This window comes from Python bivittatus, unplaced genomic scaffold (assembly GCF_059951505.1).
Source record: "Python bivittatus isolate LINGU-HERP-01145 unplaced genomic scaffold, Pbiv_v1 ctg000020_np1212, whole genome shotgun sequence".
Lineage (NCBI taxonomy): Eukaryota > Metazoa > Chordata > Lepidosauria > Squamata > Pythonidae > Python > Python bivittatus.
Window position 1 is genome coordinate 1640400 of NW_028277030.1, and position 114998 is coordinate 1755397.

General features: G+C 38.5%; 1 protein-coding gene across 11 annotated transcripts; it reads left to right on the forward strand.

Annotated features, from left to right (window-relative positions):
* Positions 1 to 13433: 13433 nt before the first annotated feature.
* PCBP3 (poly(rC) binding protein 3) lies at positions 13434 to 90555 on the forward strand. 11 transcript variants are annotated; one of them, XM_025171191.2, is made up of 14 exons: positions 13434 to 13719; positions 47330 to 47476; positions 51022 to 51045; positions 54454 to 54486; positions 56167 to 56283; positions 56962 to 57093; positions 58514 to 58642; positions 59247 to 59390; positions 67641 to 67682; positions 74983 to 75061; positions 75778 to 75837; positions 78848 to 78900; positions 84799 to 84968; positions 89656 to 90555. In XM_025171191.2, exons 2-14 carry the CDS (start codon positions 47408 to 47410, stop codon positions 89690 to 89692), a joined length of 1089 nt encoding a protein of 362 aa, XP_025026959.1. In that variant the 5' UTR covers positions 13434 to 13719; positions 47330 to 47407; the 3' UTR covers positions 89693 to 90555. The 11 variants fall into 11 exon arrangements, with proteins under 11 accessions (XP_025026959.1, XP_025026960.1, XP_007435250.1 ...); XM_025171192.2 differs by having other exon boundaries at positions 74986 to 75061; XM_007435188.3 differs by having other exon boundaries at positions 59247 to 59321.
* Positions 90556 to 114998: the final 24443 nt, after the last annotated feature.

The window sequence follows — 114998 nt, forward strand, 5'->3', positions numbered from 1 at the left end:
CAGTTGAGAATGGAATAGTACTATCACAAAGAAAATCCTGTCTTTTGTGTATACTCAATTAAGCTCCTGAGTACCTGGTACTGTACTCAAAGCAGGGCCTCTCCTGATGGTCAAGTAGATCTACATGGAAAACACATTGCTTATCAGAAACTGAACCTAGATTTAAGAACTGGAAGAGCTGAGTCTGGAAACAAACTTGAAACCAAAAGAGTTGAAATAAAATATGTACTATATATTCCGATTCACAAATGCCAAACAAAATCCTGGTTGCCTCATTTTCAGAATCTTCTAGATTAACTTCAAAGGCTGTGCTATGAATTCTCTGAGTCCATTCTGGAAGTGAAAAAATTGATAGATAAATGAAGCCAATTCCACTATCTTGTCATAAGGCATAGATAGCATAACAGCAAAAGCTAATAAATGGCCTCCGTAGTACCTTGCATGATCTACTATCATGAAAGTGATGGATCAAGACCCAAGATGCACTTGCTTTTTAAGGAGCTAAACCACTTCTCCATGATTATCAGGGTTGTTGGCTGAATTTTGTCTGGATTGGCTTCTGTTTGTTAACTCCCATGTGGATGTGAACATTTTAACACTTCCCTGGTATCAGATGATGAGAGTGAAATTTAGAGTTTTGTCATTAACATGCTTGTGACATCTCAGCTTATGCCATCAAAGATCTCCCGGCAATTTTAAAGTCAAAGTCAAAGTAATCTTTATTGCCATTGTACTTCTCGTACAACGAAATTAAATGCCACCCCAGTACAGCTTTAAAAATATAAAAACCATAGAACACATAAAACACATAACACACATAAAACACAACCTTCACATTCCATATTGCACAACCCCTGATGCTGCATTAATACTGCACTATACGATAGAATTCAGTATAGTTACAGCTCTGAGATAAAAGCTATTCTTCAGCCTATTCGTCCTTGTTTTCATTATCCTGTACCGTCTGCCAGATGGTAATAGTTCAAAAAAAGAATGTCCCGGGTGGGATGGAGCCTTAAGAATGTTTTGAGCCTTCTTAAGGCAGCGGGAACTATAAAGTTCTTCCAAAGAGGGGAGAGAGCAACCAATGATCCTCTGGGCAGTGGTGGTAACCCTCTGGAGCGCTTTCCTATCTGCCACTGTGCAGTTAGCAAACCATACACAGGTGCAGTAGGTTAAAATGCTCTCTATAGTACAGCGGTAGAAGGTCACCAGCAGTTTTTAATTTAGTTGTTGTTTCCTGAGAAGTCTCAGGTAGTATAATCTCTGCTGGGCCCTCTTAACCAAGGCTGCAATATGAGCGCCCCAGGTCAGGTCCTCCTTTACGGTAACACCCAGAAACTTAAAACTGGCCACCCGCTCCACTTGGTCTCCAGTGATAACCAGGGGCTGGACATCTAATCTATTCCTTCTATAGTCCACTATAAGCTCCTTTCAAACTGGCATCAAAAGTCTTGAGAGACAAAACTGAAAAGTCTTCAGTATAAAGCCATCTTCCAGCACCACTTTCTGAGTCCAGGCTTCCAGACAGAAATAGTACCAGTTTAGAGCAATAGCATATGCCTATCTCCAATAGCGGGGATTAGAAACTGAAGAGTGTCTGGTAAAAAGAGCAGAGTATTCTTCTTCTTGTTACATCCTGTTGCTGGGTGAAGTATCCAAGGCAGTTTTTCTCCCAGAATCATCAGAACAGGATGATTTGTTCAAATAATTACTTTCCCACAGAAAACCCAAAAACCAAAGTATAACCATGCACTTGAAAGTTTATGAAGAGTTGGACACAAGACAATTTTTAGAAATATCACAAAGGTCAGTAGATTTTATTTAAAAATAAGGTTTTAATTGTAATGTCTTTCAAAATTATAGGAATCTCCTTTTTTCTAGGGGGGCAAGCAGTCAAGATGGGTAAGGAAGATGGTTCAATTATCCACGAAATCAGTCCTTGTACTCCAGGACAACCATCTGAAAGTCACCCATGAAACTTTGACTAGACAATATCAGAGTAATCTCCATTGCTGATCTGGTTTCTAAACTGCAAACCACGTTTTAATGGAAACAATAACTTTTATCTATACATTGTTGTAGATAAGGAGGCCACTCATGATTCTGCCCTGGACAAATTGTAAAAGTAAACTGAGTAAAACCTACTACAGCCCAAATCCTGATAACAAGCACATATTTCTTTCTTGCTGTCTCCAGGTTCTGCTCCCTTCTGCCAACAACAAGGCTACTTTCTGCCAAATGCTTCCCAATGTTTCAAAATATAATACTGTGTTTTTAACATGCTGTGTTTGTGCATTCCTTTTTTCTATCATTTGACTTTTGTCCGCGTGCATGTCTGGACATACAGATATGTAAATTTAAACATATATGTAAAACTATATTTGGAGCTTATGAATACCTCCTCCAAATAAAGTATGTGTGTGTGTATATATTCCTCAAATGTTCAGAATTCCATGATTTTCTGCCATTCTAAATACTGTGAAATGTAACCAGCACATAAAGAGAACATACTGGTATCCTGTTGCTTTATATACATATTACAACCACATTCTCCTCTACAGCTTTGCTGTACCTTCTGGAAAAACTCCTGCTTATGTACACTTCACTTCTTCTCAAAAAGAAGGACTGGGTAAGGAGCCTCCTCCTTTAAGGAACATTGCAATGGCTGGTGCATTTTAGTTGAACAAAAATGCACAAGGAGGACCGAGAGAGAGAGCTACAGTTCTGCTTGGCATGGAGAATTTCTCCCACTCTTGTAACAGCAGAAGCAGGGCAAGGGCAAACTAGGACATTGTGCTGGAGAAGGTGGAGCAGTTTGGACTTCTGTCCCAAGGCAAAGTGCACAGGATTCAACCCCAGCTAACTATTTTGGCACTTGACGGAAAAAGCCCCACCTCTCCCATCCCTGAATCTAAATATGTAGTAATAACAAATTAAATAACAAACAACTTGCTGTCCTTCCACAACCCTGCCATGAAACAACTTCCTGCTTTCCTTTTGGCTTGGAGCCTTCCCATGGGCAACTAGATAGCCTTCTGTAGAGTTACAGCCTGCTCCCTGTATGCTAGGATGGAGACATTTCTAATGTGATTTAAGAGAGCTCTCCTTGTATTCTATTAACGCTGCTCAATTTTTTCTTCTCATTTATTTTGAGAATCTATGCTGCATCTGGATGAAAACAGCCATTGGATGGGCTTACCAGTGACTTTGAACATATTGCTACAAACAGGAACATCATATAGCGAAGGCACTTAAGTGAAGAAGGTTTTATCGTTGTCATTAATCACCACAATCCCAGCAGCACCTAGTATGGCGGGTTTGCCAGACTTTCTGGCAGCATTTAATCTCATGAAAAGTTGTTTCTTGCAGATCTTTCAGTTTGGGGACTGAAATGTTTTCACTTTCTCTCGCCCTTCATGAGCTTGTGAAGGGGAAGGGGGAATCAAGAGTTTTGCTTTTGGGTTTTTTGTTTGTCTTTTAAAAGGCTTCTTTTATGGATAAGATTTAGAGTTCTAATTAAATGCACATGTTAATACCTACTTATTTCCCTGTAATACAAATTGCAAACTGATAATTGCTTCTGGTAACATCTCAGCATTTTCTGAATATGAATATTTGCAGAATTCAGAGGGATTATTGGAGTGGGGAAGAGATCCTTTTTTCAGAAAACTTTATCCTTCAAAACCTGGAAGGTACAATAAGAAAGACCATGTAGTTGGGAGGTAGCCCATCTCCTATCTTTTGGTTTCACAAGTGTTTTTGTTACAGAGAAGAACGGCTTCGGTTTCTTGTTTGTCAAGTAATGCTGTCCGCTGACACTATGAAGCCAAACAAAGATGACAGCTGGAAACAAGTCCTGCAAAAAAGTTGAAAGTTCTCTCACTCTTGTATTTGACACATAGGATAACATTTGACTATTAAAAGTAGGTGGTATATTTATTTCTTGCTCAACTCTAACCTCAATGAAATCATGAGATTTATCCATGCAGAGTAGGGGGTTTGTACAAATTCATGTGAAGTTTCAGGGGGTCACAGTATGGGAGAGTTGGAGAACCTTTCCCTAGGCTGCTCCCCCACCGGCCTCACTGCCACCACTGCTGTTGATGTTGCCTTCCCTTACCCCAACATTCCTGCAAATGGGATGGGAGGGAGGATGCTGAATATGCCAGGGCAAAGACAGTCTGGCAAGCTAAAGAGACTGCCTGTGGAGAGTCTCTGCTGGGTTAGAGGTTGTATCATTTCATTGCTGTCAAAAGCCAACAAGAATCTAACTGAGAGCCAACTGGTGGTAAATGTCATGCCCGGCTGTTTTTATTGTTACCCTCAGAACAACCATGGGAGGCTGCCTGATTTCAGCAGAGGAGAAGTCAAGAAAAGGGCTGTTTACCCTCATATCAAGCTGGTTTTCATCCTTTGGAAAGACAACAAAAATACAATGGAAATATCAGAGTAATGTGATATAAGTACTGGACAAAAAGAATTAAATTATGCAGCTGAAAAGAGAATAACTTTGAAAAAATAGCTCAGTTTCCCAATGGTAAAATTAGGGATTAGATATTAGAACAGTCCCCACTGAAAGGTCTAGTTTGTCATCACCAAAAGTTATAACTGTTCATCATGAAGGAATTCTTTCTCCAGTTCCCTCAGCCATACTCTTGCTTTCTCCAAACTTTCCTGAAATCTGGAGAAGGAGAAGAAGGAGAAGGAGAAGTCAGGATTCCTTTAAATGTAAAGTAATAAGAAACTTGGGCCATTATTTTTTGAAGATGTGTTTTCTATGAAAAAGCTAAACTATGAGATTTGTCTTAGTCTAAGGACTGCATTAAAACAAGAACAACAAAAAAGCAGAGATGTTAGTTGCTGTTTTTTAATAAAGTTTTGAGTCAAATACAGCTCTCCCAATTTCCAAATACATGTCCAGGCAATCAATTTGCATGTAAATCTCTCTGGGTAAGGAAGTGTGGTGAGCAGCTTTTCCCCTCTCTGGTTGCACATGACAAGGCAGTTGTCTGAAGTGGACACAAAGGCTTCCATGTGAGCTGCACCCCTGATTACACATGTGAAGACTGCCCACTGCAGACAATCAGTCTACATGCATGGACTCCCTCTTTGGTGTCCTCACTAATAAGATTTAGAGTCAGGAGGGGCTGCTCTCCATTCCTTGAATGGACCATATTACCTGAGCAGGACTCAGCTGTTTTAAGGAAGCAAAGCTCTACATTACATCATGTGCACAGTAAAGAAGCCTAAGAGATGACAGGACTGCTGTGGCCACACTGCTGTTTTCCAAGAGATTCATCAAGTTCCAATTTTCATATTTTTCGGCAAGTTTGACATCCCTCAGGATAAGACATATTGTTTTTTTTAATCTGTAACACATTATCCCAATTGCTTTGACTGTTCTTTGCCTGATAGCTTCAGTCCAGCTTAACCTTTAAGGAGATTTTGATGTACTCAGCTGCTGTTGTGAACATTCCAACATGCCCTCAGGATGTCCTGATTCACTCGGTCAATGGAGATATTTTCCAGAATTCAAAAGCATGGAACCACCTTCTCTCATCAAAACAGAAAACATGGTTAAAGCAAACACACATACCCGCCCAAACAAAAATAAACAGTTACAAGTCCCTTTGTCATATACTGTAAAAAGTGTTTTACTTTTCCATCTCCTCAGTAATATAGATGGAGAAACAGTGGTACTTTTGTGTCACAGATTTCAAATTTAATTGCAGCAAGGTTTTCCCCTGCATCAATCCCAAGCATTGGACCCCCCTCCCTTCCTTTGAAGCTGCCCTTAAACCTCTCTCCCTATGATTTCATGCGGATAAGACCATCAGTCAAGACCTTAAATATTAGGATGAGTTTAATTGTTTAATTTCGATTTTAATCTCAATTCATATATTGTAATGTTAATTCATTTAATTATTCTGTATTTTTGTAGTTTTATATTGTAGGCTTCATTAATCATCCCCTGAATATAGAGGACAAAGGGTGATAAAATAAGTTTACTCATTGTCCCTGGCACTGCTCTCTGTCCCTACCTGTAGGCCATATCAAAGAGTTTCCTGCTAGTTTCCATCACTGTCTTTCCCTGAGTTTACCCTTCATTTCCTCTGACTTCACTGACACTTTCAATCGTTTCCATTTCTACTGTTCTTAGCAATTTGTTGTTAAGACCCTCTTTTTCCACAGGAAATAAGGATGTCTCCTCCAGTTACCTCCTCTCATCTTCCCACTGGCAGCAGGCGTAGAGAAGGGGATCATGGAGATGAGCCATGCATCTCTCCCAGCCCCCCCAAAGGATCATGTTCATTGTGTACTGCGTTGGTTATATCACTGGGTGTCACTCTGCCACCACAATTTTAACAATAGAGACAGTGTTTCATCTCATGAGTTGGACTTGCATATGGTTGTTATGGAAACATCCAGGTAAAATACAGATAGTTGTAGCTGTGAGTGCTGGAACAATTTCTAAACTTTATCTGTTCATTCTTGTATCAATCCTTGTATTGAGCTATCATTTTGTAGGACAGAGGTCAACCTTCCCTAACCTAGTGCCCCATATTGATTGATTATGTGCTATCAAGTTGTGTCAACTCTCAGCGACCACATAGATCAGGGGTCCTCAAACTTTTTAAACAGGGGGCCAGTTCACGGTCCCTCAGAATGTTGGGGGGCCGGACTATAGTTTGAAAAAAACATGAACAAATTCCTATGCACACAGAGGATCCCTCCCGTGGAGTATGAGGAGAGGAGGAGAGCCGCCGGACCCGGCATACCTGTCATGTAGAATAGTCTGGCTCTGCAATCTCCCTCCTTGTGCATTGCCTGCAGCTCCTGACACAGCCCTGACACTTCTGCTTCTGAGAGACAGCAGCGGCAGCCAATCAGGCGGGTGGGCTGGATAAATGACCCTGGCGGGCCGTATCCGGCCCACAGGCCATACTTTGAGAACCCCTGACATAGACAGATTTTCTCCATGACAATCTCTCCCTAACCTGATCTTTCCAGTCTCCTAATGGTGCACCCATCACCACTGTAACTGAGTCCATCCACTTTGCTGCTGGTCATCCTCTTCTTTTCTTTCTTTCCATCTTTCCCAGCATTAGAGAATTAAGTCTTTACATAATGTGTCTGGAAGTAGGATAATTTGAGCCTGGTTATTTGGGCCTTGAGTGAGAACTCTGGGTTGATTTCTTCAATGATCCATTTATTTATTTTCTTGGCTGTCCACGTTATTCTCAGGAGTCTTCTCCAACACCAACATTCAAAAGCATCAATACTCTTTCTATCTTGCTTCTTCAAAGTCCACCTTTTGCTTCAATAGAGTGTCACAGGGAATACCATGGCTTGCACAATTCTGATCTTTGTAGGTATAGACACATCACAACATTTGAAGATCTTTTCCAAAGCCTTCATGGCTGCTCTACCAAGTGCTAGTCTGTGGCGTATTTCTTGACTGCTGGTTCCTTCACTGTGATGGTTGATCCTAAAAGGCAGTGTCATATATGTATATGTATTTGTTGTTGTTGTTCAGTCGTTAAGTCGTGTCTGACTCTTCATGACCCCATGAACCATATCGCGCCAGGCCTTCCTGTCCTTCACTGCCTCCCTGAGTTTGCTCAGTTTCATGCTCATTGCTTCAGTGATGCTATCTAACCATCTCATTCTCTACCGTCCTCTTCTCCTTTTGCCTTCAATCTTTCCCAGCATCAGGGTCTTTTCCAAGGAGTCCTCTCTTCGCATTAGGTGACCAAAGTATCTGAGCTTGAGCTTCATTATCGATCCTTCCAATGAGCAATCAGGGTTGATTTCCTTTAAGATTGACTGGTTTGACCTCCTAGCAGTCCAGGGGACTCTTAAGAGTCTTCTCCAGCACCACAGTTCAAAGGCATCAATTCTTCGGCACTCAGCCTTCTTTATGGTTCAGCTCTCACAGCCATACATAACTACTGGAAAAACCATAGCTTTAACTATGTGGATCTTTGTCGGCAAGGTGATGTCTCTGCTTTTTAATATGCTATCTAGGTTTGCCATAGCTTTCCTCCCAAGGAGCGTCTTTTAATTTCATGGCTGCAGTCTCTGTCTGCAGTGATCTTGGAGCCCAAATAAATGAAGTCTGTTACTGCTTCCATTTCTACCCCTTCTATTTGCCAGGAATTGATGGGTCCAGATGCCATGATCTTAGTTTTTTTAATGTTGAGTTTCAAGCCAGCTTTCGCACTCTCCTCTTTCACCCTCATCAAGAGGCTCTTTAGTTCTTCTTCACTTTCGGCCATTAGGGTGGTATCATCTGCATATCTGAGGTTGTTGATGTTTCTCCCTGCAATCCTAATTCCGGCTTGTGATTCTTCCAGCCTGGCATTTCTCATGATGTACTCTGCATATAGGTTAAACAAGCAGGGTGACAGTATACAGCCTTGTCGTACTCCTTTCCCTATTTTGAACCAATCGGTTGTTCCATGAACAGTTCTAACTGTTGCTTCTTGGCCTGCATACAGATTTCTCAGGAGACAAGTAAGATGGTCTGGTACCCCCATCTCTTTAAGAATTTGCCACAGTTTGTTGTGATCCACACAATCAAAGGCTTTGCATAGTCAATGAAGCAGAAGTAGATGTTTTTCTGGAACTCTTATGCATCATCTTTTAGTATTTTAAATAACTCAGCTGGAATACTGTCATCTCCACTAGCTTTGTTGTTAGTAATGCTTCCTAAGGCCCACTTGACTTCACTCTCTAGGATGTCTGGCTCAAGGTCAGTGACCACACCAGCATGGATATCAGGGACATTAAGATCTTTCTTGTATAGTTCTTCTATGTATTCTTGCCACCTCTTCTTAATCTCTTCTGCTTCTGTTAGGTCCCTGCCTTTTTTGTCCTTTATCATGCCCATCTTTGCACGAAATGTTCCCTTGATATCTCCAATTTTCTTGAAGAGATCTCTAGTCTTCCCCATTCTATTGTTTTCCTCGATTTCTTTGCATTGTTCATTTAAGAAGGCCTTCTTATCTCTCCTTGCTATTCTCTGGAAATCTGCATTCAGTTGCTTATATCTTTCCCTTCCACCCTTGCTTTTCACATTCCTTCTTTCCACAGCTATTTGTAAAGCCTCATCAGACAGCCATTTTGCTTTCTTGCATTTCTTTTTCTTTGGGATGGTTTTAGTTGCTGCCTCCTGTACAATGTTACGGACCTCCGTCCATAGTTCTTCAGGCACTCTGTCTACCAAATCTAATCCTCTAAATCTATTCATCACCTTCACTGTGTACTCACAAGGAATATGATCTAAGTCATACCTGAGTGGTCTAGTGGTTTCCCCTACGTTCTTCAATTTAAGCCTAAATTTTGCAGTAAGAAGCTCCTGGTCTGGTTTTTGCTGTCTGTATAGAGCTTCTCCATCTTTGGCTGCAAAGTATATAATCAATCTGGTTTCAGTATTGGCCATCTGGTGATGTCCATGTGTAGAGTCGTCTCTTGTGTTGTTGGAAAAGAGTGTTTGCTATGGCCAGCTTGTTCTCTTGACAGAACTCTATTAGCCTTTGCCCTGCTTCATTTTGTACTCCAAGGCCAAACTTGCCTGTTATTCTGATTACTCCTTGACTTCTACTTTAGCATTCCAATCCCCTATGATGTAAAGGACATCTTTTTTTGGTGCTAGTTCTAGAAGGTGTTGTAGGTCTTCATAGAACCGGTCAACTTCAGCTTCTTCAGCATCAGTGGTTGGGGCATAGACTTGGATGACTGTGATATTGAATGGTTTGCCTTGGATACACACTGAGATTATTCTGTCGTTTTTGAGGTTGTACCCCATTACTGCCTTTCCCACTCTCTTATTGACTATGAGTGCAACTCCATTTCTTCTAAGGGTTTCTTGCCCACAGTAGTAGATATAATGGTCACCCGAGTTAAATTCACCCATTCCCGTCCATTTCAGTTCGCTGATTCCCAAGATGTCGACGTTCAATCTTGTCATCTCATGTTTGACCACATCCAGCTTGCCTTGGTTCATAGATCTTACATTCCAGGTACCTATACAATATTGTTCTTTACAGCATCGGACCTTCTTTTCGCTTCCAGATACATCCACAGCTGAACGTCCTTTCGGCTTTGGCCCAGCCGCTTCACTCTTTCTGGAGCTACTTGGAAATGCCCTCCGCTCTTCCCCAGTAGCATATTGGACACCTTCCGACCTGAGGGGCTCATCTTCCGGCATCATATCTTTTAGCCTTTTAACATTGTCCATGGGGTTTTCTTGGCAAGGATACTGGAGTGGGTTGCCATTTCCTTCTCCAGTGGACCACATTTTGTCAGAACTCTCTGTCATGACCTGTCCGTCTTGGGTGGCCCTGCACGGTATAGCTCATGGCTTCACTGAGTTACGCAAGCCCCTTCACCACGACAAGGCAGTGATCCATGAAGGGGATGTATATGTATATGTATATGTATATGTATATGTATATGTTGTGACTGGGAGTCTGCATGACTGGAGAGTAACAAATTAGCAAACCCTGATGTGGGCTTATCCCAGAAAAAACAGCTCCTGTAGGCCCTCCCAAGAGATTTCACTCACCTACCACCCACTATATACTACCCACTTCATGGCTTAATGGAGATGTTGTTTCCATCTTTAGACAAACACAGAAAAAGGGCAAACTAAAGTTTATTGACATAACTGAGCCCTGACTTTTCCAGAAGTTACAAATGCTAATAATATCTACTGTTTGCCAGAGTGCATTTCACCTACATGTTAATTGGAAGAATTATAAGAAGACTGTAAACAGGAAGCTAAGAAATAGCTGCTACCTAAAGCCACAGTGTGAGCCTATGGAACAGGAAAGATTTCAGCCAGAAACTTTCTAAACTGTAGTTCAGTGTTTTCTTAGAAGTTGAGTTTCATAGAACTTACTTTCTAGTGAACATGCTTAGGATTGCAGTGTTAAATAGGATCAAGTCCTATTCCTCTTACGTGTTACTGTACCAGGCAATATTTTGGTTTGGATTCTTTGCTATGCTTTTCTCTAAAAATCTTACCTTTTGAAATATTTCGGTTATGTTTGCTTCTTTTCAAGAAGTTATTCCCAGCTCATTTATTCAGTAGTGGCTGAGACAGGACATGTGTTGCTGGCACCATCACTTCCTTCCATGAAGATCCCTTGCAACTTTCCAAATCAATTTTTTTTTTTTTTTTTACTAACGCGCTAACCCAAAGTTTAAGGTCCACTGATTTCTTCCTTGGGCAATTAAGCTTAGATCTCTTCTGTAAAGATTTCAAAGCTTACATGGTATCAAAGTGAACTGTGAAGCAGGAGTTTGTCATACAGTGGGACTCCCTACATGCCTCAAGGAATCTCAGAGCAAAAACTCTCATTGGCTTCCCATTCCCAGTGCTTTTCTCCGTCCCCCTTTCTAACAATCCTTTATTATCATTTTCTGATTTTCTAATATGATTTCATATTAATATATGTTAGTAGTAATATATATTAATACAATACCATATAAGAAACAAGTTTGTTCTCTATTTGTTTATTTAAACACACATATCCCTTAGCAAAAACTAACCCAAAATAAACACAAGCTGTGTTTTTAAAGGACAGGGATGATTATCAGTAGTTTCGGGGTGCTAATAAGGTAAGTGTGGCCTTCCCTGGACCATTCAGATGGCTGAGATTAGTGATGGATAGTCAAGTGAAAAGAATGATCAAAGGTTAATGGTGGATTGAGTAAAGTATCCCCTTGAAGTATTCCTCAAGACAGAAAAGACAGTGATTTTTCCTGTTTTGAAAATGGCAGGCTATATGTCTCCTGGTGCCTTTTACCTTCTTAGTGATGGTTTATACACACATTCAGCTTACTCTCACTTCCTCATCCACCTTCTTGGTGGCAAGGGTGTCTGAGAGGTTGGTGCTTCCTACTTCACTAAGGCATTCCTGTTGTCTGGCATCTGAAAGCCATGTCCCTCTTGATCAGCTGTCTGGGGAACCCAGCCTATGAGTCAAGTTTTCCTAAAGCCTGGTGTAAAGGAATTTAAAGCTGACCTTGGGGAAGGCATGAAAGAGGCATAAAAGAGGGGCTGAACAAGTGAGTGAAGTCTGCAAAGTTGAAGGAAGCATGACAGCAAAACTCAAAATGACCTTGCCTTGATTCTTTTTGGTGTAAGAGGGGCAGAGAGAAATTCTGGCAGGCTTTCAAGATTCTGTTATTATATCCTACAACAATAAGGTAGTATTCCAGGAATCCCTGTAGTGTCTGTTTCTTGACTTGGCTTATCTCAAAGGGCTGGCATCTGTCTTAGTTTGATTTGAAAGTATTCAAGCTGTGTTTTGGATCATAACATGTTTGTAATACATATTGGATAGTTACTAACCTTTTGTATTGTGTATACATCTAGCATTAGCCTCTTGTTGCATGAAGAAAGGAAAATAAAAAGAACTCTTACATCTATTTCGATGGTCCTTGTTTCCTTTCAAGTAAAACGGGAGTTTTCATAAACAAGTCAATGGATTTTTTAAAAAAAGCTCATACACAATGGAGGAAATATGATGACTGTAACTATAGTATAATAGGTGGGGGAATCATGAACCAAAACAAACATGTGTGTCTGGGTGTGTATTGCTCCTTGTACATGCAACAGCAGACCCATCCCCATCAGCTGATTTATAAAGCAGATGAAGGGAACTTGTTAAAAAGGCAGAAACTCTGGCTAGGTGAATTGGAATTGTACAAAAAAGCCCCAGCTCCTGTTCCATCCTCTGTTTGACCCACCCATCAATCGTGTTTTTCTCCCAATGGATCTTCATTTTTGTTTTGCTTTCCGTATTTCTTTTGAGTATTTCTGCTCTAGACATCCTTCTACAGAAAAGGAACTGAAGGTTATTGTCAAGCAGGGGGTTTTCCTGGATGGTGTCCTTTTGTCTAACAACATGGTTTCGTTTTGCAGTTGTGGTTCCCATTTCTATTAGAAGTTGCAACCTCAGTGCTGGCTGCATGATGGAGGAAAGCTGATCTGTCTGTCTGTGGAACAGACTTGATGGCTTGTCTGTGGTACATATGAAATCCCAGGAGGTTGCAGAATAGGGCACTGTGTGGTGCTAACAAGACTGCCTGGCATGTCTGGGCGAAGCTGCTGTTGTGTTTCCCAGTTATGCCACAGCTGCCCTCACTCCTTGCCCTCCCCTGAAGGAGTGACCTACATTTGATGCTCTGGATTTCTCTTCTCTTGGGGGACCAACTGGAGCCTCAGTAAGGGGGCTTCGAATGAAAGTAGAACCTCTGGAATATGATGCTTCCCTCGCTCTCTTCCAAACGGCCCCATTTGACAAACGACACAATAAACCAGCGAGCTGCGTTGTCCCAGCGTTATCTTTTCAGAGGGATCAGTGACACAAGAGGGAACAGCTCCTTATTTCTGTCAGGATTTGCAGTAATGTTGGAGCAACTGCTGAGCTGGGGAGGGGGGAAGGAAGTCCCCCGTTAGCCTGCTTGGACTTTGCTTGCGCGTTAACACCACGTGTCGCGTTATGAAGCCAACATACGGAATGTGGATATCTGCGTGCGACTGCACAGAACGCACTAGCGTCATACTGTTCCAGAGGCGTATCGGCAGAGCTGGCCAGGAGGGTTCCAGCGCCCGAGGGGGGCGGGGACTCTTAAGTCTCGATTTTCAACCGCCTCTTCCCTTCTCCCTGCTAGGACTCTCCAATCAGCACGCGATGGGCGGTAAGCAGCCACTCTCGTGGCGCCGGGACGCCAGCGAAGAGCTGGTTGTCCGGAAGCCGTTCTCTGCCATTCTTGCGGGGGGCTTGCGGGGGGGCGGGGGAGGCAGCCAAAAATGAGCGTTCTCCCACCCCTGCCTCCCTCTTTTCGTTGTCCTTGTTTTGCGCGTAAGCTTCTCGCGCCATTTAGCACCTTTCCAAGATACTAGAAGTTGCGGGACTTTCCCAGCAGACCCCAGCCGGACCTGAGCCCATATTTTCTCATATCCTCAGTGCTAAAAAATGCTTTTTCATAATTAGTCTCATTAAAGCCCGCTCCAAGACTTTCACCGTTTCTTCTGCAGTATGATTGATTGCGAGCTCCTCCTCCTTCAAAGGGTCTCTGAATTTTAAACTAAAGGCTGAAATTAAGTTGGTAAATCCTTTCCCTATATTGTATTTTCAGCGTGGAAACAAATAGGATATCTTGGAAATTTGCCTATTAGGTAACTTCTGGCATTAGAAACCTTGACGGAAAAAAACGACGGCAATTTAATATGCTAGATTTTATCTATTTACAATATTGGTAGTAGGATCTCCAGCGCGCGCCCACACACACAGCATGCACTCGCACCAGGGTTCCAGATTCCTCTTGCCCTTTTTCAGTATAGTCCATTTTCCCTCCCTTCAATACTCTTTTTTCCCCACCAAGAGAAACTATCACGTTCCATAGAACAATCAAGGTTCTAACCTTCTGCCCATGGAACATCAAGTATTAATACAAGGTTGTCCTATGATTTTCACAAATGCACTGAACACTGCCTGGGCTTGCACAACATGCTAGGTGTGAGGTTAAAATGAAGTACCATAGCTTGTGGTTCAGCATCTTGTAGGGACCTAGCTATTCTCTTTAGGATGTTGTGTGCATCAGACTATCACTTTAAACTTTATTGTTTACCATCACTTTAAACTACATTGGGCATAGCACGTTATGTTTAGTATTATGTGATCCCCACCTTTGGATTAATCTAAGGAGACCACAAAAATTTACATCTAAATCTTTAAAATCTCATGTGTATCTTGTTCACCTATAGAGTGAGGTGTGGGTAAGAGGAGCTAAACCCGGGGTCTATGATCCACCACCCATGCTTTCTCCTTCCCCAACAATAATACAGAATAAAAGAACATTGCCTTGAACAATGGGCCAGTTGGTGCAAACAAGATTCACTTCATCCCCCCACCCCATACACCTTTTGAACTTTGTCTCTTTATATGTGAATTGATTGGACACAGGATTGATACCTGCCTCTTCTAATTCAGTAGTTTTCATTTCTTGGAAAAGACAAGGAGATTAAATGGGAATTTCATGTATTGTAGTTGACTGATAGTATTTTAAATCCAGGAATCTAACTGGTGTGTTGTAAGGTCTGTCTATAAAGTTCTCCTTTTCTGTGAAGTTTGTTGGTGAGATTTGCATCTGACTGTCAGTTAAGTTCAAGACCATACTAAAAGCAAACCCTTTCTAGAATATTTTTAGCAATTCTGTATGCAGAATTGGAGAGCCTTGTTTATTCTTTTAACAAATACTTAGTTTATTTGGTGATATTACCTTATTTGAATATAATATTGAAAATAGCATTTAACACTGTTCTTTGGCCATCTAGATTACAGGTAGTCCACGGGTTAAGAACGTCTGGTTTACAGATGACCTATAGTTAAGAATGGAGCCTATTGTAGCAGAATTTGAGTTAAATACACAATGGTTCAAGTTCATTGCACAATACTACTTATACAGTATTATACAATAATACTGCTCCGACTTACATACAAATTCAACTAAAGGACAGTCCTTGGGAACAGAACTCGTTCTTAAACTGGGGACTACCTGTACTATAAATGTAACAGGGAAGTAAAACTAAACTTCAGCACTAACCAGGCCATTTCATAAGTTAATGTTAATATTTTAATATGTTAAACATTTCTGATATGCTTCCATTGAACCTTTTTTCTTTTTTCTTTTTAGAATTTATTATTGCTTCTATGTTATGTGTTTACATGTGCTGCTTCCTTTTAAAGTTATAAATAATTCTGCAGTTATGCCAGAAAAATATGGTGGTAGAGTGGAAGATGTATAAAATGAACACAGACAGTGAGTTTAGTTTATGTGTTAAGAGTATGATTTAAAGTGTTTTATAAGTCAAATAGAAAAATGTTTGTTTTGAAGGGCAGAATATGAATTTTTGAAATAAAAATAATAAAAAGGACCCAAGTTATTGCAAATCAGTCTGCTTATTATCAATACTGGGCAAAACTCTTGAACAGATTTTTAAGGGGTTGGTTTGTACTACTCTGTAAGGAGCCAGCCTGAAAAAAAAAAAAGAGCAAGTGATGCCAAACCAACATGATCTCATTCTTTGATAAAGGTAATGTATCTTGATTTTAGCAAAGTATATGAGAAGTTCTCATTGCAGATCCTAGTAGAGAAAATGGCAAAATGAGGGCTTCCTTATTGTTCCCATTAGGAAGATACAGAGCTGGTTAAACAGTTGTATCCAATAAGTGTACATCAGTAGTTCTGTAGTTCTTCTGTGCCCAGTATTGTTCTACATAGTGGCCTGGATGGAGGGTTAGAAAGTAAGGTTATCAAATTTGTAAACCAGACAAACATAGAAGAATTGCAAAATTTAGAGGAAAGTGCTCTTAGAGAATGACAAACTGAACAAGAACCTACAAGAAAGTGTGATGCAGCTACAAAAAAAAAAAAAAAAGAGCCAATGCAATCATAACTTAATATCAAGATCAAAAGAAGTTATCATTCCTGTCTATTCTGTGTTGGTCAGACCACACCCACAAGTATTGCCTCCAGTTTGGGGCACCACATTTTAGGAAGGAAACTCGCAGACTGGAAGAGAGGAACCAAGATGAAGAAAAAACTTTTGAGGAATAATTGAAGGCATTGGGTATGTTTAGCCTGACTAAGAGAAGGCTTCAAGGAGACATGGTAGTGTTCTTCGAGTGTCTGTAGGGCTGTCACGTAAAAGGGCAGAATTGTTTAGAATTATTTCAGAAATCAGGACAATAAGCAGTGGGTTTAAAATACAAGGAACTAGATTTTGGTTAGACATCAGGAAAAACTTCCTAATGATAAATGCTATTCAACAATGGAACAGGCTGCCTCAGAAAGTGGTGAACTTTCCTTTGCTGGAGGTGTTTCAGCAGACATTGGATCTGCTGCAGATGCTGTAACTCTGGGCAGGGGGTTGGATTAGATCTGACAAGTATCTTCCTTCCTTCCTTCCTGACTACCCTTACATTTTATTATTCATTCTGAGTATAGGTAGCCTTTGGTTAACAATGGCAATTGGAACCAGAATTGCTGTTGCTAAGCGAAGTGGTCATAAAATGGGATGTCACATGACTGTGCCACTTAATGACAGCAATTTCAGCACTCCCAGTTGCTGTCGTTAAGCGAAACATCATGGGTTGTTAAGCAAGGATATCATGTGGTCGCGATTTGTGATCTCCTGCCGGCTTCCCCATTGACTTTGCTTGTTGGAAGCTGGCAAAGAAGGTTGCAAATGGCAATCATGTGACCATGAGGATACTGCAACAGCCAGAACTCTGAGGACCGGTCGTAAGTACCACTCACTCAGTGCCATTGCAATTTTGAAGGTTGCTGAACAAGTGGTCATTAAGCTAGGACCACCTGTAATTAGATTAGACTCAAATATACAGTCAGGACTAGAAATACTGGAACAAGGATAACTATTTTGACATTTGGCCTCTGTACACCACCACATTGAAGTTGAAAGGAAACACACCCAGATGGGAGCGAAGTCAGGACTTTCAGCTGTAATTCAAGGGTTTTGACAAAAGTGGGACACTAACCATTCAGGAAGTACAGCCAGTGGCATACACACACCCCCATCGTTGGTGGCTCATAAGTAATGGAACAAACCAACATCATTACAAACATAAGGATCGCCTTTAATACTTGAATGAAAATCCTTTGCAGTCAATGACTGCCTGAAGTCTGGAACCCATGGACATGACCAAATGCTGAGTTTCCTCCCTTGAGATGCTTTGCCAGGCCTTTACTGCAGCGGCCTTCAGCCTTCAGTAAGTGAAAAGCATGTTCTATTGGGCTGAGATCAGCTGACTGACTTGGCCATTGAAGAACATCCCACTTCTTTACCTTGAGAAACTCTTGGGTAGCTTTTGCTGTATGTTTTGGGTCATTATCCATCTGTAATATGAAGTGGTGTCCTATCAGTTTGGCAGCATTTGGCTGAATCTGAGCAGAAAGTATAGCCCTATACACTTCAGAATTTATCCTGCTGCTTTTATCAGCAGTCAGGTCACCAATAAACACCAGTGACCCTATTCCACTGGCAGCCATACATGCCCATGCCATAACACTGCCTCCACCGTGTTTGACAGATGATGTAGTATGCTTTGGATCGTGAGCTGTTCTTTTCCTTCTCCATACTTTTCTCTTCCCATCCTTCCGGTGCAAGTTAATCTTGGTTTCATCAGTCCAAAGAATCTTATTCCAGAACTGGGCAGGCTTTTTTAGGTGTTTGCTGGCAAAGTCTAATCTGGCCTTTCTGTTCTTAAGCGTTACCAGTGGTTTGCACCTTGTGGTGAAGCCTCTGTATTTACATTCATAAAGCCGTCTCTTGACTGTAGATGTTGACAATGACGTGCCTACCTCCTCAAGAGCATTCTTGACCTGGCTAGATGTTGTGAAAGGGTTCCTCTTCACCATGGGCAGAATTCTGCAGTCATCCACTTTAGTAGTCTTCCGTGGTCTTCCAGGCCTTTTGCTGTTGCTGAGCTTGCCAGTTAATTCCTTCTTTTTCAGGATGTTCCAAACTGTTGTATTGGCCACTCCCAATTTTTTGCTATCTCTCTGATGGGTTTATTTTGTTTTCTTAGCCTAATGATGGCCTCCTTCACTTGCATGGACCACTCTTTGGACATAATGTTGACAGTTCCAGGGAACAGCTACCAAATGCAAGTGTAACACTCAGAACCACCTCCAGGCCTTTTATCTGGTTTATTGGTCATGGGGTACCCAGGAAACAGGCCACACCTGGCCATGCAGCTGCTTGTCAGCCATTCGTTCCATTACTTACGAGCCACCAACGATGGGGGTATGTGTATGCCACTGGCTGTACTTCCTGAATGGTTAGCACCCCACTTTTGTCAAACCCCTTGAATTACAGCTGAAAGTCCTGACTTCGCTCCCATCTGGGTGTGTTTCCTTTCAACTTCAGTGTGGTGTACAGAGGCCAAATGCCAAAACAATTATCCTTGTTCCAATATTTCTGGTCCTGACTGTATGCAAGCAGGTTCCTAAACAAAGAACTCAGAAGGCTCTTCCCGCATATTTTAAAAATAAAAACTGGCTAATGTTGATTGGTTTCATATGTGACAGAAAAGAGAAGTATGGTTTTATTTGTTTATTTATTTATCTGACATACTTATATACTGCACACTCCCAGCAAAGCTGAAAAATAAGTGATACTGAGTGTTAACATTTAGTGGTTGGAGGACATTAATACCAGCTCCATAACCATTGCCTTGTCTAAGTAAAAGTATGAGAGCCTGAACCTAGTTTCTCTGTGTTATATGTAGTTTGGCTCTCAACATGAACCTTGCTTAAATTCTAACGGTGTCCTATTTTCTATGTTGGGGTTGTAGAAGGAGGAAGAAGAGGAAGAATATTTGCTTGGTTATCTTATAATTTGCACTTTTTTAGCCAAGTGGACAGTGTCTCCACTGATTAAGTTCCCAGCCAAGAAGAGATGTCAGCTTGGCTCATGTAGATACACAGCTTTTCTCAGCTCATCATCCAGAGGTTATGTTGATTTCAGCCCTTTCATCTTCTATGATGGCCTATTTGCTTTGCACCCTTCCTTTGTGTCTTCCTGGAGGTATGTTTACATAAAAGAGGGGTGACTAATTTTATTTTATTACTTGCCCTGCACAGAGATTTAATCCAAGAATGCTTTGTAGAAAAGGAAAAGAAAATATATGAATCACTGATGTGCTCATGCAGCAGTTGAATTGGCTTTCCTGCCCTGGCTGTGCCTTAGAGGGAATGTGACATAATTGAAGTCTGCACTTCGGAGCTGATCTGTTCTGATAGCTTGTTCACCGGGACCTTAAAATCATTGCCTCTCTCTGTAAAATACACAGTAGGAGAAGGGATGGGAACACAGGTCATGGAAGGATTGCACACTCTATTATGGTTGCAGAAAATGCACCACATGTTGTCACTTGTAGTGTCATTCTGTTTCTACTCAGCTAGTGGGGTAGGGTACAATTAGTACATTTGTGTTTGGGACTTCAGTGATGGGGAACCACCAACTTCCTTTAAGCATCCCTGAGGCTTATTTTTTATTTTTTTATTTTATTTTATTTTATCTAACACATTTATATAGCTGCCCATCTCGCTAAACATGACTCTGGGTGGCATACAACCAATATGTGAGCCCAGTGAGATTTTATTCTACTTTTTTATCAGTACCAGTCCATCCTCCTTTTGTTTTCACCTGCCACAAGGCATGGAGTAGGTGGTTAGAGGGGGTTGCAGCTTAAAAAACAAACTTGTTTATTGGTATTTGATTTTCAAGCTAGTATTACTTATGTGTGCTTTATCTTTGAGAAGAAATATCTCAGAGCAGAGATGATATATATGTACTATGTACACACACACACACATTTTCTCCAAGTAGTCAGGGACAGGGTTCAGTTGGCATACATTTATTTTTCTCACCTTAGAATACAAAAACCAAAAACTGAGAATACCCAGTCTTTCAGTATATTTTCATACCAGCAGCATCAAGTGCAGAATAAAGAGAGAAGGAGGGTAAAGGGATTACACGTAGGGATCATCTGACAATGATTTTCAGATAGTGGAAAAATATTGGCCACAACTTTCTGGTTACAGCTTTACAAGTGAACTGATGCATCATAGGATGCAAATCTGAATGTGTCTTTGGGCTGTCCACATAGCTGGCAGCCTTGCAGGGGTGTCAGAGTTTGAGTTCCAGCTGATCACAAGCTTTCCTGCCAACCTGAAAGAAGCCCACTTCTCCCTCCTTTGAACTGTCTAGGAGCCATGGAGCCGCCGCCACCACCACCTTGCTCCTCATCCATCTCCACACACGCACACATTCCAAAGTCACAAGTTTTCATCTGAATGTCTGCCCAAACTGTGGAATTGGCTATTGCCTCAAATGCCAACCAACACATTCCACTGAAAATAATATGATGTTAAAACATGTTTAAAGGGACATGCCTTCAAACTTTTAAGTGGCTAAAGAAGCCTGGCGTCTGTCTCCATGGGTCGTGAGGAAGCCCTCTATTCTCATAGATTAAGCCTCAGGTCCTTCCCCTCTACCTCCAGTCCCACCTTTCAAAGAGCCAGTTGGTTCTCAGATTGTTCCACTTCTGTCCCACCAGACAAAAATTTCCATTTTGCCTGTGTGCTGGCAGATCCATAGGGAAAAACTGCTTCCATTTTGCATCTGCCATGCTGCTACCACAGGGTCCACCACTAGATCAGGATCAGAATCCATGATTTTTTTAACATGATCTCTTTGTGCTGCAGCTAATTATATCAAGGACAAAATGCCAGATTGTACCCCTGGTTAGCAGGCTGTAGGAGGCAACTGGGGAGAGATGATCTTGGGTTCAGGCTCTAGTAGTAATTACAGTGCTGCTTATATATTAATTTTTATTACTGGTCTAAGACCGTAATAAAATCTATACATTGATTTGTGTGTGTGTGTGTGTGTGTGTGTATGTGTATACACACACAAACACACAGACACATACATGCAGACACACACCTACACCTACACATATACATACATACAGTACATACATACAGTGGGGCAAAAAAGTATTTAGTCAGCCACCAATTGTGCAAGTTCTCCCACTTAAAAAGATGAGAGAGGCCTGTAATTTTCATCATAGGTATACCTCAACTATGAGAGACAAAATGGGGGAAAAAATCCAGAAAATCACATTGTCTGATTTTTAAAGAATTTATTTGCAAATCATGGTGGAAAATAAGTATTTGGTCAATATCAAAAGTTCATCTCAATACTTTGTTATATATCCTTTGTTGGCAATGACAGAGGTCAAACGTTTTCTGTAAGTCTTCACAAGGTTTTCACACACTGTTGCTGGTATTTTGGCCCATTCCTCCATGCAGATCTCCTCTAGAGCAGTGATGTTTTGGGGCTGTCGCTGGGCAACACGGACTTTCAACTCCCTCCAAAGGTTTTCCATGGGGTTGAGATCTGGAGACTGGCTAGGCCACTCCAGGACCTTGAAATGCTTCTTACGAAGCCACTCCTTCGTTGCCCGGGTGGTGTGTTTGGGATCATTGTCATGCTGAAAGACCCAGCCACGTTTCATCTTCAATGCCCTTGCTGATGGAAGGAGGTGTTCACTCAAAATCTCACGATACATGGCCCCATTCATTCTTTCCTTTACACGGATCAGTCGTCCTGGTCCCTTTGCAGAAAAACAGCCCCGAAGCATGATGTTTCCACCCCCATGCTTCACAGTAGGTATGGTGTTCTTTGGATGCAACTCAGCATTCTCTCTCCTCCAAACACAACGAGTTGAGTTTAGACCAAAACGTTCTACTTTGGTTTCATCTGACCATATGACATTCTCCCAATCCTCTTCTGGATCATCCAAATGCTCTCTAGCAAACTTCAGACGGGCCTGGACATGTACTGGCTTAAGCAGGGGGACACGTCTAGCACTGCAGGATTTGAGTCCCTGGCAGCATAGTGTGTTACTGATGGTAGCCTTTGTTACTTTGGTCCCAGCTCTCTGCAGGTCATTCACTAGGTCCCCCCGTGTGGTTCTGGGATTTTTGCTCACCGTTCTTGTGATCATTTTGACCCCACGGGGTGAGATCTTGCATGGAGCCCCAGATCGAGGGAGATTATCAGTGGTCTTGTATGTCTTCCATTTTCTAATTATTGCTCCCACAGTTGATTTCTTCACACCAAGCTGCTTGCCTATTGCAGATTCAGTCTTCCCAGCCTGGTGCAGGTCTACAATTTTGTTTCTGGTGTCCTTCGACAGCTCTTTGGTCTTGGCCATAATGGAGCTTGGAGTGTGACTGTTTGAGGTTGTGGACAGGTGTCTTTTATACTGATAACAAGGTCAAAAGGTGCCATTACTACAGGTAACAAGTGGAGGGCAGAGGAGCCTCTTAAAGAAGTAGTGACAGGTCTGTGAGAGCCAGACATCTTGCTTGTTTGTAGGTGACCAAATACTTATTTTCCACCATGATTTGCAAATAAATTCTTTAAAAATCAGACAATGTGATTTTCTGGATTTTTTTTCTCATTTTGTCTCTCATAGTTGAGGTATACCTATGATGAAAATTACAGGCCTCTCTCATCTTTTTAAGTGGGAGAACTTGCACAATTGGTGGCTGACTAAATACTTTTTTGCCCCACTATACATATATAAATCAATGTATAGATTTTATTATGGTCTTAGACCAGCAATATTTTAATAAAATAAAGTCACAAAGTGAGTACACATGATGGTGCTGTAGTATTTACTGTATGTACATTAATTAATTAACCCTGCTGATGATAACGTAATGACTAGAAAGCAGTATTTGGCAATAGCATGTGTCACCCCTAGGTTTTTATCACTCTTGATTTTTAAATATATGCATATATTTAAACTGGCTCCTAGTAGCCAGTTGCCTTTGTTATTAAGGGTTGCAATCATCCTAAGCAGGGTCAATATACTATTTTCATCCCAAAGTTATGTGTTCATCTGATTCAGCCTACTCAAATGCTCAAGAGCATAGTTGTGGTAAGGCTGGGATATTATTAAACCTTCTGCCTAGAATATTAAAGTAGGTGCTGGTAAAGCCCCAATGAAACTTAGCATGACTTTGGGTAACCCAGCTGTGACTTTCTCTGAATTATCTTACTCTTTTCATATAGCTGACAAAATTTACCTTGTAGCTCTTAATCTTCATTCCTTTGCTTAATTATTTTCTTGGTTTAATCTAAACCAAGGCCACTGGAAACCATTCAGATGTTTGCAATTTGGTACAACACTATCTCGTCCTTGGATCTGTGTCTGTCTGGTGCTATTGATGGCAACAGCCGCATAGTTGTTAGGAGAACCCTGACCTATGTGAATAGCAGAGTTTTCCATGCTTTAGCTTCTATTATAGGGTGATCAGCATCTCAGAGCTGCATTAGACAAACATTTGTGTAACATAAAAAAGGCTCTTTCAGAAGCCTGATTTTTTTTGTAGGCATTGAAGTTAGAAAAAGGGCCTAATTGTGCACCATAGAGAAGTTGTGCTACTATTTGTTTGTATCCCTCTCTGCAGAGAGGTTGTAGAGAGAAAAAAATGTATAGTTCCTTCCCTGATTGGAATCTTGGGGACCCTGCCAAACTCTGTTGCATACCTATAGTTTGTCTGAGAGGTTTTCTTTCAAGCAGATTAGAAGACTACTCCTAAATACTTGAAGCATCTAACCTGCTCTGTGCTCTAATTATTGATATACTAGCAAAGTACCTTCAGGTTGCTGGATAAGACAGTGATTTTAGTTTATTGATAATTTGTAGTTAATTACCATTCTGTATAGCATTGGACCTGCACCTTGAGGGCTTTCCTTAGATCAGTATGGATCTGTGACCAATGATCTACATCATTGTAGGTCATCTACGTATAACAAGACTAGTACTTGCTTTTCAACCTAGCATTTAAATAAAGAGAAGGAAGGCTATCAGAGGTTCTGTTGAAGGAAGTTCTTGATACCAGTTGCCCAGAGAAAAATGAGGAGGTGGGGGCAGTTGCATTCATGACCAGCTTTGTTATCCCTTTTGGCTAATCCAGGAAACTCTGTACTTGTACTTCACTAACTAACTCATTTAAATGTATATGCCACTTAACTCCCAACCACTCTGGACAGTCATTGAACACATTCTTTAGCAATTATTGTATGTACAGTACACTAAACATAAATTCTCCAGCAATTCAGAGATATAATTTCTTTTGCACTATGGAAGGAAAAATGAATGTGCTAGAAATTTACATTAGCAACATTTTAAGAAGCCTTCCACCAAGATGGAAGAGGCTGGTAAAACAGTTCTGGGCCAGTGATTTACTTGAGGGAGGCATTTCCTAAATAAAAAGGGAAAAAAGGAAAAATAGAAACTGTCTTCAACAAATAGGTATAGTCCTGCATTTAGTCTGCTTGTTTTAAAAAAAAATTACCACTTGCTGGTTGTTTGTGTGTGTGCAAAAGCAAATTGACTTTCATCAAACTGAATAAGAATTACTAGAGAAAAATGCAGAAGAATTGTTCTGCATGGCACTCATAATACAGCAATCATTGTGTCCTGTCTTGTTTGACAATGAAAGAAGCTGACTTCAAAATTGATTTTACTGATAGCTGTGTACTGTTTGCCCTAGTTTCCAAACTGAGAGAACAGTGCAAATAATAAAGGACAACCTTGAACTATTATCATGATTCCTATTTTAAAAGAAAAGTCATCATCATCTGTAACAGAAGAAAAAGAAAAAAATTTTTTTGCTTCATTTCATATTCATGTAGTTCATGAGAAAGTTAAATAGTTGATAAGGGATGATGTTTAATAGCATCTGATAGTTACCTTGGAACTATCCTATCACAGAGTCCTATTTTACTCACTCTTCCACTTGCTAATTTTGTTTTTCCATTTCAATGCCTTCTAAAGGATTGTCAATTTCATTCACTTGGATTTGTGAGTCAGAGTGATACTTTTTAACATACAGTGGAAACTTCTCCATTTCTGTTGCTTCTGTTTCTTTTTAATAAATTATATCCTTGTTGCTGTACTCTAATCATGGGAGTCATCCCCTCAGGTTTCTGTTGTATCCATTACATCTTATTTGCATTTCTGTAGAAAGACTTATTTCCCATACTCTGAGCATTAGTGTTTAGGCAAGGAAAATCATGAACTTTGTTATTTTTCCTGATTTTTCACTATGTGGTTTATTTGATTGATTGATTGATTGGATTGATTGATTGATGGTGTGCCATCAAGTCGGTGTCAATTCATAGACTTCTCCTGGAGGATCTCTTCCCAACCCTGGTCCTTCAAGTCTTCCAACAGTACACCCATCCACCTTGCTGCTGGTCATCCTCTTTTTCTCTTTCCTTCTACCTTTCCCAGTATTACAGACTTTTTCCAAAAAACTGGGTCTTTGTATAATATATAAAAAGTATGATATGATTATTTTAGGCTGGTCATTCATGCCATTCATTTGTTTTTTTGGATATCCATGGCATTCTCAGGAGTCTTCTCCAACACCAGAATTCAGAAGTGTCAGTACTCTTCCTATACTGCTTCTTCAAAGTCCAGAGTTAATAGACTCCATCAAAACAATATAAACTTCTTCTACAGTTTGCAAGTCTTTATCTGAAGTCCTGCATTTTTCCACCCACTCTCACAAGGTTTAGTTGAAATGCCTCCTAATCAGATTCACAATGCTTTGCCTGAATGCATTTTCACCATTCTTTGTGAGCTGCAGCCTATCTTGTCTATCATCTAAGTAATTTAGATCATGGATTTAATAAAAATTAAGTCCAGGTGTGCATTGTTTCATCTTTTCTACAGTCACTTGAGATGATAGATAGATAGATAGATAGATAGATAGATAGATAGATAGATAGATAGATAGATAGATAGATAGACAGACAGACAGACAGACAGACAGACAGACAGACAGACAGACAGACTCAGAAAGACCTGCTCACAAGAAGGAAAGTGATTGGCAGGGTTTTTTGGGGACAGAAAGGTGGGAGAGCACAGAGGCAGGGAAATTCTACAATAGGAAGATTGGTAGCCTGCAGTCTGGACAGAATACTTTGCAAATTATTGTCAAAGTGTCTCATTCCAGATAGGATTTTCTTAAGAGACAAGCTGTAAGGACAAGAGTAGCTTAAGTGTGGAATGCAGATATGCGATATCATATCAGAAAATAATATAGCGAATTTCAAATTCCAATGATATCTACAACATAGGATATATTTTCTTTCTGTGTAGCAAGTTTCAGAGTTTATAATACTGTGGTCCTTCCCAATGGACAGGGCAAAAATAGACATAGATATATAACAGTATTCCAATGTTTGGGTTTATTAATATTTGGTTTATGTTTAAATTTATTTGGTTATTAAGTTAAGAACAGATTAATGTAGTGGTAGGGAAAACATTCTCTGAAACAGTGATGTGTATTTGAAGAAGGGGGAGAATAACATCTTTGTGATTAACTGTTTTCCAGTTGATTTCATTTTTTAAAAAGACTGGTTGCCAAATAGAAGAAGATGTGAAAGTAAAAAAAGAGTCAATACAAAATATAAAAATCAGAATAAATAATTCAGTGTTCTGCAACTGCAAATAAAAAGCATGTAAAAAGCATGTAATAAATTATTTGTGAATCAGTAACAAGTTAAATGACAAGTTTTCCTAAGACTCTCTAAATAGTCAATGCAACAATTTGAAACATTTTCTAATATGGAAGTAAATTATGATAATGCCTATGGTATAAAGACTATAGAATAACTTTTCAGGTTGTACATTTGATCCATTCCAGTCCTCTTCAGTGATTTAAACATAAGAGTTTCAATTACATTCTTCTCCAGTTGAATTGAGGCCTAAACTTATCATCTCACTGGTACTAAAAGGCAACATCTGAAACCTCTAGGTATCAGAAACTTTGTTCATTAAAATCTTTCTTATCTAAGAAATGCATAACAATCTAACTACAGATAGTAAAATATCAACTTCTAGAATTAACCGTTTGCTCAACTGAGATGCTCGATCTTACATTTTCCTATTCAGTGTATCTCTATTGTCAGTGACAGAACAGCTGAGAAGGGCAATTAAGAAGTGAACTCTCTTGTGTCCCTGTTGCTCCCATCAAATTCAGAGATTACCCAAACTGCCTGTTAAAAGAAAAACACATTCCATGAGACATCTGGATTAATGGTTTGTCAAGTTGCATGTACTGTGAAAGCATATAGAGAAATTATTTTGATTCAAACAACTTTGCTGATACCACTACAGCTCCTATTGAAGAAAGATAAAACTAAGATTGACCAGATCTATATGTAGACGAAGATGTTGAAAAAAGATAGGTGTGTTGAAATGAGCCAAAATAATCCCCACTGAGAGTAACAGTGGTTCCATTGAAGACTGATGGGCTTTGTGGGTTGTTTAATTGTAATTCCCTGAGCAAAAGGAAAATAAATATTCCACTGGCATCTAATTGATATCTCAGTTTGACCCTTCTGCTGAATATAAACTTGAAGGTGAGCCAATATTTAGTTGTATTGATTTAGGAAGTAGATTTGTTTCTGTGGTATCATGCCCTAAGGGAAGGCAGAGTTCCTGAACATTTCTTTCTCTGCATTGCTTCCTGCTTCCTCTTCACGCCCTTCTGAAGTAATTAGTCACAATGCAGTGTCCCTCGTGTAACATGAACAGGACCAACCTTGCTAGGGGCAAAGAGGAATGAGTGCACGCACAGGCACATACACATATACAGGATGATACAAAGAAGACACAGCCAAGGGTTTCTATGGCAAGCTGTACTCATGAAGTTCACCCAAGTTCTTGGCAGCTACATACATGCCATTACCAGTTTCCCTTATTAAATTTTCAAATATGTGTTCCAAAAACCAAGCATATTCTAATTGATTAAACATCATGCATGGATTGGTTTTTTAGTCAAAAGTAAGACAACCAATATAACATCAGTGAAAAACCATTGATGATGATGATGATCATCATCATCATCATCATCATAGTACAATTAGCACCAGCAACCTATTTTATAGCCTTTTAACACAGAGGATAAGAAAGCAACTTTTGGAGAAGATAAAAGTATCCGCTTCTCTTTTCTTTTGAAAGATCCTGAGCGCTAGACTAGGAAATGCACGAAGAAAAAAATGTTCAAGAATTTCAAAGGAATAAGTAAAACAGTGAACAATGGGATGAAATGGGATTGCAAGGTGGTAGACTGATCTTACCGGTCTTTGTCATTTGTTTTGCTTTTAAAGACCCTTACCAGCACTTTTGTACTTTTGTGGGATCACAAAGGAACATTGTTTTTTGAAAAAAGAAAAGAAAATGGAGCCTCAAAATAAACAAAATGCCAAACTTCAGAAAGATATAAGGTTAGTCCTGCTAGTTCAGGTCAAAGCTCACCATGTTGTAAAAAAATTAAGAATCTGTTACTAAAGAATTCTAGCAACTGCCATGTATCAACTGTGAGTTGTAAAGTTGTAAACTGTGAGTTGGGTGAGTTGTATCAACATGTGAGTGAAATCAATGTTCATATTCTTGTGTCTCCCACCAGCATGATGTAAAAGACTGGAAGTGACTGTCTTTTGAGTGGGACAGTCAGTTCCTATATGTTACTTGTTCTGCTAACCAGTTCTGGTACCAGGCTGATTGCCTCTGAACATATGAGAACTTATTCTCAGAGCTTATTCCTGTTGTTGCAAGGTCCTTTTGAATTTTAATACAGTCCTCCAATATGTTTGCAAATCTCCCCTAACTTTGTATTATTTGCAAACTTGAGAATCATACTGTATATTCTAGCTCCTCATCCAAGGGCTGCTTCTTCATTCAACCCCTCTCTATAACTTGAGACAGTCACTGATGTCATAGGGCCTTGAGAGACTGCCTGTCTCCCATAGCATCTGCCCAGCCAATTTCATCCTGCACGGTTGGGGTGCTCCAGTTTCCTTCAATTAAACAGTGCCACCTATCAGGACCCTGGAAGCACACCTTCTCTATAGCAATGCCTACCCTCTGGAACAGCCCCCCCCCAGGAATCCAGATAGCCCCCACTCTGTTTAAAAGAGCTGTGAAGACCAAACTCTTAACCCAGGCCTTCTGGGAGGGAGAGTGAAACTCCTTGCTTCATTGTGGTTGCCATCTTTGCTTTATTCATTTTACTGTACTTTCGTTTGTTTGTTGTGAACCACTCAGAGTCACTGGGAGTCAGGTAGCATACAAGTTTAAATAAATTATTGTTGGTTGCATAGTCAGCCAGATGTTTAGACTGGATTTGGCATTTTTATCCGCCTATCGAGTCCTTCCCAAGGACCTGGAATTGGCAGATGTTGTTTATTAATATTAAAGGTATTGTAGCAGGATATAAGCTGTTCCAAGTAAAACTGCTTTTTGCAATTGACTGATGGTGACTTTGTCAATGCTGATGGTCTTCAAGTAGTGCTTCAGATGTTTTGGGATTGCACCCAAGGCACCTATTCCTATTGGTACTACCTTTGCTTTCTTTTGCCACAGTCATTCTATTTCTGTTTGCAGGTCTTTGTATTTTGAGATTTTCTCCAGTTCTTTCTCTTCTATTCTGCTGTCTCCAGGTATTGCAGCGTCCACTATCCAGACTTTTTTGTCTTTCTTTTCAACAGTTGTTAAGTGTGGGATGTTGTGTGGCAGGTGCTTGTCTGTTTGAATTCTAAAGTCCCAGATCACTTTAGCTGCTTCATTTTCTGTTACTTTGTCTGTTTTGTGGTCCCTCCAGTTCCTGCTTGCAGGCAAATGGTATTTCTTGCAGATATTCCAATGCACCATTGTTGCTACTTTGTCATGCCGTTGTTTGTAGTCAGTCTGTGTTATCTTCTTGCAGCAGCTCACTAGGTGGTCCACCGTTTCTTCAGCTTCTTTGCAGAAGCAGCATTTGCTGTCTGTTGCTGTCTTCTCAATTCTGGCTTTGTATGCATTTGTTCTTAAGGCTTGGTCTTGTGCAGCCAGAATTAGCCCTTCTGTCTCTTTCTTCAGCTTTCCTGCTCTTAGCCATTGCCAGATCTTGTTGTTATCTGCTTTGCCTGCTAGTTTTTTTGTGTATTGGCTTGCCATGTCTTTTTTCTATTCTTCATTTGGTCTTTCTTAAAGGCCAGTTTGGTTTCTTTGGTACTCAGTAAGCCTTCATGGTGTACTAGCTGGTGCATCTTCTTCACTGTCCTTCAGATATTCTTCCAATGCCCTTTTTTCTTCATTATTGTTATTGTTGTTGTTGTTTATTGGATAAGTTTGTTCAGCCAGGTCTGTATCCATCTAATGGTAGCCTAGTCCAGCTACTTTTTGTTGTCACCTCTACTAGAATCTCAATGAATGATTTTTCTGACGTCTGTGTCAACCTCATTCCCCATGTGAACTAAATTAGTCACTCGGTCAAAAAAGGAGAGAGCAGGTTGGTTTGGCATCATTTATTCTTGATAAACTCATGCTGAGTCCTGCCAAGCAGTGCATTCTTTTTTTCATGTTCACAAATGAACAATTTAATCATCTGTTCCGGATCTTTTTGTAACAGGTAGAGGCCCTCTGACTTGAGTACTGAAAATTGCCAGCTCTAACCCTAATCCTTTGGAAGCTCTCTAATCACAAGATTTCTTTTGCTCCTGTTTTTATGTCCTTATGAATACACACTGATAGACCCCTGTAATGGATTTTAAAGGTGTCTATCAAGAGCATGTGAAGGAAAAAAGAAGAAAATTAAATAAGATACTCAGTCTGTTGGTTGCAGGACTGAAAATAAACTGTACAGAAAGGGTATCTTAGATAAGAAATACTGAGAGCAGTATTTTCTAACCTTTGGCAACATTCAGTTTTGTGGACTTCAGTTCTACCTGTGGGAGTCTGCATATCTGGAGGCTGCCCTGGTTGGGAGATAATGGCTTTTAAATCATGAAATATTTTCACTCACCTTTTATGACTTTATATTAGCAATATATATTTACATTTGGTTAAATCAGTATATAGTAGTGGTAGCAGTAGTGTTCATGTGAACAGGAAAACTGGGCTCATTACATGATACTACTGGCAAGATTTGATTTAGCTAGAATTGTATGGTTGTTGCAGTGAGCATGCTACTCACCTCTCATACATGCTCAGATTTCGAATGCTTATCCTCTAATCATTTAAATATTCAAAATGATGAAGAAATAATTATTGGCTAATTGCTGGATCCTACTGCCCAACCATAGGAAACTCCTGTATGCTGAAGCCTCTTGGCCTAAGGGCAAGTTATTTGCTCAGTGGCTTTTAAAAGATGTCAGCAGAATGACAAAAACATCACTGTTGGTTACAATCCGTTTCAAAGAACCTAAAGGATTTGGGAGAAAATAGGTCACATGCACTTCATCTCACGTCACATGCTTCCTATCGAGAGGCCAATGAGGTTTTAGACCTCTGTACTTTTGAACAAGATAATTTTATCCATTCACATTTTCATCTTTTCTCAATGTGAAAAGAGTGACCATCTGTTTGAAACCCACATCAGTCTAAATCATTTCTAAAGCAGCTTTTCCCTTTTGAGGTAAGAAGATTGCATATACTGTTTTGATAGAATATAGTGGTTGTTGATGCTTCTTCTAAGAAACAGCCCAAAATGTGTCTTATTGGGAAGTATTGAATGGAAGAATCCTGAAGTCTTCTAAGAGGTATTCTGAATAATTTTTTCAAAATTTTAATGGCAGGAAGACTAAAACAAGGAATGTTTAAAAGAAAATTAACAGAAAAGAATTAATTGAAATATTTTAAGTGAATAAATGTCATTCTTTCTACTTGTGTTTAGGTAGAATAGTTGTGTATATGTTTGTGTGTCCATGCATACAGTATGCACCTTTACACCCAATTCCTTCACACAATATAGTAATAATATAGCATGCTATGATGATTTAAATTAATGAGAGATAAAATATTTTCTCAACATGCCATTTTCATATATGATTAAGTATATAATTAACCTAAACATAGAAAGTATAATATTATTATAAGTAATATATTATTTATCAAACCGGGTAAAAATAACAAGTTATGAAACAAAATGTAAACAGAATTATAATAGAAAACTACAATACTTTTAAGATCTGTTTGATATAATTGTGAGGACTAATACAGTAATATATGGTAGCATTTTATTTGTTCTCTAAATCTCCTTTGTGGGAGAAAGCATGCCAGTTAGTACTAAGGGAAGGCGGGGTTGTTTTTTTAAAAATTGCCTGATCAAGTCAAATTACATTTCAAAAATTACGGTTCTGATATCAGTTTGATAATAGGTATTTGTTTTATGTCTCATAAGAGCTACATGAAAATTTGAAATGAGAGTAATGTTGATTTCACTGATTACGTAAATAATTTTAGAGTAATTGTTTTGTGAAGTGTGTTGGAAATTAATATATCAAATTTCAGTTACATATTTTCTTTGACATTTGCCTTCTGGATTTCATCCTTTAGGTTACTCATTTAATTTTCACTTATATTTTTTATTGTTGCGCAGTTATCCTAAAATGAATTTAATGTCATATATCATATAAAATTTAGATATGCATCAGTTATTATACTATCAGAGGAATGTTAAACAAGATTAAAATTGGTCTGTAAGTTTAAATTTTTACTTAAATGTTAAAATTAATAGAAATTGTAAAATTGGGGAGATATGTATTATAAAGAAATCTTAGATACATAGATTAGATTAGATTACATTTCTTTATAATACTATCAAAAACATTTAGATAAATTGTTTTTTCAGTTAAAACCTTAATATTGTTAAGATGGCTGATATTAAAGTATCATACAGCAAATTAATCTGAACCAAACATTGTAAAAAAATGCCTGAGTTGTATGTACTTATCCCCACATTTCAGTGAAGCATAGAGATTATAAAGATACACGTTTACTAATTGATATTATTAGTGCTTATTACCTAATAACTGGATTTAGGATTGTAACATTAAATTAATTATAAATACAAATATTCCATTTTTTCCAAATCAATTATGTATCCAAACTGTTTGAATGTTATTTGTTTCTCGGAATAAACTATTGTGGCTCCATAAAATCAGAGAAACATGCATTAAATTCCTGTGCTTTAATTTGGGATTCAGATTGATTGAGTTCAAGGAAGCTTAATTCCTTATCATTATGATTAGAATATCGGTTTAAAGAATACATTGAACATTTGGGTGAAAATATTAGAAACAAAGCTGGGGTTTATTTGCATCAGTGCTAGTGCAGAAATAAAATGACAGGTTTGTTGAAGTTCCTATAGAAAATGGCATCCACATTTTTTTCATCTAACCCATAATATCAACATTTAAATAGAATAAAATGGAGATGGAATAGAATATATCCTATCTAATCCTTTGTAGGACAGAATATATATATACTTCCACTTAACCTTTTTTTAATGGGCATGATTTATGATTTCATAACAGAAATGTTTTCCAGTGTCAGTGAAACACCTATAGACTAATTCACTTTATAAATGTAATGAAAATATGAAACCATTTTTTCATCAGAGAATACAATTAAGTTAATGATGTTTTAGTTATTTTGCAAAAGAATCAATATCAGAATATGACGGACAATAAATACAGCCTCAAACATTTACTATTCAAGTTTTTCAAAATCCAGTTATGATTTTGGTGAATATTTTAAGCACAGGAGTGGAGGAAAAGAAATATAGAAAATATGGAAAACGTGTACTTATAAAACATCTCTATAAATAAACACCGGTGCACAAAGAATATGGCAGCATTGGTGGAGAATACTGGAGATTAATCTGACAGGTGGGGTGCAGACATTTCATTTCAGATTTTGGAGGTGGATTCTGGATTATATAAAGGGTAGGGTATCTTAGAAATATCCAAAGGCAATCCCTGGTATGGATAACATTTACACACATCTTTTAAAATATTTTTTAAAATAACAAGATAATTCATTATAATTATTTTCATTTTATGCCACAAATTTAAAGCAGTGATGTAACAATCATATTCTCTCCCCCCCCCTTCTCTCTACACACCACGCACATGCACCACACCCACATATATACACATTTTTCTTCAGACAAAGATATGCATTTTCACTTCTAGGTCACAGAACCTATAAGCTGTTAATAACAAGAATCATTAGATGTTCACATGGAGTGATGTTGGTGGGTATCCTGAGAGAAGTAAACCCAGAGCTGGTGACCTTAGGATGTCTGCTGAGGATGCCTGGGACTGACTGCCCTGCCTGGTCCCTGAAGGTTTCCTTCAGCCAAGAAGGAAATTAGACAGATGTTCCTGACAATAGTCCCTGCACTAGATTCAATCTCCTGAGCTTCATCCTCCTTAGTTTTTGATTTCTTAAACCAAATGATGACATCTTAGGGTTTCCTCCAGATCCTAGGATTGCCAGTAGAGTAAGTTGTTTATCCCCTCATCTCAGAAATGATAATTCCTGCCCCCTTCTTGCTGATGTAGCATTGCTGGAGCATTCTGAGCATTTCATATCCATCAGCTTGTTGGTGTCTCTTCCAGTGGCCCAGCAAACATGTCAGTATCATCCTCAGGCACAGATCTGACCAGGCAGCTTAAGTTGAAAGAGATGGACTTGATAATGAAAGGTGAATTCATGGCAGACATGGATTCCCAGCAGGAAGTCAAACCCTGGCTCTAGCAGGTCAAGTGAGTCTTTTAACCATGACCAGCGCCATTATCAAAGTAGATAGTACTTGGACAAGGCTTACAACTTGCTGCATGCTTTCAGACACAGGTTCAAGTGGTTTGTGCAGGGCAAGCGACACAAAGGAGTCTGTTCAGATGCTCATAGCCAATTTCATTTAGACACAAGCCTAATTTTAACGAATGCAGCAACAAATATGTGGGCAATTATATCTTCAAGGAAAATTCTGTTATCAGTTCAATGAATCTTCATAGTTCTCCACTCTATAGGTGCTTAATTCAGTGAATCAATAGGACAGTGTTTTTTATAAGCCAGCTGATTCATGCTTTGCTTATTTTATGTACATTTCAGTGTTTTACAGAAACATGTACCACAATCCTAGATGAAATGAAGCTCTCTGAAATGAATGGTAGCTAAGCAGAATTAATTGTGCTCTGGATTGCTCCTAAAGAGCAGGATGTTTTAAAATACAAATAAATACTTACTGTGATTTTAATTCAGGTTGAGACTTAGGTGTAGTGAAAACAGACATGGAGTGACAGTTTTAGAGATGGCTAAGGGTCAGGATGGAAGCTTCAAATATTTGAAGGGTACATACTGATTTCTGATGTCTGTTAAAGTCAGTAAGATGGACTATTTATCTAAAATTTAATACCAATTAGGTGGCATATATACAAACACACACACTCAGACGTGCCCCAAGTTCGTCTCAGCAATATAATTTGGGTAAAAGATGAGTCTTATGTATCTATTCTTAACAATTAGAGCAAAATAATCTTGTTCTACTTCAAATCATTCAAAGACCTGTCTTGTGCCATTCCCTGATATCAAAGTCTAGTTATTATTTGTTAGTTTTATATGCCCCCTTTTTCTCCAGAGTTTAAAGCAGCTTATCTGGGGATCTTCCTTAACATGAAGGAAGATAAGCTGCTTCAAACTCCATAACAACAATCCTATGAGGTAGGCTGAATTGACAGAGAAAACAACTGGCCTAATACTGCTGAGAGTAGGCTAGCAGCTGAGTCTGCCCAGTCTTAAGTCTAACACCCTAGCTAACCCTAACCCACCCTAACCCTAGCACACTGGCTTGTTGACAGTTGAAATCTGTAGCAAGAGGAAGGAGACAGAATGCATTTTCTTAATGTTTAAGTTAATTCCCTTAATAACTATGTTTTATTTCTAACATATCTCCCTTTTCCAAACAATTTCCTAATACAATGCACTACGTTACATTGTTTGCATTAATATATGCATTTTTGTGCAAGCTTGTCCCTAATATATTTTAAACTTATTTTAAATACTTTTAATAAGATAGATTACTTTATATTGAAAATGCCAGAGAAATGTGAGTTTTGAAATATGTACTGGTCCTACTGGCATTAGCTCCTATTGTAGTTCTGGAAGCTATTTCAAAATGAAGAAGAAATTTGTTTAGTTTGCATTTGAAGTAGGTAAATTTTGAACCAATACATGAGCAAAAACATTGTGATCTTTCAAAAATCACATTTCTCTGGCATTTTCAATATAAACTAATCTATCTCATTAAAAGTATCTAAAATAAGTTTAAAACATATTAGGGACAAGTTTGCACAAAAATTAATGAAAACAATGTAAAATAGCGCATTGTATTAGGAAATTGTTTGGAAAAGGGAGATATGTTAGAAATAATACATAGTTATTAAGGAAATCAACTTAAAACATTAAGAAAATGCATATCAAAACATTCATTGCGATAGCACATGACGTATTTGCAAATTATCCAGGTCAGGTCACAATAATAATCATCTTTAGATGTTTTAAAATGTTACCTATTGACACAAATTCATGCTGTGGTTATAAGTGGCATGGATTATTAAATACAGAACCATATCTTGATTACTTTCACACAGCACATGCATTCAAATACTACATTACATTTCAAAAGATTAAAAACAAGGCAAATCTGCAAATGAAATGAGGCCACCGAGATTGCTTTGCTCTTGAACTGAGAGGATTTGAGGAACTAGACTAGATCAAGAGATTGGAGGCCCAGGCTGGTTACTCTATCGATGTTGTGTTCCAGGATTAAAACAAGAGCCACGAATCGTTTCAGGATGAGGCTCCCAGATGTGGAAGCCACTGGTTGGCTGCACAATTATGTTCCAATAATATAAAGATAATAGGGACTGTGTCACATGGGAAACACAACTTGTTCAGCTGTGGAACCCTTGTTGGGATGCATGGGAAAAAGGACCCTTCATTTGGCAGGTACAAATTGTAGTGAACATATAGATATTTGCATATATACCTACAGAGGAGGAGATGCAAAACATTAGCCACAATTGCCACATAAGCAACAGAGGCCTTCTTCAGCATACTCTGTACATAACATGGATGCTTGTGAAGATTGCACTTGCCTGTGGCATTTCAGCCTGCCCCCTTCTCCTCTCTCCAGGAAAATGTAAAGAGCAAGATAAGAGAGCTCACAGGGAGATGTGAATCCAGCAACACAGCAAGTTTCACTGAAAGATAAATGACTGATAGATTTCTTATGTTGAAGAGAAAATGCCTATGTTAGTTGTCTCCTTACGGAAATATATTCATTTCTCATTAAAATCTGAATTTGAAGACAGAACTTACTTTAGATGGACTTCAGATTGGGCCTTAATAAAAATACTGTACACCAATGGAGGTTTAGTCCCTAGATGGTAAGAAGACAAAGTTCTTCATGCAAACAGAAAAAGAATGTGTTGGGATTCAGACAGGAAAAACCTTGGGTGGGTGCAAGAGACCCATAGTAACGCAAAACAAGGGCAGGATTTACTTTCCACTGTCTGACTATTCTGTCAGCAGATGATAGCAAAATGTAAAATTTGCTATCCCTCTACTTGCCAGAGCAAGGAAAGGCACAATTATCCCCATCCTTTAGCAAATATGTCATCTTTTCTACCTAAAATAGAGCTCCTTTGCACTATACCACACTGATATGCACTGCACCATAGTGCATGCACCTATGCATCTCATCAGTGGAGGGAGGAAAGCCATAGTCAGAGCTTTTAATGGACTAACCCCACAGAAATCAAGGGATTTAAGCAGCACAAGGCAAGAACTGGCTCTTCCTTGCTCAGGTGAAAATCAGAAAGGCTAGTTACTGCCAATTTCCTTCTCTGTCATCTAGTCAGAGCAGTATAGAACAATCACTGGATCTCACAAGTCTTTTAAAATTGCTATGAAACCTTTCTTCTTTTCTAACATGGCCTCATTTAACATGTTTCTAGTTTATATAAATGTTGAAGAAAGTTTTGTTGCATTGCAGTTTGTATTACCCTTGAAGACATAATATCAGATCCAGAGTACAGTATTGATCCAGAACAGTGATCTGCAGCATGATCTGCAGCAGATTTTACACAAGGAATAATCACTACTGTGTCAACTTAGAAAAATCAGAGTAATGTGCAGCCACCTGCACTATCTTCATTGAAACAAAACCCAGTCTGGGGAAGAGGCCTGGCAAATGTACAAGTTGCAGCAATGTTGGGAATATGAAATGTGTGGCATGACAGTGTTCAAGAGGGATTTCCATTCTGTTGTACCTGACAATAATTGGTAAAGGAAGCACAGGCAGCTGGAAGGAGGGAGCTGCAGCCCGAGGGTCTTTCTGTCCTGGGCACTGAGGACGTCATAAAAATAATGAAATATTATATACAGTTACATACAAACACAATTCATCTGGTGTTTAGGTAGCATTTCTAAGTGAGAATGTAGGATACTTAGTGTAGCGAGACCTGACCCTGGTGTATTCCATTCAAAACAGACCACTGCATTTGCACAATCAAATTCCCCAATAATTCTGCATGGATTAGACAAGATCCCTGCCCGAGACCTTGAGAACCACTGGAGCTGAAATAGATCATAGAAGTTGGTTATAGTTGAACCACTGAATTTATAACACAGCTTCATCCATAGGCATGATTAGGATTAGTGTCATGATGCTGTGTAAGATACAGAATGAAAGATATCTTCACTTGTCTGCTGTGGTATCTGCTTGAAAATCCTAAAACCTTTGGTTAAATTTTTGCCATTCCTCTTTTAAAAAGAATAAGTACAATAATGCAAAGATGATTACAGCTCTTCCATTACTAAGAAGTCATGATTATAACTCTTTCTATTTTTCTCATTTCTCCTGTAAGTTTGCTTTGTTTATGCTGTCCTGCAAAGGCAGCAATAATAATGAAGCAAATACAAGGAGGTGTGTATTTTGTCATTCCCCCCCCCCCCCACTTTTGCCCTTTTCATCAGGGCTGCATGGATACAGGTTGACTACTGTATATCTAGCATATGGATGCTAGTAGTGCTGTTGGACAGCTTTTGGGTTTGCTTGTTTGCTTGTTTTTAGTGGGACTCCACCCACCTCCTGCCTTTGTTAAACCTTTTGGTAATGGGTTGCGTGGTACTTCCCATCTTCCTGGAGGGAGGAAGTGCCTTGACTTGGCTCCTTCCCCTTATCACTGGCTTGCGAGAGAGACAAGTCTTCCCAGGGCATAAAAATAGCAATAATGGCAGTAAGAATTTTAAAACAACAAGGAAAATTAAATAGTGTAACATTGCTTATTAGTCCTAGTAGCTTTGAGGCCCCAGAACAGCAGCCTGTTCTCCTTTTGAGGAGCTGAAACAGAAACATCAATCTTATTTGAAAATCAGCAAGAAAAAGGAACCTATCTTTTACTTTAGATAGTCAATACACAAACATTTATAACTGGATGGAATAAGGCATTTGGTGTTTATAAAAACATAAAAGCAACTCAAACGTCAGTCTCCTATAACACACAATGCGGGGACAGGTACAGATTCTGTTGGGAAGGACATGGGGCTCAAATAGCTTAAGATGGCATCAAATATACACAAATGGGGATAGCACAAAAAACTTCTGATAGGAAAAGGCAAATTCCTAACTAATCCCTGGTTTACATAGAAGGCATCCTTCAGTTTTAGGAACACTTCTTCTTAGCTCCTCTTAATTAAGACATGTACCACATTTTAATTAAAAACATGCATCAGAATAAATCCTGAATCATGAGCTGACTGGCCAATTCAGAATGTCTGGTTCATGGCCTGGCACCTAATCTCACTTCTAGCCCTTAGAATGGAAAAGACAATGTGAGCCTGGACAGATTCTGTGAGAAAGTCTCACAGGACACTCACTCTACTGACACTTGGCTGAATAGATAGCAGTCCTGTTCAGACAGATAATATACTCATCAAACATTCTGTTAATTTTGCACAAAGAGCAACATTTTTTAAAACAATAATTTCTCCATTATAACAGGCAATAGCAATCTTTTTTTGTAATTTAAAATTTAAATAATACTGTCATCCAGTATCTTTTCTATGGGACCACAAAAATGTTTTACTGCTTTCCCTTGAGTTGGTTTCTGGCCGTGTCATTTGAGCCTCTGTTGAAGAAAATTCCACCTGTTTTATTTTCTTGCATTGGGGTGAGACAAGAAGTATGAAAGAGGACTTCCCTTTTTGAATGTAAAATTTAGGATCAAAGTAGATTTGAGGGAGTAACTATTCTACTTGCTTCTCAGAACTACTTGTAGCCCTTTCTGAGGGCTTGGGAAGCCTGAATGTTCATTTGAGACCATTTTTATCTATCATGTCTTAATTAAAAGCATGCATCAGAATGAGTCCCAAATCTTGAATTGACTGACAGATTAAGAATACACCCAAAACAGATCAAGAAACCTTTCCAACACCAAAACACACTAGGTTAAAACAAAAATGAAAGTCATATAAATCTGTTAGAAATATATATACTTGAATAATATTTATATTTGATAAGTATATATAGAATTGAAATTGTTTATTGTTATAATGATATATTAACACTTTTTTTCTCTGTTGTTTTTTTTCATTTTTTGTTTAAACTGCTTTTATGTATTTTTTTTCTTCTTTTTGTAATCAAAAATTTAAAAAGAAAAACCTTTCCAACACTTTGTGACCCTTTTAGATATTTGCAGGGATATAGGCACACTGAACCCTTCCAGACAACTGGAACCATTTGGTTTGGAACCTGACTCTGCCATTTGCAAACAGTCCTGTTATAATGTTATAACATTATATTGTTATAATGATATATTAACACTTCTTTTCTCTTTGTTGTATTTTTTCACTTTTTTATTAAACCGTTTGTATGATTTTTTCCCTTCTTTTTGTAATCAAAACTTTAAAAAAATCTGGAAGAGCAATGGCAAAATGAGGGCCAAGAGCTCTGTGCAGCCCACAGGCTATGGGTATAAGTAAAGATGTTCTCTGGAATGAAGTGAGACAAGAACCAGCGGTTCCCAAGCAAGGAAGGGCCATTATGTAAGCAAATCTCATCTGCCTCCCATTGCTTTGAAAAAAAAATGGTGAAATGTCCATTGACTCAGAAAGCAGGAAGAAAAGCCTACAATTTAAACCCCCAAGCACTGACCTAAATATAGGCTTTTGTTGCAGCAGGGAGTTCTTCTGTTGCATATTGCTTCATTCTTGCCTACAATAAAATGACTAACTCAGCCAAGTCATGTTTGTGAGCTTTCCACCGAGTAGACAATTCCTAAATAAGGAGTTAAGATTCTAGGTAGGTAGGTAGACCAGGTAGAATCAGAGAGATGAATACATAAAATCATAGATGGTTCTAGAGGTAGATGGGCATCTTTATGACTGTAATATGTTCCCCAGAAATCCTTCTAACTATACTCCTGTGAAAAAGTTTATATTAAATGTCTGGCACTTTATACAATATATCTGATGTTTTGACATGCTTTGACATCAGATAAATAATAATTTAGTGATTGCATTATTACTTCATAATCAACAGATTCAATTACTGATTGTTGGTGTAATTTAATATTCAACTTAATTTATTTGATAAATATTATCGAGTATACCAGCAATTTAGGCGTTATTGCAGAGCAACTTGATTTAAATCATTGATCTATAATGATCGATTTGTTTTCCCCATCAGCTTCATGGAACTAAAACATGGTTAATTTTTTTCTACCTAGTGACTTTGATATTTAAAAGCAGCCTCACTTGTTATGCTGTTATGTATAACAGAGAATTATTAAAAGTTCTATTCCATATTCTTCTATGCTATTATGCTGTTTTATGAATTCATTATTTCATAGTTGCAGCTCATATTAGTAACCAGTACCTAACATTTCATAGTTATATTTAAACTCATTTGATGAGCCTTTCTCTTCATTCTTTCCAATATCTGGAGCCAGCTCACTTCCATTTGGGTTAATATAGAATGAAAATAAAGAAGGCACAGTTTATGTATAGCCTGTGTCTGGGTAATTAGATACACCGAACAGATTGCCATGAGTTTCACTTGGAAATAAACATATATGGATCGTTTTGAGAAGCGTGACTCAAAAGTTTCCATTATTTAAATGATATAACTTGTGAAGGTCCTAGCTATTGGAAGGAATTTGACTGAGTGCTTGTTGCTTATCCAAAATGGATATGGATATCTTCCCTAAGGTATAAGGACAGTACATTCATCAGGAGCAACTATTGTAAAGCAAACTGTATTTTGTCCCCTTGTTATTTAATAGTTATTTAAACTTGCATGTCAAAAGTCTTATCAAATTAACTCCTCCCCCCACCCCATTTTGCCTAACAAATTACCCCCTAAAGATTTATATGCAGACGATATAATACTTCATAACATTTATTGGAATAGGAAAAATTTTGCAAATGCTCAGTGTTAAGGAAGAACTGTTGTTCATCATCAGAAAATGAAACAAATTAATAGAACATTAAATATCCATTACATTAAATCTACACACGTAATCTATATTATGAATCTGAGAACAGAATACAGGTGGTGGCATGTTACTGTATGAAAAGGAATTCAATGTCTGATTCAAATCATCTCACTAATACATATAGTCAATATACAGATACTAAAAATAATTACATATTTGTTGTATAGAATCTGTTGAGGCAACATAAATTCAGAAGTGGTAGATATTGATCATCCATTGTGACAATTATTTAAAAAATTACCTTCTGCATCTGATATTTCTTCAACAATCAATGTTTTTTTCTAATCAAAGCTGAAAGTGCTGTTGCATGTTTAATAATTACCATTTACATAGATTGTTCTCATGTTGGCTTTCTGTAAAGATTGTTTATCTTTAAGGAGAATATGAGTCTCTTGCAAAAATACAATTTCATTTCCAATTGGTCTTTGTGTTTTTGCTAACACTTGTCTACACATAGTTTGAAACCTCAAGCTTTTCCAAGATTACAAAGGAAATTGTCACTGAGTATTATCAATTTTAAAACAATGAGCAAGAAGAAAGAAATATATATCCATTCATGCTCTAGCAAAACATCAGCCCCCCCCAACAAGAGAGAACAATAGGATAAGAAAATTTAAATATAGTTAAAATTAAAAATAAAATCTAAGCATGCTAATCAGCAGTAATCAAAGATTGTGTAGTGCATCTTTGATACCCCTATACATAAATGAATTGGGTAATTATTAATGGTACTGATACATGAATCAATGAGAGGAAGAAAAGCAGAAAGTCCTACTGATTAATTTATTAAAGTATATAACTCTTGAATGAAGGCAAGTTTAGAACAAAAGCAATAAAGAGCAAGGAATGGGGAAGAAATGGGGAGAAAGAAAGTGCGGTTGCAAAAGACATTGCAATTATAGTAGTAATCTTTTTGCCTAGCCACAAACATTCAGCTGCCACAAGCAAGTATTTAGTTAGGAATTAGGTATAAAAATTGTTTAGCAGCCTGGATGCAAATAAGCCAGAATAAGCCACAAGAACATGATTTTAAAAAATCTTCCTCCAAAATAACTTCAATAGAATTTTAAAGAGGTAAGATATTTTTCATCTTCCACCTAATTAGGAAATGTTTTCAAAGTATCATTTGACAGATGTAGAACAAAAATAGCTGGAATGTTGATGAACTATTGAAGATTTTTTTCTTCAACAGTTAAACTTCTTTCTACATTTTGAACTTCCTTGGTATACTCTAAGGAATGAATCTTTTGAGTATTTTTATTTCCCTATTGAAATAAAGCCCAAGTGGGCTTTCAGTAAAATGTCATTTCTCAAGTAAAGTCCAAGGAAATTCTCAGTAAATGCCTGAGAATGACTTACCAATATATAAATGAGAAGCTGGAACTTCATGAGACATCTTAAATCTACTGATAATCTTCAGGCAAAGACAATTGTTTTTGTGGTGTTTTGTTTTGTTTTGTTTTGTATCCATTTAATCATGTCCAATTCTTGGAGACTGCCTGGACAAATTGCTGCAGTTTTCTTGGCAAGGATTTTCAGATGTGGTTTGCCCTTGCCTCCTTCCTAGGGCTGAGAGAAAATGACTGGCCCAAGTCTCCCAGCTGGTTTTGTGCTTAAGGCGGAACTAGAACTCCTGATCTCCCAGTTTCTAGCCTGGTGCCTTCACCACTACACCAAATTGGCTCTCAAACTGAGTTTTTGTGTTAAAGTACCATAAAGAACACGTGCTGGACTTTTGCCTCGACTGCCATAATTCCAGTCACACAAAAATTAGTTACAGAAGAGTAAAATTCCAGGGACCTTATTTTTTCCGGAATAAAGATATGTCCACTGGCTTCCCATGATATTCCAGCTGAGATGTTCTATTCACAGCCACATCCAATTTGATTTAATTTATAATTACAGACTCTCTCTGAAAAAATCAAAACATAAAATAATCATCAGTTCCTTTAATTGCAATTAAAGTTATAAAAATATCACAGGAGGTGATGGAGAAAGCTGATTCTTGTCCAGCTATGATGCCATCTTAACTAGAAACGTTCTTTATTATGACCATATTCATAAGCATGCCAGACAAGACTGAATTATATATCTTTTACCTTTTATCAGAATACCTTTTGAAATAGAATGTCCAACTTCTATTCTGTTGCCTGCATTAAAAACAGCTAAATGGTTTAGTAGATGTTTAAATTAGTCAGACTTAGTAGGATTTTAAAGGTATAGCATAGATGTACAAATTATGTACAAAACGTGTACTCCTGGAAGTGTGAATTTTGGATGTTCCTTGTTCTCCTTGTTTCCTTGTTGATGCTTGAGCTTTCTGCGGTGGTCTAATTAACTGAAATAGACAAACAGAAATTAAGAAGACTCTAATTTAAAGAGGGATGGAAGAAAATCAAACTATGTTTGATTATCCAGTATGTCTGTTATCCCAGGACATATTTCCTGGCACATGCATACAGTAGTCAAACCATCAGGATTTTGTAATAAAAGCATAGTAATTCATTTCATGATTTCTTTAAAATTAAGCATAAGACAATGAAGTATACAAAGAATAAAAACTGTAAATGTTTAAACTAGAGCAGAAAATGTTAGTAACCAAATAATACTTTCTAAAAATGATTTTCAACCTTTTGTCTACAGGGAATCATCAACATATTGATGGATACATAAATAAAAAGTAAAAACTGTTTTCTGTATTATAGCTTATGTGTCCGTCGAGATTCTGAAGAAAATGCTTATCTTTCACCAGCACAATGAAGAAAAGGCTAATGTAGCTTTCCTGCACGCTGGAGCATAAACCGTGTATAATTTAATAGCACTGATAAATCTTCAAGCCAGGAGCATTTGGCTAACACATGACCCACTTTTTCAATCAATTGGAAATATTTACATAACAGCTTGATTCTCATGCTTTGCATTTTCCAGACAGACAGAAAGGGCTACCATAGCCCATGTCAGCAATTCCCAGAGTTGGGGGCACCTTTCATCAAAATAAACTCTACTATTAATTACTTATAGCTCCTTCTGCTTTCTGAATTCTGAGCTTTGCAACAAAAAACAATTGAGGATAAGAACCGTTATAACCTTATCTCTTGATTATAGAGCCTTCCTCTTTTGATGAAGAATCTACAGTATATAGTGCTTTCACATGTGAGAAATTAAATGATATTGGAGGGACATCTGTCCCTGTTCTAGACTGTCAGCCTCAGTGTGGCACTGGGTGACTGTGGCAGCTACACAGTCAAATGACACAAGGCACTCTTTTGTCACCAATGCTATATATCATTTATATGAAACCACTTGGGACTATTACCATGGGGGTTGATCGTAAGTGCCAGCAGTCATAAATGCCGTAACAGGAATAAAGTCCATGCCCTGAGCTAATGTCTGGATGCAATGAAATGACAGCTGAGGACTAATAATCCTTGTGGGTGGGTGGGGTGGTAGGTAGAATTTACCTGCTCTAAATAGAGTAGCAAGCCGGTTTGGTGTAGCGGTTAAGGCCTCAGGCTAGAAACTGGTAGACCGTGAGTTCTAGTGCCGCCTCAGGCACAAAGCCAGCTGGGTGACCATGGACCAGTCCCTCTCTCTCAGCCCTAGGAAGGAGGCAAGGGCAAACCACTTCTGAAAAACTTGCCAAGAAAATTGTAGGGACTAGTCCAGGCAGTCGTCAGGAGCCAACGCAGACTCGAAGGCACAAAAAATATAAATAAAAAAATAGGGTAGCACCTCCTGAGAAAAAACAGATACATTGGAAGTACCCCTAGAACTATTACTGTCATTGCAGGGCCAAGTGGCCTCCATGGTTAGGAGTTTTTACTGGTGTACCTCCCTGAACAGGGACAGCCTAGCTGGAGTTGTTCACATGCTGATAACCTCATGTTTAGATTGCTGTAAAGAACTCTGCCTTTGCACTGAGACTGGAAGCTGCAGTAGATGCACAGACCAGCAGCTGGCTTGCTGAGTGGCAGCGAATATTATTTTATTTATTTCTTATTATCCTTTATTTTACATGTTACATCTTGGTAGACACAACTGGACAAAGTGATTCTTTTTCTGCCTGGTAGCAGAACTTCCCCAGCCATACCTTTCGTAACTGCTGTTAATGTATGCAGTTTTGTACAATATTTTTGAATAAGATCTCAGCCATTCCCAAAATCATGTCTAGGACAGATCTAAGGTTGTGTCTTTTCTGGGTGGCAATCTTTTTTGGCCCCTTATTCTTTCCCAGTCTGCCTCACAGGTTTCTGACAGGTAAAACAAAAAGGGCATTTGTTTTTTCTCTTACAGGTGATCTCCTGTGGAGATACTTCTTTATTTCTTTGGGTCTCCAAACTTTCTACATCATCCAGCATTCCCCAACAAAAGATGGAATCTAAAGTCTCTGAAGGTGGTCTGAATGTAACTCTCACCATCCGGTTATTGATGCATGGAAAGGTGAGCACTAAGGAAGTGTTTTCATGTCATCACTTCTAATTCAAGCATAGTAATGAAGGCTTACTTTATTTGTAAATCCAAAAATTGTGCACGTATGCCACAGTTTTATTCCCTGAAAAACACATGTATTGCATCATTCCTAAATGTGGAATATTCTTTCATTGGGAAGCAAATATTACAGATATGGCCATAGAACACTTAAAACAGCACTTAAAATTCCACCCTGTGGGTCACGCATAGACTCTAAATTTAGGTTTGATCCCAATTTGATGATTCAGAGAATATTTTACTTTATTTCTGACTGATTTGGATTTCTACAGGCCAAATTCTTAGTGCTGAGACCCATGTACCTATCTACTCACATTCTTTAAAATGTGCATAGGCTTGTAATAACTGTCATTTGGGAGCAGATCATTAGCAGTCATCACCAGTGATGATATCTAGATTATATCCAATGTTGGACATTGAAAGGTCGGGGGTGGGGGAAGGAACATTATATTGTCTGAATAGTATCTATACTAAAATACAGATGGAATAAGTAATAAAGTACTGGAACCATGCAAATAAATGCTTAGCATTAACTGTTAACAAAAATAGGTTCAACATATAAATGCAACAAATAGGTTTTATGACTAGGTTATTTGGGGGTTAGATTGGCTAGTTCAAATATTCACCGTTTTGCATTTATTTGCAAGGTGGTTTCATTTCGCCCTTTGTAAGACTTTAAAGACCTGGCTCCCCAGGCATTTGGGCTGGGAGATTAAGGCAGTTTTCCAGTTAATTGTTTTTATTGTTTTTTTTTCCTGTAAATATCATGATTTGTGTGACCTCAAATATTTGTTCTTTGGATTGTTGTTGTAGTTGTTTGGGTTAGTTTTAATCATTGTACGCTGCCCAGAGTCATTGCCATGAAATGGGCTAAATAAATAAATAAGCAATTATTTGAAAAAGCCATTTTGATTTTGCTACTTCTTGCAAGAATTTATCTAAGTGAAGGAAGTGGAGATGTGTAGGCAGCTCTCTTCAGTTATGCATGGAAGTGCATGGAGATACCTGGACAAAAGCAACAAAAGCCTTTTGTTCTTGGCAGTTCATCTGTTTTTCCCCATCCAGGCAGTCAAGGTTTCCGAATAATGTCAAGAAAGAGACAAAGCATCCAAATACATGTGTACAGAGAGCCAGCACATCTGAGCCGCTCTGTATCAATACAGTTCTAATCACTATCCATCAAGATGGGTATTGCAGAGTTGAAAAAGCTAGAGAAGGGGACAACCAACATCATCATTATATATTTGTAGGAAATTCTATAGCAGCAATTTTTGTCTTCATGTATACTTGTACATGAAGACAAAATTTGCTACTTCAGATGTAATGATGGAGGGTTTTAAAAAAGAATATGCATATTCATGGAGGATAAGATTTTTTAAAATTCAATTATTATTATTATTTCAAGAACAGAACAAAAAGAATAAGACTGTTACAAATACACATTGAAAGGAATGCAGAAAATATAAGGAAAACAGTATAAGCAATACTGTAGAATATAAGTGGATAGCCAACCAATCACAATTAACCAGCAAATTGAAGATATCATATGACTAATATATTCTAATACACCATTAACAACTTAAAGTACTATAGGACATTTCATACCCAATTTTTGATCAAGAGATGTCTATAGAACTGTAAAAATATCTGGTTACACAATTAGACCAATAAGGGAAAAAAGCTATAAATAGTAAAAAAGAGACCTAGTTTGATGTAGTGGTTAAGGCATCAGGCTAGTAACCGGAAGACCAGGAGTTCTAGTTCTGCCTTAGGCATGAAGCCAGCTGGGTGACCTTGGGCCTGTCATTCTCTCTCTCTCAGCCCTAGGAAGCAGGCAAGGGCAAGCCGCTTCCAAAAATCTTGCCAGCAAAACTGCAGGAGTCACAACTGACTCAAAGGAACAAAATAAAAAAAGTGAACAATACATTAAGAGAATACTGTAAATAATGTGTAGATTATATGTCTGATCCTCTGATTCTGGAGGATAAGATTTTTAATCTGAGAAGTACAGTGGTACCTCGGGTCGCGAACTTAATTCGTTCCGCAACTCTGGTTGCGACCCGAATTGGTCACGACCCGAATCAAATTTCCCCATAAGGTTCAATGTAATTACGGTTAATCCGTTCTGAACCATATGTATTTTTTTTTTTAAACCACAAAAATATGAAACAAAGTACAGTACAGTACAGTTTGAAGAGAGAGAACGCTAACCTTGCTCGAGGCGACTTCTGGCGTGGAGGACAGGAAGGCGGGTGGGGAGGCGGTTACTGCTTGGAGGGAGAGTCCCCCTCCCTACAGGAAGCCACGATCACGTGTCACGGCAGGGAAAATGGCCGCGGATCCTGTTCATCACCCGATGCGGAGTTCGCGGACCGAAGCAAAATTTTGCAAACGGTGCTGTTCGTGGCCCAAATTGGTCGTGAACAGAAGCGTTCGTGACCCAAGGTACCACTGTATCTCTTTCAGTAGCAGTTGCAGGCAAATTTAGTGGGCATTTCTCATATTGTGAAGACTGCTCCCTGGCACTCCCTCTCTCGCCAAAATTGTGTAGGAGGAGAGCAGTGAGCAGTGTAAGTCCTTCTGATCTCTCACCAAGATGCTCTCCATCCCTTTGTATTAAATAGGAAGTCCAGAGGGAATTAAAAAGATGCTAGAAGTTAGCGTTTTGCTTCACAACATTAGCTTCCCTTAAAAGAAGCTTTCAAAAAGTTGAATGACAAAAGTTGGAAGTAGAGCAAGTGTCCATAAACATCAGATTGCCAAATTACGATATAGTGGTTCATTAACACTCCTGTTTACAGCAGACCTGTTCATGCATCATACCTTACTTTAAATATGAGCAAAGGAGTGAACCCAGATTGATAAATTCTGAACAGCAAATTAGGTTTGTTATTTTTGGCATGGCTGGTCAATTTTTTAACACATTTGTTTGGCCTTGAACACAGGTGAAAAAGCTACACGGTAGAATTCTTCTTTTCCTTATCTATTAACAAGGTACAAATATGTAACCCTTGTTATAGTACAGGTGGGGAGGGGATACCTCACAAAAGAAAAACATCTCTACCGATGTAAGCAACAAACATCTAGCTTTGCGGATTGATATCAAAGGCTGGCAGAGGTTCTCTCTTAACATCCAATACAGTTTTCACTTTAGGTTCTACCTAGCCAACATTAATATACAATAATAACTTTTCATTTAATTTGAAATATGGCTAATATGCTGGAATTTTTTCTGCCAGCTACAACAGTAAGAACTAGCTGTCTAAGAGAGGCAGGGGAACACTGGGCACCCTAAAATCTTTGGAACTCCACCAATCTGACTCTTTTCTTCATTGCTTTATATTCTTGCTAATAAAGAAATTGTTTATTTTCCACTGATAGCATGTGATTGTGATTGCAAATTAATAAAGCCAAGCCTACCATGGGTAGACTAAATAACATTTACTGATAATTAAAGCTTTTACATTCTTACTTTGTTGCCATTTTCTTTCCAATAGGAAGTTGGAAGCATCATTGGGAAGGTAAAGTGTTATACTGCACATTTGAATGCTTGTACCTATTCTCTGTGGGCAGAGCTATGCCGGTGGGAGGGGATCAACTCAAGATTTTGTCTTCTCTCCCTCCTCCCTCCTAGCTAGTTCTTGTGAGCATGAGAGCAATATCAAATTATAGCATGAGAGCTATAATTGGTAAAGTAGAAGCTTGTGCATTCAGCCATCTCTCTTTTCTCTAAATGTAAACTTCTGATTTCCTCCCCTGAGCTCTTTGCCATTCCTGCCTCATATTAATAGCAGAAGGCAGCAGGGACTGATCAAGCCACATCTGCATTCACTTAGATGGCCTGTGTGAGGAAAATGCAGATATTCAAAGTGCTGAGGTTATATCTACAATAAACAAAGGGTCAGTAATTGTAGAAAAGTCTGGAACAAAACGAATAATTGCATATAGGAAATTGATTTTAAAACATTTTGAGGAAATACTTCTATCACGGAAATTTTCCTAATATCAGACAATTCACTCTCCAGGAAAACTACATGGATATGTCCGTGAGGTCCTCAGGAATCAGGCTCAGTTGAATGTAATATTCACACCAATTAAATATTCACACCAGTTAATATAATATATTTGAAAATACTTCTGTTGCTCATTTTCCTTTGTTATAAGTCAGGTTTTGCATCTATCAGTCTGTTACTGTTCCCGATCTGTCACCAGATAGAAGGATCCCATAACAAAGTATAATTAATATTTGTTTCATTGAAGATCATTTCACATCCAATACAATTTTGAGATGCAGATAATCTAGTAAAGCTAATATCCTCATACTGTCATTTCTCCAAACAACATATATAAGTAGCCATTGTGAAGCTACACTTTCAGAGCATCATGCAAATAAGAATTATCTGATTATATATATTAACACTGAAACTGTCTTCAACTATTCATATTCTGATTTGCTACCCATTGCACCACAGGAGATCATATACTTGTCCTTTAAGACTGACTGACAGAGAGAGAGAGAGATACTAACAGTTACATTTCAGTAAAATTATATATATCCACACTAAAGCAAAGGAGAGTGCAACTGGGCACACAGTAAAACAGATAAAATCAATGCCTATTTTTCTCTGAACCAGTAAACCTACCTTCATATGGCTTCAATTATGACTAACTAACTGAACAGCATGCAAAAAGAAAAGAAAACACCAAAGCAAAACTCCCTATCCACAAAATTCTATATATCAGATTTTGTTGGATTCAGGAAGAAAGGTCTAATAGTAAGAACTGTTCAGTAGGGTAACAGATCACCTTGTGGGGTGGTGAAAGTTAAACTGATGGCTATCCTTTGGGGAAACTGTAGTGGTGTTATCAAGGAAAGGGATTCTCAACTATCCACTTTCCTGAAATGCTAGTTTCTATGTGCAGAAATTGATTCATCCATTTTTTAAACAGTCAGTTTAAAACCAGAATTAAGACTATCTTATGGTTTCTCAAGCTTTATCAGCACCTGGATGATCATATCTGGGCTCAGAAGCTAAGCAGGATTGGGTCTGGCCGAGCCTTGGATGCGTGGTCTCCAGGAAATACAAGGCCTGCAATCCAGCCTAGGCAGCTGAAGAAAACATTCCAAAAGAAAGCAGTGGCAACTCACTTCCATACTGTTTCCAAGAAAACTATATGAGCATATCCATGCTCATCCATCAGGAGTTGAGGTCAGCTTGAAGGAGAATGCAGATTTTTGGCCACAGAAACCTGACAGGGTAGGGTGCCATTCAGCGCCCCTGCTGCTGCTGAAGTGCAGATTGGAGAGACCTGCAACTCGTAGGATTCCCTTACCCTCCAGTCCTGGCCTAATGAAGCGTCTCAGCCCTACTGCGTTGCTGAAAAATCCTTAGCCACATACAGTACATCATTAAGCATCTTCATTTTTTTCCAGATTTACTCCCTTATGTATTATGATTATGATTTCAAGAAAAAAGAAAATAATGCTGATACAAGACACATTTAAAAGGATATAGAAAGTATAGTAATAATGAAAAAAAAAACAATATAAGCAATAAAATATGCATGGTGGATAACCAAGAAACCTTGAATAACCAGGAGATCTAAAATATCATTTGTTTATATATTCTAATATATTATTAACTTAGAGTACTATGAGACATTTCATATTCAATTTCTAGTCAAAACATGTCTCTACTGCATTGTGAAAATATTTGTTTAACACAAGTGAAGTCAATAAGAGAAAAAGCAATACATTGAAAGAATACTGTAAATAATATGTAAACCATATGTCAGATTGAATACCAGCTCTAGAACCCAAATGTGGGATGTGGCACAATCCGTTTACAGAATTGTACTCCAGAAATGGTTTCCAAATAAGATTGAATTGTACATCAGATGTACTTTTTAGATATGAAGTTATTCTGGACATCAAAGCATATTCCCTCAGTTTAAATAATCAGTCTTCCATAGAGGGATCAGAGATCTTTTCCAATAAAAATGTGATGGAAGGCATGAGCGGGGAGGATTCTGGAATGGAGTTTCAAGGTTACAGGGAGCGGGGAGAGACATTCCAAGGGAAGCACCTCCTCAGCCCCCAGATGGACTGTGTGAAAGTCAAGAGGAGGAGACTGCCCCCCCAGGGCATGATGGTTATAGTTGCTATCCTTGGAGGATTAGGGTTAGTCTGGTGAGATTCTGTCTATTAGGTGCAAGCTAATAAAGAAGCTGAGCTGAATTCTGGACTGTCTTGTGGTGATTCTTGGGCTGAACCTGACAAAAAAGCATATAAATTCTTTGCAGCCATGTACAATACCAGTTCTATGTATTTTGTGTGGTTTGGTGAAGTTTAATAAATATATTTTAAGTTAAAATGGGATTACGACTTTCAAGATTTGTTCCATTCTACAATAAATGAATTTCCAATATAGTTGAGCTTTGCAACATTGCCACTGCATATGGAAAAAAAGATCAAATCTGTTCATTGCATTTCCAGCATTCTGTGGAAAAGGAGCTACTCATTTTACCAATCATGGCTGGAGTGATAAAATATCTTACACTAGTTCTCTCTAAATATAAAGTTCAAAGTGAACTTAATATTTTTTTCATTGAAATGCCCACTGTTCCATCTCTATTACTGTATATATATTTTACATTCATTTAATCATACAATTTTTGAGTTGTTCAGATTCTAAATCCTATTTCATAGTAGATTATAAATTGTGTGCATTCAGTATTATGAGTTACAAGATGTTCAAATTCAGCCCATTTTCTCAATCTTCCCCCTTGCTTCCATAATACAGCTTTATTGACTGGGCAGCGCTTCTCAGTATTACCTAGATACTGTGCAAAGGATAGCAATCTTTGTATTATCTGTGGCATGAAGAGTGATGCTGTTTCTTATTGGTTTGTTCTTTTTCTTATTTCAGAAAGGAGAGACAGTAAAAAAGATGCGTGAGGAGGTGAGCATCATTACAATTCCACAAAGTAATATGGGAATAAATATAATAATTCCAAAAGGAATAATTCACAGGTAACATAAAAATAGAGAGGAGAAGGCTGAAGTTTGTTGAGCTGTGCTTCTTTTCATGCAGCCACATCCTTTAGTACTGAAGGAAGGTTGGCTTCCCTGTGACAAAACTACAGATAACCATTTTGAACTACTAGAGAAAACCTGGACCCTGAACCATCATTTGTCCTACATAGATATTGGGAAGCAGGTCAAGGGGGCACAAGTTGTTCTGAATTTCTAATTGCCTGAACCGGATTCTTTTCATAGGCCAAAAGAAGTTGTAACCTTCTGTTTAAGGCTGATAAACACTGTGGGCCATTATACATTGTTGTTTGGCTGCAGCTTGGGTTAGAATTTGTATGGTTTATGCTAGATTATAGTTAACATATCTTTGGGTGGCTGATTTTTCCTAAGTCATTCTAAAAATTCCCATATAAAAATAATTGATAAATCATAATTAAACATAACCAACACAAAATATGAAATCCATGTATTTTTAAAGAATCTGCTGTATACATAAGGTCTTCTAGTTGAACCCCCTGCCCAGTGCAGGAGTCTTCATTCCATCCTGGATAAATGGCTGTCCGGTCTTTTCATGAAAACCTCCAATGATAGAGCATCCACAACTTCAGGAAGCAGGCTGTTCCATTGCTTAACAGCTCTCAAGTCAGGAAATTTCTCCTTAGTTCAGGTTTGGATCTCATGCTATAAAGCTTCCACCCATTGGTTCTTGTCTCACCCTCAGGTGCTAGGGAAAATAAATCTTCTCCCTCTTTCCTGTGACATCCCTTCACGTATCAGAAGACCGCTATCATGTCTCCCCTTAGCCTTCTCTTCTTTAAGATAAACATAAATGACTTTTGTAGGATTTAGATTCCAAGCCCCTCATCATCTTTACTGCTCTTCTCTGAACTCTTTCCAGTTCCTCAGAATCCTTTCTGTATTGTGGCAACCAGAACTGGACACAGTATTCCAGGTGTGGTCTGACCAGTGAAGCATAGAACAATACTGTCACTTCCCATCATCTTGACACTATAGCTCTACTGAAAACTGTATTGGCACATTGCTGGCTCACCCTTAATCTGTGGTCTACCAAGACCCCCAGATCTTTTTTGCAAGTATTATTGCTTAACCAGGTACCACCTATCTTGTACCTGTGCATCTGACTTTTCCAGCCGAAGTGCAGAATCTTACATTTCTCAATATTGAACATTTGTTGGATAGGGCCCAATGTTCAAGTTTATCAAGATCCTTTTGAATCTTGAGCCTGTCTTCAGGGGTATTACCAATCCTCCCCCCCCCCCAGCTTTGTGACATCTGCAAATTTTATGAGCATCCCTTCTATTCCCTCATCTAAATCATTCATGAAGATGTTGAACAGTACAGGCCCAGGACAGAACCTTGAGGTGCCCCACTGCATACCTCTCTCCATGTGGACATAGACCCATTAAGGATAACCTATTGGCTATGGTTATTCATTTAACTGTGAATCCATCCATCCAGTCCACATTTTCCAGTTTATCAAGAAGGAGATTATGGTCTACTTTATCAAATGTCTTACTGAAGTCTAAGTATACTACATCTACAGCATTCCCTATGTGTATGACAAGATGTGGTCTCTCAATTGTAGAGTGGAGCACGAATCAATATCTCAGAAGGAAATTGTCCAGAAAGAATTGTGACCATTACAGGCCCTACTGATGCCATCTTCAAAGCTTTTGCAATGATTGCTTATAAATTTGAAGAGGTAAGAAACATTTGAAGAAATGTTCAAAAACTGTATGGAAGAATGATGCTAAAGAGAAAGAGGCAGGCAGCCTTTATCTTCAACTGACCCTTCCTTGGGAAAAACTCCTCAAAATGCTTTTAATACATATATATATATATATATATATATATATATATATATATATATATTATAGGAGTAGGAACAATTGGTACATATGCACTAGGCCCATCACTTCATGATCATTTAGTTTGGGATCTCTCTGGAATCAAATATGGGTTCTAATAAATACCATTACCAGAGTACTAGTGATATGGGCATATCAGGGTGTGGCAGATTGAAAAATATTTCTTTTGAATTATACAGCCATTTTTTTCAGTAGATTAACAGTGCAAAATAACTTTAAAGGATGTTAACATGAAGTAGCCTTCTTTTAGTTTTCTGATATTCTGTTCCTTTGACATTGTCCTAAATGTGTAATGTTACAGGTGAAGAATTATTGTAAAATATAAGATATAAATTTCCCTAAATGTGGAAGATCTGCTTGTTTTAACAACGTATGCAGAAGAAAACCAATTCTATTTTCCCAGTTGCTCTTTCACAGTTCCACAATGTGATAAAAAATATTTGGCTCATTTGTAATAAAGTAGCATTCAAACTTGTTTCATAGAATATTTCTTCCCTCCCTCCCTCCCAAAGGATATAATCAACTCAATGAGTAACAGCACAGCTACAAGTAAGCCCCCAGTTACATTAAGGTTGGTTGTACCAGCGAGCCAGTGTGGATCATTAATTGGCAAAGGAGGCTCCAAGATTAAAGAAATAAGGGAGGTAAGCCTCTGATTTCTTTATATGCAAAGAAAGTTCTTTTCTATGAGAAATGAAAGAAAGACTGGTCTTTAAACCTCTCAAATTCATAAATCTTCATGAAGTCAGTTATCATAAAGTAAAGCAGTAGTCACACTGAGAAACTCCTTCATATCTCCTGATGGCTAGCAGAAAATTTTGTTTGGCTGCAACCTATTTAAGTTCATCTCTACTAAGTTGAAATGGTGTCAGTATTGATGACAGAAGTCCAATTATAAATGTATTACTTATATCTTAAAATAAATAAGTAAAATAGCTGGATGTTCTCTGGGAATAACTGCCCTCCAGTTATTCCTTTCTGTTTTACATCTGTTGAAGAACAAGCAAATATACGGTACTAGTAATTTATTATTATTTATGTATTTAAATTTGTTGTGGCCACCCATTCCAGTAAAATCTGGGTGGCTTACAAAATCTAAATAAGCAGTTAAAACAATTTAAAACATGAAACAAAGCAGAAAGTCCAGAGTAAAGACTGCCATAATAATAATAGTAAACACAAACACATTAATCCCAGACCTGGGAACAGAGCCAGGTCTTAAGGGCTTTCCAGAACCCCAGGGGATTTAGGCCATTTGTCTCTCTGGGGGGATGCAGCTCCCGAGGGCAGGGGCAGTGGCGGTCAGCTGTCTGCCATGGCTGCATGAGGCAGCTGCCTCACTCTGCCTAACGATATGGCGAGCCCAGGTTAGGCAGAGTGATTTTTGATGATTTCAGATAATGTACAACTAAAACCTGGACAAACGTATACTGCAATAGTTATTCTACCATTTATAATCTCCTGTTTGGATTATATGGTGCAAATTGTCTGGAAACTAAAACTGATCCAAAACTGAACAGTTGACAGTAATCTGGGAGTGGCTAATCTGATCACATTGAAATCTGCCCTGGGTGTCAGTCCATTTCTAGGCTCAGTTCAAAGGCCTGGATGGTTTAATCTCTAAAGGGTACTGGGGGAGGATCATATCCTGCCCTCTCAATTCATTATCCAAGGCTTTCATTAAGCTATCTCCACACCTAGATCACTGAAAGGAGGGACTGTGGGGTTGTTGCACTGTGCCTGTAGAATGCCATCCTGAGAGAGGCTCACTGGATGCCTACATCCATATCTTTTTAATGCCAAAGTTGATCACTAGGTTTTATTTTTTGATTTTACTGATACACTGTTCCTAGTTTAACTTATTTGCAACACAACTGTTTATCCATTTGTTGTTACCCTTTATTTTAGTTTTTTAATTTCCCAGAGAATGGAATTTCAAAGTGTTACACACACACACACACACATTTATATAGAGAGTGAGAGCACAGACTGATTATACCTTAGGTATTATTTCTGTGCAGAAATAATAAGCTGTTCCCTTTCTTTCTTCTGGCCTTCCTTCAGTCCACAGGTGCTCAGGTTCAGGTGGCAGGAGATATGCTGCCCAACTCTACGGAAAGGGCAGTGACCATCTCAGGGACCCCTGATGCAATTATCCAGTGTGTCAAACAGATCTGTGTGGTGATGCTGGAGGTACAGTCTGTAACAATAGGGGTAACGTATAAAGGAACATATGTAAATGACTGGACATGCCAACAAGCAAGAACGGATTGTTATTTGTCCTTGCCTACTCAAGCATTCAACCAATCAGGGGCTCAAAACAGCTTTGGGTGGCTACATGAGAAACTAATTCTGTGAAGACTTGGAGTAAAATAATGCTCCAGGGAGACAGAGCTGTCAGAGGATCCAGTGTGGAGGCTTGCAGTGCCTAATAGCCAATTTAGTTATATATATTCCTTCCCACCCCACAGTCCCTCTGCTGCTCTCTTGAGCAGGTCACGGATGGAAGGGAGAGCCTTTAACTTGGGCCCAGCAGTCCCAAGGCAAGTAAGCTGCCTGGCCAAAACCAGGACCAGCCGTCCTCTTCAGTGGTCCCAAAGTAGAATTCTCCTCTACATGTTTCTTTCCTTACTTTCTGGACTAGTAACAAAGCCTCGCAGAGCTAACATTACCAGTATTATCATTATCAGTATGGTTTGATCTGTACATGTTTGGTTGCCCTCTAACTCTCTTTTTGCTACTGTTTCAGGAAATGTGGTCTAATGTTCTCTCTCCCTTTCCTTGTCCCTTTTCCTAGTCCCCACCGAAAGGTGCCACCATCCCCTATCGCCCAAAGCCTGCCTCCACCCCTGTCATTTTTGCAGGTGGTCAGGTAAGAGCCGACCCACTTGCAGCCTCCACTGCCAACCTCAGCCTTTTACTGCAGCACCAGCCGCTGCCTGTTAGTGCACACAGGTTTTGTTGCCTTTTCACTTGCATGGTGTCATCCCATTCACGTTACACCAGAACAAGTGGACTCAAAGCTCTTTGTTTGCAAAGTACTGGGGATAACTATTGAATAAGCAGCACGCATACCATCTGTTACAACAAAAGCAAATAGGGATCTAGATCACACAAGGCAGATTCTCCCCAGTCTTCGCTCAAAGCGCAAGACCAGAGGACAGCGTATATTGTGGCTCCCCTCCCAGCCCATGGACCCATCCTGTGAGAGCAGATGTTTGCAGAGAGCTAGCTAAGAGCTAGCCATAAAGGACTGAATGCCAGGACTGATAGTTTAGTATTATTTCTGATTTACCGTCATTTGTCCTACAACAAAAGTTATCAAGTAAGATCTAGAACGATATATATGAACTGATTCTACATATATTCATCACCTATAAATGCAGTGGGGGAGGGCCTGTTGGCCTCACAGAAAGGCAAAGTTATTTCATAAAATAAAAGTCAGAAAGAACCTCAGAGGTCACAATACACAGCAAGTGATTGTTCTGTCAACTATTTCTAAGAAAAGAATTGGCATGCCACATTTCAATCTATTACACTGTGACCTTTATATTTTTAGTGACATGTTGGGAAATAGGAAAGTAATTCCTGTTTATCTTGTCTTAGAGTTTCATAAGCTTTTGTTTATTTGTGCATACAGTATTATGTTATTTGTTTACTTCAGTGCTCATGAAGCATATCTAAAGTAGCAAAATACTTCATGGAATCAGAGAATATAAGGCTTGGGAGAGATCTTGGAGATCATCTAGTCCAATCCCCTCCCAATTCAGGAATCTACCACTAAAGCACCCCCACTGACGGTCATGCGGTCTCTGTTCAAAGACCTCCAGTAAAGGAACCCCAACATCTACTGAGGCAGTCACATTTCATTGTTGAACGTTAGAAGATTCTTCCTGTTGTCCAGCCTTGCCATTTAAACCCATTGTTTCTTTTTTGGTCTTTGAAGCGATTCTGAATAATCCTGCCCCCTGCCCGCCCCTCCCGCCCCCCATTACAACCCTTTATTTTCTTCTCTGCAGGCTGAACATATCCATGCCCCCAACTGTTCCTCACTAGACACTTCCAGGCCCCCAATCATCTCTGTTGCTCTCCTCTAGACGTGCTTTGGTTTGCCCATTTCCTTTCTGAAATGCAGTGACCAGAATTGGATGCAATATTCTAGATGCCACGTGACTTGACAGAGAATAGAGAGGAACAATAACTTCTCTTGATCTTGATGCTACTTCAGTTGATGCAGTCAAGCATTGTACTGACAATTTTTGCATCACATTGTTGATTCATGTTCAACTTGGGATCCACCAAGACACTCAGATTCTTTTTGTCATACTGCTGTCCAGTATAGTCCCTCCATCCTTATGCCTTAGATTTGCATTTATCCTTGCCGAAATTCATTTTGCTGGTTTCTCTCCATTGTTTGTGCCTGTCAACGTTCTTGTGACTCTTGGTATTTTCTCATAAGATATCCCTTCTATATTTGTATCATTTTGTAACCTCTCATCCATGCCATTTATAAATACTTTGATCTGAATGGAATCCTACAGTTCACCACTTGACATTACTTTTTAAATTGACATGGAGCCACTGATGTACTGTTGTTTAGTACAGTTGTTCAACCAACATTCAATCTACTAATGGCAACAGAGTCTAGCCATCATTTTGCCATCTTCTCTATTAATATTTCATGGGAGACTTTGTTGAATGTTTTGCTGAAGTCAAGGTACATTGTGTGCAGCACATTCCTATGATCAACTAAGTGGTCACTTTATCAACAAATATCAGATTGTTGGGCATTATTAATTCCTGATAAGCCTCCACTAGCCTTCTAAGCATTGCATTCTTTCCTAAATGCTCACAAACTGCTTAATAATCTATTCCAGAATTTTCCCAGTATCAACATCAGGGTGACTGATCTGTAGTTCCTCAGTTCTTCCTTTTTCCCTTTCTGAAGATATCAACATTTGCCATACTCCAGTCCTCTAACAATGTGCCTGTCATCCATATTTCTATTTTCTTGAATCAGGCCTCTTTTTTTTTTTTTTTCAGATTGAGGAGGTTTATTGCTAGGAAAGATCATAGAATAGTCAAAAAGGCTCTTTTTACTGCTCTTAGCTTCCCTTGGGAGCTGAAGTTCCTTTTGCATTTTAGCCTTTCTTAATTTTTTCTGCAGATATTAACTACTTGCTGATACTTCTTGGAACTTAAAGCCCATTTTCTGTTTCCTATATATTTTACCTTCAGCATTTAGCTTGGTCAAAAGTACCTATGCACCCACAACAGTTTCCTAAGCTGCCCCATTTTTTTTCCTCATTGGAATGGTGTGTTATCGTATTTCCAATACTAACCCTCCTGTACTTCCTTGGACTTAAGGATTTCTGTCAATGTGATCACGCTTAGTATATCTCTCAGCTTGTTGAAATTAGCTATTGTGAAATATAGTGTACATATATGATCATGCTCCAATTTCTTTCTGTAATATCTTGAACTCCAAGATTATGTCAACACTTCCTTCCAAAGTTCTCACTGGTTTTGCCTCTTCAACAGCTGTTCCTTACTTCAGCAGCTCTTTCCTATTCATCAGGGTTACCAGTTCTCTTGTCTCTTCTTCAACTTTCTGGAAAATGAAACAGTCAGAAAGACCACAGAAGAATTTTGGGAACCTTGGACTCTTGCCTGAAATGGTTTTCCAACATATGTCCAGGTAGTTAAAGTCTCCCATTATTACCATTTCTTCTAAAAATTGTCACCCTAAAAGGACATCTTTATTTGACTCCTTAGCTTTTGTATAAACTTCAAAAAGCATTTCAAGTACACCGGGGTCTCTTAAAATGTTTGCATCACCCAGTCTTGATTGTTAGCTAATTTCAACAATATAATTTATCTGGATGAATCTCAGTTTTCCATATAACATGTAACAGTACATTCTTATCGGATTGAAATAAAATGTTTTGACAGTTCCAATGGCCAAATAAGATTAGTGCTTGAAAACAGGAAATATAATATTTTAAAACAAAGTGAATGATGTGGTTGAATCACTAACAGACATACGATCTGAAATATATCCACAGCTAACATTCAACAGAGCCTCTGAATGCACTGAGCTAAGCAACACATCATGCTGGAGTTTCTTCTCCAAAATGCTGTTTTAATGATGGTGGTGGTGGGGTGGATTTTGTAGCAATATGGAAGAAGAGGTCCATCCCACCAAAATTGTACCTGTATGTTTTCCTTTGCAACTGACAGAGCCTTGGGTGAGTCAAATTGTTAAACAGTAAATTGTTCAACAACCCCCCCCTCATTTTTTCTCAATCTAAATCATATTCTTTGCCTCACTAACTTATCTTTTCCAGCTTACCTAGGAATTTAATACATTTGCACTCCCTCTGTTATTATTATATATTTAAAAAAATATTAAAGTTCAATTTTGAAGAACAAAAATGCCATCATGATCCACCGACTGTAACTGGAAATATTTGTTCAGGGCAGCCTTTTCTTTTAACTCTCAACCTGGTGAAAGAGCTTTGGGTCCAGCTTTTGCTTCTCAAAAGGGAGAGTAAAACAGAAGGAACTGTTATAATAAACAAAGTATAAGTCTCTTGAGTAGAAGTTTCAAGAGAAGGAAGAAATTAGGGATCTCCATCAATTAATACATTATGTTATGAGCTCATTTGGGCTGCCAAGGCAAATAGGAGGAGGTGCATGAACATCAACCTGCCTACCCCTTGCAACAGTACCAAGGCAGCTAACAAACATTCAGTATAAATGGAACAATAATATTACTGCTGCCATTTAAATACAAGAGGTTCGTATGATATTTTTGTATTTTGCTATTTGTCAGATTCTAATCTTAATCATAAAGCCAGACTCCAACAAGCTACAAAAACGGAAACACAGTATGAGCCAAATCCAGTTCAGCAGCCAGCAAGAGGCATTGACAAGGAAAGACAGTAGCCATGTAGGCCAGCACTCTTTGGAATTGGTTTCATCCATCTAGCAGGGAAATGCCACAACAGGTTTTCACAAAACAAGTGACAGATCAAGCCATGCTAACAGTCATTAAAATTGATAATTATAGGCTCAAATGCAGGGGTCCCACAACAATAGTCACTGGCTTCAAAATGGTGGGTGCAATCAGGTGAGCAAACTACATCCTTTTTTCATCTGCATGCAATTTGTGCGACCCATATTAAAAAGGGGGTGGGGCTTTGATTTCCTGGTTGTGCCTGTCATTTTGAAGGCAACGACTCTCACATAATCCCCTGTTCACACATGGATGTCATTATGTATGAATACTAAATAATCTCTTGATGATAAAAGCCTGATAGCTGTGCACCTAGTTCTTTCAGCCTTCTTGGGTGACTGCCATCAAACCAAGGGAAATAAATTCACCCAGCTGATAGGTAGTTTTCCTTCAAGTAGCAAATTATTTCAGGGTTGGCAAAAAAACAACAACAAACATTTGGCTGTCTGCAGTGGAAGACAAAACAAGACCTCCACCCACGCTACAGCTAGCCAATACATTTTGTTTGGCACTGGAAGGTAAAGATCCCATAAATGAGTCATCCTGCTAATAAAAATACAATAATACAAAAATAAGACTGCAAACCTTTCTCTATATGTCCAGAAATAACCCCAGTGATTGGACTCTGTGGCACTTAATTCCAAACTGGACACATGGGATCTTCTGAAAGTGTACCTATTCATGTGCCTTTCTGTCCTCCATCTGTAAACACTTGACAGCAGCATTAAAATTACATATTCAAAATTATCAAATATCAATAACAATAAAACAGTGTCAGTATAAAAACAGTACTAACCTGTTAGTGGGGGACACGGTGGCGCAGCGGCTTAATGACACTGAAAGTTGCCGGCCAGAAATGGCTGACGCTTCGGCGGTTTGAGTCCAGCCTTCGCGCTAAACAGGGTGAGCTCCTGTTTCCTCCCCAGTTCCTGTCAACCCAACAGGTCGAAAACTCACATGAGTAGATAAATGGGTACTCTCACTCCGGTGGGAGGAAAAATGCTGGCGGTGTCTTGCACGAGAGTCGGGAGCAGTTGCCGGTAAGCGCGAAACCGTGCTTGCCCGAAAAAAGGGCGCGAAGCAACGGAAACCCCGCCTCCTGCACTCGCCAGCTGGGTTCTGCTCTAGGAAGGAGGCTCTGGCAAACCACTTCCGAAACAATTGCCTTGAAAACTGCAAGGACTCGTCCAAGCAGTCACTGCAGGGTCAGTAATGACTGAGCACAGACCAAAAAAACAAAAACAAAAACCTGTTGTACCCAGATATAGTACAGTATCAAAATATTCCCCTTGAATTTGTGAGAAGGGTCCTTGCTTTCTTTATCTCTATTTTATGTATCAAAAAATGGCTGTGTCTTATATAACCCAGAAGGTTCATGTGTTGGAGTTCAAATAGGGAATTGCTTTGCTTAATGCAAGGTAACACACTCTTCTATACTATATGGCTCAAATCTTTTCCTATTTTATTGGTGTCAGTGTTTTCAAAAAAGGCAACTGATAAAACACACATATTTAAACCAGAAAGAAATTTTTAAAAATAGACAAATGCATTGAAAATGATCCCTCCACCTCATCCCAAGCACTGCTCACTCCTCTGCAGGTACAGTATTATACTGAACCCTAAGTTAAAGACCCCAGCTGGTTTGATTTTGAAATTAAACTAAATTTTTCATTCATTTTCCTTTGCTGTCCTTACTCTCCCTTTATGTGTGATTGTTCATCTTTTTAGCCTATTTAAATGGAACTGTCTTTAAATCACTTATGGAAAGTGCTTTCTTTTAGCATTTTTATTGCTGCTTATAGAGTGTTCTTTATTTCCATTTTTCAATAAAAAGAAAAGCAAGTTATTTTATAGTCTGCAAACTTTTCACTTAGAGATCCCCAAGAGAGGAGAAGCTGAAAGAGAATGGTGTCTGTTCCTCAGTGGAAAGACTGGCCCGTTTGTAAGAATTAGAGCTTAGGGGGTTAATGGTGGTGGGTTTTTTTACTGTATTCTACTACCTTACATCAGTGATTTCTCTTTTTCACAAAAGAACAGGAGTGTGTAAAACAAGCATACTGTATGTGGAAAATGTGCTAATACCACATTTTTATCAGCCAAACAACGGAAGGCATATTGTCATTTACTGGGCAATAAGTTTAAGATCTTGCCCTATAAATTCAACCTCAAGAGCATCTTGCACTAACAAATCTCACAGCAGCTTTGTTACAAGGCTACAGATTACAGTGTTATTGTCACTGTTGCTCTTGTTGCTGTTGTTTACATTCCTTTGTCAAATACTTCTGTCTGAGTTTCAGAAACTGAATATTTGATTGTAGATTTTTAGAGCTGGGAAATCCTAAATAAGGAAAATGCAAAATTAGATCCTGGGAATACTGTATAGTTCAGCCATGAACTCTTGGGAAATAAATTGTTTTTCTGCCACTTCCTTATTCTTTATAATGGAAATACTCACATATATACATTGTTTGTGATCATAGTCTTTTTGTGAAGAGAGAATAATAAAAGTAATAATGATCTAACTATCGGAAAAGATACTTTGTGGAAAAAATCTTGCAAAATCATCCCTTGGCACATTAGGCAGAATAACAAACAGATTAAACACATTTTTACAATAGCTAAATGTTTTGGCTATATCAAATGCAGATTAGCAAAAAACTACCTCTCTGGGCACATTACGGTGTTATTTGGAAAAGGCTTAGGTTCCTTGCTAGAACTCAGATTTCCAAAGAACATCCAAAGATCCAACTCAACATTCCAAAGAACATGTGATTCTTTTTGTTTGTTCTCTGTATTGTGTTATTCCTTGATGAAATCATAATCATCATAGTCATCATCATATCTTCTAAGAGCTCTGTTAGAAGCAGCTCTCTTAGAAGGGGTGGAAGGATGTGCACAATCAGAGGGCAATCCACCTTGACTAGCTCTGATGGCCCTTCCCTGAACTCCCCCTTGCAAGCTTAATCAAAGTTGCTATTTTTTAGCTGTAAAATCCAGAAGGAAATACCGGTCAGTCCATACCACTCAGCTAAGACAAATGCCACCCACAACTGTCTCTGTAGGGAGTCCAAAGCTTAGTTGAGACAAATATTTATTCTGGGTAGAAGTTAGAGTGGAGAGAAGGAATTGGGGACACAGCTGTTTCAGAGAGGACTTTTGTTTACATCTTAATGTAGGATACATATGGCAGAGTCTGTGCCAAAGATTCTCTCTCCCTCCTCTAATGGAGTTGTAAAACAAGTTAAGGTTGAATTAAGAGGGAAATTAAGGTCAAGATTTAAATGTTAGAAGAAGAGAAAGGAGGTATTCTTATGGGCTTAAATGTGGGCCTATCTTGTAATAGAGTTTAAACTTGGTCTGTATGGGAACAAGTATCTTTTTGGAACAGGAGATGCCTAGTTAACTCAGCTCTCCTTCCGCTGGGCCACTCACGCTTGCAAGGGTTAGGGTGAGCCATCTCCCAGCCACCAGCCCAAGGTAATTAGGTGAGGTAATTGCCCAGAGGGTAACTAAGAGGACTACTAGGGGTGTTTCTACCTACTACTTTTTACTCATACAAGGACCCACTCTTAATGGAAACTCTTTAATTGTGATGACCTATTTAGATAAATTGTTCAAAAATTTTCTCCCTCTAACACTGGCCCTCAAAGTAGGATGAAGAAATGCTGCAGAGTGAGTGAAAATGAGTTGCAGGGCCTGCATTAAAGGGAGGAGGAAAGGACCCTCCAGCTGCCAGATAAAGAGGGGAGGGAGGCCATGCAATGGGCATTTGGAAGTGCCATCCACTCCCATTCCCAGCTTCTGGCTCTGCTGTTGGTCAGTGGACCTCCTCCGAGTTTCACTTGCATCCGTTCCCAAGCGGGCCAGAGGCAAACAGCTTAGGAGGTGTAGAAATGGTTGACTGTTACCAGCTTTAGGAAATGCTTCATTGGGTAGATATATTTTAAAGGGTTCAGTTTAGTTCCAGTTTATTATATAGGCCTAAACCCATTTTATAGTATAGTGTTGTACATGTATATGGCAATGTCCTTGCTGTGCCAGACTCAAAAGTTGCAGACTCTGGAGGATGCTATCATATTGGTGCTATGTGGATTAGTGATAAAAGGCCAGTATGGAGTGAAATAAATAGTAACTGGTCGCTATGTCAGTATCTTACACTGCTTTTTTTTCCAGGCCTATACAATTCAAGGACAATATGCAATTCCACATCCAGATGTGAGTTTATCTTCATTATTTGTATATGCATTTTATGTCACCTGCATGCTTTGTCAAACAAGTAATATTAATATTAATATTTAATATTAATATGCTTTTCTCAAAATAATTGGCCATGTGTAGTATTGGTAATAATTAGGACTCAATTACATTTCTATTGAGGACTTGGCCTGTTGTTAAATTATCAAAATTATTCTGTGCTATCCCTTTGCTAAATTTTTGTCCTCTGATATTAGCTATAAAAAAGCCTTTTCTTTAATTTTTCCTGCCATAGAAATTGCTGATAATGAGATAAAACCACCTGAGTTTATGCATTTTTTTTATTTTATGATGTGGTTATACCCAGAATCCTCACTGTTTTTCTTAGTCTTTGCTTATTTATTTATTTTAATTATATTCTGCCTTTTCCCCAGGAGCTCAAGGTGGCTTACATTGTCTTAGTTATAATGAAAGAGAAGAGCTACATTTGTGAAAATGCTTCTCATAAGTGAGCTTAGTACCAACTGTTCTCTCATCTCAGCTGCAAGACTGAAATTATGAATGAGTTTTATTTATACCATTCCATGCTGCCAATGGGTGCTCTCACTGAATTTCATATATGGAGAAAAAATCTAGTCTGGGCTTCATTTTGACCTGTTTTCAATATCTAGGCTTGTGTGCTTATGTATGTATGTATGTATGGAAGAGAAAATAAGTATAGCCTAAATGAGCTGGAAGAGCAAAATTTATTGGGCTCGCATTCAAGGCAGTCTTACCAATTTTTATTTTTGGAATGCATACTCAGTTTGTTAAGCAGTTCTCTTTTGGTATCTGTAGATGTCCAGATTTGGGGATACTGTTCTCTGATCAGAAAATACCTGTCTTAGGAGAAAATGTAATAAAATGTAGTTATAATAATTGCTTAAAAAATGTCTGTATCTGATCAACTGCATACAACAACAAGTGTATCAGGAGAAATATACAATACATAAAAATAGGGAAGAAACAGGGAAACAAACAAACTTAAACCTACTTCTCATTCAACATGCAGGGAGGAGAAATGGGTATGGAAATGACGGTGCTAGTGATCCTTATATCTCCCAAGGGCTTCAGGGTGATACAGAACACTGGACAATCTGAAGTTAAAACTTCAGTGTTAAACCATATAAAGAATCGATTTCTATTGTGCAGCTGTGACTCAAGGCCCCTGTTCTTGAGAAGAAGAGCCCAGTGAGCATTGTTCACAAAGTAGGATGGCCTAATCCACTCCCTCCCTCCTTTAGTTTAATAAAATTCCACAACTCCATGCATATTATATATTATAAGTGAGAAAATAAAGCCTTTGCAGATTTGTACCATGGTTAAGTCCGAGTGTGTTTGTAGCAGTAGGTGGAAAAGAAAACAGATGCAGCTATAAGGAAAACATCATGACATTTTAATAATTTGTACTCAGCTGTTTCAGTCCCAAACCAAATGAGAGGAGTGAATAGGAGTGGGAAAGGAGATAATAAAGACCATATATATCAGCCTATGGGAATCAGTGCCATTATTTCTCAAATAAGAAATGTTATCACATCGCACAAAGCACATCCCTAACTAGAGAGAGTAACAGAAACAGAACACTTTCTAGATGAAAGAAACCTCATCAGCTTAGAAAAAGGTCAGCTGCTAGAGGAAGATTTTATTGATCACATATTTCAGTTTAGATTGTAATAAGTGAAAACAGCACAACTCTCTTTGTGCTGATTTGGTGGTCTCTCTTAGTTCCAGCTAGTATCTGATCTAAATATTTACTCATAAAACCAAAACATTGATTCTAAGAGCTTCAAAAAAGGCCTTACTTTTTTTATAAACACAGTTGTCCATCTCAAATTTTGAAATATGCAATTTGTTCAAATTCTGTTACCTTAATCTCTGCAATATTTCAGTCCAACCCAGTTTCTGGTTCTTTAAAAAAACATATGTGCAGTGTTTCATAACTGTTAGCTGAGGTTTAATACGAAAAGTTATGTAAAAAAGTACTTATATTCATTTGCAGTCTCTCAGACATCCGTAATGTATGCATATGTGTGTATTTTCCCTAGTGTGCTGTCAAGAATTGAGTCAACAAGGGAAAAGAGATTGTGGTTTTTTATTGTAGTGTGTTAGGTATCTGTAATCAATTTGCCTAACCAAATGATTACATAAGTGGTTACACAGATTACATAGTTTCTAGGGAATATATAACATTTGCAATCTGGCTTTCAAAACAGTGGAAACTGTTGGTTGAATGTCCAGGACAGTGAGCAGCCCATACTTCACAAACTGCAAAGTTCACACTGATACAAGTCTGCCAAGGAGCTAAAACCAGAAATCTAAAACAATGTCTTTTTAATGCAAAATTTGTTTGCACCTTTACTAAAAATCATACCATCCTCTCTCTTTCCTCATTCTCCTTATACTGTATAAGAAACTTGCTGAGAAATGTATCAGTTCTGAAAGACACACTGATTGGTTTGATCTGGAGCTATTGTGTTGTATAAGCCTCAGTGAGTTTAAACTGTGGCCTATTCAGGTAAAATAAACCTGGCTTTCCACGGTATGTCCTCTGAATATATTTCAAATTCAGGATATTTCACTTCTGAATTCACTGCACTTCAGGAAGCCCTACTTTACTTTGGCATCCCTGGAATCTTTCTGAATCAGCCCAAGCTGAGTTCAGTGCACATGCCTAACTGAAGCGTGTGCAAGTCAAAGAGATGTTCAAGGAATTCATTATATTCACTGGATATATGCATGCTTGAAACCTCTTTTTGGAGATGAGCAGTTCACTTTGGATCTAGGAAAGAACCATGCTTTATTTTTCCAAAGCTTCAGTTTCTTCTCATGCACTATAATGGAGAAATCAGCAATCATTATAACACATTTGTTTTGTGGGTTTGGATGGAATTTAGAAGCCCAGATGCTCTTGAGTATCCTCAATCTTAGATAGAAGCAGGAAGCTCTTTGAAGTTCTGAGCATTTAAAAGGGCGATCCCTTCTCATCAGGGAGTACTGTTATAAACCTACCCTTGCACTGTAGAGGTAAAATTTCTGGAAGTTTGGCACAGAGATTAGTATGATATGGTGAATAAACAACAGTTTCAGGGTTTAATAAAACACTGTTCCATTGGGTCCCAAGTCATAAAATTCTTGATGGAAAAGTTAGATTACATTATAATACTTGTCATTCAATTACATTATATACATACTGTATAATTGAATATACATTATAATTACCTACAATTCAAAACCCTATTTTGTGGTCTTCAGCCCCTGAAATTTGGTATCACCAAGAGGAAAATTTTTCATTAGAAAATGAAACATAAAAGCTGCATGAGCTATAAAATAGCCCAACACATTTTCAAAAAGCCCAGAAACAAAAAGTCCAAAGCCCCAGGCATATATGCCCATAAATCCCAGTCTTATCCATTTCCCAGTTGTGGTATCATTGCATCTCCATCCACTATGGCTTTTAGGGGATGTCCCAGCTTCCTATTTTGATCAAAAGAGGGCAGTATTGCTTTATATGTTAGTTGATACTACTTCCTTCTACTTACAGATTCCATGTTACACTGCAGCATCTCTCCCACCATGCAGTAAGATTTCTTTTGACTGGGGCTAAATAGGTTTGCCACTTAGTTCCCAGCATTCTGGCTTATTTTGGTCAGACTACAAGTATTTGGTTATTTTGGCAGGATTTGGAATGCTACATGGGAATCAGCATGGCCCACGGCTCTTTCAAGTGTGTCATATTTTCCAATATATTCTTATCATAATGCCTATCTACATTTACCCAGCCCGCTATATGGGCACCCAAGTGTGAAGCACATTTAAGGATTTCTGTGCTGGATTATATCAGAAGTCTATTCTGACTATTACTTCCAACAGTAGTCAACTCCTCCATTGTATGTTCCCTATCTAGTATTCAACATCTCATCTTCTGAATATGCATAAAACACAGATGTTCTACATATCTGTCATGGCAAACATTTTCTCATCTGATTTTTCTACTCTCTGTTAAATCCATCTGAAACACAGCCATCGCATCTGATGGCAATAGAATCACAGTAAGTTAGCTTGGTTTGTAAAGAAGGCTTTTCTGTTTGTCTGGTCTCAAGGGTCACTTAGGCGATTGATTCCAACTGCCTCTTAATTTAAGAATTCAAATTAAAATATCCGAGACAGAAGGCTATCTAGATTCCACTTAAAAATGTCCAGTGAAGAGATGCCCACCACCTCACTGGGTAATTGGTTCCATTATCAAAGCCCTTTTTCTGTTAAGATTTTTTTTCTAACATTCAATCAGAATCTGCCTTCTTGTTATTTAAATCCATTACTTTGTGACCTGCACTGTGGAACAAGAGAGAACAGGGTGTGATCTGTGTGACTGTCATATCCCTCCTCAATTATCCTTCCTAAAGATAATGTCCAGCTTCTTCAATCTTACTTCATAGGGTTTAGGGTCTAGTCCCCCGATCCTCTTCATTGCCCTTTTCTAACTCTGTTTCAGTTTCTTTGAATCCTTAAAGTATGGTGTCCAGAACTAAACCTAGTATTTGAGATGGATATCCTTTTATCAAATACTGTAATCAAAGTAGGTTATTTCCTGTGATTTGGAAACTAAATATCTGTTGATGCAACCTAAAATTGCATTTACCTTCTTTGCAGCCACATCATACACTTGGCAATGAATTCAGTTTACAATCAATTACAAATCCAATATCTTTTTTCCAAGTAGGTATTCCCCATTGTATATCGGTGTGTGTGATTTTGTTTCCTAAATGAAGAGCTTTGCACTTGTCTGTTAAATTCCATTCTGTTACTTTCAGACCATTTCTGCCACCTATCAAGATCATTTTGAATTTCATTTCAATCTTCTAGTATATTGGCTATCCAATCCAATTTTTCATCATCTTTAAATTTAATAAGCATTCCTTCACCTTTGCACCCAAATCATTAATGAAATCATTAGTTAAAAAAATTAGTTAATCCTTATGAAACCCCATTTGATACCTCTCTCTGATTTGATGAGGACCCACTGATCAACATTCTTTCAAGAAGTTTGAGCCAGCTATGAACTGTCATGCTATTCAGTCCATGCTTAACTAGCTTGCTGATTAGCATGTTATGGGGTAATTAACTAATGTTTTGTTGAAGTCAAGATATATTTTGTCTACAGCATGCTCACAATCTATTAAGGAAGCTTCTTGATCAAAACATGAGGTAAGATTAGTCTGGCAATATTTTTCAAGATCTTTAGCATCTGCTCTTGGATCGTCCCTTGTATCAATGTCAGACTGAGTAGTCTGTAGTTTGCTGGATTTTCCTTTTGCCCATTTTAGCAGATATGGACAGCATCTGCTTTTCTCCAGTCATCTGATACTTTACCCATTCTCCATTGTTTCTCCAAGATAATACATAAGAATTCAGCTAGACCACCAACAACTTCCTTTGCAGTTCAAGAGCTTTAAATTTATTCAAAACAGACACTTCCTGACCATGTTTCTATCATTTTCAAGCTTTAATCCTGCCGCTGCATCCTGTCCTACCAAATTTCCTGGTGGAACATATAGTTTCTTGTTGGAGAAGGCTGAATCAAATTTATATTCAGTAGGTGATGCCAAATTTGAGACAGTCCTTCAAAAGAAGATATGACTGAAGAATAACTACATTTTGTTGGGGGGGGGGGGGACACAAGAAAGAAGCACTACTGAATCATCCAAGGATTTGTTTTCTTTTTAAACGCCTCCATACATGGCTTTTGCAAAGCAAAATCTTCCCAACCTATACACAATGGTTTTGATCATAACTGTGTATTCCCTCCAACGTACACAATCATAACTGAAATCAGAAGGGCAGCTCTTCGTTACTTCCTGTCTCTGTTTACACTTCATACTAAAGTAAATCAACCATATTATGGCTTAGCATGATGTGTGAGCCTGACTACTGTGTAGTTTTGTCTCCCATCACAAGTCCCCTACTAGAAATTAAAGCCATAACTTGTTGAATAAGCCAGAAGGAAGCTAGAAACAATCTTAAGCAATAATAATAGTTTGGCCAAATCCTAGTTTGTTTTCCCCCGCTTTATTTGTTCTTGCAAAATTCCATGGAACTCACACTACACTGACCTAAGGAATATAGATAAAAAATAACCCAATTTGTGCTTAAGGACAAATTTCAGCACAGTAAAGGTTACATAAAAATGAATGTCACACTTTTGAAGAATAGAACATTTGTTTTCCAAGTAGAAGCAACTTAATTGCTTCAGATTTTTTTCTCCATCTTTTAAGTTATTTAAAAACAACATAGTTTGTAGGATGCCCTGGGTTTCTCATGTTTTGCTCGCCAGCTTGGTTAACTAATAAAAACTCTGCTTTTCAATCTCCTTGTAACTTGCCTGTATTCTTCAGCCTCCCACGTATTCTGGCTCATCTGACTATTACAGCACCGATGTCAGACTTCTCTGCACCCCTTCCCTCAGATATGCTGCAGAAGCAGGAGTTTGGATTTTTTTATTTTTAATCTTTTTCCCTTCTAAATTCAAAGGATCAGAGCCTCACATTTTAGCAGGCTGGCCCGGTTGGCTTTATGGTAACTTCCCACAGCCAATTACTATGGCTGTAAGGGATTTCTGTAATGATATTAGAATCTAATTATTGTCCTACCACTTCAGGCTGTTACACAGCATGGCTTTTAAAGCAGATTTGGTTTACTGTTGTTTTGTTGTTTGGATAACAGTACAGATTTGGCACAAAATATATTGGAGAGTTATTAGAAGTCTAATATTAAAAGCACAAGAAGGGATGAACAGAATCTGAAATACATACCTATTTTGGCCAAAACACATATTGGATTTTTCATTTGGGTCATCTACCCAGTTATGAAACTTACAATGTTTTGAAGTCCCTGAACTACCAATTCCAGGTTACAGCTCTAGAAGCACTGTTGGTTCCCATGCAGTAGAACCCCCCGGGAGTTGGCAATGTCACATTCACATATTCTCATGCCTGGCTCAGGTTTCATGATGACCACATATTTACAATTTCATCAGGAAAGACACAACACCAAAACTAGGCTGCTGTATTTCAGATCCTGAATGAGCACATCTGCCAGAAATTTGAACAATTATAATTTCCCAGGCCAAGTCCTTCTATAAAACCTGTATGTTGCCATGATTCCACATGGCTTCCTGATTTCTTTCTTAAAAACACTATTATTATAATTTTGTTCTTGGTTTTCAGTGTGACTTGTATTCTATAACAATAACCTTCTTAGTTCTAATATCCCTCCTACCCCTCAGCAGTTGACCAAGCTCCACCAGTTGGCTATGCAGCAAACCCCCTTTACTCCCCTTGGACAGACCACCCCTGCTTTCCCTGGTACGTACCCAAATTCCCTTTACAGATTTCCTTCTCTTTTTACCTGTGCAGTTCTCTCTTTTTCTAAGCTTGGTTTGTTGGATCAAAAGAAACAATGTGTAATCAAAATGGAATTATTAATGGAGAACTTAAGTTCTTATTATTAAGACACTAGAGTTTTGCTCTCTGACCCTTTGAGAAAAGGTCAGGTTATATGTTTGCAAGTTACGTATTGCTGTTATCTGCCCTAAGACCCATATCATAACAGTCCTTTATTTAGGGGGTAAGGGTGCATCTGCATTGAGAGGCTGGTGTTAATTTCTCACAATTGTCCCTGATCGTTTTGGACGTTCTAAGTTACACTATTAGGATTCAGAGATATATAGATGATTAACGAATGCCTAGAATATGTACGATGCTTTAATGGGAAAATTAAGACAGCTCCAGCCCTTTATCTGAGGCATCAACTAGATTTCTGATAGAAATTTCTGATAACCTCAGAAATATTAGGAAAAGGAAATATTTTTCTGTAGAAAACTAGGGTGGCGGATATTATTATTATTTATGTGTTACTGAACATATATTTTAATAGAATTGCATTTGATTTGGATGATCAGAACTTGCTTTTTCTGCCATTTTGTTCATCATATTTTGAGCTTCCTAGATGAAGTGACATTGCTTCTCTCCTTGAAGGCAAAAAAAAAAAAAATTAAATGTGTTTCTTCTTTGCTCTTCAGGAGAAAAGCTGCCCTTACATTCCTCCGAAGAAGCTCAAAATCTGATGGGCCAGTCCTCAGGTAAAATAAAGCCTACAGGAAATACAGACACAGAGTCCTTTTTATTATTTCTAAAGCCATATATCAAGCAGCTGCTCTGATTATATTGATGGGACAGTTTTATGGATATTCAGGAGGCAAGATACAGTGCAATTATAATTATACACACTGCAATATAATGAAGAAAATGGCAATAGTTAAGACAATTTGTCCATTTTTAGAACTCTCCAGCAGAATGACATGTCACTTTTGAAATGGCTCCTCTTTAGACTTAGCTCTTTCATCTTTCTGTTCCCTTCAGCTTTTGAAACTGTTCTTCTTTCATTCCCACATTTTAGCTTGGACTAAGCAGCACCTGCGCTCTCTCCATCGCACCCCACACACTCTTTCTAAAGGAATCTCTGATTTGGCAAAAGTGATAAAAATAAAAAGCATTCCTGAGTTTGTCCAAGTCAAAGCTACTGCTCATCCTTAGATCCTGGCTTTGGTTCATGGAATGATTTTTGTGTGTTTTACAGCTGTATAAAAGGCATTTATTAGATATTGTTAGAAAGGAATGAGCAAAGTAAAAAGTTATTTCCATGTAAAAGACATCTGCATAAGAAAAAATTATTTTCATTTCCCAACATAACATTCTGTAATCAAGGTCTCACTATTATATAAAGTTATATAAAATTCTTACAAATAAACGTTTATTGTGCCATTATATCAACACAACACTTACCAGGGACACAGGGCAATGTGTGAAGCCCCCTTCTCTACCAATCTGAAGATTCACACAAATTCTCCTGAAACTAGGAGTGTCTCTGAAAATAGATCCAGCCATTTATTGATCCTCACATGCACCAGATCAGGTCCCAAGATTCCATCAAATGCAATTTTAAAACCTTCATTAAAAACCTTACAAATCAAATCTGTAAGTTGATGAGTGCAGACTTTATCATTGCTAAGTTTCATTTCTAAGTTTCACCAGACTGAGCGGGTGTTTGGATGTTTGCTTAGTGCCTTTCTCCCTTCCGGCTCCTTATATCTTCCCAGGCCGTGGGTAGCAGACTATGGCTTCTCCCCCCACCCCTTTCTTGTCTTTTCTTTTCTTGTCTTTTCTTTTCGGTTAGTACTGTGTGCTATGCTGAAAACTCTCAGCATCTATCATGGACTAACTTGCTTTCAAACTATTCAGAAGGAGGCACAAAACCAGATTCTGTTCACTTGCAGTATTACAAATACAGATTCATATTGATCCCAGCACAGCTCCATGGAAATAAATCTTACTAGTCTTAATGAAACATACTTCCGAATGACTGTGCTTTCTCTGAGACACAGCCTGCAAACTATCTATTGTCAGCCTTTATAAATATTGTACCATGTATATTACTTAATGGAGATCATGAAGTTGGAATTATACCAAGTCTTGCTTAGCAAATATTCATTATCTCTTCTGGAAAAAGTTCCATAAGTACAGAATATTACACAGGCTATATTATATCTTACGCTTCCTCTGTTTTTGACTAAAGTACACATTATAGGATTGTTCACATATTTTATTTGTGTATGTTATGAATTATTCATAACAAGGAGCTTGTTCATTTAGATTTTTAAAATTACTGCATGTATCTATACCCTGAAAAACTAGTGATTAATTTACATGTAGATTTGTATCCTCAATCTATTTACATGGTTAAGATTGCATGCAATGTTCTGAAAAGAAGCAATTTAAGCACAAGAAATTCACTATATACAGATTTTTTTATGATGATTAAGCTGCAACAGGTAATTAAGAATGTATTTTCATTTGTTTTCTTGGAGTTGTATTGGTTTCAGAAAGCCGTATATTGTGCATACTCTTCCATAAAAGGTTGCCCAATGGGCTGCACAGAAGATTTTATGCACTGTCATAACAGGAAGTTTTCAGAATACTGTTCATTCTTACACTTGGACAAGAGACTATGGTTCTGTGGCTCTTATTAAAAAGAACTCCCAAGTTTCATGGAGGCCACTTATTATTGGATATTAGTTGGGTTTTGAGCATGTGAATTTTTAGGCTAGATTAACAAGTGGTTAGGTCATTGCTTTCATTTACCTTGCAACATGCTCCTGCAGGAACTATGTGGAATCATAAAGAATTAATTGTAGAGGTTACAGTCCTCCTATTACTGTAAACTTAAAAAAAAGTTTTAGAAAACAGATTATGATGTTCCCAGTTTATTGGCTAAAGTCCCCATTTCTTTTTGGATATGTGTAATTTCAGTACAAAGAACATATTATCATAATCTGGTGAATGCTTTCATTCTACTGTAGATTTAGTGTCTATAATAATTTGTTTTCACACTTGTACAAAAAATATATAAAATATTCCTTGCTGTTAACTCCCCAGATCATAACAAGTTCTACTTCCCCCTTGGCCAGAATATATCTCTGTCATTCATGCTATAAACATTCAGAGTAATTTTGCTAGAAAACTCCATTATTTCACTAGAACTGGGTTTAAAATATGCTTCTTCCTTGCAAATGCCATCAATACACAATGAGTAGCACAGAGTGTATTAATTTGTCCGTTTGGCGGGGGGGGGAGGTCAATTTAAAATATCCACTGTAACAGTGTAGATAAAATTTGCCTCCAAAATAGCTACAAGTTCTTCACTAGTATTTCTAAGCAGATATATATTTTATTTCATTGACCAACAGTAACATCTTGAACACTGAAAAATAGTGTAATAGTAGAGTGTAATAGTGTAAATAATAAGCCAGCTGTTAATTCCTAAATGCAGACAAAATGAGGTGAGGAGATCAGTATTCAAAGAACATGAAATCACTGCATTAGAATCTACTGGACTGTTATCTACTGAAATATTATGGCAACTACTTTCAGAGCTTTAATTTTACCTGTTATTTACTGAAACCTTCAACCTTCCTTATCCTTTGGCCCTAGTGCAATCTGGAAATTCACAAGAGCTGCTATTTTGGTGAAATACCATCAAATGTGCCATACTTTCTCTTCAAGCAATAACCATTTTCCCTTGCATATATTCAGGTTTGGATGCCAGTCCCCCGGCCAGTACTCATGAACTCACCATTCCCAATGATGTGAGTATCGCATCTCGGTGTTCTGCATATCCTTTGATAAATTTATGTAGCCTACCAATGACTTCTCAGTGACCCAATGTTAGAAAAGCCCCCCATTAACTCTAGGGATGTAATTTTATTTGTGTGTAGACAAACTGAGAAATGAAACAAAGGATTTTGGGGTGGGTCTACTTTTGCTATTTTTCTTTATTGACTTGGTACTTATGCAGTTTGCTTGCTTGACATCTCTAAAGAACAACACATTTTTTTATTTGTTTCAAGGACTCCAGTTTGAAAGATCTGCAACTTCCAGGTAGATTCCTAAAGCCTCCCCTGCTACCTTATTAAATAAGAGGGGAATTGCTTTCCTCACCAATCCCAATCCTGATCTGTCTCCTGAAATAATAATTTAAATTAGTCTAATTGCTATGGAGTGAAGAGAGTAGGAAAAAATTGTGGCCCTTCTTTTGTGAAGGGAGAAGAGGAAGGCCATGCAAGGATCTGTTACATGTCTGAGTACCCTTATGATAGAACAGAATAGTTCTTTTTCATTGGAATGGTGTTCATGTAAATGTCACAGTCTCACAAACATTTTGGGCACAAACATGCAAAGCAACTCAGACCACAATTTTTTTAAAAAATCAAATATACTTCTTTTGAAATCACTTATACATATACATAAACATATACATGTGTGTGTAACTGTAAAAAAGGTAAGCATTTTTTTCAATAGATGGCATGTGTACTCTTAATAAGTTTTGAAAAAGATTAATGGTGTTTTATTTAATTTATATATGCTGGAAACGCAAATGCAAGTAACTTCATCATCATTTCATAGCTTTTTTTGAAAGTTTGCTTTAGAAATACTGGGCCAAAACAATCAACCATCAATCCATGATTTGATGTGTTTTTGAAGAAAGAAAGCAAAACTACAGTATGTAGGCAGGAGATTCTGAGAAGCAAGCAAGCAAGACATAAAGACATACATATACATAAACATATAGTGTGTGTGTGTAACTGTAAAAAACATAAGCATTTTTTTCAGTAGATGGCATGTGTATAGAAAATTAGGAATATGTCCTTCAAGCTCAGTGAAGTTATAATTTTATCTATGGGCCAAATCACTTTCCTAGTCTCCACTCTAAGGTGTACTTTGTATATTGTTTTAGAATGAATGGCTCTTTTCTATTTCTGTGTTTGAGAGTAAAAATGATTCTACTGATTAATGATACACCCTATATGTATTTCAAGTTGTTTTAAAAGTTACAACTTTTAAATGTTATGAACCATTTTTCTATTAGCAATGGCCAAAATAATGTACAAAAATGAAATAATCTCAATGACCTATATTTATCTTAGGGCATCTCCACAGAGAGATGAAGATATATCACCATTACAATAGAACTATATATTCTAGGTTTAACCACGCCATGATATATATCTGAAGAAATGTGCATGAAATGGCATCAGTATTTCCATGCATTGTGTTTAAGTAGCTTAATTTATCCTGCATTAATCTATGAAGTAAAAGCTGAGTTCTAGTCACGTTGGGCACAAAGCCAGCTGGGTGACCTTGGGCCAGTCACTCTCTCAGCCCTGGGAAGGAGGCAAAGGCAAAACGCTTCTGAAATCTTGCCAAGAAAACCACAGGGACTTGTCCAGGCAGTCGCCAGGAGTCAACACTGACTCGAAGGCGCACACACACACAAATCTTTAAAAATAATAATAAAAATAGGTGATCTCACAACTCTACTTATAGTAGATATGCAACTCTCAAGCACATCTACCAATAGTTACAGTCTGAATAGGCAATTGTTTGTGGAGAGGTTAATGCATGGGTGGAAAGGCTAGCAGTTTAAAGAAACATCCATCCCCACAATATAAAAGCATTGATAGTGAAGTGTCAGGGAAAGTTTCCAGGGAATGGGCATAATTAAATAAGGTCAGAGTAGACTTAAGACTTAAAAAACTCTTGACGATAACTTTGAAGCTCACTCTGTAGATTCCCTAGTTGTCTTTTAACCTGAAATAGGTGTCTTACAAACCTATAAAACAGACCATTGAAATACCTTCATAGGTAAAAACTCTATAGTTTAATTAAAATCTATAGGTAGGCTTCCTTTCTCTTAAGAATTAGCATTCAGGTAATCCTCGAGTTATGACCATTCAGCGACCATTCAAAGTTATGATGGTGCTGAACAAAGAGACTTACAACTGGTCCTCAAAGTTCCGGCCGTTACAGCCCCCCCGCGGTCACGTGAACAAAATTCAAGTGCCTGGCAACCAGCTCGCACTTACAACCAGTTGCAGCATCCCACAGTCACGTGATCACCATTTGCGCCCTTCCCTGCCAGCTTCTCCCAAGTAAAGTCAATGGGAAGCTGACAAGGAAGGTCACAAGTCGCTGGAGTAAGTCTCCCCTTGCCTGTCTCTGCTCGCAGGCACCACACCCTCCTTCCTCCCTTCACTTGCACACACCCCACACCCTCTTTCCATGGCTTCCTTGCAATTGCGCACACACACACACACACCCTGCACCCTCTTTCCCTGGCCTCCCTGTGATTGCACGCACGTACCCCATGTCCTCTTTCCACAGCCTCCATGTGATCACACACATGCATGCACATACTCCACGCCCTCTTTCCATGGCCTCCCTGCGCTCGCACACATACACCCTTCACACTCATTCCCCTGCCTTTCTGAGCTTCTGCTGCATCAAGCACCTTGACTCACGTGCGGCCTGCGTCGGGCCTCCCAGGGCCTCCTCCACTCCCCTGCTGCACCCCTGTGCTCTTTACTTGAGACTCCCTCTGCTTCCCGCTTAATGACCCATGTGTCTTGGGTTATAAACAACCCAGATTGCCTGGATTGCCATTGCTAAGCAATGCGGTCACGTGATGTCACGCTTTACGACCACAGTTCTTAATGATGGTAATCCTGGTGCCAATTACAGTCATAACTCAAAGATTACCTGTATACTGTATCTGTGTTCGTGTGTTTCTGCAACTGTAGTCACATATTTAAAATAAAAACCTTAGAGTTGAAAGGTCCCCCCTTTTGATCCAGCTTCCTGATCTGGTCTAAGCTCCTGTTCAGTGCAGGATGGCAAGCCGCAGGACCACTGCAGTCTCCCTGCAGCATGGAAGAAAGTGCATAACTTTTAGAGGCAATTGCTTCCACTCTTAAACAGTTGTGACCATTGACATTTCTCCAACATTTATATATCACTTTGGCTAGTTTTCATGGGCATTTCATAGTTGTTAAGGAACAGCTGTTTAAAATATGTACTTTCCTATCTTAAGTATGACTGTAATTTCAAATACGATTCCACAGAAATCAGACTTTGGGTTACACAAACAGCACATCTTTCTTCAGCTTATGCAGTTCTTTCTCACATCAGTGTAGATTCTATCAGATGTTTGCTCCTTTCTGGTTGTAAATGGGCTAAGTTTACATACTTTTCTATAGCTTGCAGATAAGAGTCATAAAACCGGAAAGGGCATTAAGTTCACCTACTATAGTCGTGTATTCAGTACAGCGTTGAAAATCTAGAGCCACAGGTTCCCAAAAGACAAGTGACCCAACATGAAAGAAAGCCCATCCACCTGCCAGATAATTCAGGTTTCCCTTGGTATTCAAAAGAAATCTACCCTCCATATATTGAAATCAATTAGATTTATTCTTTTTCATCATCTAGGTGATAGTCTTTCACATAGTTGAAGAATGCATTAGATATTACTCCAGTCTTTTCTTCTTCATTCACTTTTTCACAGGCCTTGTTTTTCATATCCCTAATCCCGAACCCAAACTGAGCACATTACTTTCAAATGAGGTCTGTCTAATACAATATTAAATTAAATTGTTGCTACCCACATAGTCATATGACTCTTTGCAGCTTACAGCGTCCTCCAGTTCGTTAAAACATCCATCATACAATGTTAATAAAATAGAGGACAGACTTGAAGAAGTACATTTATAGCAAAAGACATGAAAAGCAACTACAAAAATAATAAAATAAAACCAATAAATAAGTAGATGGAAATAATCACAATTCAGATGCTCTTCTAAATAGCCCTATTTAGAGTATTTTGTGAAATGTTGATAAAAAGAGGGATGATCATATTTCAGGGTGTTTGAGATATATAAAGATATATCCTTCATATATCCATTATCAGGGCCAACTCTCACTGGGAGTTTTAATGAGATTACTTGCAAAAATTATTTAAAAATAAGTTATACTCAATTGTAACAGAAGAAAGTCAGTGAAAAACCAATCTATTGGTCTATTTTTTTAAAAAAGGCTCTTGTAACAAAGACTTGATTTTAGAAAATGTTATGCCAGTTACCATAGTACAGAGAGTATGCTATGTCATAGTAATTCCAAGTACGGCTGATCTTTCCATCTCATGGCAGCTGAAAAAGTGGGTCAGGTGCCAGAAAGTGAAGAAGTTGCTGCGATATATCTTGACTTGAATCATACTGGATGTGGTAGACTGTGCAGTCTCTGAGACTTTTGCTACAGACCCCACAACCCCTTGTCACTGGCCATTCTGACATTCCATAAATTAGGTTAATCCAGTTTTAGCTAGAGACAAAGCAAATTTTTAAAACAATTTCTGAAGATTAAAACTTCTATTTAACATCTAATGAGATTTTAACGGATATCCCTATATTTGAGGCCTAACTACAGAAGTCTTTTGTTTGGCCAGTTTTTTTGTTTTTTTTTTAATTTGGCCATTAAGAAGGTTTTGACTAGACTTTCACTTTTCATCCCTTTTTCTGCTTGTTTTTACATCTGGACATTTAATTAATTAACATATAAATGTGGGATGCTTCAATGTTTACTGTAGTTATTTATATTACTGAAGACATATTCCTAGTCATTATTTTATAGTAGATGCTAATGAATGATTGGCATGAAGGGATTTCCTCCTCATTCTTGCTTATGACCACTGATTCACCTCTGCTTCAGGCCAAAGACTTCAGGAAGGAAAAGAAGATAACAGGAAGCCCACTAGTCAGTCCACTGACCAAGCAACTGATAGGCCCTCCTGTCCCCTTCCCTTCCTCAGAGGAGAAGCCCCCACTCTCTTCTGAGCACATGTGGAGGAGAAATAACGCTGGCTGATTTATGCTAGTGACAGAAACCAGGGAAGGGCTAGGATAAAGCCCAGGTCTCCAATACAAACCCTCTTCGGGATTGCGTTGTAGAAAAGAAAACAGAAAGATCCTTCAGGCCTCACCCAAGGCATGCCCATCATCACCTGTATGTCATGGCACAGGCAGAATGGGGCATCAGGCTGACTGCATGGGGGGCGGTTCTGTAAGTGGCGAGATTCACCACTTCTCTATCTCACAACCTTTGTGGGAATAATTTTAGTGCTCCATTGTGGAGCAATACAATCCCTAATCAGCCATAGGAGGCAGAAGTACTAGGTATGTTTGCCGCCTTGAGTTATATATAAAAAGGTGTAATAGTAATAACAACAACAACAATAATAATAAAAACAGTTTTTTCAGTATATGTATAGGCATGCCCATATTTGCTGTATGTCATTTTCCAGCACAACAAGGCAAACATGGCTTGGTAAATCTGATCTACTACATAGTTGGAAATAACATTTTAAACAAGGGAACATCTGGGAAGACTTCTGCCCTAGTTATTTATAGCTTCCTCTAGCTATCACAGAGGCAATCCAATGCTTCATTAGTGATATCTTTCCACATTGATGGTAGTGCTAAAAACCAATAGTTTGGAGATCTCTGTGTGTAATCATCTAGGGAAGAGCATAGTTATAACATGTCCGTAATAACAAAACAAAAGAGAAATTATAACTGATAAGCTTTGAGCTATTTGTTGTTCACAATCTTTAACACCATAACAGTTAGTTTAAGAAAGTTCTAATATATTTTTCCTAGTTAATAGGCTGCATAATTGGACGCCAAGGGACCAAAATTAATGAAATCAGGCAGATGTCTGGAGCACAGATCAAAATCGCCAATGCCACAGAAGGCTCATCAGAGCGTCAGATTACCATCACAGGAACCCCAGCTAACATCAGCCTTGCTCAGTACCTCATCAATGCCAGGTGAGATTTCCTACTACGCCCTCATTCGTATTATTACTAACTCATGTTCATAACTAGTAAAATATGGCCAAGTGGCTATAATACTAATAGCACAATCATTTCCACTGCATCATAGAATTTCCAAGAAGCAAATTTCTTTAGAAACCTATTTCTGGTGAATTGTGAATTGTGATGGAATATATCTATGAAGAGGAGGCCTATGTGGGGGATAGAAGCAGAGATCAAGGCGGGGGCCCATTCCAGGAGGGGAGAGGAGGCACAAGACAACACAGTCCACAGGGGGAGCGTGGGAAGCATAAGAGGTCCAGGATAGCCACTCCCTAGAATCTCCCAGGGTATATCCACTAGTTGCAGGAGTATAGATTTAGACCGCCAAGATTCTGTCTATATGGTGTAAGCAAATAAAGGAACTTAACTGGGCTGTTTCATCATTGTTCTTGGGCTGGGCCTGACATGAATACAATACATGGGAATAGCCTAACTATTTTAGCTGAAAAGAAATCTGTTACTATTTGCAGTAATAATAGACCTTTCTATTGACATCTTATAGATTAATGTAGTGATGTTAAAATCTCCAAACACTGGAAAATAGTCTGGACATAAAAGGACTGGATTGAACACAAATTGTTACTATGTGCTGCTGATATGTGTTACTGATACTTATGAATGCTCTGTAGCAACTTTATTGATATTGTGCAACAATTCAGTAAATTATCAAATTATTCAATTAATTGGAATAAATCAAATACTTCTTGTAGGTCTAATATATGTATGGAAAACAACTTTATTTGTTTTTTAATTCTTTTAGCTAACTTGGGATAATTATTGCAAGACAAATTTCTTTATAGATTAAAGATTTCAAACTGTTTACCTCAGATTCATATTGATATGAATACATAGTTTAAAATCCTAATGAGCCTCTAGAGAAAGATAAACATTAAAGAAATTAGTCCCCTGAGACTAAATGAAGACATTTAATTTTGATTCTTGGTCACCAATTTTCCTTCCCTTCTCTCCTTTTCTTTTCCACAGTTTATAGCCATTATTTTTTTCCTTAATTCATCATTTTTCTGAGCCAGATATGTCAAAGTTTTTTACTTTATCAACAGAATATTTCTTCACAAATAAAAAATCCATTAACATTACAAGTTAAAACAGCTGTTCTTTTTCATAGTAAGTTTATTAGTAACCAGTCTACATAGATAAGAGAAAAATGTGTTAAATATATCTTTTTTTGCTTCCAGTCTTAGCAATTAAGGGAATAGCATAAGCATTTGTGAAGGATTAGTACCATAAATTTAATTTTGAAAACTAAATGTTTTCATATACAAAAGTATAAAATGACTGAAGAAAGATTATAAGTTTTAAGCAATGTTTTCCTTCTCAGGTGTATACTTCTCAGTAGTGTAATTTTTTATTCTATTAGCTCCAGGTTATCTGACTTTTTGTTTCTTAGATACTATAACTATTATAAGTCATTATTTTTTAATAGCATTCTTGCTGTCATATATCAAATAATATGCTTTACCTTATTTGAGTAAGTTCTACTTGGACATTTTTATAAGTTAAAAAAAAATACCTGGTTGCACGTGAGTTTGGCACTGTTTTGTATTGTAGTGCCCTTGATACGAGATTTCCTGGGAACCACACTGGGCTAATATAATGAAATATTTGTACATTTTTCTTCCTTTTTGTCCTTATGCTGGGATGTCAGGGGCAGAAGGAAGATGCTGGGAGGGCAGCGGGCAGCAGGTTCAGGGGGTGTACAGTACGTCACTGGGACAGTGGTGGCGATAATGGTGGTAGCTGAGAGGAGGGAAAGAAGGCAAGCCGCTGAAGATGGGCAGGAAGGCTGGCGGGAGATGTCACGCCAGGAACTCCAGAGGGGAGGAGGAGGAGAGAGAAGAATGTGCCCCAGCCTTACCCAATTTGCCCACCTAGATTTTGTTCCCTCTGAAACACAGAACAACCAAAGTGATCTGGACTTGAGTTCAGATGAAACAGTTTGCTTTGTTTCATTCATGCCTCCGCTGAAAACTATTATCGGCACAATCTGGAAGTTATTATGTGGCTCCTCTGATACCATGGCAGGACCTTTGGTCCTTTCTTAGCCAAGTTCATTCAGTCTTTAAAAGCTACAAGACACATCTGGAACATACTGGGTCAAAAGTATAATTCTTACCCTTACCACATGATAAATTAGGACAATCTCAGTATAAAAGCTCCAGGTATATCATTATCATCTTCTATCTGGAAATTTTGTCCTTATATGCAATTTTAAGATGCTGGATTTAGGCTCTAGCACAGTTTTTAATTTAAAAAAAATCTCCTCCTTGGAATCCATAAGCTAATAGGGCATTAATAGTTTCATCAGCTAATTGCTAGTCAGGTTTTAAGCCATTTAAATTATTGCAACAGGTGTTTCAGCCTATTAATTAAATATACTTTGGAATGGCAGTATATTAAATTATTTTGGTTTCACAACATAGGCTATGTACCATCAGCAGCATCTCAAATCCCTGAATTACTATCAGCATACAATCGTTTTTTGGATAATTCCAAATCTATAGCATATTTATAGACAGTTGAATAGTATTGTTAAGATGGGTATTATCTATTCACAAGAACTTTGGAATAGAGTTGGAATAATTCATATTAACAAATCATGGTTAAGGAACTTAAAGAATATTGAGAATGTTTACTTTAATCTTAAAATAAGATTAATTCAACAAAAATGTTTCATGTTTATTGGACATGATCAAGTTTAAAATGGGTAACTGTCAAAATAATTATGCTGGAAGTGTAAAATGATAGAGGGCACCCTAATTCATATAACATGGACTTGAGCCACCATTCTCCTGTTTTGATTTAATATCCATATGTTTGTTAATATGTTTTTGGAAAGAGCAATATGGTTCAAAGATGTGAATGTTATTTTGAATTATGTACCCCAAATTTGGAATTTATCATTATATGAAGAATAGTGGTTTTAGTGAGCATGGGTTATTGCAAAAAAGATGGAAAGACAGTGTTTCCCAGATCTACAGTCTTAGATTGATCATGTATAATTGCTTTCTGCTAATGAATTGGTTTATCGATGTAATGGAAAGAGTGATCAATATTACTATGTGGTCAAGGTTAGGTTTAATACTGTGCTTAAAGCTGAGCTTTTTTATGAGTCCTTTTTCCTTCCCCTTTCCTTATTTGTTTGCTTTTCATTTCTTTCTGTATCTTTTTTTCTTTCTATATATTAAAGCAAAAACTTAAATTTAAAAAAAAATTAAAAGACAGTCTGATAATAGCCAAGATAAAATAAAATTGCTTGTCATAGCAGAAAGGCAAGATACAATAATTCATCTAAATACAAGACTGATATCAATACCATTAATTCTTTGCCATGGTGGAGAAACTGTGGCATGAATGATACAGGCAAAGAAATATATGGCATATCTGGACAGGAAAAAGAGGATTAAGGATGTGTCCTTCTATAGTGCTAAGTCAGGCCTGCATGCTTGCTTGTTCTGCTTAACTGAAGCTGGAGAGTGGGGAGAATGTGCATGGTAATGTAGAATAAAATGTTATCCAGATGAAGCAGGCAAGATGCCCATTGTCTCCCATCTTGATACCATGGCCAAAAATGTCTAAGCCTGGCAGGGATAAGCATTACAGAGGACTCAAATACATTGGGAGAGAATTCAGCTCATGATGGGACACATACGTATTTCAGCAAATGGGGGTGCTGCTATAATATTCATTGAGGACCTTCAACCTGTTGAACTTGTTTGTAGTGCAACTGCTAAAAAGGCTGGCCAGCATTTTTTTTTTAATCCACACTCAGTCGTTACCAACTCTACAGTGACTGCTTGGACGAGTCCTTACAGTTTTCAAGGCAAGGTGTTTTTTTTTCCGGAAGTGGTTTGCCAGTGCCTCCTTCCTAGAGTAGAGCCCAGCTGGCAAGCGCAGGAGGCGGGGTTTCCGTTGCTTCGCACCTTTTTCGCGCGTGCGCGGGTTCCGCATTACCGGCAACCACTCCTGACTCCTTTTGCAAGGCGCCGCCAGCATTTTTCCTCCCACCGGAGTGAGAGTCCCCATTTATCTACTCACATAAGTTTTCGATCTGTTGGGTTGACAGGAGCTGGGGAGGAAACAGGCGCTCACTCTGCTGCACGAAAGCTGGGCTCGAACTGCTGAAGTGTCGACCATTTCTGGCCAGCAACTTTCAGCGTCATTAAGCCACTGCGCCACCGCGTCCCCTTAAAACAGGCCTTGTTACAGTTTTTAAGTGTGATATAAATAATCATTATTGCCTGATACTATTAGTTAAACACACTCTGTCAGAAAGTTCTGACTGGATTTGGTACTTTTGACTATTGGATTCTTCCCATGGATCTAGGATAGCCGAAGATACCATTGTAATATACATGCTGTCCCAAGTAATGTGACTATTTGTAATTGATGTGTTGAGATTCTGTCCATTCCTATTGTGTTTAGGGGCATTTCCAGACCTTTTGATAGGGCACCAGCTCTTGGACACAATAGGAATGGACATAATAATAACAACAACAACAGCTCATTTTATAAAGGATGGAGCATGGTGAGTAAAACCTAAGCCCTTTGATTTCTTGGTCATAAACTGCAAACACTCTTTCCACTTTCCTTCATCTGTATTTATCTTTATTTCTTCTAGGCTGACGTCTGAGGTCACTGGAATGGGCACACTCTAATTTGTCCCTGTCATCCTTCATTCTGCATCACCCGATTCCATCAAGTTAATGATCCTTCATTCAGCTTGTACAGTCTGCATATTTACTGCTTCACACACCCGTCTTATCTCTTAGGACATTTTTCTTCCAAAAGGAATGTGTGCACGCACATCCACACTCCCCTGCCCATGTTAATAAGGGTCTTCATGAGTTGCATTTTGTGCTCCTGATTTTCTTCTTAAAATTTAATTTATGCTCCAGGCCAGTCTGTATTTCAGATGTACAGTGCATATTCATTTAAATAGATTTTGCTGGGGCTTTCTTTCATAAGACTTCAGAGAAGACATTCGCATTAGCCACTGTTTAGCTGGACCTCGTTACATTAATGATCTCAGCTTTTTTTCAGCACCTGCAGTAATTCTGGGACTGAGCCTCATTTAGAGCAATAGTTGCTTTGAAATAGTTATTCAGTTACATCATTATTCTTGCAAGTTTTAAACCATACCGGTTCTTGCCTCGCCCTTAAAAGTATCCTTAGAACCTGGCATGGCTTCTTCCACTGAAACAGAGCAGGCGAGAGTCAGTGAACAGCAGCAGGAAATCCCCCTGGTCCCCAGGTAGTTCCTGCTGCTTTGCAGTGGCACAGCCAGCACAAGCCCTTTTCATGATCAACAAAGATCAACGACGTAGGGGGAGAAAAACTTTTCCTGAAATGTAGAAAACAGAGAGCATGAAACTAAACTAAATTCCAAGTCTGGCAGGAACTGCTGAAAACAGCCACCCACAGACTTTGGACTTAGCTTGGGAAGCCTCGGTTTCTGCGAGTCGGCTGTGTTTGCCATTGTTTAAATTCAATAAAGTCTGTGCAGCTTTGCTAGTAATAAGCCCTAATGTTGATCTCAGCGCTTTGGTTTTCATTGACGGAGTTTGTGCATCATTAATCTTCTCTATCTATTTCACACTTTGGTTGGAAAAGGCTGAACTGAGAAAGCCTCTCTGTTGTTCTTCCCATCACAGTCCTTTTGGTGGTGAGAAAAAAGTCCTTTCAGGTCATCTTTTAAAATTTTTGAGCAATATGAAAAGCCAGTTCTGGGAACAATCTGTTTAAACCATTGGCTCAAATTGTTACAATGCTAAAAAAATAAAAGATTTAAAATAATCATATAATCACTGGGGAAACAAAACATACTGTTTATTCGGTTGCTAGATTTAAAAGCCACGTCTTCATATTTATTATTAAAAGCTACTAAAATGAAATATAACCCAAGGACTTAGCAACACTTAACATTAGAATGAGTTCACACTATCGTCGCAATACATGACTTTGGACAATACTCATAAAACAATAAAAGTATCTCTGCACTGCATATCAGTGCAAATGTCAGCCACTGATTTAACATCAACCAACATCAGTAGGCAGCCAACAATTGGCCCTCACATAACCCCAACTGAATGTCCACCAGAAATGATTAAGAGGTATGGAAGCAGAAGCATGGTATTATATCAAAATACAGTCTTTGAAGTGACTGACAGGTCTATCTTTTAATAATGGGAGGGTTCCAAGTACAGTAAATTCAGGGGGGTTTGTCTACACTAAATGTTATCCCATAAAGAATTCTGCCCCCCCCCAAAATGTTTCAGGCACTATTTAAAAAAACAAACCAGATATTCAATAAGCATAACTGTAAATGTATCTTTCCTTGTCTGATTTCCCAATATCTTTACGGTATTTGTGGTTTTCACAGCAATTAGCTACTTATAATAAGGTGGATGGCCTCAGTTACGGCAGTGATGAATGCACCGTTGGAAGACCGGAAAGACTAGGTTAGGGACAGATCGTCATGAAGAAAATCTATCTATGTGGTTGCTAAGAGTCGCCAATGACTTGATGACACATAATAAAAAAGCTATTAATAATATAGGATATTAACAGTTGGTTTCAATGTTCCTAAGTTTGTAAGAATTTCCTTTGCAAAATTCCTTTAGACCTATCTGCCTGAATTTGGCAGGATGCATTCCCACAAATTACTGTCCAAATACCGAAAAAATCTGAAAAGAAGTCTGTTCTGTTCTTATTCTGATAGTGGAGCTCATACCCTCAGAAGAACTAGTATGCCTACAAATTCTAACTTACTGTGTTAAAGAGATTTTTTTTTTCAGCAATTGTTCCAGGCAATATCCTTTCTGAGATGCAAATATCAGAACAGGAAACAATGCTGTATTCCAAGTGTGGCCACACAAATTTCTATAATAGCATAACAATATTGGAAGCTTAATTTTTATCTCTTTCCTAATGACAATCTTTGCAATAAATGTTAGATCAACATCTTCATTAAGCTATCACAAATTCACAAACCATGAAATTTAAAATGTTTTGAAGCAAATAGCTAAAAATCAAAACATTGATCTAGCTTAAACCAGAGTAGTCTAATGAAACCTACTTGGGAAAGGACAAAGGACAAGGTTTGCCATGAAGGAACTTGGAAGGCCCTTGTGATCATCCAGTGATCCATTTTATCCTCTTTTTTTGTACTGGACAACTGAATGGCCCTGAGAAATAGCCACAACAGAATTGTATTAATTACTGATCTGAAAATGCAGGCAGCTGGACAATGGTAGAGGTTGCAAGTAATTGTCCCCAAAGCGTTTAAAGAAGTTGCAGCCTGCTTCTCATTTTCAGCTGAAAATTCAGTGGAAATGCAGCTTGCACCCATGCTATGAAATCTCAGTGGCCAAATACTGGAAACAGTCTGTATAATACCAAGGCCTCCAAGGTCCTGGAAATTAGGTTCCTGATCTGAGGTTCCGGGGGCTGAAAGTGGGAACTTGTTTCAATCCCCCTTCCCCTAAAACAGACCAATCCCACCTCCTGCCATATTTCCCCCTGCCTACCACTATGTTCTTCATCCTTTTCTCCAAGTTCCATATCCTAAATCCTTGGCCTTGAAGGGATCCTCACCTCACATTATGTCAACCTTGGCCTTCTTATAATCATCCACCTCCATTCCTCTAACCAAACAATCTTCATTCCCCAACCACGCCACCCAGGGCTGCTCTGAATTGAGTGACTTGACAGCCACCACAGGTCCCAATGTTCTTCAGCCTTGCTCCACTTGCCCTAATTCCAGCCACTTCTTCCTGTTCCCCTCAGCCTCTCCAGAAGACACGGCTTTCACCCAGGACTGGTAGGGCTCCTGGTCTCTCACCCAGGAAGTCTGCTCTAATGACTCTCTCCAAATCTCATCTGGAGAAAGATGTCCCTCTTCCTTCTCCATACCTAACTGAACAGTCCCTCTCTTCTTAATATCCTAGATTCTCCATAGGTTCTAGACACACGTCATTTTCCTAATTTCCTTAAAAGGCTTCTCCGCTTGGTCCTATTTTTTTTCCTAACCAAGCTAAAAATACCATTGCAGAAAACATTTTTTGTGGGATAAGAAAAACATATTTCACACACACACAAAAGAAAATACTGAAAATGGCATCTGCCTAATAGAGGATCTTGTGTGTTTGGGCAGAGGATATCAAGTTGATCAGTCCTTACTTCCTCAAGGCACGTGATAGGAATCACATAAACTTTGTGAAACATTAGTACCAAATGAATGCCACACAAAGATAATTTTTCTGTTCTGCCATAATACATCAGAACATTCTCTATATTGAATAAGTCAGCTCAGATTTTATTTCCATAAGTCAAACACAACTATTTTATAAGCATGTTTGTACTCTGGTATTCACTTGCCAATTTTCAGATGATCTACTGTATCCAGCTTCTTGATTTAAAATAAAACTGAATTAGCAAGTGATTGTCTGAAACCCTTGGTGATTTTAACAAGCAGTACACCAAATCTGTTCACACCTATAACTATGATTTAATAAAGCACCTTAACAGATCCACATATAGCTCCATTACACTAGCACATATTTCGAACTGAAGCAACCTATTAAAATTTTCAAATCAAGGAATAATTGCACGAAGACACAGAACATACAGTTTATAAACTGCAATATTTGGTCATCTATTCCGTGTAATTTCAGTAAAACATTATCACTATAATGAATGACAAAATAAGTAAGGCTGTCCCAAATATTTAAGGATATGAGACATTTTTGCAGTATAGCTAAGGACCTTTCTGACTGTGTTATTATAAAATAAAGTATCTCTTTGGGCATGTTTTTCAAAATGATCACACAGAGCCAGCAGAGAATCGTGCAGCTCAAAGATCCTTTAGCCCTACTTTGTTGCTAGATGTGCTAACTGGCAGGTACAGCCAACACCAACAAATGTCCTACTTTGATTCTTTTGTAGAAGCTTCAGAATTCCATTGCGCTTGCCAATCATTACAGAAGCTTTGTCTGAAACAAGAGCCACATAATTTTTAAGACTTCCTGAATTAAAGAGGCATTTTCCAAGGACCTTTCAATATTTTCAGCTGGTTGCTGTGGATATTTTCAGTCCTAAATGAACTTCAGGAGTTTTTGAAGGAAGAAATTCTGTCATAACCATCACCTGTATTCAGTGCATTCATGGTGCTTATCTACAGTATTTCACTGTTCAGAAACATTCTGCCTGTTATAGGAGGACAGCTGTGTTAGTCTATGGTGGCAAAAAATCCAGATGAGCCTGGTGGCACCTTTTCTGACTAACAAGTTTAATTAAAAGATATAAGTTTATCTCTTTTAATAAAATGTGTTAGTCAGAAAAGGTGCTACCAGACTCCTGATACTCTGCCCATTAGTTTACTAAAGCTCACAGCAAGTGGCAAATTGTGCTCCAGTGGAGAAGAAAACCCTGAAAAAGTATTTCTGTGTTAACTGCTCTGTCACAGGATTTTCTGGATTGGGCTATTAGTGCTCTGAAAAAAATTTAAACTCTTTGCCTTTCCTCATTAATCCTATGCTTGAGAATACTTACTGTATATGCCCCTTTAGATCCCACCAAGATCCCACCACTGGATGCTGAGAAGTCATGAATGCAGATGTTTCCTCTCCTAGGCAGCTTTATCCACCTCTGCCCTCTGCAGAATGCGAAGATCTCAATGTTGCTTCATGATTTTTATCCTCAGAAAAGTATACTTTAAAAATGAAGTATTATTTTAGAGAAGAAATTACTTCAGCTTTTGGGCAGTTTTTGGTAGTACAATACTTTTCTCGATTTAAAAAAAATGAATGAATCCCATTTTTAAAAGATAAAGTACTCTTCTAGATAAGTAAGATTCCTGAACCACCCAAATTACAGACTGCATTGTCTTCTTTCATATATATATATATATATATATATATATATACACACACACAATTTTATTAAAGGTTTTTTAAAAGAAAATACAAACTAATATAAAGTAAGAAAAAGAAAAGAAAAAGAAATCAAAGAGAAAGCTAAAAGTGCAAGAAAGGAAAAAAAGTAAAGGAAAAATAGAAAAGAAAGAAAAAAGATACAAAAAAGTAGCTTTCAGTTTTCTTTTCAGCAATTATAATTATAACTTTACCTCTTACTCTATAGTTACAACATGCCTCTCTTCTTTCTATAATCTATCCTGTCTAATCATCAAAACCATAAATCATAAGTTCATTGTTTTGTTTCATGCAAAAAATCTATAAGGGGTTTCCAGTCAGCAATAAATGTAGATGCCTTTTTTCTGATCAAAGAAGTCAATTTAGCCATCTCAACAAGTTCCATCATCTTCACTAACCATTCCTCCATTGTAGGTAATGCTGAATCTTTCCATTTTTGTCCATACAATAATCTTGCTGCAATTATGTAGAAAAACAAAGTTCCATGACTTTTTTCCAACTGTTTATCCATCAGTCCCAAAAGAAGGACCTCTGGTTTCAGTTGTATATTAATCTTTAAGGTCCTTTGAATCAGTGGATCCAGAATTTTCTAGCTTTTTTACACATTCCCCCAAACATGATAAAATGTCCCTTCTTGTTCGCATTTCCAACATAAATTTGAAGTTCCTTTATACATTCTAGACAATTTTTCTGGTGACATATACCAACAATACATCATTTTATAAAAATTCTCTTTAAGATTATAACATAATGTAAATTTCATTCCTTTTAGCCACATATGCATTGTTGTCTTCTGACATTCTGTGGACATATTCTTTTGGCTACTCTACCCTCTGTTTTCCTGATGAGTAAAATGACAAGATGGAATACAACATGGAGAAAAGATCAGACCCCAAATGCACCTGCAACAGTGCAGTGACCAAGGAAGAGGCGAACCTTGTATAGGCTTAACCCAGGATTGCCCCTTAAGCTTCTCTGAACTTTCCTCCCCCTCCTATATTAGAGGCAAGTGAGAAGTAGCTTTTTTTGAGACCAGGATCAGGACCATTGGCAAGTATGTCTTTACAAGAATCTATCATGACCAATTCACACAGGTTAGCCTTGGCCTATTTTTTCCCACAGGATCCCTCTTACTATTTACAAACCCTCTCTCTCCTTGTACAGCCAATGCGTAGAAAAGGCAAGGGGACTGCACCAGAGAATTCCAACCCTAACGTTGTGCAGGCTCCACCTCTGAACTATTGGGCCAAATACAGCAAGAAAAACCTATGTGTGCACTCAGCATGATGAGACTTGCAGTTACACATGGACTGTCCTTGCTACTTGGTGTATAGATAAATGTGGCTAGATATTGTCAACAGATTCAGGGGGCACAGTCTTGCTCTTCCTTCTGTGCACTGGCTTTATGTGATAACAGGAACATCTTGCCTAGAATGAATGCATTAGGTAAATATCATGTCTGTGGATGGTGACATTGGCACATTTATCTCACTTCCTACACAGAGCCTAAATATGTCAGCTATGTAAAGAGAGTCTGATTCCCTGACAGTTCAAGGAAGAGCCAGAAGATGCGATCCTAGCTTCGTTCTTCCTTATCCATATACAAACATTTCCATCCCACACTGCAGTTGTGTTCACATGACATAACTGATTGATTTCACAGAAGAACCCAGATCCCTTTTGCTCTGGAAGTGCATGATTGTCAGTGACCCAGTCAACTGGATAGTAGCCAGTTTAGAAGATCTCTCAGCTGCTGAAAAGAAAGTTAGGAGACTCTCAGTTCCTGTTCTTTTTTTTCCTGGCAGAACAAACTCATGCTGACCTGATTTGTTTGGAGACAGGGGAGACTTTGTAGGAAAAAGGTTGAGATAACCCTGAGTGGGATCCATAATTAGCAGACCATATGTGGCTTAGTAGAAAGAGAGCCAGTTTGGCTAGTGGTTAAGGCTCCAGGCTAGAAACCAGGAGACCATGAGTTCTAGTCCTGCCTTAGGCGTGAAAGCCAGCAGGATGACTTTGGGCCAGTTACTCTTTCTCAGCCCACGACATCAGGCTCGGGCAAGAAGCCGGTCGGTCAATTCTTGTCACAACCAATGGATCAACATTTGGTTGATCCGAAAAAAAGCAGACTCTGCATCTGCAGGAAAAACACTAGGAAGAAAAAAAAATGTGTCTCAGTAGAATCAAGCTCATTAAGCGTAAATACAGATGCTTAAGATAAAAAAGGACAAGTTTATTTATGGAGTTATATGTAATGATAGAGAATCTGCATCTCTGAGCTTTTGGTCCTCAGGGTGGGGGAAAAGAGAAGTAAGAGGAAGAAAGTCCTTGTCCTGTAGGAAACCTGTGGAAGAGGCCAGCCCAAGAGTTCCAGTTAAGGGAAAGCACAGCAGAAACAAAAACAAGAGAGAGGGAGTCCATTGCATATCACTTCTGTTCCTAATTCCGCTAATGGTCAATAGGACTAATCTCTGTAAAAATTCGGTGATGTTGAGCTTCATCTCCAGCAACACCAGTTGAACTCCCTGCCCCCCAAGGCTTGCTCTATCGTTGTGACACTACTTTAGCTCTCCACTTCTCTTGGAGGCCAAAAGGAACAGCTAACCCTCCACAGTAACCCTTTCATCCCTGTTCAGAAAACACAATGGACTTCAGGGCTTCTTAGTCCACTCAACCTACTGTTGCTGACTGTGCAGTGTTCACAGGAATGTTAACTCTTAACCCAATTCAACATGTTGCATGAACTAGGCTGGATGTTGCTTTTTAAAAAGTGTGTATAAGTAGGGAGGAGGATCATTAAGAAGGAAGAGCAGTTTCCAGATTGGAAGAGTGAAGTCCAGGGAACACAGTTCAGGGATCTTACCATGTGCAAAGCCCATTGTCCCCATGGTCACTGAATAAAGCAGCCAACACCAGTGGGAAGTTTTGCTCAGGGCCACATAGAAAAGTCTTCATTTTCCCTACTGCAATCTTTTCTAATCCTCTCCTCAGTTTTTCAGTCCTGCCTCAGTATTCCTGTACTGCCACGGTTTTCAGTGGTAAACATTGTGTGCAGCCATGTTCTTTTAGCCCCTTTCTCATCTGTTGCTTGATCTTCTACATGTCAACTCATACAGGCCACTAATGCATTCCTTTGCAGAAGAGTTGTACGCATCCTTTCTATGCATTGTAGCTCTGAAATGAACGTATGTTCACAGCATACCAATTAGTATCTGGTCTGGGTGGTTCATGGGATTGTTGGGATCCCACCAAGAGTCCACTGGCTTGGCCTGGCCAAGTGGGTCTGAGAGCACGAATCACATTTATTTAGCAAAAGGCTGCTTTGATATTGGCCTTTTGTTAACATAAAGAGCTTTCAGGGAAACTGAGAAACAGAATGGGTACGTTGAAACAATGAAAAGAGGGCCATATAACAAAAGCGGAATATCAGGAAATAGTAAGGATGGGGTCAGGGAGGCTGAGGCTCAGAATGAACGAAGGCTTGCAGTAAACACTCAGAATAACAAAAAGGCTCTTTGGCTATGTGCGGAACCAGAGGAGAGTCAGGAAAACAATTTTGGTCAGCTGGTTGGAGAAGATGGCAAGTTGGAGACAGACAACAGGGAGAAGGCGGAATTACTCTAATTCCTATTTTGCAACTTTCTTTCCATAAAAGAACCATTTTTTCAACAGTCCATCCTGTCAGAAGCTGCACTATGGGGAACAGAAAATAAGTCAAAATAGGCAAGGAATGTGCTCTTTTTTAAATGGTCAGAGGTGAGCATTGGTCAGTAGTTATTACATAAACTTTCCAGGGCATAAGTCTGTCTTTTTCAACTAAGGAATTCTAATTCTGGCTGAATTTAATAAAGTTCTGGTTTTAATTAAATCCTTTATTTTTCACAATGATTTATTGAAAAAGAAAAATTTCAGAGCAAGTTATCTTTGCCAGTTCCATTAAGAAATGTGTTTACAGTGCTGAATTTCTTTTTCGGGTTATGCTACCTGCACATTTTAAATGAGTTATATGAAAATGCAAAAAGAACAATAATTATGAGTTACATCCAACTATGTGTGAGAACATGAAATATCTATTTTCTTCTTCCCCCTCCACACTACCCTTATTCCCCCACATTTGTCCAGCAGAGATTTCCAGAGCAGATTTTGGGGAAGGGCACTGGGGATATTGTCCCCTTTCCATTCTGTTAATGAAAGTTTTGGGACACTCATTAGAGTCATCCCATGTATATGTGAAGGATACTGTATGTGTAGTATATTATTCTCCTCTTTTCTAAGATTACGAATGATATTAATGGCTATATTGTACACCAAATGGTTTGGCTTGCCTTAGCAGCAAGAAAAGAAAAAGGACAAGCCATATTGCTGCAGAGAACCCGTTAAGCTACCCCACTTTTTTTAGTTGTAGTGTTCCTTGCCTGAGAAGCTAGAAAGGCTGGCTGCCTTTCCTCAGAGGGAGGCTTTGTGAACAAGATGTCCCACTGTGCAACTGGAATGCATTGCCACTGCTAAAGTAAATTTTAAGCAGCCTTTTGAAGGCAAGCAATCCTAACGTATCTTTAGAGCTTTCTCATGGTGCAGGCACTCTCTAGATCAGTGTTGTCCAAACTTGGCCACTTTAAGATGAGTGGACTTCAACTCATGCTGGCTGGGAAATTCTGGGAGTTGAAGTCCACTCATCTTAAAGTGGCCAAGTTTGGACAACACTGCTCTAGATCAACAGTGACCACAAGATGTTGCTCTGAAGAAGGCCTCTTCCTTCCCTTGCATATGGCTCTGAGACTGAGCTGGTCCTGAGCGACTCAGCTAGCAAAACCAAGGGGCGTGTGTATGTGTGTGCTGTAATAGATTTTAGAGGAAGTGGCCTGTCTTCTGCAACATAATGTCATATGACAAACATAGCTGTAGGGGTTGACATTTTTACGCTTTTATTCTGATGTATTTATTCTATTGAACTGATGTACTGCAACCAGAACATTAAGCATTGATTGATTGATTGATTCATCATGGAAGGGAAAAAATACAGTGTCAACTGGGTTGGGGGAAAGGAGTTATTAAGAATATACATGATTAAAGCTGAAGGCATACAGTATGATAATTTTCCAGATCAGAAGAGATGGAAACATTCTATGGTTTCTTTTATTTAGTTCTATCAAAGCAAGAGCAGGCATATAATGTAGAGTCCACAATGAGATTTGCATCCTGTTCCTAGTGGGTCTTTTAATTTCACCATTCCTGCCACCTCTTGTACTTTCCAGAGTGTAGTGCTATGTATCCTTGCTAGAGCTGACAGTTCTGAGGAAATCACGTAGGAGATTTAGCACTGGCCTGGGAGCATTATTGTTGTTCCTGGAATGTTTAGGAAATTAAAAGCAAATTTCTGCTTGAGCCTCTGCAAATGGCAAGGCTCCTAAATTTGTAACTCAGCCAAAGACTTGAAAGTCGAAGTGGCTCACTATCCTGAGAGGTATGCCCTTGCCAAAGTGAAGTTCTAATATCCAGCACGACAGCTTGAAGGCCATCAACATCTCCAGAGGTTTACTTTCAACCCTTACTTTCAGAAGGGTGGAGTGAGGTTTCCCTTAGGGTTTACTTAACACTTGCACATTCCAGCTTTTGTTTACTTCTCTCTTCCGACCAGCTGTGGCAGAGGATTCAAGATCAAAGTTGATAGGCAGCAGAATTTATACTCAGTAAGTTGGCCTCCCATTCACTTGCTTGAAGTAGAACTATCTGTACTTCATACTCAGAGCCAAGTTCAGTTTTCATCCAAAGTCCACATGGAAAATTCATCTTGAAAGTATTCTCAGTACTTACTTCTTAATACTGGCACTACTATAATGTGATGAGGTTTCACTGTTATTTGTAACAGAGTTTCAGTTCTTTCAAGGAGTGCAGCTACAGACCTGGGAGAGTGTACCAAGCTCTAAATAGCACCATGTCACCAAGCCTAATGTTATTCCAGCAATGCCGTAATAGCTTCAGGCTAGTTGGTGGGTTGTCTTGTACACTTTTAAAGAAAGAACAGAATCTGAGCCATTCATCAAAATATCTAATATAATTATGTCTCCATATTGCTCAAGAAATAAAACAAGAGCAAACAACATTTCACAGAAGGTACACGTAAATGTAGCTCCATCTCTTTCAAGGGCTGATAAAATGCCCAGAGAAATAGAAGTGTGCTGATTACCTACATTCCTGGTTTACTTCTTCCTTTAAAACCACCATCTGAGTGATACTGAAAGATTCTATAAACTGCAACTTTTATAAAGTTCATAAATAAAGAGGGCTTGTAAATTTCTACAGTGATCATGGCTGATAGTCATTAGTCATACATTTAAACATAGAGAATTAATGTGGGTAGGAAGGAAATGTAAGCCTCCTTTTTTTCTGATTTAATGAAAGACTTTAATGAGAATCCAGCCTAAGGCTATAGTTTCTTCTACAAGAAAAAGCATACCGTAGTTATTTCATGCGGCCTCTGAGTTTTGGGCCCTGCTCTTGCAAATTTTGCTGTAATGTCAAGTAGGATAGTATCATTTGGTAACACGAGCAACATACAGTATGTAACAGAGAGAGAGAGAGAGAGAGAGAGAGAGAGAGAGAGAGAGAGAGAAATGTGTATCGATGCCACTACGAACAAGGGAAATTGAGGATGCAATTATAAGCACATTTTCCAAGGAACTGGATACATTGGACCACAGCAGTCTAAGGAATGCATTTTGGATAAATCTCATAAAAAATATAATTAAACAAATACAAAGAAACCAAGCATAGTTACTTTTATACCACTGAGTTGGATTTGATTCTTAATGACTGCACAGAAAAATGCTCACCATCTCAGCTTGTCCTCAGTATTCACTCTTAGCTCTTCCAAAGTCATTCAGTGGTCTCTTTCTCCAACCACCCATCCTATCTGTTATCTTCCCCTTACTTTAATTCCCTCAACCTTGCTCTACATAATACTGTTTTCTGGCATTTCTTGATGTTCTATCTAGCCCCTCTTGCAATTTGCTTTAGCATTTCTCAATGTCTTTCTCCACGGCAGCTATGGTAAGCAGATATACTTTATGCTGACCTCCTTCTTGTATTCTCTTCCACTAATTCTTATAAATTAGCTGCCTTCTTTATGAATATCACTACTACTCCATGTATTATTAGTATTATTAATATTTATTACATTTATATCCCACTGTAATCCAATTAGAACTTCTCGGTGATTCAGAAATATTGACATATGTAATAAAAACATCTATGGTAAAAATTAGGCATTTAAAATAATACATAGTAGGAAAAACAACAATAAAATAATAAATGACATCAGTCCCTTTTAAATGCCCTTTAAAAGAGCTCTCTTTTAAGCTGTTTGCAGGAAGCAATTAGCACTTAACCAGTCTAATCTCAACTGGGTGGATGTTTCAAAGGGCTGGCATTGCCACCAAGACGCAGCACCTCCAGGCCTCAGCCCTCACTTCCCAAAGTAGGCAACCACAAGCTGCTTCTCTTGGATCGATCAAATCAATCGCGCCAACTCTAGCTGGAGAATGGGGCCCTAAAGATAACCTGGTGCCAAGCCATAGAAGGTTTACAGGTAAAACTAGCATTTCAGATTGCGCCAGGAAGCTTACTGGTAGCCAGTTCATGGCCCATACCGGAGGTGCAATGTGCTCCCAGTATCAATTGTTAGTGAATGCATGGGCTGATACGTCTGGACCATTTGCAGCTTCAGAGGGGTTTTAGAGTGTGATGTAGTTGTCCACGTGGGCATGATCCATTGTAGTGAGGTCCTTCAAGGTAAGGCTGCAACTGGCACACCAGGCGAAGCTGGGCAAAGGAGCCCCTAGCCATAGCTTCCACCTGCTGTTCAAACGGAAGCCGCAAGTCTAGAAGGAGCCACGAGTCGCAGGCCGACTCCCTCGGAGGCAGCACCTTCCCATCCAGAGATAACAGTGGAGCTCTAATGGACAAGCAGTAGCACTGCCTTGCTTGGGTTGCTTCAGTTCATTTTTAGCCAGGCAGCATTAGGAAGGTGAAGGGAGAACAGTAAAGAATTTCCAGGTTATCACATGTCACCTGAACTTAACCTGCAGAAAGATTGCCCAAGGAGTACTTTTCACTCCCATCTTTATGGGCTGGGTCTCAGCTTCACAACACAAAACAAATTCTGGAGAAGATGCTGGACAATAGAATTGATTGGGGCTGACCTCTCCCCCAACCTCAATAAGTGAAACAAATTAATAATAAAATAAGTACATTATGATGCAGGAATACTTCCTCCAATCCCATAGTGGTTATCCTGGCGTGTAATCATATGAGATCTCTCCAAGTGCATTTGGATATTTCAGGGTGATATTGTCTATGCATAGGACAGGAGTGTACAAAGTGTTGGGCATTACAATCTGTTGGAACAGGCAACATGCATGCTAGGGCTTTACCAAGAATTCTTTCCTAATCTGACAGCCATTTACATAAGGGTTGAGGAACACATAAATAAGATGGTTTATTTTGGTGGGACAATGAAGCCATCAGCCAAGTGATCAATTTAAAATCTTCAAAATCACTTATGAAAGTTATTCTAGTGCTAATAAAATTAGCATTATCATAGCACACAGTCAAAGTACAAATGCCTCATCTTACTTTCACTTTCACTGATTCGGAGAACAAGATTCAATTGACAATTTGCAGTCTTGGCTGGTTGAACCAAACAAGACAATTAGAATTTCCTTAGCCTGCTCTAAGGAAAGAAAGAAAAAAAGATTGTATTTTGCTCAATTATATTGTATGGTCAAATCTCACTGATTTCTCTTTTGTGTGTGAATAATATTGATGGCCATAGCTACCACTAGGCGGAGCTCTTGTACCAATGCTAAAACCACAGCACTCATTTTTCTTTTTTCAACAGCAAATTTAAGAATTTGAAAAGTGAGATTCTCTGAGATTTCCTATATGATATCTGAAATTACCAACAAGTTTTCTTCATTTAAATGTCTATAAATTATTTGTTAAAATTACAGAAACATATGACATCATGAAGACTAAGGAAGACTTAAACGAGGTATGAGGAAAGGAGAAAAGAGAGTGTATGTATATAAGTGTATATGTGAATAGCTATATGTGTGATGGGGCTAGTCAAAGTGAGGGTCAACGCCATTTGTGTCAAACCCATGATCTTCTAACTGATTGCTCTACTGTAGAATTTTGTGACTTTTGTAGTGATTACATTGGACTGATCTCTCAGTAGAAAGAACACAATTTTAGATTGAGGCCAGTCAAAGCATCTGCTGATGAGGGAGGAGATTAAGCCTACGTGCCAGGTATGATCTGTGAAAATAGGTTTGTGTGTGTGCGTGTGTGCATGAGAGAGAGAGAGAGAGAGAAGGAAAGAAGCATGAGACTGTAAGCTGAAGATAATTGTGTTCAGATCAACATGTAATTATGAATCATTAGGGAATTCTAGGGCTATAGAGTAGACTAAGAAGTAAAAAAAAAACTCAGAAAAAAGTACCAATATTGGTCAAAAGAGACAAAAGACCAGAAGATCGCCTCACTAGCAATCAATCACCAGCAATCATCACCAGCAATCATTGCCCAGATAAACAAAGGTTACCACCAGGCACACAATCAAGCAGCAAACATATGCCAATCAAAGAACTACCAGAGGAGCAAAACAAAAAAAACCCCACCCTTAGCAGCACTACCAAGGCAGGCCACAGCACATAAATATAGAACAAACCCCATCCCATTTTAGCACTGAAGATGTTACCTAGCTGGGTAATGAAACGTTTGCAAGAAAAGAACCAAGCTCAGAGAACCCCAAGGACTCCTCAGAAAAAAGTAATGGTGAACCAATCATTGTGAAGAAAACAAACATCAGGAACATCAGGAATTGAGCTCAACTCGAGGGGGACTTAATATGTTTAAGAATATGGATCACAGGAAATCCTCAGTCATTCCTAAACTAAATTGTACTTTATTCTTATAAGACTATGTTCGAATGTATGTTACCCTGTAATTCCGTAGCAACTGTCCAGATCTTGTGAGATCTGCTGGGACCAGTTAGAAGTGGAACAGAATAAGCAACACAATGAATATTGAATTACTGGCTCACACCCTTCTATTCAACTGAAAGTGATTTGTGTAGTTAAACTCTGACTGTAGGATCATGGATGGGACCTTGAATTCCCTATAGGCATCCTCAGAAGTTTTCTCCATGATGCAATTTCAAACTCATATGAGGTAGAGCAGGGCTATATTGAGAATGGAGGCCCTACTTGGACACCTTGCCTCTCTCCGTGTGTTGGAATACAAACTTTACTCTTGGAGGCTCCTCGCAGGATTTTCAACTCTTGATTGTGGATCTTAAGGAGATTATATACAGTAGGAAGACAATTCATTATTTTTGCCATGAAAAGGGCCAGAAAAAGAAAAGTGGGTAAGAATGTTTTTAACGTTTCCATTAAAAAGAAAAAGGAACCAAAACACTGCTGTGTAAGTAATCTTTATGATGGTCACTGACCAGAACCGCGCAAGTAAACAAATATTTAAAACTAAACAGTTTATGTTACAAATAAAATAAGACAAAATAAAGTTGCAGCTAGGTCATTGAGCCAATCAGGACCTGGCTAGTTTTACAGACAGTATAACAAAAATTAGCAACATTAAGGAAAGAAAATTGTATTGGTCTGATAAAAATAATTGTGCGTAAAATGAATCAGAGTTGTCTGGGTATTTCAACCAATAGGGAGTCATGGATCCCTTGTCTCCTTATAGAAGATGTGGTATAACAGGAGATGAGCTATACACTCAATAGATTCTTCTCCACAAAAGCACAATATAAGTTCCATCAAGAACAGTGGTTGGGAGGATACAGAAACATGCTCGTGTTAGTGCTCTGAAGTTTAGGGACAGTTATTTGATTTAAGCATTTTGCTGGCCTAAAGGAGAGGACATGACCACTCAGTAAGGCAGGTTGATCTAACTGGGTTTCCAACTTTCTAGCATGCTGATTACGTGTTGCAAGTGCTCAGTCACAGCCCTTCATCAGAATGGTCTCTCTTGAAATCCCATTGTGTTGCAATTTTTGCAGGAATGTCCTTTTCCATGTTGATTTAGAATTGTTCACAATGAGCCAAGATCCCAGACCTTCTGGGAAAAAACAGTAACTTTAACCAGTGGGCAATAATAGTACTGTAGTGCATGTGGCGATTTCTGCTTTAGTCACACTTGCCTCCTTCCTTAGTACCACATTAAGCACATACAGGACCACTTGAATTATAGTCCTTAAAATTTAGGCTGAACCCTTTCCAGAAGGGCAAAGGAGCTTTATGGACCCAACTGAGCACCAAACAGAAGTTGCCTGAGAGCCTTAGCCAAATAAAGCTTTAATGCTGCTGAGATGTGCTATGCCCCTGGGAAAGGACTGAATAGCTGCCATTGGTTTTTGTGCATTTTAGTTTACATAGTTTCAGCATTCACTGCATTTGGTATAGCTCTGAAATATTTACAAATTTTAACTCACTCTATTTTTCAGCCACATGTTGCAGTATAAAGGTGTGATCAAAACTCGAGTGTCCAACTTGCTCATCAGCCAAACTACATTCTGAAGTATATAAGTACATCAGATACTTATATAAATGTTTGGCATAAAGCTTACTTACTTATGGACGGGCCAATAATTGGAAGGCAAATTTTGGTAGCCCTCTTTGTCACTGGGGACTATAATGACTGAACCCCAATCCTTTGGCTTTTGTGCAATACAACTGATGTAAGTAAACAGGCTAAGTAGAATCCACCATTCCAAATTAACCCATAGGACTTTAGCAGGGATGAAATATCTCCCTTGGGCTTTACCAGGCTTAAATTGTTTAACAAAGCAATTTGTTTTGTTTCAGAACTTGTGGCAGGGACCCGAGATGGAAGTAGGTGGATATTAAGCTCTAAATCAAGTTCAGATGAATCTTCTTGCACGTATCATGCCCTAAAATGATCTTCCCAGACTGTTGCTGATAGGAGATAGGAGAATTAAGAGGACCTAAGCTAACAAGCTCCAAAATGAGGCTGAAGTCTTACTAAGATACCACTATTATATGTTGCCAGGAGATCCTAGAAAATTCTCTTTCCTTAATTCATAGTAAGCGTTTCTACTGCTTTTTCAGCAGTAAAATGTCCTCAGTGGAATATGGAACTGGATCGTCATTAAAAAAACTGCCTACCCAATTCATTCTTGGCCTCAGGGCACTCAGAATCAAAGCAGAGCTGACAGGAGTAAGCCTTATGGTCAGATTTTACTCTCTTGTCTGATATTAGAGCAGATCTTTCTGATCAGAGTAGCTGAATAAGTTTAGTATAGCTCTGTGAGAGGTCTCAGACCCACCCTTAATTATTGTAAATAAATTTGGGAAGCTATCTCAGAAAAGAGCAATTCAGGTTTTTACTGTAGTGTCTGGTTAGTCAGGACTAGCCCTAAATCTAGTTCCATACTGACAAGTGAGTCTGATTCTAAAAGGAAATTATCAAATGCTAGGGAAATGGTCACTATCAGGTTGGCTGTCTAGACAAAATATGTGTATGAAAGGCCCCAACTCCTTGAGATTACAGTATAATCAATCAAGGATGTCTTCTCACAAGTTCAATGTGAAAATTCAGTGGGAATTGGACCAACCAAAATATTTCAGAATGGATGACAAACTGTGTTGGATTCAGTTTCAGCTATATGCTATATTGGGAAAAAAAACAGCAAAAAGGAGGAATAAAACAAATTCTTTGTGCAATTTCGGAAACACAGACATTGACAATGCTGTTTTAATCAGTTTCTTGTAATATTTTAAATATTTTGATTACTGCTGTATGTTTTTTTCTGCTGCTCTGATGTTTTATAGTGATGATTTTAACTTTTACATATTGTGAACCACCTAATAAATCAAATAAAGATAAAATTAAATACTATGTGAAATATTTTGAAAGGGACTTTTGAGTGCGAAGTAGAGAAATTCTCCTACCAATTCTCATTCTATCTGATGAAAGAAATCTTCACAGAAAACTTGTATTCTTGCACTTATTTAGTTACAAGTTTTCCAGGATATATATCTGTCCATCCTGTCTTTCAGCATACAATGATCTCTTCATTGGGCCTCAGTCTCCCTGATTTCTCATACTTCAATTAAATTCCAGTGAAATCACCATGAGGAACTCTGCCAGATGACCTATTTCAGGAGAGGAGCTACCACAACTGCAAATGGGAAATCCTGCTCTTGAGAAATTTGTGGAGAATTTCCCCTCCTGGAGAAATTCAGAGAAATTATCCACTCAACCTCTCTGTCCACTAATTTGCTGAAGAATTCTGAAAGGCTACTTGTGCCCAGTTCTAGATTTTAATATACATGTTAATATATAGTAAATGTTACAAGTTTGTACTGAGCCATCAAAAATCATTATTGAACCTTGCATCTTAGTTCAGATAGTTTTAAACCTCTTTTATTCACTCTCCCTTTGAAAACAGACATTATATTTACTAAAGCGCACTTCCAATGGTTTTCTATATCAGAGGATCCAAGCTGAACATATCCCTACAAAACATGAATTCCTTTAAAAGGGCACGGTCTCATTGTGCTGTTTCCTTGTAGCTATCCTAAGTTGGCTATCCTAAACATTTTATCAGCAAGTTTTGAAAAAGCAAGAGGTTTTTTTCAACCCTACCCTTTCTTAATATGAGCTGATACAGAGGTTGTCTGGGGTTGGGGGAGTCACTTGCTCTCTACCTACTTTTAGTTCTTCTCAGATCTCTTTTAGATTTGGGGCTGCCTTTTCTGTACTGAACATTCCTTCTTCAAACCAAATCTATCCTCATTTTTAAGGAAATCAAGCCAAACCTTTCCACAAATGCAGACAGCTATTAAAGATATATTATTACCAGATGTTTGTGATTTTCCATATAACCAGAAGCCAACATAAGTTAACTGGAAAAATATTAACCCATCCAACACCAATGTCTATTGAAGCATACTACAGGCTGACTGAACTGTAAGATACACAAATATGTCACAACTGTTTGATTCACCTTGAACTAAATGCTATATGAAGATGTTGGAATCCCACCCATTTAGTAAAGATGAGGTATTGGAGGGAGAAAAGAATGTGGTGGTGAGGAATGAAAACCACCTGCAATTTTTAGTTAAGGCAAATTAGTAAATTTTAGTTAAAATAAATACATAATAAATATGCATGATTGGATGGTCCCTTACAGTCCGAAATTAGAATTACTTGGAATCCCTTCTGGAATGCAGCAAGATCAATGACCCTTTAAATATCCCAAATATTGTACCCAAATATCACAAGTCACAGTTTCTTGAGTCCACAGTTTGCTTTTTGAATTAGTATTCACATCAGTTTTGCACTTCCTGGGGCTGTTGTTAGAAAGAATTGCTCAAGGATGTGGGCTAAATTCATCTTGAAAATATCTAGAAGGTTGGTCCTCATCACAGGCACTCTCACGTTAGGAAACCTTGTAGAATGACTCACAGTCTGGCTTCAGGCAACAAGCTCAGCCAAACCATAATATGGCTTAGTGTGTCACATGAACCAGGCTTTTCTCTGATGAGTATGAATTTATTAGTGGGAAGTCTGAGCACAGTTTTCCTACAAAAATATTTGATCCAAAGCTTCACATGTTCAGCCTTTTTCTTACAGTCACCATGAAAAAGTAAACTCTCAGGGTAAGAATCAAATTCAAATGTTAGGGAGCTGGTTTCACTTCTTTGCTCAGTCTTATGACTAAAAGGCACCACACATAGCCAGGAATCTCTCTGCACAGAATCCTAGAATTAATTGAAAGGGTCTAGCTATGCCATCAACGCCAACCACTTGCTAAGTGCAGGAATCCAAAATAAATCAATCCCAAGAAATGTCTGTCCAGCTTCTACTAAACACATTCAGCCAAGGGGAGCCCCACCTCACTAGGTAATTGGTTCCATGGTCAAACTGGTCTGACATTAGGACATTTTTCCTAGCACTGAACCAGAACTGCCTTTCTATAATTTAACATTGTATCATGAATTAATAGAGAATAAGATGTAACCTTCTTTAGTCAGATACTTGAAAAGCCCCCCTCAGTCACCTTTTCTCAAGGCTAAACAATCCCAGTCCACTCAGTCTCTCCTTTGCTCATTCCTGTGTTGTTGTTGCTGTTGCTCTTGTTGTTGTTGTTATACCTCTTTAAGAGCAGCCCGATTTAGGCAATCTCGTTATATGCATTCAGGCAGGCCCTTCTCTCTCTCAGTTGTGCTGCAGCATCACTGATGAAGGTAGAGGAGCCTTTACCTGGTCACCAAGACCTTCACGTGAGCTGGAATCCTGAGACGGGATGGGAGCCTTTCTGGGGATTGTGCTGTGCCCATGGCCAACTGTACAATCCAGAGGGAAGATGGGCTTTGACCACTCCTTGCCTGTTCAGTACCATATATGAAGGAATCACCTGAGCAGGACCAAAACTGGAGTCCAGCCATGCAGAACAGAGCAAAACCACTACTTCATAATGACTTGGCAACTATACTCTTAAATGCAACTTCAATTTTTTAGCAGCCATATCCTACTGCTGAGTCATCTTCAGCTTCTGCTCATCTCCAGCATACTTTTCACATGTATTTCTGGACACTTGTCCATCTATTTTCTTTTTTCCTGACATATTTTGCATTTGTCTTTAGTACATTTAATTCTGTCCTGGAATTAAAACTATTAATAGCTCCTAATTACAATAGCTATATGATGTGATGGAATGGAACTATGAAGGCCAGGCTCAGGGAGAAAAACATTTTCTTAGCTTGCCGGAGGAGTGTGGGAAATACAAGAGGATGAAACTGGCACCTCCCTGAGGAATTCACAATGTTGTGGCTGGCTGACTTGGGAACTGGGGTTTCAGTCTGGGAAGATTCTTGCTAGAGGTTGTAGCTAATAAACATAGCTGGACTGAATTTGCATTGTCTCTTGGAGTTCCTTGGGCTAGGCCTGACAATATACCTGTAATAAAAGAACAGTTGGACTCTTAGTAGCCATTGCTGGAAAAAACACAAATGAGCAAGGACAATTGCATTAAAGTCCTGCTTCAGTCCTCCATTTGGCAAGTGGAGAGCCAATATGGACTCAACAGGGTGTTCCAGTTTGATCCAGCAGGGTTTTTTTTTAATGTTCTTAAGAATTGGTGTGCTCCCTGCTGCTAGCATCTATTCTGAAATATGCTAGAGGTAGTTTAAACACCCACTTCAGAGACACCCTAAGGTTTTAGTGGTGGGAACCTCCACTCCCTGTCTTGCCTCAGTTCCCAGCTAATTTCCTGTTACCCTATTTTAATGACGACAGCGATTACAGGCAGCGATGCCTCTTTCTCCAGACTAAGTGACTTCACAGGACCCATGCCATTTGAAATGAAATTATGTCTTCATGGATAGGTTCAGTTGCATTTTGGTAATATTTTTGCCTCCTTAAGGATAATTAAGAAGACTATAATTCAGATAAGCTTTCTTTCCTGATCTGCCTTTTCTTTTCACACACAACTCATTTCTCAGAGGTTCACTATATTTTCTTATTCTAAGACATTTTGTAATAATTAAATACTTTAATTATTGCCATTGCAAAATACAAATGTAGTCTCTTCTTCAAATAAGGGATGACTAGGCTCGATCATCAGATAACATTTGAGCACAAAGATTTTGGATCAAAGTTCTAAAGGGAGGATTCATGTTCTAACGGAATTGTGAGTTTTGCAGAAAATATACAGAGCTCTGTAGCTAAAAGATGTTTGAAGTGACTCATTTTTCAAATGTCGCTAAAGTTGTGGGGAACATTGTCCCAAAGCAGATGGGTGTGCTTAAGCAACCGGCTGCAGAACCAAGCTCTGTAGCCAAGAGTGCACTGTGGCTCTTTCTGAGAAAATACTCCTCTTCTGAAAGCAGCTGGGATCAAGCCCAGCTGTGATTCCACCAGGAAAAAACATGTGTCCTTGATGTCTTCCAGATGTGAAAAACTCCCAAATATGCTTAAAAAGAAGAAGAAGAAGAAGCAGAACAGCAAAAACTATGCCATTATCACTAAGACGTACTGCTTAAAAGAAACATCCGGACAGGTTTTCAAAAGAAAGATGGAAAAGCCTAAAACATGTTAAACCTCTCTGTGTTGTTTAAATGTTATTTTTCATGTTAAAAAACGTTCAAGCCTCAATGACCCTAAGGAGCTGCTGTAAAATAATAAATGTAAGTTGGCTTCATGAGCTTGATTACCAGGATGGTCGCTTGGGAGGGTCTTCTCCTTCTCTGTTATGATTGTCTGGATATCCATGAGATTATTCTGGGCAGAGGACAGGAGAGAGACAGAGGGATGAAACCTGAGTTCCAGGAAGGCTTCCTTGTCATTTAATCCACTGCTATACAGTATTCTTTTCCAAAAACCTTTGTACAGTATGAGAAGAAAGCTAGATTTCCTGGATTCAGTGCTCCCCCTGATGGAAGAAGAGTGTGTCCTTGGCTGTTGGAGACCTTGGCCAGATACCCTCGGGAAAAACATATGAAGAGAGCTTGAGGAAATCATAATTTATCCAACTTCACAGAAGAGCTAGGGTCAAGAGGACTTAGAAAAAGACAAAGGGGAAAGCCTGTTCTATAATAAAAAGTAAAGGGTATAACCACACATAGAGAAAGTGCACTGAAATATATGGGCCTTGAATTAGTGATAACTAACTTACATCCCTGGGTTTTCATGTATCTTTTCTGAGAAGAGCCAAGTCTGGATCCAGGCTGAAGTTAAGCTAAATTACTCTTCTTTTTTTTAGCTTTTTGTGACTATTTTCCAAAGATGCAAATGAAGCAAATCTCAGTTGTAACAACAATATTTCTGTCTTGAGTCCTACCATTGTATCTGCCCAATGTCTTTATGATATATTGGCTAAAGATTTTAAGTTATGTGCTAGTTAATATTTTATGGAATTTTAATTATTCAAATTCCATTCAGACAATTTTCTCAAATTTGATTTTGGTATCTATTTGTTTAAATACAGCATCTCCTATGTAAAACCAGCATGTACCTGTCTAACATGGGGAATGGATTCCCTTCATAAGTATGAATTAGGTTTTAGTGTTTGGATTTGTCAACACAGTTACGACTCCTGCTCCATTTTCCTTGATTAAATTGTTTCTATACCTCCTTTCTATCTTGCAAATAATTGACAAATCAGCCCTACCAATGCTGCAGCTATTTCATTCTGCAACTTTACCAGGGAACAAAGTTTTTCCAAACTTCCAGAAAACCTATTGTTGTTGCTGCTCAGATTTTGGACATATACTTCTGCTAGAGGTGCTGATTTGTAGGCATCTTTTTTTTCCTATCTATCAATTCATTCTATATGTACTTTGACACATGTATGCTTTAATTAAATGCATGTCCCACTGATACAGTTTTGCAAGCAACTTTCCCGCATGTATGCTAAAGCAACTTTTCTAAATGTATCTTGATTTACCCAATCTCCTTCAGCTGAAAACAATGTCTGTTTGTTGCTGCCCCCTGTGCCAGGATTGGATCCACTTTGGCAGATTTATTTTACCTCTCTAGTATGCCATCTCAGTTCTTTTCTCATCTTGTTCCTGGAGTTTGGACAAAGTAAAGATTTTATCCTTGTTCGGTAGTTTAGGCTCAAATATATCAACTTGGTTCATACAGGTAAACCATAGGTTGCCTTGGTGTTACTATATTGTATAAACCCAGAAGTTGTGGACTGTAATATATCAACCAGGACACTATAGCGTATCATGGATAAAACAAAGCATGGCTTAACATGATATGTGCATTGGCCATTCTGCACTATCTCAGTCTACCCAAGACATATGATAGCTAAACAAGAGCCTCTCACGTCAAAACTCAATTCCTTTTTATTAAAATAGAGTTGATATGGGACAGGCAACCATCTTATTATATTTTATTTTGCCCCAGAACCACAGAAGTATTAAGCCTCCTCCTGCAATATCTTTTGCCTGAGAAGCAGATCTTGCTCCTGCTTGCTGTACTGCTGTCCACACACCGGTGAGTGAAGGGCTGAAGCAAGGAGCTTCTTTATTCAGCCAAAAGCCCCTATTCTAAACTGCGTAAAGGCTTTACTTATTAACAAGAACTAATTCAGTAACAGCCCATAAAAATAGACATAGATCTTAAATGTTTGTATATCTTAAAATTTAATCAAACAAGGTTTTATGATGGTGAATGCCATCTACCCTATGCCTCTTGGCAATAAGGCAGAATATAAATTGAAATTAATAATAAAATTAAATCCATTCATGATTTTCTGATTAGTATTTATATATTATTTTCTGAACTGCAAACACACACTCTGTTCACCACCAACCAAAGACAAGGGTAGTAAATCCTGTAGGAACCATACTGAGATTCAGTAAGATCTTAATATGCTAGAACAATGGGCAGAAACCAGCAAGATTAATTTCAACAGGGACAAATGCCAAGACCTTCATTTGGATGCGATAAATCAAAGGCATGAGTATACAATGGGGGAGGCCATACTAAGTAGCAGTACAAGTGAAAAGAATCTGGGTGGCTTGATGGCTGGACATGAGCCAACAGTATGTTCAGTTACAAAAAAGCCAGTGCAATCTTAAATTGCATCAGCAGAAGTACAGTGTTAAGAACAAGAGAAGTCACAGCCCCTCTCTATCCTGCCTTGGTTAATCACACCTAGAATATTGTGCCTAGTTTGGGGTACTGCATTTTAGGAAGAACACTTACTATATCCAGAATATATGAATATATCCAGAAGAGAGCAAGCAAGATGATAAGGACCCTGAAAGGTTAAAAGTTGGAGGTACAGCTGGAAGCATTGGGTATGTTTAGTCTGGGGAAGAGAAGGCTGCAGAGATATGAAAGGCTGTCATGGAGAAAATGGGGCTGAATTATTCAGAGTTGTCCCAGAAGACAGGACAAGGAGCAATGGGTCTAAATTACATGGAAGCAGATTTTGACTGGATATCCAAGAAGAATGTCCTAATAG

Excerpts from the sequence above, each read along its gene's own strand:
- PCBP3 (XM_025171191.2), top strand. The coding sequence starts at position 47,408 with ATGGAATCTAAAGTCTCTGAAGGTGGTCTGAATGTAACTCTCACCATC. Across the intron at positions 78,901-84,798 it reads AACTCACCATTCCCAATGAT|TTAATAGGCTGCATAATTGG; the intron begins GTGAGTATCGCA and ends TATTTTTCCTAG. Across the intron at positions 84,969-89,655 it reads CAGTACCTCATCAATGCCAG|GCTGACGTCTGAGGTCACTG; the intron begins GTGAGATTTCCT and ends TATTTCTTCTAG.